At 44.7% G+C, this 144,179-nt stretch overlaps 2 protein-coding genes across 2 annotated transcripts; both read right to left on the bottom strand.

The window, feature by feature from the left end:
* Positions 1-23,289: 23,289 nt before the first annotated feature.
* BCDIN3D (BCDIN3 domain containing RNA methyltransferase) lies at positions 23,290-35,428 on the bottom strand. Its single transcript, XM_075850077.1, has 2 exons — positions 35,231-35,428; positions 23,290-25,191 (listed from the first exon to the last, which is right to left on the bottom strand). Exons 1-2 carry the CDS (start codon positions 35,423-35,425, stop codon positions 24,634-24,636), a joined length of 753 nt encoding a protein of 250 aa, XP_075706192.1. The 5' UTR covers positions 35,426-35,428; the 3' UTR covers positions 23,290-24,633.
* Positions 35,429-40,501: 5,073 nt separating this feature from the next.
* On the bottom strand, positions 40,502-100,422 carry FAIM2 (Fas apoptotic inhibitory molecule 2). The gene is made up of 12 exons (XM_075850076.1): positions 100,306-100,422; positions 77,086-77,269; positions 74,545-74,648; positions 74,275-74,339; positions 71,428-71,481; positions 68,724-68,774; positions 61,276-61,315; positions 59,198-59,235; positions 51,403-51,490; positions 50,832-50,927; positions 50,642-50,695; positions 40,502-41,433 (listed from the first exon to the last, which is right to left on the bottom strand). Exons 1-12 carry the CDS (start codon positions 100,318-100,320, stop codon positions 41,284-41,286), a joined length of 939 nt encoding a protein of 312 aa, XP_075706191.1. The 5' UTR covers positions 100,321-100,422; the 3' UTR covers positions 40,502-41,283.
* Positions 100,423-144,179: the final 43,757 nt, after the last annotated feature.

Genomic DNA, 144,179 nt, shown 5'->3' with positions numbered 1-144,179 from the left:
TAGGGCTGTTTTTCATTGACTCAATACAAAAACAGCTCCAAAAACGGCTGTAAAACGTTGCTTAAAAAACAGCTGAAAATCAGAGGCTGTTTTCCCTTGAAAACAGCTCTGTATTTTCAGCCGTTTTTTGTTAAGTGTGTGAACATACCCTAAATGGACCTTGCAGAAATCCATGCACCTGCTGCAGAAACAACCACATTCTGGAGATCGGATCTGCCACATGTGATTAGCTCGAGCGTTGGAACACCTGGTGCATTCATGGATGGCCCATCGCAGGTGAAATGAACCCTGGCTGCCAGCCCACCTGCCAGGCCCTCAAGAATGGACCCATTTTATAATGTATTTGGCCAAATAAGACTCTGATAACACCAAGACCAATGTTTAAATTGTGCAATGTTAAGAAAAATATATATGGTTATAATCTGTCATTAAAACCCGCTAATGTCTTATACCATGTAATTTTTTTAATGAAACATTAACAGAGTTGCTGCAAGTTTTATGGATTCATATTATTCCCAAGACATGGATAGAATGAATCAATCTTGTTGGTATGACCTGTTCCCATGCACAATGTACTGTGTCGTCCTGGGATTTTCAGAACAATGATATCATGGTGGAGTTCTCCCTCCCATGCCACAACGCTGCTTTCCACGCTGTCAGCACCTTTCTGTATAATTGTATGGGGTGTCCCTGCAAGATGAGGCAGGTTTGATGGGCTGTGTAGGGAATGTAAAGAATATGTGAGTGCTACGCCTCCTCAGACAGGACCTGGCTGCCGAAACAGGGCAAAGGAGCTTCAAAATAATTTACCTTTTTCTGTGCAAACGAGCTTCATCCTTCCTGTATTGTAATATCCATGGGTGCTGTTTTCTGTTGGAAGTGCACAGCTTAAGGCGGAATTCACACAACAGGGTTTCCCGGCCGGGTGCCGGCCGTTCATAAATCGTCCGGCACCCGGCTGCATTAGGAACAATAGACCCCTAATGGGGCTATTCACACGACCAATTTTTTGACGGGCCGGGAAAACCGGCCGTCAAAAAATGGGACATGCCCTATTTTCGGCCGGGTACCCGGCCGCCCGGCTCCCATAGAAGTCTATGGGGCCGGGTAATACACGGCCATCACCGGAATGTGTCCCGAGTGATGGCCGGGTCTACCGTCGCTCGCGCTCTCTCTCCTCCTCCTCCTCACAGTGCAGAGTCCATGTGAGGAGGAGGAGGGTCTTTTTTTGCTCCCTGTAGGAGTCGGAATCCCCAATCCCTGGCCAGGGATTGGGGATTCCGCTACAGGAGAAGTGAGTGACTACACTGTCCATATATGGACACAGCGAAGTCACTCACTTCTGCAGCAGAATCCCCGACTCTATGGCCGGGGATTCCGCTACAGGAGAAGTGAGTGACTACACTGTCCATATATGGACACAGCGAAGTCACTCACTTCTGAAGCGGAATCCCCGACTCTATGGCCGGGGATTCCGCTACAGGAGAAGTCAGTGACTACACTGTCCATATATGGACACAGTGACGTCACTCACTTCTGAAGCAGAATTCCCGACATGTGGCAGGGAATTCCTCTCCAGGAGAAGTCAGTGACTACACTGTCCATATATGGACATTGAAGTCAGTGACTTCTCCTGGAAGGGGGGGGATGGGTGCAACCTACAGGGGGCTGGGTGGCATCACCTGCAGGGGGCAGGGTGGCATCACCTGCAGGAGGCAGGGTGGCATCACCTGCAGGAGGCAGGGTGGCATCACCTGCAGGGGACTTGGTGGCATCACCTGCAGGGTGCTGGGTGGCATCACCTGCAGGGTGCTGGGTGGCATCACCTGCAGGGTGCTGGGTGGCATCACCTGCAGGGTGCTGGGTGGCATCACCTGCAGGGTGCTGGGTGGCATCACCTGCAGGGGGCTGGGTGGCATTACCTGCAGGGGGCTAGGTGGCATTACCTGCAGGGGGCTGGGTGGCATTACCAGCAGGGGGCTGGGTGGCATTACCAGCAGGGGGCTGGGAGGCATTACCAACAGGGGGCTGGGTGGCATTATCTACAAAGGGCTGTGTGTGGCAACAAATTTAAATGAAATTCATCCGATTTTAAAACGGACAGGGAAAAAAACGGATGCAAATCGGGTCCAAATCGGCCGGTAAAAACGGCAACACGGCCCGGAATGGAATCGGAACGGATGCAAACCGACACTCAGACCCTGTCGTGTGAATGAGGCCTTAGGGTATGTTCACACAGGTGGAATACGCTGCGTAAAAGTGCACAGCGTATCCGACCTAAAACTCGCAGGTAATTACGGCCAAGAGACCGCACCATATTATGGTGTAGATTTTCGGCCCCAATCGCCACTACGGAAGGAAAAGAAGAAAAATGAAAAGACTTACCTTCAATAGCGTTGCCTTAGCGACGCGTCCCTCTGTTCTCCATGCAGCCCGGCCTCCTGTGATGACGCTGCAGCCCATGTGATCACTACAGCCTGTGATTGGCTGCAGCAGTCGCATGGGATGAAACATCATCCCAGGAGTCCGGGCTGTATGGAGAACAGCCGGAGGAACATGGAGCTGTCGCTATGATAACGCCAGGGCGGTAAATCAAGATTTTTTTTTTATCCAATTTAAACTTGAAAGAGATTTTATTTTTTGCAGCGAAAAAAATCGCTGGTTTTCTACCTCAAAATGTGCAACGTTTTCTATTTGTTGCAACACACGTGCAAAGATTCTACAGCATAAATTTAAATGCTGCGGATTAAAAAGAAAACGCACCGCAGGTCAATTTATGAACATTTTCTCAGCTGATTTTTTTCAGCCGCATGTTGAGGATATTTGTTCAAATCTCATGCACTTCGCTGCTACTGTATTATGCTGCGGATTTTCCTCAAATCCGTTGCGGGAAAATCTGCAGCTAATCCGTGTGCACATATGGCGGCTCTGTCCTGGCTAATAGAGGGTTTCGACAAGTGGTCCCCTTTCTATGCATCCATGTCTTAATAGTGCAAATAGACGGGGTTGCCTTCTGAGACAATCCCTTTTCTGTTTACTGTGCTAAATAATAGTGTCTATTAAAAGTTTTCCGAAACAATTGTAGTCACGTTTTATAGTGATCATGCCTTCAACGCAACAAGGTACGTAGAAATATTAAGTGGTTACTTAAAAATAAGAGGATGCAAGCGTAGCAGAACGCTGTCCTCCGATACAGAATGATTGAGATTACACTGAGTTTTCACGCCTACAGCTGCTTTACATTATTGATAACAGGGTCCCGCTGCCTTTCACCTCACCTATTGTGCATTTGCAAGTACCATGAAATTCCTGTTTGCCCTGTCCTTGAAAGGTTTGTATGCAAAGCTCTCCATAAAACCCCTGACCCTCGGGGGAAGAACTCCCTTTCTTTCATGCAGGTGACACTACAATAATAATTGTTTGCCTGTTTATCTAAGCAAAGTGTGAACACATTACTAGGTCTGGAAATATAATTTATTGCTAGAACAGCTGACGTTCTGGTGAATGATCCCCAATGATCCTTGCCTATCCCATATAAACAGAAAATCTTACTTACAGACATACTCATGGCAGGGAAGGACCTGAATTAGATATTGACAGCTTCATGTGGAAGGTGGACAACACTGTAGGCTAAGAAAAGGGAATGTATGTTAGGGTATGTTCACACGGTTTAATAAATTACGTCTGAAATTACGGAGCTTTTTTCAGGCGAAAACAGCTCCTGAATTTCAGATGTTTTTGAAAGTACTGGCGTTTTTCGCTGCGTCCATTACGGACATAATTGGAGCTGTTTTTCAATGGAGTCAATGAAAAACGGCTCCAAAAACGTCCAAAGAAGTGACATACACTTCTTGGACGCGGGCGTCTTTTTACGCACCGTCTTTTGACAGCAACCCGTAAAATTACACCTCGTCTGAACAGAACATCGTAAAAACCCATTGCAAGCAATGGGCAGATGTTTGCAGGCGTAATGGAGCCGTCTTTTCAGTCGTAATTCGAGGCGTAAAATGCCCGAATTACGTCTGAAAACAGGCCGTATGAACATACCCTGATATGCAGAATTAAAATGTATATTTCAGTGAAGATAAGAAGAAAGCATTGGTGGAATCCATGAGCTCCAGTCCATACCAATCACCAGAATGAAGCTCCATGCCCTTGGTCTTTGAGTCTATTTCAATGGGAAGACATTTTGCAAAATAAATATTACCCGACTAAAAGCCAAAGGAACATGGCCCATCAGTGGGGGGGGAGGGGGGGGTCCATGCCAGGTTTGAAGAGGTCTTGCGGTGCCAAAACAGACAACATTTGGCAAACTACACCCTCAAGGAATTTATAGAGTGGTATAAGAAATTTTAACCCCACAGGTTTTTTGCTGAATTTAGTGGAATTAGTCCGTAAAAATAAAAATCTAAATTTTTTCCAATAAAACTCAGAAATTATACATTTTTACAAGGCATGAAGAAGAAAAAGCACCCCAAGATTTGTAAAGCAATTTCGCATTATGGCAATACCCCGTATGTGGTAATAAACAGCTGTTTGGGCACACGGCAGGGCTCAGAAGGGAAGGAGCGCTATATGGCTTTTGAAGCCCAAGTTTGCTGGATTATTTTTTGGGTGTCATGTCACATTTGCAAAGCCCCTGAGGGACCAAAACAGTGGGCGCGCCCCAGAAGTCACCCCATTTGGGAAACTACAGCCCTAAAAAGAATTTATCTAGGGGTATAGTGAGCATTTTGATCCCATAGTTTTTTTTTTTATGAATTTTGTGTAATTAGGCCATGAAAACTTCTATTGTTTTTTTATTCTTTTTTTTTTGTTCACCGTGCATTATAAATGACATATTTAATTTATTCTGCGGGTCGATACGATTATGACGATACCATATGTATATAGTTTTTTTTAAATATTTTACGGTGTTTGCACGATAAAATCATGTTTTTAAAAACAACAAAAAATATATATTTGTTTTTGTGTCGCCATATTCTAAGAGCGATAACTTTTTTATTTTTCCATCAGAAAAGCTGTGTGAGGGCTTGTGTTTTGCGGAACAAACTGTAGTTTTTATTGGTACCATTTTTGTGTGCATGCGACTTTTTGATCCCTATTTATTAAATTTTTGGGGAGCTGAAGTGACTAAAAGTAGAGATTCTGGTATAGTTGTATGTGCACAATGACAAAATTAAAGTTTACAATACTGTCAACAATGGACGTGAACATATTCTGTATAGATGAAGGGTGAGCCCTCAAAATCATTCCTCTAGTGTGCCCAAATAATCCCTGTCAAACACTGTAATCACAATCTCAAATTGTCAAAATTATGTTCGTCAGTCAAAATCATTTTAAATCGATATCTGTTGTATGTAAATCTGCTTATACACATTTAGGCAGTATCGACTGGCAATCTATGGACACCTCCCAATTGATGTGTCAGGCATTTTGTATTTCATCATGCTCGAACATTTGTACCCACAGAAGATAAGCTGCTGCGAGAGGTGTCTGGCGCAGAATTGTTTGTTTTGCTCTTTGGCCAACAACGGGGTCTTGGAGCCCTTCCAATGCCGGTCGTTTAACCACCACTTAGATGCCGCGGTCATTCCATCGACGCAACGCGATCAATAGGTGCCGATGCATTGTCATGGCAGCTGGGGGGGGGGGGGACTACTGAAGGCCCCCAGGTCTGCCATTTTAGTCCTCCTATTAAGCCCTGAGGCAGAACTTAATAGGGGAATGTAATCAAACAATGGCATGTTCAAGTTCCCTAGTGGGACTAAAAAAAAATTTTTAAAAAAAGTTTATTCATATTTTTAACAATATACAAAAAAACAAACTCAATCTCTTCTTTTTTTTTTTCAATAAAATAATATAAACAATAAAAAATAAACATAATTGTTATTGCCACATCCGTACAAAGTACGAACTGTTATATTATAATAATATTCATCTCACATGGCGAACGCATAAAAAAATAAACAAACCCCAGAATTGCTGTTTTTTGCTGTTCCCCCAAAGATAAACTAAATAGTGATCAAAAGGCGTAAATAACTCCAAAATTGCACTAATAAAAACTACAGCTACTACAAAATACAAGTACTCGACGGGGAAAATAGAAAAGTTAGGATTCTCAAAATATGGCAACACAAAACAAATGTTTTATTTACATATTGCTTTTATTTTGTAAAAGTGGTAAAACGTAAAAAAAATATATAGAAATTTGGTATCGCCGTCGGACTGACCCCGCAGATGAAGGCCTATAAGATCCCAAAATACAATGGGGGAATTGCTGTTTTTTTCCCATTTCACACCACAAAAGATTTTTCTTTATGTTTTACAGTACATTATATGGTACATTAAATGGTGCTATAAAAAAAATACTACTTGTTCAGCAAAAAGAAAGCCTTCATATGGCTATGTCGACAAAAAAATGAAAAAGTTAGGAATCTTGGAAAATGGGAAAGAAAAACTAAAATGAAGGAACAAAAATGGCCTGAACCTTAAATGGACACTAACTTTAAAACAACTTACGGTGATCTAATAATATACCTGATACAGATTAACTTTGGATTTTACTTACTGTTAAAATGTTGTTGATTTATCCATGAAAATTCTGTGTGGAGATTCTGCCACTAGGTGTCTCCCTCCCTGTAATGTAATATCCACCCTCTACTGTCAAGCAAACATCCCTAGATACAGAGTAGAATTGACAGAGAGCAGAAGGGGGGGGGGGTGTCTCTTCATTGCCTGCCAACAGAAGTCTATGGAGAGGGGGGATAGAGAAAGAGACACAGGTGAAGCTGTCTATACAAATCTACGGAGAGGGGATCAGGAAGAAGGAGGAGGGAGCAGAAAAAGACAGACACACTGCCCATACAAGTTTACGGGGAGGGGAGGGTGAACAGGAGAAGGGAGCAGATTAAGAGACACAGACATGCAGCAGCTTCCTGGAAGGAAATCCTCTGGTGGTCCCGGACTTTGACACAATAATGGGCCCAAAAGGTCTAGCAGAAGATCCCATTTTGAGGTGACTTTGGAGTTAACCACTTGCCACTAGGTTCTATTTCTTAAGGGTTGATTCACAAATAACCTATTCAATCTTATTGATGATATGTCCTGTGTGTGTGTGCGCAATGATAACAACAAAGATTATGATACAATTAAAAGTGGACATCCCCATACTGTATGGCTGGAGAGTGGGCCCTCAGGATAACTTCCTCTGGTGAGGCCCAATATACCAAAGTCCGACGTTGGTTCCTGGTAAGATTTCTATGTCACACTAGTGCTGGATTCCCAGCTTCTCTGCTCTTTACTGCTGTATGATGTCCTCCATGCTACTGCAGCTTCTATAAATGTGATAAGTAGAGATAGGAGAGCAGGATTCTCCTCTTCTATCTGTGCTGTGTATAGAAACATGATAGCAATTAGGCTCCACCCACTAACCCAGAGAAAACTGAGAATTAGAGATAGAGGGGAAAACTGCTAAAAAAAAATGCAGAATACAAATCATATAATGGCCAAAAACAGTGTTATTCCTCATTTGACAGCTTATTCTGAAAAGTCAGGTACGGTTTTAGGCGTGAGCCCTTTTCCTGCCAAAGGCCACCACAGATTATATACCTACACTCTGCTGGCTATTGGTGGGTATATTCTGATGGTGCAGTCATTATGGGCTGTGACTATATAGGTGTGTTATTCATGTACTGTATAGCAGTATTACTTATTTGTACAGTATGGCAGTTATTTATATTTATTGTATGGTGGCATTAGTTATGACGTGTATGTGCATCTATCTGTATGTGCGCGTACACTGGATATGCATCTAAGGCCTCATGCACACGACCGTAAAAACTCCCGTTATTACGGGTCGTAATTACGACCCGTAATAACGGGCTCATAGACTTCTATTGGCCACGGGTACCTTCCCGTTTTCTTACGGGAAGGTGCCCGTGCCGTTGAAAAAGATAGAACATGTCCTATTTCAGGCCGTAATAACGGCACGGACAGCCCATAGAAGTCTATGGAGCTCCCGTAATGACGGGTGGCTACATGTGTGCACCCATCATTACGGCAGCGTTGCTAGGCGAAGTCAGTAAATAGTCACTGTCCAGGGTGCTGAAAGAGTTAACTGATCGGCAGTAATTCTTTCAACACCCTGGACAGTGAATTCCGATCAGAATATAGAGCAACCTGTAAAAAAAAAAAATAGAAGACGTTCATACTTACCGAGAACTTCCTGCTTCCTCCAGTCCGGTCTCCCGCCCGTTGCCTTGGTGACGCGTCCCTCTCAACATCCGGCCCGACATCCCTGGATGACGTTTCAGCCCATGTGACCGCTGCAGCCAATCACAGGTCAATCACAGGCTGCAGCGGTCACATGGACTGCCGCGTCATCCAGGGATGTCGGGCTGGATGTGAAGAGAGGGACGCGTCACCAAGACAACGGCCGGGTAAGTATGAATTTCTTTAACTTTTATTACAGAAAGGGCTGTCCCTTCTCTCTATCCTGCACTGATAGAGAGAAGGGGCTGCCGATTAGTGCAGTGCTATTTTGCAGCCAAAAACGTGCCCGTAAATACGGGTGGAATACGGGTCGAATACGTGTGACACCGGACCCGTATTTACGCCAGTATTTACGGGTGGGAAAAAATATGGTCGTGTGCATGAGGCCTTACCCAGCATAATATAAATGTGTGGGAAAACTATGATTTAGGCCCTGAGACCTATAGTGAACAGTAACCACTGACCTGCTAACACGCTACCAGAGAGAACCCACCAGTGCAAACTATCAGGACATGAGGCTATTTTTTGTATCCTGGATTATCAGGATTTCTGGATTCAAATAATTTTACTGTATATTAAATAGGACACGAATAAAATATACAAAAATGTAGTGGAGCAGAGTTTGTCAATGCATAAAGACAAGTTAGTGATTCACCACAACTCGTCATTATATCACAATGTGTAATTTGGGGGTTTCCATATGACTACATGTTAGCCTGCTAAATTATCTTAACTGTTTGTTGTCACAGTGAACACAAAATAAACAGAAACATTCAACTCTGCTACATCTGGAGCCATATTCCATGCACCACTGTGATAAATATATTACCAGCATTATGGGTGACCTCAGAGTCAGAGTCTTATTTGCATCCTGTCCGACTGTTAGTCTCCTGAAAACAAGGACTGACTTGTGGCAAGACAAATATATTACAAATGAGTTTATTTGCAAGGATTATCCATTTCTATTAACAAGAAAGAATTTAATGTGCATCTGGCATGAATTCATTGACAGTATCTAACCTGAAATAGGACTTCGTGTGCCAAATACTTCAGATATTTCTCATCACACAAATCCTCCTTCTTGCATAACTTTTATTCTCATTTTGTGAATAGTAACTAGGACTAAGGAGACTTGGCTCATGCCACTGCCAGGATGACATTACTTGGGCACGGTTGCCCTCAGTTGTTTATATTAGGTATTGCACCTCTGGTCAAGATAAAAATGGACTGTTGATGGATCCCCTGAAATCTGCCAACCAAAATCACATACCCGTGGGTGGCTTGAGTGATGTCGCTGCTCACGTTATAATATTGGAGGAGGTGTGGATTTAGGGTACGATAGCTATCATAATGGGGACAATGTGAATATAATGGGAGAATATGGGGGAACTATGGGATCTCTGTGGCTGTTATTATGGCCATGTGATTAGAGGATACAATTAATAATCAATGTATTGAAATAAGTGCTGCACCGCGCCAACTTTCACCCTGGCACGTATGGAGTAATTACATAAAAATCATCATGTGTGACTACAAAGACTACTACAGTGAAAATCAATCATTCAGTATTTTTATTCAATATGAAATCCTTATTTCACTGCTCATTGCCAAACATATTCTAGTATAATACAAGTATGTGGATTTCATTTGTCCTCATTCATAGACACATGGATCAGTGAGTGTAACTTATGCAGTAAAAATATGCATTGCCTTCACTATGCAAGTGGAGACAGCGAAAGGTGTGGAGCAGAAACATAATCCAAGGCTGGTAAAACAGCATTAATATTAATCCTGGTTGTACGGCCCAACCTCACCTGTAGAACATGCTAAACGCGTTCTTTATACTGGAGTAATACTGCCACCTAGTGGCCAAATATACAGCTATAATGCAGCTCAAACATAAAGCTATAAGGGGCAATTTATTAACCCTTTGGGGACCAGCCATTTTTCACTTTTCCTCTTGTTTTGTTGGATGAGTTGTCGCTTTAAATGGTACCATTTAATCTCATATATATATATATATATATATATATATATATATATAGAAATGCAAAAATAGGCAGCACACCATAGATAAAGTGAAAAAAAGAGGGTACTTTATTGGCCCCAAGTGCGACGTTTCAGCTCTATCCACTAGAGCCTTTCTCAAGCTTGAGAAAGGCTCTAGTGGATAGAGCTGAAACGTCGCACTTGGGGCCAATAAAGTTTCAGCTCTATCCACTAGAGCCTTTCTCAAGCTTGAGAAAGGCTCTAGTGGATAGAGCTGAAACGTCGCACTTGGGGCCAATAAAGTACCCTCTTTTTTTCACTTTATCTATGGTGTGCTGCCTATTTTTGCATTTCTGTTGATATTGAGAGCTTGGTCGGCTCCCTGGGATTTGCACCCACATCTTCTTATTCACCGGTGCTGCTGGATTTTGTTTTTTTGTCTATATATATATATATATATATATATATATATATATATATATATATATATATAAAAATGAATTTCTGTTGCATGTTCTTTATACACGGCCAAACGACTGGACCAATCTGCACCAAATTTGCACATAAGTAAAGCATGTGCTTCCGAAGGTTTAGAGCGGGTTTCAGCTCTCTAGGGCCTACCGTTCTCGACGTATTCGCAAGAGCATATATGGCACCTCTGGCTTCCGCATTGAGGACCTTCATATCACACCAGATGGCTTGTATTAGCCAATAGAAGCTCGCAGGTCCTTCATTCTTAGCCTCACTCACATACACACAGTTTTAGGCCTGATTTACACGAGCGTGTGCGTTTTGCACTTGGCAGCTCCGTGTGTCATCCGTGTATGATGCGCGGCTGCGTGATTTTCGCGCAGCCGCCATCATAGAGATGAGGCTAGTCGACGCCCGTCACTGTCCAAGGTGCTGAAAGAGCTAACTGATCCGCAGTAACTCTTTCAGCACCCTCGACAGTGAATGCCGAACACAATATACACCAACCTGTAAATAAAAAAAGACTTTCATACTTACCAAGAACTTCCTACTTCCCCCAGTCCGGGCTCCCGGCCGTTGCCTTGGTGACGCGTCCCTCTCTTGTCATCCGGCCCCACCTCCCAGGATGACGCCGCAGTCCATGAGACCGCTGCAGCCTGTGATAGGCTGCAGCCTGTGCTTGGCCTGTTATTGGCTGCAGCTGTCACTTGGACTGAACTGTCATCCCGGGAGGTCGGACCGGAGTTATCGGTAAGTCAGAACGTCTTTTTTTTTTTACAGGTTCATGGATTTTCGGAGCGGAAGTCACTGTCCATGGTGCTGAACCAGTTTAACGCTTTCAGCACCGTGGACAGTGACTGTCTCCTGACGTCGCGTACCCGAACATTTTTTACCGGTTTCGGTCAAAACGAGTTTGGCCGAACCCGGTGAAGTTCGGTGCGCTCATCTCGAATTTGACACTCCGTTTGGATGTTTGGAAACAGAAAAGCACGTGGTGCTTTTCTGTTTACATTCAGGAGTTTGACAGCTCTTGCGCGAATCACGCAGTTCGCACGGAAGTGCTTCCGTGCGGCATGCGTGGTTTTCACGCACCCATTGACTTCAATGGGTGCGTGAGTGCGCGAAAAACGCACGATTATAGAACATGTCGTGAGTTTTTTTCTGCGCACACGCGCTGAGCGCAATTCACGCATCGTCTAAACTGCCCCATTGACTAATATAGGTGCGTACGACATGCGTGCAAAGCACGCGCGTCGCACGCGCGTATATTACGTTAGTGTAAATGAGGCCTCAGACCTGGTTTCCATGACAACCAAGCCACCAGGGGCGTAACTAGGAAAGACTGGGCCCCATAGCAAACTTTTGACTGGGGCCCCCCCTCCCCTGGGTGTCACACAACCCCCCCCCCCACCTTGTAGATAGTGTGTTTTTTACAGCCCCCCCCTGTAGATAACGCCATACAGGGGGGACTGTATGGCGTTATCTACGGGGGGGCTGTATGGCGTTATCTACGGGGGGAATGTGTGGCGTTATCTACGGGGGGAATGTGTGGCGTTATCTACGGGGGGACTGTGTGGCGTTATCTACAGGGGGCAGTATGGCGTTATCTACAGGGGGCCGTATGGCGTTATCTACAGGGGGCCGTATGGCGTTATCTACAGGGGGGACTGTATGGCGTTATCTACAGGGGGGACTGTGTGGCGTTATCTACAGGGGGGACGGTGTGGCGTTATCTACAGGGGGGACGGTGTGGCGTTATCTACAGGGGGGACGGTGTGGCGTTATCTACAGGGGGGACTGTGTGGCGTTATCTACAGGGGGGACTGTGTGGCGTTATCTACAGGGGGGACTGTGTGGCGTTATCTACAGGGGGGACTGTGTGGCGTTATCTACAGGGGGGACTGTGTGGCGTTATCTACAGGGGGGACTGTGTGGCGTTATCTACAGGGGGACTGTATGGCGTTGTCTACAGAGGGGGCTGTATGGCGCTAACGCCATACAGCCCCCACTGTAGACAACGCCATACAGCGCCCCCCCTGCAGGGAACGCCATACAGCGCCCCCCTCCCTGCAGGGAACGGCATACAGCGCCCCCCCCTGCAGGGAACACCATACAGCGCCCCCCCCTGCAGGGAACACCATACAGCGCCCCCCCCTGCAGGGAACGCCATACAGCGCCCCCCCCCCCGGCAGGGAACGCCATACAGCACTCCCCCCTGCAGGGAACGCCATACAGCGCCCCCCCCCTGCAGGGAACGCCATACAGCGCCCCCCCCCTGCAGGGAACGCCATACAGCGCCCCCCCCCTGCAGGGAACGCCATACAGCGCCCCCCCCTGCAGGGAACGCCATACAGCGCCCCCCCCCCCCCGCAGGGAACGCCATACAGCCCCTCCCCCCCAAAAAAAAATGCGACCTATAGTGTGTCCTACAAATAACATGCATCCCCTATCCACAGGATAGGGGATACATGTGTGATCGCTGGCAGCGATAGGGAGAACGGGGAACTGAAAGTCCCGGGGGACTGAAAGTCCCCTGAAGTTCTCCATGACTAACCTCTGACTTCCGGCGTCTGTGTCGGCAGCACAATAAAAATTAAAGGAGCGCTGGTCACGCATGCGCACAAGCGCGACCGGCGCTCCATTCATTTCCACGGAGCTGCCGACACAGACCCCGGAACTAAGTCCGAGGTTTGTGATGGAGAACTTGAGGGGACTTTCAGTCCCCCGTTCTCCCTATCGCTGCCAGCGATCACACATGTATCCCCTATCCTGTGGAGAGGGGATACATGTATTTTGTTTAATGGCAGAGCGGGGAGATACCTCCCTGCTCTGCCGTAGTGTTCAGTGGCGTCCCGCTGTAGCAGCCATAGCGGCAGCTAGCGGAGCCTCCGGCCATGGTGGGGGCCCGTGCCGGCGGGCGACACGGGCCCCCTCATGCCGCGGGCCCCGTAGCAGTCGCTACGGCTGCTACGGCGGTAGTTACGCCACTGCAAGCCACTTTTCTTTACTCTGCGTGTTACTCGCTGTAAACGATCTGTACCTATACTGGATTTGAGCAATCTCATAAATTTAAACCCTTTCATACCAGTCATGCCTCCAAAAAGGAACCTGCACTTAGACGAAAGACTCCTGTGGCAAAGCGCATGGCTACTGCCCGAGCTGCTGAAATCTCTCAACAGAACCAAGCCCGTGGATTTCAGCATGCTCATTAATTGAACCCGTTTCAGACCAGTCATGCCAAAAAGGAACCTGCACTTGGACTTTATTGGATATGTTGGCTTCATATCAGTAGGAAATGAAGTTTTTAACCACACACACAAAACACGAACAAATGGACCAGTGTGTAGCCGGGTAACTCTGCTATTCTATACTCTAAAAGTCAATGTCTGTTTGTTGTCCTCTATAGGCATCCAAACGCCTGAACTATTTGACCCAAAATTTGGTACATCGGGTGTTCAGGAAGGGTTTCATAAATGTCCCAACCTTGCTGATGTTCTCTGTTATCAGCCAGTATCACATGATCACGGTCCAATACTATAAAAGCGAATACAGACATTCGCTTTTATAGTAAAGATGTTTTTATCTCGCAGTAGCAGGTAGTGCACTTTACAAGATAATCCTCGATGGGAAGGTAAAGGGGAGCGGTTACCCATAGCAACCAATCAGATTACTGATGGCCAGGAGGAAAGCTGCATTACTAGCTGCAGAGACTCCTCTTGCCCAACTGCAAGTTGATCAAATGCGTCATGCTGCTGCTCGAGCTGCTGAAACTCCTCAGCAAACTCTGGCTTTTTCAGCAACAGATCAGACAGGTGGCTCTCAGAGGCGCAGAGACTCCTGTCCGAACCCAGGTCAGTCAGCAGGCTGATAAAGCACATCATGTGCAGCGTGCTAATGAGTGGGCTTTCATGCATGATGCTTTTTTCAATTATGATCCAACCATAGTCTATGGCCAACTGGTAATAAAACTGTCAATGTTGTTAATCGACAGCCTCTGTCACAGTCTTATGACTCCATTTCCTCCCAGTTTAGATGTTACGTATTTAGGAAGTTAAAATTTAAATAAACAGTTTGTAACTGCCGGGGTAGATAGGGCTACTTGCGATTTCCTTTTAAACCAAGAAAATACGGGGGCATGGATTGGCCTCCTTTGCACCCAAACAAATCCAATGAACATACAAACAGACAGACTGACATGCTATACCCGGGCAGTGCCGAGTACTTTTTCTAGTGTACCATATAATGTACTGGGATACTGGAAAAAATTCTTTGTGGGGTGGAATGGCAAAAAAATTCCTTCAATGTTTTTTCGATGTTAAGGCCTTCACATGTGGTAAAAACGACATGCTAACTTTATTCTGTGGGTCAATACTATTAGTGATACCAAATTTCTACAGTTTTTTTGGGTTGTTATTTTTTTTTTTTATGTACTACTTTTACAAAAACAAAATTTGTTTTGTGTCGCTATAGTCTGAGAGCCATAACATTTTTTTTTTTTCCATCAAAGGAGCTGTGTGAGGACTTGCGTTTTGCGGGGTGAGATGTAGTTTTTATTAGTTTCCATTTTATTGTACATGCATCCTTTTTTTACCGCTTTTTATTTTATTAAAGACGCAAGGTGAACACATAAAAGCAAAGCTTGAATTGTGAATTTTATTTTTACTACGACAGACACAGCGATACCAATTATGTTTACTTTTTTTATTGCTTACATAATTTTTTGGGAAAATTGGGAAAAAATTTTGTTTGACTTTTTGTTATTTTCATTTTTTATTTATTTATTTTTACCTAAATTTTTTTAGTACCTCTAGGGGACTTTACCATGGGATCTATGGATCGTTCATGCAATAAACTGCAATACTTATGAATTTCAATGTATTGCCTTCCTGTGCTTTACTATTAAAGTGAATGAGTCGCGAATTAAACCTTTTTTTTTTTTTAAGAAAGTTACTTATTTCTATTATATATTTTAAGTTTTTTGCTGTATTTTTTTTTTCTTCCACATGGTGGAAAGTATTACAAATTAAATAATAATTTGACATGTTTTCCTATGTTGGACACCAGAGGGAGCACTTCCCAGAATTACAGCAAGGTGAATAAAGCAAAGCAATCTGACTCACAGCTGCTGTAAATGTGGGAGGGAATCCCACCCCACCCTCCTATAAGCCAGGAAAAGTTGTCTTCAAATTGCTAAGCAGTGTCCGGCTGGCAGTTTGGGTGTGATTGTTGAAATGCAGCTGGCAGAAGTTATAGGACACACCAAAAGTCTAAGGGTATGTTCACACGCTTACTAAACAAAGGGAAAACAGCTCCTGATTTTCAGCCATTTTTTAATCAAACTTGCGTTTTTGGCGGCGTTTTTTATGGCCGTTTTTGGAGCTGTTTTTCTCTAGAGTCAATGAAAATTGGCTCCAAAAACGACCCAAGAAGTGATATGCACTTCTTTTTGGCGGGCGTCTTTTTACGTGCTGTTTTTGGAAAATAGCCGCGTAAAAAAACACTGTGTGAACATACCCTTAGAATGCTGAAAGTGAAGTGAATGACTTTTCAGTTGGCAGGTTCACACGGCGTGTATTTGACACGTTTTTTTCACATTTTACATGCCTCTCCTGCTAAATGTCTTTATCCCTCCATCCTGCTGACTGTTTCCTCCAGGATCACCACCCAATACTGCTGACAGTCTCCTCCAGCGTCACCATACAATCTTGATACTGTCACCATACAAAATGATACTCTATGTATAGAACGCCATTTAATGTGTATGTAAATGTAACACACATGCAGGACATAACAACAAGTCATCCGGGCCATTGAGGCAGAAAATGAAAACAGCCCTAGAGAGAGAGTTAGGCTGGGTTCACACGACCTATTTTCAGGCGTAAACAAGGCGTATTATGCCTCGTTTTACGCCTGAAAATATGGCTACAATACGTCGGCAAACATCTGCCCATTCATTTGAATGGGTTTGCCGACGTATTGTGCAGACGACCTGTAATTTACGCGTCGTCGTTTGACAGCTGTCAAACGATGACGCGTAAATTGACTGCCTCGGCAAAGAAGTGCAGGGCACTTCTTTGCCACGTAATTTGAGCTGTTCTTCATTGAACTCAATGAAGAGCAGCTCAAGATATACGAGCGTCACAGACGCCTCGTATATTACGAGGAGCATTTACGTGTGAAACGAGGCAGCTGTAAACAGTCTGTCTTTTCACACGTAAATGCCTCTCATCGTGTGAATATACCCTAAACCAAATGTCTAGCTGAATAAAAGGTACATACCCAGGTTCATAATCCCGCATGGAGGAGACGCCAATACCCGACGCGTGTTTCGGCAGATGCCTTCGTCCGGGGGTGGCGTCTTCCTAGCGGGGCCCCCCCCTTTTGTATTTGGCAAGCTAGAGTGTAGTTTAATCATGGGGCCGTCAAAGGTGGAATAACGGCGACAGGCCAGGGGGTATAAAGATGGCTGCATACATCATACTATTGTTCATTGAGATAGTCCATTAGTGCTTCATGTGTACAAATTGGTTGTATATAGTATTATTATGGTAATGTAGTATTGATATAGTAATGTAGTATTGTTATAGTAATGTAGTATTGTCATAATAATGTAGTATTATTATAGTAGTTCAAATAACTAATTGATTAACAATACTTTTGTATTGTATCAAATTAGAAAGTAATGTGGCCCGTCAACTTCACATTTTTTCTATGTGCGGCTCATTTACCCGGCCGAGTTTGGGACCCCTGGGTTACACTGACCAGACAAGCTTCAGGGAAAGGTACAAGAGTTGGCTTGATAAAGAACAATTTAGTGAATAGGTGAGATTCCCTAAGACCAGCCCTGTCCTGGACTGAAACAAATGGGCACTGCTGAAAGGGTTAATTTATAAAAGAGCAGATGCCACATTGACTGCCAATTAATGACTTTAAGGTGCCTTTTGGTAAATTCTATGGCATAGAAAAGTCGTAAAAAGCCAGAAAGCCACAATTTTATGAAGGGGACGTGGCTTCGGCAAAGGAGGAGGGAGAAAAGAAGCCAAACAAATGTATTATAATTTACGCCAGAAAATTGGAGCAAGTTATAGTAGAAGCTAGCATAGATTTCACTCTACAGGGCAGAGCAGTGTATAGGTGCGTGCTCATATTTCCCCCCCCCCCCCCCCATCAGACTGCCTCCCTCTTATTCAACAGTTAAATAAAAAGTGATGCTCTCCTCACTGCTCCTGTTCGGGTCCCCTCAGCATGACGCGGCTCATATAGCGTACTGACGCCAGGCAGCATCTACACGTTGTATGCGACGCAGCACTGATGATGTTGAAGTGCTCCATCGCATAGAAGACCTGACGCTGCTCGGCATCAGGACCTTGAATGAGCCACGCTGAAATGATGAGGAGACCCGGAGTGGCAGAAGAGGAGCGGCGAGTACAGCCCAGTCTAAACTTTTGCCTCTTAATAAATGTATCGCATTTTACTCTAATTTTTCTTTCTATTGAAATTAAACGCCTATCTTAAAGGACAGGTGTCGCCCCCAAAAATTTTTTTTATATAAAAATGTTCTTTTAGTGTGTTGTTTCAAATACATTTTATTTGTGTTTTACTTTTTTATTTTTTCTTTCTTTTACTTCTCTATGGGGGCTGCCATTTTTTTTTTCATCTCTGTATGTGTCGATTAACGACACATACAGAGATGGAATACGGCACATACATCCCCATAGAGAATGCGAACGGGAGCCGTTCCATTCACTATGGTGTACGCCGTCTGTGTGGGAACGGCGCATGCGGCGCTCCCACACTGTCCAAAAGGAAGGTCTTCGGCCGAGCGACATCCGGCGCCATTTTCATGTGTACCGGAAGCCGGGCCGGACAGTAAGATGACGACTTCCGTTCGCGGCTTCCGGACATGTTCAGAAGCAAGGACTAGGAGCGGCGGCAGGAGCAGGTAAGTTATGTTTGTGTATGTTCGGGTTTTACTGTGTGATTACCACTGTATGTAATTAAGCCTACTCAGAGGTGTAGCTAGGTTCTCCAGCAACCGGGGCAAAGATTCAGTTTGGCGCCCCCCCCCCCCAACCTCTTTCAGGACATCACCTTCCCCCTCGTCGTGTTTGTTTTCTCTACCAATCGACGTGTCATTTCTTTTTATGTAACGCGAGCATAAAAACATTTGTACATTTTACAAGCAATATGGTTCTATACACAACACCAGAACCAAGCTCAGTACATATATACAGCACCAGCACAAATACAGCTCAATTTAGTGCAACCCCTGCCGTACAGGTATGTACGGGGTAAAACTACAGCTCCCAGCATGGCCCGAACAATGATAAGGATATGCTGGGAGTTGCTGTTTCACAAAAAATAAATCTTATCATAATCACACAACCCATCATCTCGCTGCAGATCATACAGTGACTACAGTGCTGATTAGAGGCAGAATAAACATTTACATTAAGTGACTCACCGGTGACGTCTCAGATTCTAGTTCTTTTTCTCCATCCGGTCCAGACCTCTATGATGACTTCTCCCGGTCACAGACCATTTCTGCAGTTTGCCGCTCACATGTCTTCAGCTTCTCACTTTACCAACATTTCTGCACCTATAAATAAATATAACGTTATCATTATACCACACACTACGCCCCTAAATATAATAGTGCCATACACTGCACCTCTACTTATAATAGCACCATACACCGTGTCCCACACACACTGTGCCCCCTGTAGATAGTGCCCCCATATAGCCCACCCCTATATATAGTGTCCCACAAATAACTCCCCCTATAGTGCTCTACAGATAGCCCACCCTGTATATAGCCCCCTGTATATATAGCCCAGCCCTGTATATAGTGCTCCATGTATAGCCCAACCCTGTATATAGCCCCCTGTATATAGTGCTCTACAGATAGCCCACCCCTGTATATAGCCCCCCTGTAGATATAGCCCCCTGTAGATATAGCCTACCCCTGTATATAGCCCCCCTGTAGATATAGCCTACCCCTGTAGATATAGCGTTTCAGAGATAGCCCACCCCTGTATATAGCCCTCTTGTACAGATAGTCCACCCCTGTATATAGTGCTCCACTAGATAGTCCACCCCTGTATATAGTGCTCCACAGATGGCCCACCCCTGTATATACAGGGGTGGACTATATGTACAAGGGGACTATATACAGGGGTGGGCTTTCTGTGGTGCACTACAGGGGGAGCTATTTGTGGGATACTATATACAGGGGTGGGCTATAGCTACAGGGGTGGGCTATAGCTACAGGGGTGGGCTATAGCTACAGGGGGGGCTATATACTATATAGCCCCGCCTGTAGCTATAGCCCACCCCTGTATATGGTGCTCCATAGATAGCCCACCCCAGTATATAGCCCCCCTGTAGATACACCCCCCCGTAGATAAAGGCCCCCCCCCCCTGTGTAGACAAAGTCCCCCTTGTAGATACAGCCACACTTTTATTACAAATTTTTAAAAAAACAAAAACTATTCAAACTCACCTTATTCCCGCTCCCACGCCGTCCGGCAGCCATGGAGACCTGCTCTCTTCTGCGCAGGTCTCCAGGGGGTTGAACGCAGCGTCTATGAAAGGCGCGGATTGGCTGGGCAGGATGACTTTCCCTGTCAGTCAGTCAGCGCCTTTCATCGGCGGAAGCTTCACTGGTACAAAAGGTACCAGTCGCTTCATTCGTGGAAAGGCGCTGAATGGCTGGGCACGGAACGTGCCCGGTCATTCATTGCTTCTAATTGCACCTGTGTCCTTGCGACACAGGTACAATTATAGTGCAGGAGGAGGTGGCGCTGGTGCCCCCCTCTAAGCTGCGCCCGGGGCACATGCCCCGCCTGCCCCCCCCTAGCTACGCCCCTGGCCTACTACACTGTGTATTCGCTCAAAAAATGGTGGCACACAGTGTAGGAGGTTTGAACATTCAATTAATTGAGCACACTAGAGCGAGTGTGTCTTCTACAATTTTGCAGTATAAAGCAATGGAGTTGCTTTACCACATGCCAATGCTGCAATTTTGGGAATTGCTCCCTCTAGTGACCAGCACATGGAAATGTTATAAATTATAATCAAATTTATAATATTTCCTGACTTGTGAAAATTTAAAAAAAATTAGAACAATGTGTAATAATGTACATACTGTTTAACTAAAAAAAAAAAAAAAATAATAAAATGTTCTAGCGACACATTACCTTTAAAGATAGAATGTCGCTATTTATCCCTGACATCATATGTGACTGGCTGACCAGACTCTCGCTTTACAAACAAATAATTCCAAGATCTGAGTGTCTGTGTTAAGCCACGCGCCCAATAACACTTTTTTTTTTACATTGGACAGTATTTTTTGGTGAATGGGTTACAATTTTCCACAAACACACTCCAATACCTTGTTGAAAGCCTTCCTAAACCAGTAAAGACGGTTATATCCTCACAGAAGGAGGTCACTATGATCGTGGCCTTATATATATCAGAGATCGGGAGAGTACTGCTCATATCGGGCTGAAGAGGGTAGTGGAAGAGCCAGCATTCAGGTGGATGCAGAATACTTTGGTCTTCAGTGGGTTAATAAGAAAATATCATGTACCAAGATCCCAGTCTTGTTCCAGCACAGGCGTGGAATCTGGGGCTGTCTCTCTGGAGGACTCGGTATATGTTACTCATCTGTCCATCAAATGGAGAAAATACCACATGACTACAGCTGCCTGGGTGATTTAAGAGCTGCACCTGGGGGCTATAATTTGAAGAAACATGAAGATGATGGACAACCCTCTTAAGACCTTCACTTAGATCTGCGAGGTAATAAACATCATATGTGAAAGATTATTCATATTTTTTGCACATGATCAATTTATATACCGTATTTTTCGGACTATAAGACGCAGTTTTTAACAAGAATAAATCTTGTTAAAAAGTCCCTGCGTCTTCTAGTCCGCAGTCAAGGGACCCGGCCTCACCATGACCGCTTCATTACTTAACCCCTTCCCGACCCATGACGTGCCGGCACATCATGGAGCAGGTGGGGGGGTGATGTATGAAGTGGGCGCTGAGCCCGCTCCATACACTGCAGGTGACACACTGCTCTAACGGCCAGGAATAGCAATTTTGCTGTTCCTGGCAGTTTAAAGAGGTTGTGCCATAAAACACATGAATCCCCTATTCACAGCATAGGGGATACATGTGTGATCGATAAGGAGAACGGGGACCGAAAGTTACCAGGAGCGCTGCATGAGAAGCTGTGACTTCCGCGTTCTGCAGCTTCATAGAGATCAATGGGATTCTTCTGCGCATGCGCGAGCGGCTCTCCATTGATCTCTATGGAGCTGCGGAACAGATAAGCCGGACACAGAACCCGGAAGTCCAGGCTTCTCACGTAGTGGTGACTTTCGCTCCCCTGTTCTCCTTATCGCTGGGGGTCCCAGCAGTCGGACCCCCAGTTATCTCACATGTAGCCCCTATTCTGTGGATAGAGGATACATGTGTTTTGTGGCAAACCCCTTTAACTAGTTAAATGCCGTGGTCAATAGCGACCGTGGCATTTATAGGGGTTTTTCTATGAAGGACATATCCACAGGATATGTCACAAATGTCAGATAGATGCAGGTCCCACCTCTGGGACCCGCACCTTTCTCTAGAACAGGGTCCCCTAAACCCCGCTCTAGCTTTCTGTGCTCTCCCGGCCACTTGATTACATGTGTAGTTACTGAAACAGCGTAAGTCGCGGAGCTCTGCTGTTTCCATAACTCCCATAGAACTGAACAGTAGTTACGGAAACAGCGTAGCTTGCATGCTACACTGCTTCCATAACTGCCATTAACTACTATGGGAGTTAGGGAAACAGCGTAGTTACGCTGTTTCAGTTACTTCACATGTAACCAAGTGGCCGCTGGTTCAAGTCCCCTAGGGGAACTAATAAAATGTGGGAAAAAAAAAATGTTAGATACATTTTTAGTAGTGTAAAAAAAAAAACCTTTTCCCATTTTTCCCCAAGCACAATGTAAAAAATAAAATAATTTCATCCCGCAACAAAATAAACCCTCACACCGCTCAAATCGATAAAAAAAAATAAAAAAAAAAATAATATAAAAACGTTTTGGCTATGAGAATGTGGTGAAACAGAACAAATTATTTTTTTTCCTATTTTCTGTTGTCTAAAACCTGTGTGCGTCTTATGGTCAGGTGCATCTTCTAGTCCGAAAAATACAGTACTTATTTATTTTGGACAATTATTACGGATGCGGATATAGGACAACAAAAAAAGTCGAGATTTGTTTTCTTCATCTCCTTGCCTTTTAAAGCTCTTACAATAACTTTTCTTGTAATAATGGTCAAGCCTATCACAAATATCTTCACTTCAGTCAGATGCAGCAGAATTCAACGCAAAGAAACTTCTTACGCCATGTTCACCTCACTGATTGACAATCGGGTCCATCACTTTGACATCATTTTCCGGTCAAATCTGATGGGACTGTCGATGGAGGATTTGAATGGCGCCTCTGATGGCAGCGTGTACAGAGCTTTGTGCACTTATTATTTTGAATGCAAAATAGATTTATAAGGCAAATAAATATAATTATTTCAATTTTAAAAAAAAAGAAACGAGACCACTGGCAAAAAACGAAACAAATGATATTAATAAAATAACTTGGGCCCTGCTGCTGTGTGATTTCCCCTCAATCCTCCCACCTTCCATAATCTTAGGTAAGGAGAGGATATGAGCGGTCTCCATTAACTCTTTCAGTAGCGTGATCCTGTCTTATCGGCCACCTGCTTTCTTATAATAGAGGTGTAACCGGTTACTGTAATGCCGATGATGAGATGACTGATTATTCTGCCCCCCGCGTACACAGCACAAGCTAAAAAGTCAGCTAGCAAATCGACACTTCAGTCTGCGTGCTAGCCACATGATCCCTTGCACCAACCAGGACACACGGGTTAGCAAAGGTCAGGGGACAGTTCAATGCGGGCCGTAAGGGATGAATAGATGGCCTAGGTTAAATAGGACTGCCACGTGTGAGATACTTTTCAAATGTCACTACCCACAATACTGCAGCTGGGTAGCCGAACATCCAGGCAGGTTCACCCTCTGCATTGCAGGGTCAACTGTAGTCTAAACTACAGGGTACAGAGACCTTAAAGGGGTCGTCCGGATACTTTGTACCATTAGCCTATCATTAGGATAAGATGATCCATATCAGATCGCCTGGGTCCAACTCCCGGCACTCATGCCGATCAACTGACTGAAGGGGCTATGGCATTCGTCACCACGGCCTCTTCAGGGTTTACCAGGCACAGCGCCATACACATCGGTAGCGGAGGTGCCTGGGATTGAAGCTCAGTCCCATTCACTTTAACGGGACTGAAACTGCAATTCCAGGCACAGCCGCTCTGGAATCGTACGGCGCTGTGTCTGTAAGCTGTCTAAAGCTGCGGCAACTAATACCACGGGAGTCAGACCCACACCTATCTGATATTGATGACCTATCCTAAGGCCGGATTCACACGTGTGTTCAGTCCATGATATACGGTCCGTATGTCGGCCACATTTCCCGGGCCGAACACACTGCAGGGAGCCGGGCTCCTATAGTTATCTATGACGCTAGGTGTCACTGCCTCGCTGTACGACAACTGTCCCGTAGTGTAATCATGTTTTCAGTACGGGACAGTCGTCCCGCAGCGAGGCAGTGACACCTAGCCTCATAGATAACTATAGGAGTGTGTTCGGTCCGGGAAACGCAGCCGACATAAGGACCGTATATAACGGACCGAACACGCTTGTGTGTAGGGCTCCTAAGGCTAAACCAGCAATAAAAAATGTCCAGACGACTCCTTTAAGGTAATGCAACAGCAAACAAGAATGTACTTTAAAAAAAACAAAGTCTAGACTGAAAGGTTTTAGGACCTTTTGATTTGAAAAAGCAAAATACTTCTGTCCCAGCTTGTTTTTCCGAAACGGTGAATGAGCTCACAGCTGCCATCTTTGGTCAAGAGTTTAGTTATTCTCTTTGCCATGTTCCCACGAATCGATAGCGTATGGAAGTGATCAAAGTCTTGTCTGCCCAGCTTGCGCAGTCGGCGGGCCGCTGACCGATAACACTTCCACGGCTGTGGCTCAATCAGTATATAGTCGCACAATGTTTTTAGTCGATTCAGAAATTCAACTAGTCCATTATCACCATGATTTAAGTGAATCCACATGGTTACCGACATACAGAATCCAATATGAAATGAGGATTGGCCAAACTTGTCCAAGAAACCGTACAAGGTGCCCAGTGAGGAGGCATCAGTGATGTCCAGAGTAGAGAATGTGATGGCATCAGGGCAAGGGTTTGCAGATTGCGCTCTAGTGATCAGATCAGGGTCAATGTCACAGCACATGAAGCGGACATTTTTCAGTGTTTCTGAACATCCCTCTGGTTGCACAAGATGCTTATACAAAGCCAGACTCAATTCCTGCAAAGGAACAAAAACAAGTTTTATACCAAATAGCCTACAGTTAGGATTAGAAAAAAAACCTCAAGTGGCCTGGTCTGGTACTGCAGCTCAAGTCAATGGGACTAAACCGCAATACCAGAGACAGCCCACGGACAGATATGGCACCGTTTTCTGGGGAATATAAATCAGACCCTGTTTCTTATCCTGGGCAAACCCCCTTCATCCACTAGGCAAACTGTAATAAAAACGATGACAAGTGGGCATTAGAAGATAAGGGAACTTCCTGTGATATACAGTACTGTGCAAAAGTTTTAGGCAGCGTAAGTTTTGCCTTCAAAACCGCATCAGTTCTTCTAGGTACACTTGCATGAAGTCATGGATTTTGGAGGTGTGATGTCCCAGCTTTGGGCTTCCCATCTGGAATCCACTTATATTGCATTTAGTGTTATATCTGGTATACACTATGCTTAGAGTGCTTTACTGCCACCTTGTGGTCATTGTTATATTTGGTTTCTGTAAGTCATTCTTCGCTGTAATTTACCATTTGCCTTTCTTTCTGTCACTCCAGTTCTGTGAGGTCATATCCTGCGTCCTGCAGTCCTTGCTGTTTGCCAGATATGTATCACAGAGCTGGAGGGAGGATTTTCCTTTGACCTCCATCACATCAGGTACATTCAATAAATCACCTAAAGGCATATCCATTGCATCTCCCTCACTGGATTTCTACATGCAACTGGTGTCGCTAAGGGAAGGTGGTATAGCGAGTTCATTATCTTCCATTGCTTGTACAAGAGATCGCCACTGACATTCAGAGATTTCTCTCACGTATATCGGTGGCAGAATAGTCGGATTAAAGTCAGGTGTATGATTAACCAAATATACCAAACAGGTAATAATCAGGGCAGGGCTTAGGATAAGATGGTGCCCCGTGCGAAATTATCTTTTGGTGCCCCACCCCATCATAAAAAAGATGCCCCCCCACAGTATAAAGGACCTATATAGTGCACCCACACAGTATAAAGCCCCTTTAGTGCCCCCCTTACAGTATGATAATATTATAACCCCTTCAAGGACACAGTATTTTGTCCTCTAATTGTGCCCACAAAGTATTATGCCCCCTAAGTGCCCCACACAGTATATTGCCCCCTGTAGTACCCCTACACTGTATAATGTGCTCCACAGTCTAATGCCCCCCTCCCCTGGCTGCCACACACAGCCCCCCCTTGTAGATACTGCCCCCTGTAGATTGTGCCGTTCAGCCTCCCTGTAGACAGTGCCATAATCCCCCACCTCCCCCTTGTAGGTAGTGCCACACAGACCCCTTGTAGGTAGCATCCCCCCATTCCTGTATATAGCGCCACTGTAGCTACCTGAAAGAGTGGAATCCCCCTGTGGCCGGTGATTCCGCTCCTGAACGGAGTGCTTGATGTCTCTGTCCATATATGGACAGTGACATCATGGGCAACTCCTGAAGCGGAATCCCCATCCACAGAGTTGCTGAAGCTGTGACCTGAGATTCCACTCCAGGAGAAGCCCCTGACATCTCTGTACAAGAGCTTATCCTGGAGCCAAATCACCGCCCCAGCAACTATGTGGACCGGGATTCCGGTTCAGGAGTTGCCCCTGATGTCACTGTCCATACATGGACAGAGATAGTAAGCGCTCCGTCTAGGAGCAGAATCTCCGGCGACAGGGGGATTCCGCTTCTTCAGGGAGCTACAGTTGCGCTAGGTACAGGAAGGGGGAGTGCCATCTATGGAGGCTGCAAAAAACCTCCTCACCACGCACTTCACGCTGTGTGGAGAGAGCACGACCATGGCTCAGAGGAGTATCGCGTCACCCCTGGAGGGATCTCGCGGCACCGCAGTTGAGAACCACAGGTCTAGTAGATAGCAGAGCAGGGATTACGATGAAACCACATATGTATAGTTTTTTTTGTTTTACGACTTTTGCACAATAAAAACTCTTTAACTAAAATTATTTGTTTTTGCATCGTCGCTTTGCAAGAGCTGTAATTTTTTTTATTTTTCTGTCAATGTAGTGATATAAGGGCTCGTTTTTGGCGGGACGAGGCGTAGTTTTGATTGGTACTGTTGTGGGGTACATGTAAAGCATTGATTGACTTATGAGTTTTTGGGGGGGCGATGGAAAAAATCGGGGGGCGTGCAATTCAAAACGGACTGTGTGGGAGCGGCGCATGGCCGTTCCCACACACAAGGCGTACACCATAGTGGATGGAACGGGCCCCGTTTGCAGTCCCTATGGGACTGGAGCTGCCGTGTTCCATGTCTGTATGTGTCGTTAATCGACACATACAGAAATAAAAAAAAAATGGCAGCCCCCATAGGGAAGAAAAAGTGTAAAAATAGAAAAAAGTAACACACAAATAAATAAACGTTTTTAATAAAACCCTAACATAAAACTGATATAAAAATAAAAAAAAATGTTGGTGACACTGTTCCTTTAAGTTACATGTTAACTTTATTGTTTGGGTCATTACAGTCACGGCGATAACATATACGTGTACTTTTATTTAATTATTTACACTTTTACTAAATAAAACCGCTTTTTATTGAAAAAAAAAGTTTTTTTTAGTGTAATCGTTATTAATAATTTTTATTTCACATTAATTACTTATTTTTTTTAGTCCCACTAGAGGACTTCACTATGCGATCTCTTGATCGCAGATATAATGCTCTGGTTTACTTAGTATACCAAAGCATTACTGCCTGTAAGCACATCTGGCACGTCCTAATAGGTGTATACCCAGGGCCTTTATTATGGCCCCCGGCTGCCATGACATCCCATCGGAGGCCCGCGATTGCATTTGCGGGCTGCCGATGGGTGAGGGAGGGAGCTCCCACCCCCTGCAAATGATTTAAATGCCGCAGTCACTATTGACCGGGGAATTTAATGTGTTAAATTGCCAAGTTGGGTGATGATGCGGGGGTGTCAGTCTCAGAAATGGCAGCCCTAGTGGATACTGATCTCCCTAACAGCCGGGGGAACAGCCCAGCTACTAGTCGGCGGGATGGTAATGCAGGTAAGCCAAGACAATTGATAGTCGTAGGGGATTCAATAATCAGGAAGACGGATAGAATAATTTGTCGCCAAGACCACCTCAACCGAATGGTTTGCTGTCTCCCTGGTGCCAGGGTTCGGCATGTGGTGGAACGGGTGGACAAATTGCTGGGAGGGGCTGGTGATGATCCAGCTGTTGTGGTCCATGTCGGTACCAACGACAGAATAAATGGTAGGTGGAGGAGCCTTAAGAATAATTTTAAAGAACTAGGCTACAAGCTGAAGGGAAGGACCTCCAAAGTAGTATTCTCAGGAATACTGCCTGTGCCATGCGCATCACAGGAAAGACAGCGGGAGCTCAGGGAGTTAAATGCATGGCTGAAGTCTTGGTGTAGAGAAGGATTTGGGTTCCTAGAGCACTGGGCTGACTTTTCATTGGGGTACAAACTGTATTCTGCAGATGATTTGCACCTAAATGGAAGGGGGTCCGCTGTGCTGGGGGAGAGAATTCTAGCTGGGGTGGCGGAGTATTTAAACTAGGGCTGAGGAGGGAGGTCAATGTAGAAAAAAAAGGGGTAGCCAGGTTAGAGAGGGGTCAGACTATATTGGTGGGGGGAGAAACAGAATGTGGGGAGAGGACTAGACAACAGGATAAGGAGATCCTTTCGTTACAAAACATCAGTGTAAATAAAACGGCCCGATTAATGTCAAATCACATTTCTGATAATAAAAGTGAAAAACTGACAGGCAAGTTAAAGTGTATGTTCACAAATGCCAGAAGTCTAGCAAGCAAAATGGGGGAGCTGGAGGCCTTGATACTGGAAGAAAATATAGATATAGTTGGTGTTGCTGAAACATGGCTGGACTCTTCACATGACTGGGCTGTAAATCTACAGGGTTTTACACTTTTTCGGAAAGACAGGACAAATAGGAAAGGTGGTGGTGTATGTCTGTATGTGAGAAATGATATGAAGGCGAGTGTGAAAGAGACAATAGTGGGTGAATACTGTGAGGAGGTTGAAACCTTGTGGGTGGAACTAGAAAGGGAGGTAAACACTGAAAAAATTACTTTTGGTGTAATCTATAGGCCCCCCAATATAACTGAGGAGATGGAAGTTCAGCTATATAAACAGATGGAGCGGGCTGCACAGGCGGGTACTGTAGTGATAATGGGAGATTTTAATTTCCGGGATATTAATTGGTGTCATGGTTCGGCTTCAACTGCAAAGGGGAGACATTTCCTCAACCTGTTGCAGGAAAATTTTATGGGCCAGTTTGTGGAAGGCCCGACTAGAGGTGAAGCTCTGTTGGATCTGGTCATTTCTAATAATGCAGATCTTGTTGGGAATGTCAATGTTCGTGAAAACCTCGGTAACAGTGATCATAATATAGTTACATTTTACCTATACTGTAAAAAACAAACGCAGGCTGGGAGGGCAAAAACATTTAATTTTAAGAAAGCCAATTTCCAAGGGATGAGGGCTGCAATTCAGGATATAGACAAGGAAGAACTAATGTCAAATAATGGAACAAATGATAAATGGGAGATTTTCAAATCTACTTTGAGTTATTATAGTGCAAAATTTATTCCTACAGGTAATAAGTATAAACGACTCAAATTAAACCCCACTTGGCTTACACATTCTGTGAAAGGGGCAATACATGACAAAAAAAGGGCATTTAAAAAATACAAATCTGAGAGTACAGCTGTAGCCTTTGTAAAATATAAAGAGCTTAATAAAATCTGTAAAAATGTAATAAAATTAGCAAAAATACAAAATGAAAGGCAGGTGGCCAAGGATAGTAAAACAAATCCCAAAAAATTCTTCAAGCATATAAATGCAAAAAAGCCCAGGTCTGAACATGTGGGACACCTAGATAATGGTAATGGGGAGTTGATCACAGGGGATCAAGAGAAGGCAGAGTTACTAAATGGGTTCTTTAGCTCTGTATATACAACTGAAGAAGGAGCAGCTGATGTAGCCGGTGCCAGTGCTGTTAATATATCAGTTGATATACTGAATTGGATGAATGTAGAGATGGTCCAAGCTAAATTAAATAAATGTGCACAAGGCCCCGGGACCAGATGGGTTACACCCTAGAGTTCTTAAAGAGCTTAGTTCAGTTATTTCTGTCCCCCTTTTCATAATATTCAGAGAATCTCTAGTGACTGGTATAGTGCCAAGGGACTGGCGCAGGGCAAATGTGGTGCCTATTTTCAAAAAGGGCTCTATGTCTTCCCCGGGTAATTATAGACCAGTAAGCTTAACATCCATCGTTGGGAAAATGTTTGAGGGGCTATATACAGGATTATGTGACAATAAATAGCATTATAAGTGACAGCCAGCACGGTTTTACTAAGGACAGAAGTTGTCAAACTAACCTAATCTGTTTTTATGAAGAGGTGAGCAGAAGTCTAGACAGAGGGGCCGCTGTGGATTTAGTGTTTTTGGACTTTGCAAAGGCATTTGACACTGTCCCCCATAGACGCCTAATGGGTAAATTAAGGACTATAGGTTTAGAAAATATAGTTTGTAATTGGATTGAGAATTGGCTCAAGGACCGTATCCAGAGAGTTGTGGTCAATGATTCCTACTCTGAATGGTCACCGGTTATAAGTGGTGTACCCCAGGGTTCAGTGCTGGGACCCCTATTATTCAACTTATTTATTAATGATATAGAGGATGGGATTAATAGCACTATTTCTATTTTTGCAGATGACACCAAGCTATGCAATATAGTTCAGACTATGGAAGATGTTCATGAATTACAGGCAGATTTAAACAAACTAAGTGTTTGGGCGTCCACTTGGCAGATGAAGTTTAATGTAGATAAATGTAAAGTTATGCATCTGGGTACCAACAACCTGCAAGCATCATATGTCCTAGGGGGAGCTACACTGGCGGATTCACTTGTTGAGAAGGATCTGGGTGTACTTGTAAATCATAAACTCAATAACAGCATGCAGTGTCAATCAGCTGCTTCAAAGGCCAGCAGGATATTGTCGTGTATTAAAAGAGGCATGGACTCGCGGGACAGGGATGTAATATTACCACTTTACAAAGCATTAGTGAGGCCTCATCTAGAATATGCAGTCCAGTTCTGGGCTCCAGTTCATAGAAAGGATGCCCTGGAGTTGGAAAAAATACAAAGAAGAGCAACAAAGCTAATAAGGGGCATGGAGAATTTAAGTTATGAGGAAAGATTGAAAGAATTAAACCTATTTAGCCTTGAAAAAAGACGACTAAGGGGGGACATGATTAACTTATATAAATATATTAATGGCACATACAAAAAATATGGTGAAATCCTGTTCCTTGTAAAACCCCCTCAAAAAACAAGGGGGCACTCCCTCCGTCTGGAGAAAAAAAGGTTCAACCTGCAGAGGCGACAAGGCTTCTTTACAGTGAGAACTGTGAATCTATGGCATAGTCTACCGCAGGAGCTGGTCACAGCAGGGACAGTAGATGGCTTTAAAAAAGGCTTAGATAATTTCCTAGAACAAAAAAATATTAGCTCCTATGTGTAGAAATTTTTCCTTCCCTTTTCCCTTCATTTGGTTGAACTTGATGGACATGTGTCTTTTTTCAGCCGTACTAACTATGTAACTATGTAACCTGCGATCGAAGTAAACTTTGATCGCGGCCGTTGGAGCAGGAGCCCGGCTGTCATCAGACAGCCGAGCCCCGACTCCAGCCTGTACGGGACACCCGTGCAAGTCTTAGACTGGGCCACCATGAAAAGGCGACGGCCTAGCCCAAGGCTCCTTAGTGACCACCGTGAAAAGGCGTATTGGTGGTCACTAAGAGTTTAAGACCTATCTTCAGTGTAAAGAAGAACAAGGAGCCTGGAAGTGATGATGTGGCCCCCACAGAGCCCTAATCTCAACATCAAGTCTGTCTGGGATTACATGAAGAGGCAGAAGGATTTGAGCAAGCCTACAGACGATCTGTGGTTAGTTCTCCAAGATGTTTGGAACAACCTCCCTGTCGAGTTCCTTCAAAAACCGTGTGCAAGTGTACATAGAAGAATTGATGATGTTTTAAAGGCAAAGGGTGGTCACACCAAATATTGATTTGATTTAAGATTTCTCTTCTGTTCAGCATTCTTACTTTGCAGCATTTTTCCCACAACTGTCCAAAAATTTTGCACAGTACTATATGTTTTTTATATAGCCCTCTTTTTCTTGAAGATTAAGGCTCTGTTCACACAAAGTTTTTTTTGCAGGCAGAAAAACCAGCCTCAAAATTCCTGAAGGAATTTTGGGGCAGATTTTGGCCTGCCTGCACTTTCTTGCCACGTTTATTGTCGTGCTTTTCAGCCGCGGTCATTGAGCGCCGCGGGCAAAAAACAGCGAAAAACGCCTTCTCCTGTTCTATGGGAGGCAGGAGGTGGAACTCGGCAAGAAAGGGCATGTCGATTTTTTTTCCCCTGAGAGAGGATAAAAGCCACTCCAGGAAATAATGCCTCCGCCTCCCATTAGAAATCAATGGGAGGTGGTTTCGGACGTTTTTGGCGCTGATTCTGACGTGTTTTCCGCGGTAAAATAAGCTAAAAGAAAAAAACAAAAACTGTGTGTGAGCTGACCCTAAGAGGATTTTGAAATATGAGGTTTATTAAAAAAAAAAACGCCATCCCAAGCTTTGCAGAAACGCTCAAATCCATACATGTCCCTCTCCCTGTCTGTGCAATGTACAGGGCCCACATACACTACACAGAGTCCCTTGCAGCATTTTAACCCCTTAACGACAGCCCATCGCCTTGACGGCAGGTGCTTAGTCTACAGCGACATCTTTTGGTGTCGCTGTAGAAGAAGCTGATAAGCGCTCCTGTGATTGCTCATCCTCTAAGTTTATGAGCTGTAAGTTATAGCTCCTGCTTAGCGCAGCCTCCTGAATACAGCTGGGATTGGAAAAAATTCCAACCCCATCAGTTTAATCCTTTCATCGCCACGGTCTGTGTCAAAGGGGCAACCCAGTGACTCGATCGTAGGCCGGGGAATCCATCTGCAGCCAGCCCTAGGGACCTACAAAGGACCCCAGGGCTGTCTGCTCAGTATGCCTGCTGTTAGGGCACATTATGTGCCCCCCTAACAGCAGCCTGTGTCAAAGTGACACAAGAGTATGCGAATACATTATAAGTAAAAAGTAAGTTTATCCCTTCGTTTACCCATCTTGGACATTTATATCATATGCACAGGATATGCCATAGAAGTCCGACAGACGCCGGTCCCACCTCTGGGACCCGCATATATCTCTTGAACGGGGCCCCCTAAAACCCACTCTAGCTTACTCAGCTCCGCTGCCTCCCGGCCGCTTCCTGGTTATGAGATCGGGAGTTACTGAGCTACGCGGTTTCCATAACTGCCATAGAAGTGACTGGGAGTTACTGAAAAAGCATAGCACGGCGAGCTATGCGGTTTCCATAACTCAGCAGTTACGAAAACAGCGTAGCTTCCACGATTAAAAAATAAAATAAAAAGTATACCGTGAAGTATACCTTTTTTTTTGCAGGATCCCTCAAGGATGGAATAGCCTAGTCTATGTTACTCCATCAAAAAAAAAAAAAGTATACCGACGTATACCAGCCAGAGGCGGAAAGGACATTATTTTAATTTTTAGCCTCTGTTAGGCTAATGGAGCTCTAGGGACACACTTAGCACGTACGTCAGAAGCTTTCCCAAAATACAAGCTAAATGTAAGGTAAAAATGCATTGTGAACCAGGCTTAAAGAGGCTCTGTCACCACATTAGAAGTGGCCTGTATTGCACATGATGTGATTGGCGCTGTAATGTAGATAACAGCAGTGTATTTTATTTAGAAAAACTATCATTTTTTACCTACCTGAGTTAACCTATATTAGCCTTATGCTAATGAGTTTCTCAATGGACAACTGGGCGAGATCTCGCTGTAAATGACAGGTTACAGTGTAATCTCGCAAGACTACGCCTGCTATGCTGTAAATCTCACAGAGAAGTGCAGAGAAGTGGTCAGGATTCTGAATACACATCACGTCCCTGCTGGAGGTAATGTATATTCATTGTCAGGACACTGCAATAACGTTATAGTGTGTTTATGTGGCTGCACAGCGATATAGTTATATCGCTGTCTGCAGTGTAAATTAACGGAGAGAAGTGTATGACGCTGATTGGTTAATGATTGCTCAGCGTCATACACTTCTCTCCACAACGCCCACTTAGTCAAAAAGTAAAACACGCCCAGTTGTTCATTAAGAAAGTCATTAGCATAAAGCTAATATAGGTCATAACTCCGTCACAAATTGTTTTTCTAAATAAAAACCACTGCTGTAATCTACATTACAGCGCCGATCACATCATGTACAATATAGGCCACTTATAATGTGGTGACAGAGCCTCTTTAAAATAAGTACATGAAAAAGTTCATTATCTTTCAATTTTAGGCAAATCCACAGCTAATTAAAATCCAAACACCTAGAGGGCAGGAAACTACTCAGATGGACGGAATATTTCTATAGATGCAGAATATCCCTTTAACAAACTCCAATAGACACGTGATCATGACCCTGGTGTTCCTGGATTCCCACGTTCGTCAAGAAGCCGCTGCTGTGCCCTCCTCACTCACCCCCATGTTACACCCCACATCCAGCCGTCCTCACTCACCCCTGCGTTACACCCCACATCCAGCCGTCCTCACTCACCCCTGTGTTACAACCTACATCCAGCCCTCCTCACACTCACCCCTGTGATACCCCCCACATCCAGCCCTCCTCACACTCACCCCTGTGTTACACCCTACATCCAGCCCTCCTCACACTCACCCGTGTTACACCCTACATCCAGCCCTCCTCACACTCATCCCTGTGTTACACCCCACATCCAGCCCTCCTCACACTCACCCCTGTGTTACACCCTACATCCAGCCCTCCTCACACTCACCCCTGTGTTACACCCTTCATCCAACCCTCCTCACACTAACCCCTGTATTACACCCTACATCCAGCCCTCCTCACACTCACCCCTGTGATACCCCCCACATCCAGCCCTCCTCACACTCACCCCTGTATTACACCCTACATCCAGCGCCAGCAGTTTCTCCTCCAGCCCTCCATGGCTCCGCAGAAATTTCAGTAGCAGCCCCGGGGGCAACAGGCTTGTGCGGTTCTCGGGCGGATGAAAGCTATAATAATTAGGGAAGTTTCCATACAGAGCGGCTCCCGACTCATCCTGGTGATCGGGCTCTGAATGATCCATCTTCACCACGAGATTGTTTCCGGCCGAAATATCCAGCTTGCTACACTTCATACTTCCGGTCCGCGGCCATCTTGCTACTCCCAACACGTGAATACTGAGCTAGCAGTTTCAACATCTGTTCATATTGCTTATAAAATTAATTTAGCATTGGTATATCAATTCAGTAATGCAATTGTGGTAATACAATAGACATTTAGTCAAGGGGAAAATGAAAAGACAAAAACAGTAAGGAATACAGAAAGCAAACTAATAGAGAAGGGTTATTTATTGGATTATTTATGACTAAGGGTGTATTCAGACGTGCGATTGTCTTCACTGTCTTAATATACCCTTATTTGTGGTTTTTTTTTCAAGGGTTCTTATAGATCATGGGTGTCTTGCTCCCTTAGTTTACGCAAAATACATATCAAAATTTGCAATGAGATATGCATGTGTTACGTATGGACTCTGGTGCATTGTTAGCCGCGGATTTAACTTATTGCATTCCAATGAATGAAATTTGCAGTGAAAATCTGCATTTTCGCAACTGATAAGGAGGGAATCCTGTGGATTTGAAAATTCCTAGAATCTGCTGTGGGTTTTTAACCCTGTGAGTTTTTGGGGTTTGTTAAAACCCCATTTAGCGACATTGTATTTTACATTGTTTCGGATTACACAACTGAAATTCTGCAACAGGCGCACAATGTGGGAATTCATCCTCCTTTTTTGTTTTGGGATTCACAAAAATAACTGGCCGCTTTGTGGGAGCCGCATTCACGAAACCATGTTAATATGTTTGAAACATTAAAAATTTGTAACGTTTTTTACCTAGAAAAAAAGGCATTAAAAGGGTTATGTGGGGGCCGAAAATAATTAGCATAGTAGTCACAGCAGTATGTGAGCACACTCGCTAATATACATTCTCCCGTCGCGCTGGTTATGAGATTTTAATAGCCGTTTATAGCGCTGCCGGGGACCGGAAGTCTAGTTGCACAGTCTTTCTTGATGACGACGCTGCTCTTCATCATGTGACCGGCCCCACTGTACTCTATGTAATCGATGTATATAAGCGACTGTACTCACATACTGCAGTGCGTACACTGCTCATACTTTTCGGTCCCCACATAACCCCTTTAAACCAAGCACGTGTTAATACACCCTTAGCATTTTTAACATGTTAGTGTCTGCCCCATCCTAATAACCTCCTCTTCCCGGCCTTCGAGCGCAGCTTCAATAAGTGTCAGCTACGATAAAGCTAACAATGAAGCCAACAGGCCGGGAATTCCTCCTGTATTGAGGTGGGGAGCAGCTGCGAGGCCCAACAGGGAGAACGACGAGCCGCGTTGTGGCCTCCCCTATAACAGGTCATTCTGCAGTGCAACATCCAGACAGCAAACCACAGACAATTATTCATATTGTCGCCTATTGAGTGGCCCCAAAGTAGACAGCATGTCTGAACGCCTGGGGCTCTTAGACTGCCTGTGAGCCGTTCTTTATTCTAATAACCCTAAGCTTGGCTTAGATAAAGTCACACAACACATCTCAGTAAGAGACCCACACTTCCAAAATAAAGATCCATTTAGAGACAAAAAAAATGCCCTGCGGCAAAGTCGTATGAATAACTTTGATAGATGACTTTAGCGAGACAGGAAATCGCACATGAAAAGTCGCCTTGTAGCCCCAGCCCAAAAGCTAAAATGAAATATTTCCCACATGTCACAAGATTTTATATTTATTTATTCCATAAGTCTGTACAAACAAAAGGCCCATTCACACGGCTGTATTATAAATCTGTGTGGCATGTATTATAAATCTGTAATATCGCACCCATAGAATATTGGCCCATATTATACATCTGTATACCTCACATTTTACATGGCGGCTTTTTTTCTCACGAACTCTGTATGAACAGCAAGAAGAAAAAAAAATGACAGCATGCTCTATCACATGCAGTATAACAGAGGTATTCTCTATGGAAGTATTGTGGAGCTTGGGAAAACTCAGTGCCTCACAGCAGCACATATGGACTGTGTGTGCCATACACGATGTAGGCTCTGTAAACTGTGTGTGCCATACACGATGCAGGCTCTGTAAACTGTGCCCCAGACAAGGCTTGCCTCGCTTTGTACCAGGCTGCGTCTCAGTGCTTTTCAATGAGTAAAAGAAGCCACTGTGCAGCAAAGAGTCTGACCCACATGTGGATAACTAACTAGGGTTGACTATACATTTTTTTTCTTTTTTATTTACATTTTCAAAAAATACATGCTTACAATTTGATAGAAAATCAGGTTCAGAATAAATATCTTATCCATAAATCTATACATAACAAAAATAATCCCTTTGTTTATTCTCTCTCCCATGATCCCCCTCCCCACCTCCCTTGGACATGAGCACGTAGCATTCCTCTTAGGCCTCATGCACACTTCCATCACCGTTTTCACAGCCGTTTTTCACGGATCTGTGTGTCCGTGATTGTACCAGTGTGGTTCCCGTGTGTACTCTGTGTACACTTCCGTGTTTCCGTTTCTGAGAGGAAACTAATTCCCATTCACACTATGCACCCGATATCAGTGCGGGCACAGCGTTTCATTGTGAGTAGCAGTACAAAGCATGGACAGGGTCCTAAAACATTAGAAATCTATATTGTGAGCGCCACACATGGTACTCACTGTCTAGTGGTAGCCACTGTCCAGGGGGCTGAAAGAGTTATGATCAGTGCTGGATAGAGAGAAGAGGCTGCTGATCAGTGCTGGATAGAGAGAAGGGGCTGCACTGATCAGCAGTAACTCTTTCAGCAAACAGGACAGTGACTACCGGTGGACAGTGAGTACCATGCGCGGCGCTCACAATATAGATTTCTAATGCTTCCTTCAAAAACCCACAACAAATAGTCAAGTGCAGCGACTTCCACTGCAAAAATCACAACTCAGAAAAAAAAAAGTTTATACTTACCCAGAACTCCCTGCTTCTTCCTCCAGTCCGGCCTCCTGGGATAACGTTTCATCCCATGTGACCGCTGCAGCCAATCACAGGCTGCAGCGGTCACATGGACTGCCGCGTCATCCAGGGAGGTTGGACTGGATGTCAAAAGAGGGACGCGTCACCAAGACAACGGCCGGGATACGCATGAACTTCTTTTTCTTTCTATCGCTGCGTTCCGCTGCGGAAACTCTGCCCAAAAGGGCTGCCCCTTCTCTCTATCCAGCACCGATAGAGAGAAGAGGCTGCCGATCAGAGCTGGATAGAGAAAAGAGGCTGGCGATCAGTGCTGGATAGAGAGAAGTGGCTGCAGATTAGTGCAGTGCAATATTTCTCTCTACATGTAATTCTGCCCGCCCGTTGCTAGGCAACGGCTCCGTCACACACAGACGGCACACGGATGCCTCCGTGTGCCTTCAGTTTTTTTGACGGCCCCATTGACTTATATGGGCCCCACAGTCACGGAATCTCGGACCAAAGTAGGACATGCTCTACTTTAGTCGGAACGGGACCGTCAAAAAAACTGAAGTGTGCCTGGCCCCATTGAAATGAATGGTCAAAAACCGGCAAGCACCCTGAAGGAAAAAACGGAAGTGGGCATGAGGCCTAAAGTGGTTCATCGAGCATTTTACATTGATGGCCTATCCTTAGTATAGGTCATCAATATCAGATTGGTAGGGCTCTGTTACCTGGCACCCCGCTAATTAGCTGATTGATGGGGCGGCCGCGTTCGATGCTGCTGTCTTTTTACAGTTTACAGGCAGAGCGCTGTACACATCTCTAGCAACTGTGTCTGGGATTGCAGTTCTGAGGCACAGCTGCTATGGATGTGTACGGCGTTGTGCCTGGTGAACACTGAAGAGGCCACGATAAAAAAACGCAGTGGCCCCTTCAGTCAGCTGTTCATCAAAGGTGTCGGGAGCCGGACCCCCACCGATCTGATATTGATGACCTATCCTGAGCATAAGCCATCAATATAAAATGGCCAGAGAACCTCGATCGGATAACCAGTGGATTAATTTAATCACACCACTCACCTGTATTTATATGGAGTCAATAAATGTTCTTGCTCTTCTTTTGTAAATAGTTTTGTTTGTGTTATAATAATTTCACCTAATTTATTCCTAAATTGCTTATGGGTTTTCTGACTCGGTAACGTCAGGTCGCTCTTCTCAATTTTTACAGTGTTCCTCAGATCTTCCTCAACACATTTTATAGAGGGAGACTGTTCAAATATCCAAATCTTCAAAATGTTCATCTTTGCAACCATGAACACCATATGGGTTGGTATATTACTATTCATAACATGCAGATCCATGGCTTTCAGTCGAGATTACTACCTCCTATTTACTCAAAGTCTAGCTAAATGTTTGACAAACTTCTGACATGTTATAGTGACACGTCAGAAGTTTGGATTGGTGGGGGTCCGAGCACTGAGACCCCCACCAATCGCTAGAACGAAGCATCTGAAGCCCTCGTGTGAGCGCTCAGCCGCTTCGTGTCTGTTCGGCTTTTTCCGGAAAGCCGATGTATCGGAGTACGGGCTCATAGACTTTCTATTGTCCGTACACCGATACATTTATTTCCGGAAATAGCCGAACAGGCACGAAACGGCTAAGCGCTCACAAAAGGGCTTCAGATGCTTAGTTCTAGCGATTGGTGGGGGTCTCAGTGCTCAGAACCCCACCAATCCAAACTTCTGACACGTCACAATGACATGTCAGAAGTTTGTCAAACATTTAGCTACACTTTAACTAGATCATCAACTTTCTCCTAAAATGTCACCGTCATAGGACAAGACCAAAAGTAGTGCATCAAGTCTGCTTTGGGCAACTTACATGTGGGGCATTCTTGTTTATACTCGCCAGTGTACTTTTCAAGGGGGATACTAAAGACATAATACACACGGATCGCCCTCCACTTCTATGAAAAACATATCCTATTGATTAGCCTTCCATAGTTTTTCCCTTACTTGTGCCATAGAGATTCCAGATCTTTTTTTTTTTTTTTATATTTATCCATATGCCGATCCAAATTTATATTTTCTTCTATTTGCCTAAGCATTACTTAGACTATACATTGTCACTACTGCATAATAGTAAAACACAGAATACAAACTCAGAAGAATATAAGTCTTTATTGTATCAATCTGCATGTCAGCTCGTAATTCACTGTAACTACAGCTCAGATGGGATACAAAAATAGATATCATGCACAATACTTATCTCACATGTTATCATGCTGGTGTGATAGTCAATGACAAGAAATACATGACTGAGTAACTAAATATCAACAAAGTAAGCGACATTAAAGGGATTTATGAGATTAGATAAATATAGCTGCTTTCTACCTGGAACAGCGCCACTCTTGTCCTTAGGCTGCGTGCAGTATTGCAGCTTGGCTCCATCCACTTAAACGGGGCTGAGCGTCAATACCAAACACAGTCCATAGATAAGAGTGGCACTATTCCGGGAAGAAAACAACCATATTTTTCAAATCTCGTACAACCCCTTTAGCTATTCAGCAACAACTACTAGAAACCATAACGTCATTTAGTGAAATTGTTCTTGATAACTTCCAGGTGTATTCAATATTTAGCAGGACACATCTCTCTACTGCCTGATTTATTAATAAGCCAAATATCTATATTGCTTCTCTCCAATAAATACAATTACGGTACTTGAATTTTGAATTTTTTTGAGTGTCAAGATCATGGTGGTATTCCGATCTTCAACAAGCATGTGTCATGCTGATAATTGCATTTAAGTTACATTTATGTGTTTACCCGAATGTTTTGGTATACATAGATCTGTGTGTAGTGCCATATTGCTATGCTAGGCAGAATGAATGAGTTCTTAGCAGGCACCTGTTTAAAATAGTTATTTATTTACAGCAATTCTTCAATCTCGGGTTGTGCCAAACAGCTGGAGGAAGAATGAAAATATGTAGATGATGTCCAGGTAGATGTGGAGTGCTCCAAAAATATACTCTTCAGGACTGAGCGTGTAGCGTCGGTTTCCCATCAACATCTGCGTGTCAAAAGCCAAAAACTGTGGAAAAGAAGAAAAAAATCAAAAGATCCGCTCTTTTGGGAAAGATTTAGGCATTGCAGCATATCATTATAATATATATAATTATCTACTATAAAAATATGTATAGGGTTTGTTCAATGATGACAATGATTTCCCATATTAGAGTATGTGGACATCATAGATAGAGGCCCCCGCTTGGGTCCATTCTCTATGATACAGAGGGAAGAGCCACCCACAAAGAGTAGCTCTCGCACTGGCAGACACGGCTCATCCATCTTTTACATGGCGGGCCATTCATTTGATAAATAGCATGTCATACTACATTTGCCCCACAAAGGTCGCTGCAGGGGAAATGTATGGCTAGATGCGGATTCCCCTGATGATAATAGCTGATCACAGACGGTTAGAGCTGCTGGACCCGTGATGGTTAGCTGATCGCCAAACTGACTTCTGTTTACAAAGCGGTTGTCTTTCTAAAATAACTTTTTTAATAATACAAAGTCATTTTTGGAAAAAAAATCTCTTTTCAAGAGCGTAATTCAGTAATAGCCGCCATGAAATTCAAAGTCCACATCATTATTCAGCAGGCACTTTGAGAAAAACACAGGTGCCTTAAAGAGGCTCTGTCACCAGATTTTGCAGCCCCTATCTGCTATTGCAGCAGATAGGCGCTGCAATGTAGATTACAGTAACGGTTTTATTTTTAAAAAACGAGCATTTTTGGCCAAGTTATGACCATTTTCGTATTTATGCAAATGAGGCTTGCAAAAGTACAACTGGGCGTGTTGAAAAGTAAAAGTACAACTGGGCGTGTATTATGTGCGTACATCGGGGCGTGTTTACTACTTTTAATAGCTGGGCGTTGTGTATAGAAGTGTCATCCACTTCTCTTCACAACGCCCAGCTTCTGGCAGTGCAGATCTGTGACGTCACTCACAGGTCCTGCATCGTGTCGGCACCAGAGGCTACAGATGATTCTGCAGCAGCATCGGCGTTTGCAGGTAAATCGATGTAGCTACTTACCTGCAAACGCTGATGCTGCTGCAGAATCAACTGTAGCCTCTGGTGCCGACACGATGCAGGACCTGTGAGTGACGTCACAGATCTGCACTGCCAGAAGCTGGGCGTTGTGAAGAGAAGTGGATGATACTTCTCATCAGAATGCCCAGCTAGTAAAAGTAGTAAACACGCCCAGATGTACGCACATAATACACGCCCACTTGGACTTTTACTTTTCAACACGCCCAGTTGTACTTTTGCAAGCCTCATTTGCATAAATACGAAAATGGTCATAACTTGGCCAAAAATGCTCGTTTTTTAAAAATAAAAACGTTACTGTAATCTACATTGCAGCGCCGATCTGCTGCAATAGCAGATAGGGGTTGCAAAATCTGGTGACAGAGCCTCTTTAAACTGTACCTTATTTTAGGAATGGACTTTATGCTCCAACAGCTCCTATAAGAGGTCCATTCTCAAAATCAAGCACCTGCGCTCTGCTGCAAGAAAGTCAGGGGGGGAGGGCTGTTTCTGGGGGTGAGGGTTATGTTTTCCCTGCAAACCGGCAGGACAAACAATTATAGGGAGCAATTCAATAATATATGACAGAATTCCCAACCAGCACTTCAATTCTCATTACGGATCACATCCTCTTCATCTGCAGGGTGGCGTGGATTAGGCTCCATGTATGCTGATGTAATGTTTCTCTTACTTCCCTCCATTATCATCATTTTCAAAGATAAAACATGGCACAAGCCTTCCTGAAAGAGGCTCTGTCACCAGATTTTGCAACCCCTATCTGCTATTGCAGCAGATCGGCGCTGCAATGTAGATTACAGTAACGTTTTTATTTTTAAAAAATGAGCATTTTTGGCCAAGTTATGACCATTTTTGTAGTTATGCAAATGAGGCTTGCAAAAGTCCAAGTGGGTGTGTTTAAAAGTAAAAGTCCAAGTCCAAGTATTAGGTGCGTACATCGGGGCGTTTTTAATACTTTTACTAGCTGGGCGTTCTGATGAGAAGTATCATCCACTTCTCTTCAGAACGCCCAGCTTCTGGCAGTGCAGACACAGCGTGTTCTCGAGAGATCACGCTGTGACGTCACTCACAGGTCCTGCATCGTGTCAGACGAGCGAGGACACCGGCACCAGAGGCTTCAGTTGATTCTGCAGCAGCATCGGCGTTAGCAGGTAAGTCGATGTAGCTACTTACCTGCAAACGCTGATGCTGCTGCAGAATCAACTGTAGCCTCTGGTGCCGGTGTCCTCGCTCGTGGATAATACTTCTCATCAGATCGCCCAGCTAGTAAAAGTATTAAAAACGCCCCGATGTACGCACATAATACACGCCCAGTTGGACTTTTACTTTTAAACACACCCACTTGGACTTTTGCAAGCCTCATTTGCATAACTACAAAAATGGCCATAACTTGGCCAAAAATGCTTGTTTTTTAAAAATAAAAACGTTACTGTAATCTACATTGCAGCGCCTATCTGCTGCAATAGCAGATAGGGGTTGCAAAATCTGGTGACAGAGCCGCTTATTCTCTATCTTATACTCCACCTTCTCTTCACTACGTACAGTTAGGCCATATGGACATTTGTATATAGCAGATTGGATAGACCATACAGGATTTTTTAGGAAAAACTGTCCAGAAAGTTATGAATTCTTGAACTTGACTCGAGTCATTTTACAGCAATGGAGAAATGAATGTCGGCTTAACCCCTTAAAGAGGCTCTGTCACCAGATTTTGCAACCCCTATCTGCTATTGCAGCAGATAGGCGCTGCAATGTAGATTACAGTAACGTTTTTATTTTAAAAAAACGAGCATTTTTGGCCAAGTTATGACCATTTTCGTATTTATGCAAATGAGGCTTGCAAAAGTACAACTGGGCGTGTTTACAGTAAAAGTCCAACTGGGCGTGTATTATGTGCGTACATCGGGGCGTGTTTAATACTTTTACTAGCTGGGCTTTCTGATGAGAAGTATCATCCACTTCTCTTCAGAACCCCCAGCTTCTGGCAGTGCAGATCTGTGACGTCACTCACAGGTCCTGCATCGTGTCGGCACAAGAGGCTACAGTTGATTCTGCAGCAGCATCAGCATTTGCAGGTAAGTAGCTACATCGACTTACCTGCAAACGCCGATGCTGCTGCAGAATCATCTGTAGCCTCTGGTGTCGATGTGTCCTCGCTCGTCTGACACGATGCAGGACCTGTGAGTGACGACACAGCGTGATCTCTGGAGAACACGGCTGTGTCTGCACTGCTAGAAGCTGGGCGTTCTGAAGAGAAGTGGATGATACTTCTATACACAACGCCCAGCTAGTAAAAGTAGTAAACACGCCCCGATGTACGCACATAATACACGCCCAGTTGTACTTTTACTTTTCAACACGCCCAGTTGTACTTTTGCAAGCCTCATTTACATAAATACGAAAATGGTCATAACTTGGCCAAAAATGCTCGTTTTTTAAAAATAAAAACATTACTGTAATCTACATTGCAGCGCCTATCTGCTGCAATAGCAGATAGGGGTTGCAAAATCTGGTGACAGAGCCTCTTTAAGGACGCAGCCTAGTTTTGGCCTTAAGGCTCAGAGCCCATTTTTCAAATCTGACATATTTCACTTTATGTGGTAATAATGTCGGAATGCTTAAACCTACCCAAGCGATTCTGAGATTGTTTTCTCGTGACACATTGGGCTTCATGTTCGTGGTAAAATTTGGTCGATATATTCAGTGTTTATTGGTGAAAAATTGCAAAATGTAGAGAAAATTTTGAAAAAATTGCATTTTTCAGAATTTAAATGCATCTGCTTGTAAAACAGACGGTTATACCACCCAAAATAGTTACTAGTTCACATTTCCCATATGTCTACTTTAGATTGGCATCGTTTTTTGAATATTCTTTTATTTTTCTTGGACGTTACAAGGCTTAGAACATAAACAGCAATTTCTCATATTTTTAAGAAAATTTCAAAAGCCTTTTTTTTAAGGTACCTCTTGAGTTCTGAAGTGGCTTTGTGGGGCCTATGTATTAGAAACCCTGATAAAACACCCCATTTTAAAAACTAGACCCCTCAAAGTATTCAAAACAGCAGTTAGAAAGTTTTTTAACCCTTCAGGCATTTCACAGGAATTAAAGCAAAGTGGAGGTGAAATTTGCAAATTTCATTTTTCTTGCTGAATTTCAATTTTATTCATTTTTTTTTCTGTAACACAGAAGGTTTTACCAGAGAAACACTACTAAATATGTATTGTCCAGATTCTGCAGTTTTTAGAAATGTTCCACATGTGGCCCTACTGCGCTCGTGGACTAAAACACAAGCCCTAGAAGCAAAGAAGCACCTAGTGCATTTTGAGTCCTCTTTTTTATTAGAATATATTTTAGGCAGCATGCCAGGTTTGAAGAGGTGTTGAGGTGTCAAAACAGTAGGAATCCCCCAATAGTGACCCCATTTTGGAAACCACACCCCTCAAGGAATTCATTTAGGGTTGTTGTTACCATTTTGACCGCACAGTTTTTTCACAGCACGTATTTGAATTGGGCTCTGAAATGAAAAAAATGTCATTTTTTCCAATAAAATGTCATTTGTGATCAAAATTTCTTATTTTCACAGGGAACAAAATACCCCATTTTGTTTCCCAATTTGTCCTTAGTGTGGCAATACCCCATTTGTGGTGATAAACTGCCGTTTGGGCCCATGGGAGGGCTCAGAAGGAAAGGAGCGCTATATGTTTGTTGGAGTCCAGATTTTGTTGGATTAGTTTTCGGGTGCCATGTCGCATTTGCAGAGCCTCAGAGGTATCAAAGCAATGGAAACCCACCAAAAGTGACCCCATTTTGGAAACTACACCCCTCAAGGAATTCATTTATGGGTAATGTGACCATTTAGACTCCATAGTTTCTTCACAGAACTTATTTGAATTGGGCTGGGAATTAAAAAAATATATATTTTTTCCAATAATATGTCATTTTAGCTCAAAAATTCTTATTTTCACAAGAAATAAAATACTCCATTTTGTTGCCCAATTTGTCCTGAGTGCGGCAATACCCCATTTGTGGTGATAAACTGCCGTTTGGGCCCATGGGAGGGCTCAGAAGGAAAGGAGCGCTGTGTGTTCTTTGGAGTACAGATTTTGCTGGATTGGTTTTCGGGTGCCATGTCGCATTTGCAGAGCCCCAGAGGTATCAAAGCAATAGAAACCCACCACAAATGACCCCATTTTGGAAACTACACCCCTCAAGGAATTCATTTATGGGTGTTGTGACCTTTTTGACCCCATAGTTTTTTCACAGAACTTATTTGAATTGGGCTAGGAATGAAAACAAAATTTTTTTTTTCAAATATTATGTAGTTTTGGCTGAAAATTTCTTATTTTCACAAGAAACAAAATACCCCATTCTGTTGCGCAATTTGTTCTGAGTGCCGCAATACCCCATTTGTTGTGATAAACTGCCGTTTGGGCCCATGGGAGGGCTCAGAAGGAAAGGACCACCATTTGGCCTACTGGGGATTTTCTAGTGCGAAGTCATGTATGCAGAAGCCCCTGAGGTACCAGTACAGTTGAAACCCGCAAGAAGTGACCCCGTTTTAAAAACTACACCCTTAAGGCATTCAACTAGAGGTGTAGTGAGCATTTTGACCGGAGACCTACACCCCATAAACTGTAATGTGGGTTCTCCCGGGTATGGCAATACCCTACATGTGGCTGTTATCAGCTGCCCGGGCACACAGCAGGGCTCAGAGGGGAAAGACGAGGGGGGATAAGCTGTGTGGAGTGCATCAGGGTAAGTAAAATTGGGGTAAATTATAAACCAAGGGATGTATGATAAATTTTAAAACACTTTCATACAGAGCTCTGGTTATTCGGGACACGTGTCACATTGATATATTGTGTCATCCCTTATCGCCCTCTTATAGCAGACTTTGCACCTCTTTTGACTTTTTCCCTTCTTGCCAGTTTGGGGAACTTTTCCTGGAAAGTGTTGCCCTGGTACGATGCGTGTGGGCTCGCTTCCAGAAGTACTGGGTGCCCCCCCTTCTTGGTCCCTAAAGATTAGGTTCTTGATAACCACCTCTTGAAATTCCAGGAAAGTTCCCGTCTGGCCTGCACATCGACGTAGCATGTACGCATTGTACAATGCCATCTGTATGATGTGCCCGGCCAGCTTCTTATACCACACCGCATGGCGCTGTAGGGCTTCAGGGCTTGATCTTACAAGTCCATCCCTCCCATGTACCTATTGTAGTCCAGGATGCAGTCTGGTTTGGGGGTGGCCTTTCCTTCATATATCCTAAACCTGTAGGTATACCCTGATGCACTCTCACAGCTTATACATCTTCACGCCATACCTTGCCCTCTTACCCGGCAGGTACTCGCGGAATTGAACCCTCCCTTTAAAATCCACCAAGGACTCATAAATAGAAATACACTTCTCGGCGGTGTATGCTTGGAAAAACCGGGCACTGGAACGGTCTAATAGGGGTCTCCGTTTATACAAACGGTCAAAACTGGGGTCATCTCGGGGTGGGCACGGCTCATTATCAGTATAATGTAAGAAGCGAAGTATTGCCTCATTTATTTATTTTTTTAGGTTCCAGTTCAGTTCTGAAGTTGCTTTGAGGGGCCCATATATTAGAAACCCCTATCAAATACCCCATTTTAGAAACTAGACCCCTCAAAGTATTCACAACAGCATTTAGAAAGTTTATGAATCCTTTAGGTGTTTCACAAAAATTTAGAGCAAAGTAGGAGGTGAAATTTACATTTTTATTTTGTCAGAAAATCCTCTTTATACCATTTTTTTTATAACACAAAAGGATTTATCAGTGAAACGCAACTCAATACTTATTGCCCAGATTCTGCAGTTTTGAGAAATATCCCACATGTGGCCCTAGTGCGGTAATGGACTGAAGCGCCGGCCTCCGAAGCAAAAGGTGCACCTAGTGGATTTTGAAGCCTCTTTTTTATTAGGCACCATGTCCGGTTTGAAGAGGTCTTGTGGTGCCAAAACATTGGGAACCCCCCAAAAGTGACCCCAATTTGGAAACTAGACCCCTTGAGGAATGCATTGTAGTTTTCTTGGGGTGCATGCGGCTTTTTGATCAGTTTTTATTCTATTTTTAGGTGGCGTGGTGACTAAAAAACAGCAATTGTACGATTGTTTTTTTTTTTCGTTTTTTTTTACAGCGTTCACCGTGCGCTATAAATGACATTCACTTTATTCTGCGGGGCGATACGATTACGGCGATACCAGATGTTTATAGTTTTTTTTTATGTCTTATGGCGTTTGCACAATAAAATACGTTTTGTAAACAATCATTCACTTTTGGTGTTACCTTATTCTAAGAGCCAGAACTTTTTTATTTTTCAATCAATAAAGCCGTGCGAGGACTTATTTTTTGCGGAACGAACTGTAGTTTCGATCAGCACCATTTTTCGGTACATGCGACTTTTTGATCTCTTTTTATTCCATTTTTTGGGAGGTGAAGTGACCAAAGAATTGTGATTGTGGTTCGGTTTATTATTATTTTATTTTACGGCGTTCATCGTGCGGGATAAATAATGAAATAATTTTGTAGTTCAGGCCGTTACGGACGCGGCGATACCAATTATGTATAGTTTGTTTGTTTATATATTTTTATTAATAATAAAGGACTGATAAGGGAAAAGGGGGGATTTTTACTTTTAATACTTTTAAATCTTTTATTTTCTTATTTTTACACATCTTTTTTTAACATTTTTTTTTACTTTATTACTTTGTCCCACTAGGGGACTTGAGGGCAGGAGGCCCTGATCGCTAATCTAATACACTGCACTACATGCGTAGTGCAGTGTATTAGAACTGTCAGCTACTCACTGACAGCAAGCGTAGTGGGTCCTGACGTTGTCAGGACCCACCAGGCTTCCGTCTATGGCATAGCCGGACGCCATTGTTTGGTGTCCGGTTGCCATAGTCACCATCGCCGGCCGCTATCGCGTAGCAGGCCGGCGATGGCAGCTTAACCCCTAAAAAGCCGCGATCTGTATAGAACGCGGCTTTTAAGGGGTTAATCAGCGGGGACACAGCGATCGGTCCCCGCTGTAGGAGCTGTGACAGCTGCTGAACAAGACAGCAGCGTCACAGCTCCTGTATGGGTCGGGAGGACGGCCGAAACGGCCGTTACTCCCGAGACGTACTATTACGGCATGGAGCGCGAACGATACAGCTGCCATGACGTAATAGTACGTCAAGGAGCGGGAAGGGGTTAAAGAAGACCTACAGAGGAAACCCAACTTTTCTTCATAGCCCCCACCCTTATGGTCTCTCCATCTCTGCACTTCTTTTATGTATATAGTACACACTTCATCAGACGACACCTTGGATTTTAGATTTCACCTACTTTCTCTGTGCTATCCCACCAACCCCATGATTCCTCAGCACAATATCAAATAAGCTAGACCCAGTAACAACTCTGTCTTCTGGGATGACATTGTGATTATACTTCCCTCAGTATTGTCCTAACTAAAAATGTATAAATATGGGAGGCTGGACTGTAATCTTCTCCATTATAACAAGTGTGACAGGAGCCTGCCTTGTGATCATCAGTAACTGTGATAGGAGTTTGTATCCCCCTCTGTGTAGAGCCTGTGTGGTATATCCATGCAATTTTATCATACAGGAAGTTCTGGTGCCTATATGAGTGACACAGGCTTATCACATTGACAAAAGTAGAAAAAGTGTGTCACCGAAGCCGGTATCAGATTTCTATGCAACAGCCCCAGTGTAATAATTAGCAACAGAAGCCACAAGAAAAAGAACAGGTAAGAGACAGACACAAGGAGGAGTGCCTTAATAGAACACGTGGCAAATTTTTGTGTTGTTTGGAGTTTCCGTTTAATAAGCCAGTGAGACCACTCCAGGAGCCAGTTTGATTTATTTTAGTAGCCAGGTAGCGAGGAACTTACATAGACAGAAGGAGAAAACACCTAAAAAAAAGTTAGGCTCCAACAGCAAATTTTTGACTTTTTGGCTAGCATTCTATGGGAACCTCTCAGCCCTGTGGCTACCGTATTAGTATACTGGCTTTTCTTATATACCCCAGACACTGAATCTTTCCACACAATAGTACTGGTTGGAAAATAAAAACAATTAACTAGTTTTAGACATTATCCAATTAGCCTAAACATAGAATAAGATAAGAGCATACAGCATGTAGATACAGTCATTGCTCACACTTACCAAGGTAAAGGCAATGGCCCCAAGAACTGCATATATCGCATGAAGCCACGGCACCTGGAAAGATGTTTAGTAGTTACGTAAAGTAAATTTACTAATATTTTTTAGATTTCTTAGATTGAATGAATTACTGCTCAGTCCCTGAGTAAAATTGAATGATGATACACAACTCGTAAAAGGGCTAGTTACTTACATATTGGAATGGAATAAGGATAACAAGGAAAATTCCACTGAATAGAAGTACCATGACCAGCGTAAAGAGGACACCATGACAAGTAGTAAAGTCAACCTGCGAGACAAAAAATATGAGATATTAATTTGTTAAATTGGTGTAGAACTTTCACTGTAGTCCTGTCTTAAATGGATGGATACACTTGGTTATGATGCAGTACTACAGGCTTATAAGATAGAGCAGCTGTATTTTGCGCTGAGACCTGAATCCGTCAGTTCCGTAGAAATGACAGGTTCAGTGTCAGCGGGTCCTGCTTGTCTCTGACCCTCAAGATCTAACTGTAATCGATCACATCCAAGTTATGCACTTAGATGTGATCGATAGATTCTCGATACTGTCAGAGACACACATTACTCACTGTCACTGAACCCGTCACTCCTTCGGACCTGACAGATACAGGTTTCAGCGCTAGATATAGCTGCTCTGTATACGGTGGACAAGCAGCTGTATCTCAAAAAGTCAAAATAATTTCTAATAAAAAGTATTTTAAAAGTAGCACCAATAACACTGATGTAATACAATAATCTCCCACCTTAGTTTGGAAGCTGAACAAGGTGACGGCAAGGCAAACAAGAGCAGTAATTCCAAGACACAGGATCACAGACTTGGTGTTATAATAGCTGAGAAGAAAAAATATTGAGAAAATGAAAAATCTCTATTGTACAGGTATCGGTTTAGTATAATAAAATGGCAACATACAAGTTAGGCATCATGCACACGACCGTAGGGGTTTTGCGGTCCACAAAAAACACTGATCCGTTGCGGTCCATTTGAGTGCAAAAAAAACTTTTGTAATGGCAGGAAGGAGGTGAAGGGAACAAGTGAGCCCTAATCTACCCACCGCCCTGTCCCTGCCTACTTGCAACGACCCGCCCTAGGCGATGGGGTACAACTTGGCGGCGGTCCCTACGCTGTCTAAGTGCAAGGGAGTACAGTAGCCCACGGAACGCCGCGAGGAAACGGAGCGGTGAATGAGCCAGTCAGGATCAGGAAGTAGTGGAGTATACAAACGGGAGCACGGAGCAGAAGCAAGCCAGGGGCAGAGCAACGCAGGATAAACGGAACTGAAGCAAGGCAGAAGCACGGCAGAAGCAGGCTGGCGCAAGGCAGCAGTGGGGCCAGGAATCCAAGAAGAATAACAAGCAAGGAGGAAGAGAAAACGGCAGGTATAAATGGACAGGGGGCGGAGCTAACTCTGACTGACCAGGCCGTGATAGGCTCTCCCACTCCTGAGCCTGCCACCCTGATTGGTGGGAGCAGGTGTCAGTCTCAGAGGTCTGGCCTCAGGTGTCGACTGATTAATCCTGGGAGTATACCCAGACGTAGTGCCTGGCAGATCCTTTACAGTACTCCCCCTTTTATGAGGGGCCACCGGACCCTTACTAAGAGGACCCGGTTTAGTGGGGAAGAGAAGGTGGAACCTCCTGATCAATACCCCAGCGTGAACATCTCGAGCAGGTACCCAAGTCCTCTCCTCCGGCCCGTATCCTCTCCAATGGACCAGGTACTGGAGGGAGCCCTGGATCATCCTACTGTCCACAATCTTGGCCACCTCGAATTCCACCCCCTCAGGGGTGAGAACGGGAACAGGAGGTTTCCTCGAGGGGGACCAGGACGGGGAGCAGCGTTTCAGGAGGGAGGCATGGAAGACGTCGTGTATGCGAAAGGATGGGGGCAGCTCCAGACGGAAGGATACAGGGTTGAGGACTTCAATGACCTTATAAGGTCCAATAAATCGGGGAGCAAACTTCCTGGACGGGACCTTAAGGCGCAAGTTCCTCGACGACAACCACACCAGATCCCCGACGACAAACCGGGGGTTAGCAGAACGTCTACAATCAGCCTGAATCTTTTGTACGCTCTGGGACGCCTCTAGGTTCTTCTGAACCTGGGTCCAGACTGTGCACAGTTCCCGATGAACGTCCTCTACCTCGGGATTATTGGGACAACCAGGGGAAACGGAGGAGAACCTAGGATTAAACCCGAAATTACAGAAAAACGGGGAGACCCCTGACGAGTTACTGACCCGGTTATTCAGGGAAAATTCAGCGAGGGGAAGGAATGAGACCCAATCAAATTGACAGTCAGAAATGAAACACCTTAAATATTGTTCTAGGGATTGGTTAGTCCTTTCCGTTTGGCCATTAGTTTCGGGATGGAAGGCGGAGGAGAAGGATAGATCAATCTCCAACTTTTTACAAAAAGCTCTCCAAAATAAGGAAACAAATTGTACCCCTCTGTCCGAAACGATATTGACTGGGGCCCCATGGAGACGCAGAATGTGTTTCACAAACAAAGAAGCTAACGTCTTGGCGTTAGGTAGTTTCTTAAGGGGCACAAAGTGGCACATCTTGCTGAAGCGGTCTACTACCACCCACACCACCGACTTGCCCTGAGATGGAGGCAAATCGGTGATAAAATCCATGGAGATATGGGTCCAAGGTCTCTGGGGAATGGGCAAGGAACGTAGTAAGCCCGCAGGTCGGGACCTAGGGGTCTTGGACCTAGCACAGACCTCACAAGCGGCGACGTAAGCCCTAACGTCTTTAGGCAACCCAGGCCACCAATAGTTTCTGGTAATGAGGAGTTTGGTACCCAAGATGCCAGGATGACCAGATAGAGCGGAGTCATGGTTTTCCCCGAGTACCCTTAGCCGGTATTGCAGGGGGACAAACAGTTTGTCCCCAGGGAGGTTCCCGGGAGCTGAACCTTGATCAGCCGCGATGTCAGAGGCTAAGTCAGAATCAGTGGCAGAAACAATTATACCAGGGGGTAGAATACAAGCAGGATCCTTCTCAGAAGGAGGATTAGCCATGAAACTACGTGACAGTGCATCAGCCTTAATATTTTTGGACCCAGCCCTATAGGTAACCAAGAAATTAAATCTGGTAAAGAATAGTGCCCAACGAGCTTGTCTAGGATTAAGCCTCCGGGCAGATTCTAGGAAAACCAGATTCTTGTGGTCAGTAAGGACCGTTACCTGGTGTCTGGCCCCCTCCAAGAAGTGACGCCACTCTTCAAAAGCCCATTTAATGGCTAAAAGTTCGCGGTTGCCAATATCATAGTTACACTCCATGGGCGAAAACTTCCTAGAGAAGTAAGCACAGGGGCGGAGATGGGTGAGGGAGCTGGTACCCTGGGACAAGACGGCCCCCACTCCCACCTCGGACGCGTCAACCTCCACAATAAATGGCTCCCTTTGGTTGGGCTGAACCAGCACGGGGGCTGAGATAAAGCACTTCTTGAGGGTCTCAAAAGCCTGGACGGCCTCAGGGGGCCAATGGAGGACATCAGCACCCTTGCAAGTGAGGTCCGTAAGAGGCTTAGCGACGACCGAGAAGTTGGCAATAAATCTCCTGTAATAGTTAGCGAACCCCAAAAAACACTGTAGCGCCTTCAGGGAGGCAGGTTGGACCCATTCCGCCACAGCCTGAACCTTGGCAGGGTTCATGAGGAGTGAGGATTTGACCTAAAAATGGTATCTCCTGTACCCCAAACACACATTTTTCGGTCTTCGCAAACAGATTATTTTCCCGAATGAAACTGGAGGACCTTCCTGACATGCTCCACATGCGAGGACCAGTCCTTGGAAAACACCAGTATGTCATCAAGGTACACTACAAGAAAATTACCCAGGTAATCTCTCAGAATTTCATTAATAAAATTCTGGAAGACGGCAGGGGCATTACACAACCCAAAGGGCATGACTAGGTATTCGAAATGACCTTCGGGCGTGTTGAACGCAGTTTTCCACTCATCCCCCTCTTTGATGCGGATAAGGTTATATGCCCCCCGTAGATCGAACTTAGAGAACCATTGGGCCCCCTGAACCTGATTAAAAAGATCCGGAATCAAAGGAAGGGGATACTGGTTCCTTACTGTGACCTTATTCAAGTTCCGATAATCAATGCACGGCCTAAGACCACCATCCTTCTTCCCCACGAAGAAGAAGCCAGCACCTACAGGAGAAGTCGAGGGGCGAATGAAACCCTTGGCCAGGCATTCTTGGATATACTCCCTCATAGCTTTACGTTCAGGACATGAAAGATTAAATATCCTCCCCTTAGGAAGCTTGGCACCAGGCACCAAATCGATGGCACAATCGTAATCTCTATGAGGGGGCAACACCTCGGAGTCCTCCTTAGAAAACACATCAGCGAAGTCCTGAACAAACTCAGGAAGCGTGTTTACCTCCTCCCGGGGAGAAATAGAGTTAACCGAAAGACATGACATCAGGCAATCACTACCCCATTTGGTGAGATCCCCAGTATTCCAATCAAACGTGGGATTATGCAGCTGCAACCAGGGAAGACCTAATACCAGATCGGACGATAATCCCTGCATCACCAGTACAGAGCACTGCTCCAAATGCATGGAGCCAACACGGAGTTCAAAAACAGGAGTATGCTGAGTAAAATAACCATTAGCAAGAGGAGTGGAGTCGATACCCACTACCGGGATAGGATAAGGTAAATCAATAAAAGGCATTTTTAGAGACATAGCAAATTCCACAGACATGATATTAGCAGATGAGCCCGAATCCACGAAGGCACTGCCAGTGGCAGACCGGCCAGCAAACGAGACCTGAAAGGGAAGCAAAATCTTATTGCGTTTAGTATTAACGGGAAATACCTGTGCGCCCAAGTGACCTCCCCGATGATCACTTAGGCGCGGAAGTTTTCCGGCTGCTTATTCTTGTGCCTGGGACAGGTGTTCAGCAGATGCTTGTCGTCCCCACAATAGAAGCAGAGACCATTCTTCCTGCGAAACTCTCTACGTTGTCGAGGGGACATGGAGGCCCCGAGTTGCATAGGTACCTCCGAGTCCTCCGTGGAAGAGCGAGGAGACGGGACCTCGGGGGGAATCGCAGGGCAGTCAGAGGGGAAAACATTGAAACGTTCAAGCTGACGTTCCCTGAGACGTCGGTCACGTCGTACTGCTAGGGCCATAACCTGGTCTAGGGAGTCAGAAGAGGGGTAGCTAACCAGCAGATCCTTCAGGGCGTCAGATAATCCTAACCTAAACTGGCACTTTAGGGCCGGGTCGTTCCACCGAGAAGCTACGCACAACTTTCTAAAATCAGAACAGTATTCCTCAACAGGTCTCCTACCCTGACGTAAGGTCACCATCTGACTCTCGGCTAAGGCAGTCCTGTCAGTCTCGTCGTAAATGAGACCGAGGGCAGAGAAAAACCGATCAACGGAGGAAAGTTCAGGGGCGTCAGGAGCCAAGGAGAAGGCCCACTCTTGGGGCCCTTCCTGGAGTCGGGATATAATGATACCCACCCGCTGGTTCTTGGAACCTGAGGAGTGAGGTCTTAGGCGGAAATAAAGTCTGCAACTCTCCCGGAAGGAGAGAAAAGTCTTACGGTCCCCTGAGAACCGGTCAGGTAACTTGAGGTTGGGTTCTAAAGGTGAGGTGAGGGGTACTACAAAGGCAGCGTCAGACTGATTGACCCTCTGAGCCAGGGCCTGGACCTGTAGGGAGAGGCCCTGCATCTGCTGGGTCAGGGTCTCAAGGGGGTCCATGATAGCGTCAGCGTAGAAGAAATGGTAGACTAGGTAAGGGCTTGTTATTATGTAATGGCAGGAAGGAGGTGAAGGGAACAAGTGAGCCCTAATCTACCCACCGCCCTGTCCCTGCCTACCTGCAACGACCCGCCCTAGGTGACGGGGTTCAACTTGGCGGCGGTCCCTACGCTGTCTAAGTGCAAGGGAGTACAAACAGGGAACACGCAAGGGAATACAGTAGCCCACGGAACGCCGCGAGGAAACGGAGCGGTGAATGAGCCAGTCAGGATCAGGAAGTAGTGGAGTATACAAACGGGAGCACGGAGCAGAAGCAAGCCAGGGGCAGAGCAACGCAGGATAAACGGAACTGAAGCAAGGCAGAAGCACGGCAGAAGCAGGCTGGAGCAAGGCAGAGGTGGGGCCAGGAATCCAAGAAGAATAACAAGCAAGGAGGAAGAGAAAACGGCAGGTATAAATGGACAGGGGGCGGAGCTAACTCTGACTGACCAGGCCGCGATAGGCTCTCCCACTCCTGAGCCTGCCACCCTGATTGGTGGGAGCAGGTGTCAGTCTCAGAGGTCTGGCCTCAGGTGTCGACTGATTAATCCTGGGAGTATACCCAGACGTAGTGCCTGGCAGATCCTTTACACCTTTCTTGTGCATCCATGTGTCCTCAGTATTCACGGATCCACAAAAAAACAAACATTTCACCAGTTTAGTGAAGTCGCAAATATGAACCGTAAAATTACTTGTTCTGAGTTTTTGCAGTCTGGCGGCCCTAGCACAGAACCGTGAAAACCATGGTCGTGTGCATGGGGCCATAGAAATGAATGGGTCCGCAATTCATCTGCAAAAATGTGCGGACGCAATGGCACGGTCGTCTGCATGTGGCCTAAACCTACTCACCTTCAGATTGCTGAAATGAATGTATGCTCAAACGTGAACAAGCAGAAGTTATTGCTAAACCAAATATGTGTGCTTGGTGTTCTTACATTGGCATTAGCAAGTAAAGTGACTACATACATTGCAATTCTCTAACTTTTTGTTATTATCAGAATCTATACCTTATTGTGCTAGTGTTCTCATAATAACTACAGCACTAAGAAAATGTATATTTACCACTCTTGCCCTTCAGACCTACTGTATTGGCCGAATTCTGGCTTCCAATAATGGCAGCCTGCAATCTGCTAGTAGACTGTATATGCACACTGTCCTCCAAAATAATGTGTCTGCTTACAAAAATGTCAAACATTTTCTTACTCCACAACGGGGACTATAAGTAATTGAAAGCTCCGGTTTCTAAAGGATGCAATTCAAATAATAAAATTAAGGAATTGCTGATGTGGAAATACCTACTACAATATCTACACACTAATCCTACACCAGAATGTGGAACATACACATATAAGTCCATTTGAAAGCTCCTAAAGACTTGTCAGCGTCCAGTTCTAACCATGAATAGTTAAAATGTTGAAAGGGGTGGAGCTTAGTTTTGCTTGGTCTCCATTGCAGCCAAAGCAGTAATAAGGTTTCTTCTGAAGCAATCCCCCCCCCCCCAGAGATTAGCAGGACAAGATACATCCCCGTGCCAAGATGTATTGTTTACATGCACAGAACGCTAGAGGAAGAGAAGAAGGGGGGGGGGGGGGGATGGATGTGTCCAAGTGACCATTTTTTTTATTATTTTTTTACCCTGGTAATTTTAAAAAGAATGTAGTAATACATACCTGCCATGCAGATGAATGTCCGACCATGTGGCCGGGCTTGGTCCGCCAGAGCAATGGCTGCACTTTGTAAGCTCTAACTCATAGTGGAGGTCCCGAGCAGGGGACCCCCCACTATGGTGTTAATATGTCCTAACAGCAAATATGGAAAGGGTTTGTCTTTATTAGACAACCTCTTTAAAGAGGCTCTGTCACCAGATTTTGCAACCCCTATCTGCTATTGCAGCAGATCGGCGCTGCAATGTAGATTACAGTAACGTTTTTATTTTTAAAAAACGAGCATTTTTGGCCAAGTTATGACCATTTTCGTATTTATGCAAATGAGGCTTGCAAAAGTACAACTGGGCGTGTTGAAAAGTAAAAGTACAACTGGGCGTGTATTATGTGCGTACATCGGGGCGTGTTTACTACTTTTACGAGCTGGGCGTTGTGTATAGAAGTATCATCCACTTCTCTTCAGAACGCCCAGCTTCTGGCAGTGCAGACACAGCCGTGTTCTCCAGAGATCACGCTGTGACGTCACTCACAGGTCCTGCATCGTGTCAGGACACATCGGCACCAGAGGCTACAGATGATTCTGCAGCAGCATCGGCGTTTGCAGGTAAGTCGATGTAGCTACTTACCTGCAAATGCTGATGCTGCTGCAGAATCAACTGTAGCCTCTGGTGCCGACACGATGCAGGACCTGTGAGTGACGTCACAGATCTGCACTGCCAGAAGCTGGGCGTTCTGAAGAGAAGTGGATGATACTTCTCGTCAGAAAGCCCAGCTAGTAAAAGTAGTAAACACGCCCCGATGTACGCACATAATACACGCCCAGTTGGACTTTTACTTTTCAACACGCCCAGTTGTACTTTTGCAAGCCTCATTTGCATAAATACGAAAATGGTCATAACTTGGCCAAAAATGCTCGTTTTTTAAAAATAAAAACGTTACTGTAATCTACATTGCAGCGCCTATCACATGCAATAGCAGATAGGGGTTGCAAAATCTGGTGACAGAGCCTCTTTAATGTTGAATAAGTAGTGTGACACCAGATACAATTTATTTTATAATGCTTGATGCAAACATTCTAAAGAATCTATGTCCTTACCTGGATAACATCCCTGTAATGTACGCCATGGAAAGAGTCTGCAAACATAAAATACTTCATTATGAACAATCAACTTTGTAAGATATGTTTACTTTTAAAAAATTAGAGATGAATCCCGCAATGAACTTTGGTTCATGCTTAGGCCACATGCACACGTCCGTAGCGGTGTGCACGACCCGTGATTACGGCACGGATGGGCTGCGGAGTGTCATCCACAGGCCATCCGCAATTACGGACATTCACACACAAGATGTGCATTCATTACAATTAGCCCGGACCGCAATTGCGGACCGTATAATGACATGTCCTATTTTTTTTCGGTCCAGGCTCCAGGCAATGCACGGACCGTGGAAACCATAGTCTTGTGCACTGGCCCATAGGATAGCATGTGCTCTATACTATCCGCAATTGCGGATAGTATACGCCCGCAAATGCACGGTCGTGTGCAAGAGGCCTTAATGTGGGGACATACCAGCTAGTGCTCCGCTTCATTAAAAAGCTGGCTGAGCTGTTATATCAACATGTACTACTACTGTACTAAATGGGCAGAACTGTGCTAATTGTTTGGTCTATGCCGTAAATATCACGCAGTACTGTTTTCCTAAAGGCAGACTTGGTACCTTAAAACTAGGGAAAGTATGTCACATAGCGGTTCTCTGCCCTCTCCAGATTATTGGTTGAACAAAACCTTTCCCCAGAGAATAAATAATGGCGGCACAGTTACCTTAGTTTGCTTCAGTTTGATTACAGCAGAAAGAAGAAGTTAAAGGGGTTGTCCAGTTCCGCAATTTAATGTTATTCTTTGTATAATTAAAAGTTATACAGTGTTCCAATATATTTTCAGTATTAATTGCTGACAGTTTTCAAGATCTGTGCTTGTTGTTATTCATTAGGAACATTCGTTGTTTACTTCCAGTGAATAAAGTTCTGTCCATGGTCATGTGATGGACACACAGGTGCTGGATCGTTAGACACAGCTCTGATACACATACTGTAACTGTAACGTACACCTGTGTGATCATCACATGAACATGGATGGAATTTTATCCACTGCAAGAAAACAACGAATGTTCCTACTAAATAACAACAAGCAGAGATCTTGAAAACCTTGAGAAAGTAATACAGAAAGAATATAGGAAAATTGCATAACTTAATTATGCAAAAAAGAACATTAAAATGTGGAAACTGTACAACCCCTTTAAACACAGTTGGTCTAAGAAAGACTGGCTGCTTTTCGGTTTTCTATCACATACAGCAGGGTATGCTGGCGCCAGGAGAGGTGAGTAACCACTGAGCAATCAGAGATATTATTTTTTAATATCTGTTAACTATTTTGACCATCAGGATTTTGATTCTACATCCAAACCACCAAGGATATTAAAGGGTTGTCCACTACCGGACAACTGATGACCTATCCACCGGATAGGTCATCAGTAATGATCTGTAGGGGTCCGATACCCTGTCCCCACACCGATCAACCGCTCCGGCTACCTCCGGGCACCGGACGTCCATGCCAGAAGCAGTTGGCTCCGGTAATGGAATACATCCGTCTATATCTGCATTTATACATGTTCAAATATGCATTGGGTATAGAAAGGTGGTATAGAAGTGCCACTATTTCTAAGGTAAAGAAATATCTAAATAATGTAATAAATGTACCCCAGATCACTTTATGCAGAGACAACTGGAAGGTGCAGCATAGAAAACCAAATTTAATATCAACCAAACAGGGAAAATACTATTAAAAGTGAGACCACTAGACTTTATTATTATTATTAATAAGGAAATTGGATTCGTCACTGGAAAGCAATATATAGCTGAACAACCGCTGCATCTCCTGAAAAGAACGGTCAATACTGGTTCGCCAGAGAAGAACACTAAGCTGCGGTATGAAGTATTTTTCTGTACTTTTTTTTATAATCGTTCAGAAAGCCATGCTTGAAATTTATTGGAAACCCCTGTGACTGGGCCTCAAGTTTTTTAGTATAACTATTTCTGGCAGTGTGTGGGTTGTAGTCCTTAATGAATGAAATAAAAACAAGACAAATAAATAATATTTCAGTTTCTAATATACTTACAAAGACACAGAGGAGAATCAGGTTCCATGGGAAATGCCTCCTGTAAAGGACGAGACAAGACCAGAATTAGACTATCCTCTGGACAGAACCAAATTTGTCACTTAGGCTGGGTTCACACGAGCACATTAACGTCCGTAATGGACGGACGTATTTCGGGCGGAAGTTCCGGACCGAACTCAGTGCAGGGAGCCGGGCTCCTAGCATCGTAGTTATGTACGATGCTAGGAGTTCCTGCCTCTCTGCAGGACAACTGTCCCGTACTGTAATCATGTTTTCAGTACGGGACAGTAGTTCCGCCCGAAATACGTCCGTCCATTACGGACGTTAATGTGCTCGTGTGAACCCAGCCTTAAAATGTTTTTTTTTTGCACCAGAGTAACTTACTGGGGGAGATTTATTACTGGAGCACAGTACAACGATGCACCAGTCTGTCCTCCAGCACAAGCCCTGTGTGATTAATCTGTTGTAGGGGAAAAACCAAGGCAGACGCTGGTGTTGTTTTCAGACACTTTTCTAGTCAGAATTTCTGGAGCTCTGCCCACTTTTCCCGACACATTTGGGTGTCTCGGAAAAGTGGCATGATTGCTGATTAAATATGGGGTTTGGCCCAAACACTACACCGTGTTCCAAATTATTATGCACATTGGATTTAAGTGTCATAAACATTTAATTATTCGTTTTTCAATGAAACTCATGGATGGTATTGTTTCTTAGGGCTCTTTGGATCATTGTAATCAATCTCAGACACCTGTGATAATTAGTTTGCCAGGTGTGCCCAATCAAAGGAAAACTACTTAAGAAGGACGTTCCACATTATTAAGCAGGCCACAGGTTTCAAGCAATATGGGAAAGAAAAAGGATCTCTCTGCTGCCGAAAAGCGTGAAATAGTGCAATACCTTGGACAAGGCATGAAAACATTGGATATTTCAAGAAAACTTAAGCGTGATCATCGTACTGTGAAAAGATTTGTGGCTGATTCAGAGCACAGACGGGTTCATTCAGATAAAGGCATAATGAGGAAGGTTTCTGCCAGACAAATTAATAGGATTAGGAGAGCAGCTTCTAAAATGCCATTGCAAAGCAGCAAACAGGTATTTGAAGCCGCTGGTGCCTCTGGAGTCCCGCGAACCTCAAGGTGTAGGATACTCCAGAGGTTTGCAAGTGTGCATAAAGCTATTATTCGGCAACCCCTAAACAATGCTCACAAGCAGAAATTGTTGCAGTGGGCTCAGAAATACATGAAGACTAATTTTCAAACCGTGTTGTTTACTGATGAGTGCCGTGCAACCCTGGATGGTCCAGATGGATGGAGTAGTGGATGGTTGGTGAATGGCCACCATGTCCCAACAAGGCTGCGACGTCAGCAAGGAGGTGGCGGAGTCATGTTTTGGGCTGGATTCATGGGGAGAGCACTGGTAGGCCCCTTTAGGGTCCCTGACGGTGTGAAAATGACCTCTGCAAAGTACGTAGAGTTTATGACTGACCACTTTCTTCCGTGGTACAAAAAGAAGAACCGTGCCTTCCGTAGCAAAATTATCTTCATGCATGACAATGCACCATCTCATGCTGCAAAGAATACCTCTGTCATTGGCTGCTATCTGCATAGAAGGAGAGAAACTCATGGTGTGGCCCCCATGTTCCCCTGACCTCAACCCTATTGAGAACCTTTGGAGCATCCTCAAGCAAAATATCTATGAGGGTGGGAGGCAGTTCACATCAAAACAGAAGCTCTGGGAGGCTATTCTGACATCCTGCAAAGATATTCGAGCAGAAACTGTCCAAATACTCACAAATTCAATGGATGCAAGAATTGTGAAGGTGATATCAAAGAAGAGGTCCTATGTTAACATGTAACTTGGCTTGTTAAGTTTTTTTGATTGAAAGAGCTTTTGATTTCTGTAAATATGACCTCCTGATGCTGCAAATTCAACAAATTACCATTTTAGTTCTCTTTACAACCTTTAAAATGTTTTGATCTCTGTTGTGCATAATAATTTGAAACAGTGCATTTTGAGTTTTTTACTTCTAAAAAAAAAAACTGTTATCATTAGGAGATTTGTCCAATAAAATTTGCATTATACTCCAACGGTTGATGGCTTGAAAATTATACTGACTGTCATTTGCATCGACTATTTAGGAAAATCAGCGAAAAATAACATTTGCATAATAATTTGGAACGCGGTCTATGTTTCTCAATGTATTTACACCAGAAAAACGGTACAATGATGCCAGTGAAGTGGGACAATAATTCAGCTTACACATGTGTTTATAGAGACTCTGTCACCACATTATAGGTGCCCTATCTCCTACATAAGGAGATGGGCGCTGTAATGTAGGTGACAGTAATGCTTTCTGTTTAAAAAACCGATCTTTTTTCACAACGTTAGGAGCGATTTTAGTTTATGCTAATGAGTTTTCTTAATGCCTAAGTGGGCGTACTTTTACTTTCGACCAAGTGGGCGTTGTACAGAGGAGTGCATGACGCTGACCAATCAGCATCATGCACTCCTCTCCATTCATTTACACTGCACTAGCGATATAGTTATATCACTATGTGCAGCCTCATACACAAGCCTTAACATTACTCCAGTGTCCTGATAATGAATACACATGACCATCCAGCCTGGACATCATGTGTACTCAGAATCCTGACACTTCTGACTCTTTTCTGTGAGATTCCAGCAACGGATACGAAATCTCGCGAGATTACGAGGTAAACGAGATTTCGTATCCGTTGCTGTAAATCTCACAGAAAAGATTCAGAAGTGTCAGGATTCTGAGTACACATGACGTCCAGGCTGGATGGTCATGTGTATTCATTATTAGGACACTGTAGTAATGTTAGGGCTTGTGTATGAGGCTGCATATAGTGATATAACTATATCGCTAGTGCAGTCTAAATGAATGGAGAGGAGTGCATGATGCCGATTGGTCAGCGTCATGCACTCCTCTGTACAATGCCCACTTGGTCGAAAGTAAAAGTACGCCCACTTGGGCATTAAGAAAGCTCATTAGCATAAACTAAAATCGCTCCTAACGTTGTGAAAAAAGATCCGTTTTTTAAATAAAAAGCATTACTGTCACCTACATTACAGCGCCCATCTCCTTATGTAGGAGACAGGGCACTTATAATGTATTGACAGAGCCTCTTTAACTCTAGTTTTCCCCTCCACAAACCCTACATTGTGAGAAAAAGAGGACGTGGAACCGGTTTTATGATCATGCATCCTTCTCTCGTACAAGTGAAGGGAATAAGCGATCAACACACTTGGATTCTTGTGTCCCAGGATGGGGAAGTGTTGTGGGCATTTAGATTTTTACCACAAGTGTCACTTTCTTCTAATCAAGGCCGTATTACCCTGAAAAACATGCCCTGGGGCCTACACCACACAGGGTAACAGTGTCATATCCGTGGCTGCGGGCCGTCAGTACCAATCTCCCTCTGACAGCCGCAGCCACGAGTCGGCGAGCGCTTGCCCCAGTCTCCTCAGGAGATGCCAGCGTTCGCTTCCACTCACCTCAGCCGGATCCCGCTCGTGCCCGCTTTTAAAGGGGCAGCGCGCACACCGGACTTTAATAAACTATCAGCCCATGAGTCCCTGGACTAGAAGAGGGGTTCAGCCCCTTGCTTCTATGCCTGAGAGTTGTTGTCGTGTCCTAAGTTTGCCTTGCAAACAGTCCCCTAGTGTTTCCTGCTCCCAGTGTTTCCTCTAGTGCTGAGCTGTTGCCGTGCTGTGCTGTATACCACGCATGTCCTGCTGCTCTACGCCTGACGACTACCTGCTGCCTAGTCCCAGCCAAGCCTGCCTTGCTACTGTCCAAGCTGCCACAGGTACCCTATATGAACTATAGACTCTGACCTGCGCCCTGTTGGCCAGGTGCCATACCGCCAAGGCGGTACGGTCCTGTGGGTCCACGAGCCCAACGTGACAAATAGGGGCCTCCACCATGTCCTGGACACAGCAGGACTGGAGCATGAGGATGGGTGCAGCACAGTGCTAGCAGTTTTCACAGCAGTTCACTGTATGGTAGCACTTTCATCACCGTCAGTCAGGATCCAGCCGCGCATTACCACAACTCCTGGTTGACAACCGCAGCATGAGCTGTGAGAAGCAATGTGCTGTTGCTCTGGGACAGTGTAATGACGTCAGCGCCGGCAACACATGTCTCAGGAGTGCCATGGTGGCACTGCCAGAAATGCACTGAAAGAATTGTGCAGTCAAGAGCATACATTCGGCAGCCAAGGGCATGTTCTGCATGGGCCACTGAAGGACTTGAACTCGGTGGAGACACAGGGGGTGATTTATTAAGACCGGTATTTCATGCGCCAGTCTTAATAAACAATTCATTGGCGTAAGATGCAACATATTTATTTTTTGAGGCAATAAATGTGTTGCATATTTTAACTAGCCGGGCACCACAATTGTGGTTCAATGACTGCGCCGTGCGCCAAATCGTTCCCCCCTTTTCAACGGATACAACATGAAAAATAAGTATTCTCACTTCACCCTCCGGGTTCCCTCATGTTCCATCAACATCCCGTGGCTAATACAAGTTCCTCACACCGAGCAGCATCAGGGACTTATATGTGACGCTTCATTCAACGTCCTGAGTGCTGCATTATATACAACATCCTGACGCTGCCAGACATCAGTACCATGTATGAGCTGTGGCATGCCTCGGGAACCTGAGGGGACTGTGAGGGAAGAAGAGTGGTTATGTCAGTATACTTTTTTTTAAATTGTTCGATGGGGAAGGAGGGGCCAGTCCAATGGGGGGGGGTAGCAAGGTAAGGGGTTTGGCACAGGCCTCTTACTTGCTACTCCCCACAGAGTGAAATTCACACCAGCTAGAAGCTAGCCTAGATTACTGCTATAATTTCCGTGAGTTTTCAGGTGTAAATTATAATGAATTTGTTTGGCCGCTGTTACCCGAAACCCCCTCCTCCTCCCTTGGGAAGCCACACTCTTTCTTTTTTTTTTTACAAAAGCGGCTATGGCTGCGTGAAATGCCGAAAAGGTTTACACTTTCAAAACAAATTGCAACTTTTAAGCCCTTTTGTTACTTTTCTACGCCATAAGACTGGCATAGAAAGGTTGATAAATTCCTGACACAGTGTCAGAGACAACAGGAGACATTCAGGTAAACTAGCACCACTAGGCTGGCTATTGAGAAAATGTATTCTCCCATCATTACTCCATTTTATGCAATTTAATATAGAGGTAAAGAAATGTATTTCTGCACAGACTGTTTCACACAAGCGCAATAAGTATCCATTTAACCCCTTAACGCTCCATGACGAATATATTCGTCATGGAGCAGCGTTACTTAATTCTCCATGACGAATGAAACCGTCACCGTGTCTTAGTGCCTGGTGACAGAGCTGTGATGACAGCTGTTACAGACCATCACTGCTAGCCAGCCCGTTACCAATGAGAGCAGTCCCGGGTCGGCAATCGCTCTGATTGGTCCGTGAATATTCACTGACCAATCAGAGCAATGTCCTATTTAAATGAGGTGGCGGCAGAACGGGGGCTGTACTCCCCACTGTCAGAGACAATGAGAGCAGTTCCGGGTCAGCAATCTCTCTGATTGGTCCGTGACGTACTAGTAGGTCATCATAAGCGCATCGTTTGCGCTCCATGACCTAATAGTATCTTGACGAGAAGAACGGCCATTCCGGCACATATAGGACAACAGCTGTCTCGTACAGCAGTTGCCGCAGATCCTTCAGCAGTGACCAATCGCGGTGGTCCCCACTGATTAACCCCTTAGAAGCCACGTTCAATAGCGGCTTCTTAAGGGTTAAAACACCATCGACGTCCCGCAACGTGATCGCGGGCGTTGATGGTTGCTATGGCAACCGGAGGCCTAACAATGGCCTCCGGCTATGCCATCTACGGAAGCCTAGAGGGTCCTAACAAAGGCAAGACCCACTATGCTTGCTGTCAGTGAGTAGCTGATAGCTCTAATACACTTCACTACGATCAGGGTTTCCTGCCTTCAAGTCCCCTAGTGTGACAAAATCAAAAGTTGTATAAAAAGTTAAAGTTGTATAAAAATAAAAAAATAAAAGTTTATAAGAATAAAAGTAAAAATCCCCCTTTCTCCCTTCAATCTTTATTATTAAAAAATAAATAAACTATACATAATTGGTATCGCTGCATCCGTAATGGCCTGAACTACAAAAGTATTTAGTTATTTATTCCGCGCGGTGAACGCTGTAAAATAAAAAAAATAATAAAGCATACTAGAATCACAATTTTTTGGTCACTTCACCTTCCAAAAAATGGAATAAAAAGAGATCAAGTTGTTGCATGTATCCAAAACTACTGATCTAAACTACAATTTGTTACGCAAAAAACAAGCCCTCACACAGCTTTCTTCATGGAAAAATAAAAAAGTTATGGCTGTTAGAATAAGGCAACACAAAAAATAAATGCCATAAGTCATAAAAAAACAATAATCATATGGTATCGCCGTAATCGTATCGCCACTCAAAATAAAGTGAATATGTCAATTATATTGCACAGTGAACACTGTAAAAAAAAAAAAAAGATAAAAAACAATTGTAGACATGCTGTTTTTTAGTCACCATGCCTCTTAAAAAATAGAATAAAAACTGATAAATAAGTCGCATGCACCCCGTGAAAACTACAATGAATACTTCAAGGGGTCTAGTTTCCAAATTGGGGTCACTTTTAGGGGTTTCCCCTGTATTGGTACCTCAGAAGCTCTGCAAATGCAATATGGCGCCCAGAAACCAATCCAGCAAAATCTACATGCCAAATAGCCCTCCCGCGTGATTATTGATCATGATCTTATGAACTGTCCGCTTTGATGCTGTTAGTTCAGGTCATTAGAACCGCGGTTGGACTGGTATTTGCGGCCATAATATAGGCGCAGAAATGCACCTGGTCTTGAGCTCCTGTGAAGCTGGCCTAGCTTATATAGAAACTGGCAACTACTTAACATGTATATCATATACCCTTTTCTATAGGGACTAGTCTGTGTAGAAATGTATTTGTTGTCCACCATATTACATTGCATAGGGCTTGGATCATACCAGTTTCTATAGGGTCTGTGCAAATGCAATTCTGCACACACTAGTCCATATGGAAACTGGTACATATGCTGGGCCCTATGTAATGTAAAATAGTAGACAACTAGTGAGAAGAGATTCACGTGTTGTCCGCCATATTAAATCGCATTATTCATATGTCATTGAAAAACAAAAAAATATACTTTATTTAAAAAATGAGTTTAAAGAAAAACCATATAACATGAAATCTAAACCTCACACATTTGATATCCATATAACCATAACAACCTGTACTATACCAATTTGCAGGCTATTATGGACTATATTTCGAGCTTTGATAACACAACTTGTCCCCACCTGTGTCACAGTTTTATTGTTCAGTTAATACCAGTTATTGGATCTTACCTTGGTCCGCTGCAGCAGGCAAGCACCAGATACGTTGTGAAGAAAACACCACTGCGGATAAGAAAAGAAGAGTTGTAAAAATGAAAGAATCTGAAGAACATTTTTATTTATGACTATGTTCATGGATAGAAAATCTGTAAATAATAATAATAATAACGCCTATACATTTCAAAAGAAACGTGAGGCATAATATACATTATTAGGTGTTGGTAGCATTAGTTTGAGGTTGGCAAAGTCAGTCATATTTTCATTTTATCTGCTGAGCACATTTCGACTTGGACCAGCATTCAATCAAATTTGGGAACATTTTTGGGAGGAAGGGATCATATATCCTGAGATGAGGGCAGGGTTGAATTGGCCCACTAGAATACATGAGGATCCTCCTGTGGGTCCAGTCTCTTGTATAATAATATGCCCCAAAGGCCCAGTAGAAGACAACCCCATTTGGAGCTGAATTTGAAGTTAATCACTTGCCACTGGGGTCCATCTCATATCGGTTGATTCTCATAAAACATCAGACCTTAATGATGTGTCCTTTGTGGACAATGATTAACAAATGTTACGATGCTGTTAAATGTGGGCACGTTCTCTACAGATGGTCTATGGGCCCTCAAAATAATTTTTCAAAGGTCCAATGAACCACAATCTGATACTGGATTTGGGTGCACTAGGTAGACAGATACTGGTACTTGCACCACCAGAAAACATCTGTGTGCCTTATCTTATGCCCTTGTGTAGCCACAGTGTATTGTGTTCACTAGACAGTAATAAGCCATTGATGACAAATATCTGACTGGATAAAGAGGCTGCAATAAAGTTGATCTGAATGATAGACCAAGACATTGTATCTTATTTGATAATTTTCTATATATGTCTAGTTAAGGGCCTGTTCATATCACCGTTGCCCTTCCATTGAGGGGTTCCTTCGGAGGTTCCGTCGAGTTAACCCCTCAACGGAAAGGCAAACGGAAACCTCAGCTCCGTTTCCCTCACCATTGAACTCAATGGTGACGGAAACTGCGCTACTGATTCCGTCCGAAACAACGGAACCCTGTCACAACGGTGACAGACGGAAACCATTAGCTAGGTTTCTGCCACCATTGAGTTCAATGGTGAGGGAAACTAAAGCTGAGGTTTCCGTTTGCCTTGACGCTGAGGGCTTAACTCGACGGAATCTTCCGACGGAACCCCTCAGCGGAAACGAACGCTGATGTGAACACAGCCTTATCCTGTCACTTGACTACCAGACCGCTTGTTCCAATGAGGCAATTAGAACAACTACTTTACAGGACAGTCCTGTCAATGAAAGTTTGGACAATAAAATGAGATAGGATGTAGTCAAAACACTGAGCCTTAAGGTGGTTTTACATGGGCAGATATCGCCCATGTTCACCACCTTTAAAACAAGCGCCGATTGACTACAGTTTGTTGATAGGCGCTCAATTGCTCCCTTCAGATAAAGCAATGATCGTTTAATATGGGGACGAATGCTCCTAGTTATGTACGACGCTAGGAGTCCCTGCCTTGCTGCCGGACAACTGTCCCTTACTGTAATCATGTTTTCAGTACGGGACAGTAGTTCCACGGAGAGGCAGGGACTCCTAGCGTCGTACATAACTATGATGCTAGAAGCCCGGCTCTCTGCACTGTGTTCAGTCCGGGACTTGCGGCCAAAATACGTTCCGTCCATTACGGACGTAACATGCTCGTGTGAATCAAGCCTGAAAGTGCCTTTAAAGGGACACTACAGACAAAACTGGATGTAAATATACTGGGATGCTCGGAAACAGTTACATTTGGGAAAACCCCAGCAAAACTGATAGTCACTGTGTTATGCCTAGTGTAGGGGCTGAGGGGGAGGTGTATGATTCAAAGAACACCAGAGAATTCCTGTGTCATGCCCCGCCCCCTCAGGCTCTGCACTAGGTATAATACAGTATATCAGTTTTCCCTTCAATAAGTTACGGTAACTTTTTCTGTGCATCCAAGTATATTGAGTACAGATGCTTTGGAGCAACACTTCACCAAATACCACAGTTACAATATACAGAAACTGTAACTTTCTAAATACTTTGCTTTATTATCTTGGATTGATTTAATGTTCCATTATGTTTTCTTCCCAATCCACGTCTAAAGCTAATTGCATTGTGGGAGCTCAGACAGCCACAGTTTGTGCTATATTATTAAACTACATCGCTGACTGTGAAGTGAAGGCAAAGTGATGTCTGTATCCAGGCACAACAAGGAATTTTCAAAGCAACTGTGAGCTGTATATGAATTGGAGAATGCTGTGTGATGTTAAAAATCAGTACAAAAACAGTAAAGTAAATTTATGTGCCGTTACTTGTTATACTTTGAGCAGAAATTCACTTGCGGTGCATATTTTGTGTACTTCAGTGGACTGAATTCCTGCAATTTTTTAGAATAGATATCACCATCTCCTAGCGTTGAAAAAAAAATCAGCAAAAACGGCACCATTTTCTGCAGTAAAAAATGCAGGAAATTGTGCGGTTTTTCCACAGCGGAATTTCTACTAGTTTTTGTGGAATTGCTGCAGAAATTTTCTGCAGCAATTCCGTAATGTGTAGACAAGCCCTTATTCTAATCCTGCGCAACCCCTATAAGCCTTGACGGAAGGAAAAGAAAACTCAATTTGTGAACATCTGTGTCGTCGTCATAATTGAGATTCTATTCTCATACTCACTAGGAAGTCCAGTACCACCCAGGGTTCGCTTGAATATATTCCTTCACTGGGTCACTGAAAGACAAGCAGGTGCAATAGACATTGTATTATTGTTAGACAGACAGAGAGAGAGAGAGAGAGAGATAGATGGATAGATAGATAGTCAAATGCAAATCACAAGAGTTCCTTGTATTTTTTCCTTATAAAGAACAAATGAAGTTGCACCATGACTGTTTGATTTGTGCAAGGCTTCTTGTTTATATGGGGCCCTAGCCTAAGGGCTAATACACACTGACATATTAAGGCTCTTTTACACCGGCTAATTATCTGGCAAACGAGCGTTCAGAGAACATGATAGAAATGTATTGGGGGACGAGCGATCGGAGTAGGGGGCGCTTGTCCCATACATAAAATGTGATAGGAGCAAATGAGCGCCCATCAACGAGCTGTCTCGTTGATTGGCGCTCGTTTACACGTCCCACGTCGGGCCGGTAATATCACCTTTATAGCTCTGTAAAACCTCAAGTTGTACTGAGTTGTAATACAGCACCCATAGAAGTCTACAGGGCCTTATCCTACTACCATATGCCTCCAGTCCGTGTGCTACCATATGGTATCTGTAGGGTGCCTTATTACAGAGATATTCTTTCCTAAATTCCATGCCTCTAGGATAGAATACCTCCGTAAAATGGCATCCATAGAAGCATGCCATGATTATTATTTCCTGTCGAATTCCCTATTAATTTGTCAGAAAAAACCTCAGTATTCCTCCATATGAAATTGGACATACGAACCGCTATGGATCCCGTATTATGGCTCCAGAGGCAGTTTGGAACCTTAACCCCTTAATGACCGAGCCATTTTTCATTTTTTTCCTTTTCGTTTTTTACTCCCCACGTTCCAAGAGCTATAACTAATTAATTAATTAATTTTCTGTTAATGGAGCGGTGTGAGGGCTTATTATTTGCGAGAGGAGTTGTAGTCTCTAATGGCACCATTTAAAGAGGCTCTGTCACCAGATTTTGAAACCCCTATCTGCTATTGCAGCAGATAGGCGCTGCAATGTAGATTACAGTAACGTTTTTATTTTTAAAAAACAAGCATTTTTGGCCTACTGGGCGTGTATTATGTGCGTACATCGGGGCGTTTTTTACTTTTACTAGCTGGGCGTTCTGATGAGAAGTATCATCCACTTCTCTTCAGAACGCCCAGCTTCTGCCAGATCACGCTGTGACGTCACTCACAGGTCCTGCATCGTGTCAGACGAGCGAGGACACCGGCACCAGAGGCTACAGTTGATTCTGCAGCAGCATCAGCGTTTGCAGGTAAGTAGCTACATCGACTTACCTGCTAACGCCGATGCTGCTGCAGAATCAACTGAAGCCTCTGCTGCCGATGTGTCCTCGCTCGTCTGACACGATGCAGGACCTGTGAGTGACGTCACAGCGTGATCTGGCAGAAGCTGGGCGTTCTGAAGAGAAGTGGATGATACTTCTCATCAGAACGCCCAGCTAGTAAAAGTAGTAAACACGCCCCGATGTACGCACATAATACACGCCCAGTTGTACTTTTACTTTTAAACACACCCACTTGGACTTTTGCAAGCCTCATTTGCATAACTACAAAAATGGTCATAACTTGGCCAAAAATGCTCGTTTTTTAAAAATAAAAACGTTACTGTAATCTACATTGCAGCGCCTATCTGCTGCAATAGCAGATAGGGGTTGCAAAATCTGGTGACAGAGCCTCTTTAAAGTACCATATAATGTACTGGGAAACTGAAAAAAAATTATTTGCGGGCAGAAATTGGAAAAAACTGTGGTTGGTTTTCGTTTTTACGGCTTTCACATTGCGGTAAAAACAACAACTTAACTCTATTCTGCGGCTCAATATGATTACAGTGATACCAAATTTTGTTTTTTAAATATTTTATTACTTTAAAAAAAACTAAAATTGTTTTGTTTCACCACATTCTAAGAGCCATAACTTTTTTATTTTTCCGTGGATTGAGCGGTGTGAGGGCTTATTTTTTGCGGAATGAGTTGCAGTTTTTATTGGTACCATTCTTTGGTATGTAAAACTTTTTGATCACTTTTTATTAAAAAAAAATTTGCGGTTACGCCATTCACCGTGCACCTTAAATGACGCTGTATTGTATCAGTTCAGACTTTTACAGACAGCGATACCAATTTTGTTTATTTTTTACAGGAAAAATGGGAAAAGTTTTTTTTTTTTAACTTTTTTTTTTTTTTTTCCCCTACTCATAACTTTATAAAACTTTTTTTTACACCATTTATTAGTCCCCCTAGGGGACTTCAACCAGCGATCGTAATGTATTGCAGTATATCGTGATTTTCACAGGCTTCTGTTAAGCCACGAGGCAGACAAAAGGCAGCGCTGGGGGCCTTCATTAGGCCCCCAGGCTGCAATGACAACCATTGGCACCCCCCGATGAGCTGTCGGAGGGAGCCCCTCTCTATAACGCCTCAGATGCTGCGGTCGCGATTGACCGCATTTGAGGGGTAAAATGGCCAAGAACAGCACGATCGCTGTTCCCGGCCTTTAGTCTGGGCTGTCAGCTGGAAAACACAGCTGACACCCGCAAGGTATGGAGGGCGCTCAGCCGGTGAGCGCCCTCCATTCTTCTCTATGACACTTATCGCGTACATGTACGTGATAATGCGGCAAGGGGTTAATGTGCAAGGAGAAATAAATGTGAAGCCTTTGCTTGTATCTACAATTCTTACCAATCAGGCAATTGCTTTATTTCTATTAGCAAATATGATATGTGTCAGTAATATTTTCTGATATAACAGATCCAACGATTGCACAACCTCAAAATGATGATGATTATCACGCAACACTCACCAGAAGGTAAAAAGAGCCACAATTGCCACAGTGACCAACAGCTGCAAGGAAAGGATGGAATACACCTGATAGATAAGAAGAGAACAATACAGGTTATCTGACAGCGGATACAATCCCATGATATCACCACTGTCACGTTCTCTCCACAAGAACAATGGCTTTGTGTTCTGCCTCATACGGCTTTGTCTTCCTCCCCCACTTTGTAAAAATGCACTTTTATAATGAAAATATATGTGACAAATCACTGTAAAGCCCTTACCCCTCACTTACCTTCCTAATAAATGACCTGCGTACTCTGTCATCCTCCCAGCTCATTGTGGTCAGCATCTCGGTGTCTCCAGAATAACCTCCACTGCCGTAGCCAGGGCTGCTGCCTGAAGGAGAAAGTGACAGTTTACTACCCACAGTACTGCAGGGACCAAGCATTAAAATGCCAACGTATGCCAGGCCATAGTGTTACAGAAAAAAATAAAAATCAAAACATCCCTTTTACTAGCTGAACACGCTCTACACTCAATAACTTGCACGTGCCACCTTATGCTGCCTCTGTACGGTAGTCTATTACGGAGATATTCTTCCCTAAAAGCAATGATTCTAGGGGAGAATATCTCCATAATATGGCATTCAATTTTTTCTTTCAGATTTATTAAGGGTAGGTCCACACACATCCTAAACACTGTGAGGGTATGTTCACACGCAGTGACCAAAATACGTCTGAAATTACGGAGCTGTTTTCAAGCGAAAACAGCTCCTGATTTTCAGACGTTTTTTTTTAACAACGCGTAAATTACGGCCGTTATTGGAAATCTTTTTCAATGGAGTCAATGAAAAACGTCTTTTTACACGCCGTGTTTTGACAGCGACGCGTAAAATTACACCTCGTGGGAACAGAACACCGTAAAACCCATTGCAAGCAATGGGCAGATGTTTGTAGGCGTAATGGAGATGTTTTTTCAGGCGTAATTCGAGTCGTAAAACGCTGAAATTACGTCTGAAAACAGGCCGTGTGAACATACCCTGACATTTCAGTCCAGATTTTCCATCCAGAATTTCCACAGCGTATATCAGTAGCAACAAAGTGGAGGAGATTTTAACACATCTCATAAGGGGCCCAATTCCCCAATTCTTGGAGGGTGGTTTGGCCAAGTGTGAATCTACACTGAAATGAATAGGGCCGTCAGAAATAGCTCACATTCACCTGTCTCCAGTGCTTTCATTGACACACAGTAAAAGGGAATAGGACTCAACAATCGGGCTGAGAGAAGCAATTTTGGGAACCTATCTAGTTGACAGATCATAAAAGTAAAAAAAATTGTTTGTGGCTCTGACTGACTTAACTCCGGTCAAAAATGAAATATCAGTCAGCATATGGTGTTTATATGTGTACCTGACTTTTACATTGTACAATATTTGCGTTTTCTGTTATTTGCTGTCACTATATATTTTCTATATTGCAGCATGAAGTGGCGGCTATTTCCATGACTACATTTATTTAAGCCAGTAATAGAGTTAGCCATACGTTAATAACGTCTCCTTACATAGACATGAGTGGGCGGGGGAACACATATAGGCCCCTCCCAGGCTGGGAGATGTAAAACTGGTAGTTTGAAAAGATGCGTCATGGCGACTGACAGAAAAATTAGGGATTTATACATCTTATTATTCCCAGCCCATCATCCCTGGTGTCATATTATAATGCTGCAGGGGGCAGTCATCAGTGTAAATGTATGTGATTCGGCTTGAGTATATGTCCTATACTGACTGAAGCGGCACAGGACGTCACTGCTCGGTTGTTATGGCAGCGCAGGCTTCAGCTGTGGCCTAGTAGGGGACATAAGGGGATCTCTCTAACGACACCATTCACGTACATTAAACTTTCTGGGCTTGGAGTGCTCCAAGACTCTGACCAAAAGCTGAATTTTTCATTTTTGACTGGAGTGGCCCTTTAAAGTAGGATTCCATGTTGTTTTCTCACCCTTTTCCCCTTTTGTTTGCAAATGTTGTCTAGTGTAATGTAGACTGACGCCAATCTTTTCCGAGCCACTGAGGGGTCATGTGATCTGTACTCTGACAACACAGATGTTACAGCACCTACTGTAGAAACCGGATGTCAGTCTCTCAATACAAGTCTTTGTGACTGACATCGAGGCTCTCATAGACTTGCATTGAGAGCCTGACTTCCAGTCCCTACAGCAAACGCTGTAAGAAACAGGGAGTCAGAATGAAGATCAAGTGACCCCCACGGCGGCCCAGGACAGAGCAGCGGCGCATGAAATACAGCAGCAGGTAAGTCAATACACGTCTACATTACACCACATTGCATTTGCTGGTTGAAAAAAAAAAAACTGGAGTTAAGGGGGTTTTACACAGGATGATTATCGGGCAGACAAGCGTTAATATAACGCTCGTTGGCGATAATTGCCCTGTGTAAACGGGATGATCAGCAGATGACTGAGCAAATGCTCGATCATCCGTTGGTCGTATAGTTTTAAAAAAGTTAAATATTATCGTTGTCGGCAGCACAGCTCCCTGTGTAAACAGGCAGACGCACTGCCGACATGATAATAATGGATGGGGACGAGCGATCGGAGTAACGACCGCTCGTCCCCATCCATAGCTCCATGCGACAGAAGCAAGCGAGCGCCAATCATCGATATGTCTCATTGATCTACGCTCGCTGCACCAGCTACTTATCGGCCGGTGTAAAAGGGCCTTTAATAAGTAAAAAAAACACACAAAATAAAAAAACAAAACCCATAGACTTAATCTTATAATGCAGGTGATTTTCAATGGATAAGAATGTAGATTTACCTGTGTCCTCCTGCGACCAGTTAGGATATGGGGTCACTGTGGGAGATGTTTTAAGAAAACCAGCCTTCTTCCCATCTCCTGCTGTTGCCTCCTCATAGGAAGGAGGTGCGGGGGGAGCCGGGGTACTCGACTGCACGTCTGCATTGCCTCCTTCACTCTCTGGAGGCTTGCTATTAACAGAGACCTTAAGACAAAATGCTTAGAATTGGTGGAGTGATTTAACCGAGTACAGTAGATATATCTCAATGACTATTAGACAGGGTGGAACAATTTCAATATACAAATTATCCTGGGCACTGCAGTTTTACAATTGTCCTAGTGAGAAAGCTTGCCAATGTAAAATATACTATAAAATCCAGTTCCACATGGACTTAAAGGGGTTTTCCAGCTAAGGACTTTTATGACTTCTGTGACCACCACGATATTGAGTCTAGTTCTAATTGAAGTCTATTGGAGACATAGAAACCGCCAAGTATGTGTGCTCCTCTGTTTCCATATTCCTCACAAATGTTAATGGAGAGCATCCGTGGTCACTAATCCCCACTGGGGTCTGGACACCCCTTTTCTCAGGATTGGGTGGGTCCTAGCAATCAGACTCCTGCAATTAGACCTCTTTTATTGAGGTTGTCTGACTACGACATTTTCAGATTGAAGCCGGCGATCAGCTGATGAACACAGGCCCAAATTCAGAAAACCCAGGTGAAGCTGCGAGCGGCCATAATTTCCCCTGCTGGGGAAGCATATTAGTACATGCTAGCCATTCAGATGAATGGCTGACCATGTAATACAGGACAGGCCTCATTCGCAACTGCGCAAGCCACTATTTTTTTAGTGGCTCTGTGCTCTGGCTTATAGAGGTAGGACTCACAAGTAGGAGAAACCTCTCTCTGGCAGCCATACTTTTTCTTTTTTTTTTAAATGGTGCATAGCGTAAAGAAATAAAAAATATGCTGGATTTGCATTTTTTTTACCCCACACCCCCAAAAATAAAAAATATGTACCCAAAATGGTACTAATAAAAAAATGACAACCTCTTCCACAACAAAATATGCCCTAAAATTGTTACTTTGAAATATTACTGCATTATGGCTTTTGGAAAGCGCTGGCACAAAATTTCGTTTTTTTCCCATAAAACATGTTTTGTGCAAAAGTTCTACAAACGCAAAAAAAAAACTATAGTTATTTGGAATTGCCATTTTTCTACCGAACTGTACTATAAAGTTAACTTATTTTTATTGCATGGTATACAGCGGAAATAAAAACACAAAAAAGAAAATTGCGAATTGCTGCTTTTTTTTTGCATTTTCCTAAAAAACGAATAAAAGCTGAGCAATAAATTATATGTACGACAAAATGGTGCCCTTGGAGAATACAACTCGTCCTGCAAAAAATAAGCCCTCATACAACTACATTTATGGAAAAATTAAAAAAAATATGGCTGTTGGAATGCAACAATGAAGAAATGGATTGGTCAAAATACCTGGTCCTTAAGAGGTTAATGTATTTTGTTTATATTTAGTCTCAGTCCACCATAATACAGTCCTGGACAAAAGTTTTGAGACAGACACAAATTTAGTTTTTTACAACTTGCAGCTTTAGTTGTTATAGTGGCAATTTGCATTAACTCTAGATTGTTATGAAGAGTGATCAGATGAATTGCAATTAATTGCAAAGTCATTCCTTGCCATGAAAATGAAAGAGGCTCTGTCACCACATTATAAGTGCCCTATCTCCTATATAAGGAGATGGGCGCTGTAATGTAGGTGACAGATTTAAACAGGAAGGGGGAAAGAGAGAAGATGTGGTCTAGAATGGAATTAATAAATAACCTTTATTGATTAGCATTAAAATGTATTAAAAGTCCATTGGTGCAAACTGGTATGTGTGAGTGACCCCCAAACTCACATACCCTTGGCCTGAAATTTGATGTTATATTGAGTGATATCACTAGGTAAAATATCAAGTGACTTCACCACCGCTAATGTTCCATTACGGTGCACGTATCGCTGCACCATGAATAAAGATTGTAGCTCTGGATGAGACAAAGTGGAATCAAATTGACAATTGAACAGTGTCAGCTAGAATAACTGGTCCGTGCTAGAAAAGTGGGCTCGTGTAATGGTTGCTGCACTGTGGTAATAGCAGTCAGCTAAGTGGAATTAAATAGCCCTACACTAACTGTGTGGGCATGTATGAAGTAGGCCACATGCACACCCTGCGTTATTGCTGCGTTAATGGTAGGCAGTTATCAAAGCTCAAGAATTGAGTAAATAAAGTGATTTCACTTAGTGTTATGTTCAATGTTTACACTTGTCACTGGTGTTTCATTGTGGTGCACACATTGCTGAACTGTAAATAAAAGATATGTTATTTGTTATTTATATTTTTATTTTTATTTAATTTTTAACTTGTCATTTTTGTGGCTCCAGATGATATGAGGTGGAGTCCAAATAACAATTCGAACAGAGTATCAGCTAAGAATATAAGCTGTGCTAGAAGGTAGTTCTTGCAATTATTGCTGCGCTGTTAGACCAGCAAGCAGCTGATTAGAGTCAAAGTGAGCCCTACAATAACTAGATGAGCAGTGGTGATCGGGCCACATGCACATCTGGCGTTATTACTGCGTTTGTAATGGGCAGTTATGATTGCAAGCGCACCTTCACACCGCTTTCTGCCTGAGGAGCAGCTATGCAGAGAGCGGTTGTGATGTACGCTACCAACACCGCTGGTTATGAACCCAGAAGCGGTGAGTTGCAGCCGTTCACTGGGTCGTGTCTGTTGTCAGAGCGGTTCGTGAATAGGTCCGCTCAGTTGGCTCAGTGTGTAGGCTGAATTAATGAGTGGGGTAGTGAGGGCTCTGTTACCGAGACCCCACAGCCTCGCTACACCTCACCTACGGTCAAAGCCCGTGGGTGAATTCAATTACCCCGGGAGGGCTATACATAGAGTTACTAGCCTCAGACCATATCGTGGCGGGAGGTGAGGGAGATATGCCCGACTGTTCTGAGTTAGGCAGCGAGACACGCTGCAATTGAAATGGTATAGCGCACTAGAGCAGCTGACAGCTGTCAGCCGTATTGTATAGCGTGGTCTATTGTGAGCTGAACAGAGACAGCTCTGGCCAAATGTTAGCACCAATGGATAGTGGAATAAGCACCCGACGCACGTTTCGCCAGCATTCTGGCTTCTTCCAGGGGTGAGAGGCCGCCATTAAAACGCCCTATAAATAGGGTCCTTGTTAATTGACAGTCTCAAGAACCAATAAATTTTTTTGTCTTTGGTTGTATCCTGATGGTTTTGTGGTGTCCTATTAATGAATATTGCAATTTCTAACAATTATTCTTTTGAGAACTTCATTAATAGTATACCAGTCGAGACCTAGGTCTCTGATTGGTTCTTGAGACTGTCAATCAACAAGGACCCTATTTATAGGGCGTTTTAATGGTGGCCTCTCACCCCTGGAAGAAGCCAGAATGCTGGCGAAACGTGCGTCGGGTGCTTAATCCACTATCCATTGGTGCTAACATTTGGCCAGAGCTGTCTCTGTTCAGCTCACAATAGACCACGCTATACAATACGGCTGACAGCTGTCAGCTGCTCTAGTGCGCTATACCATTTCAATTGCAGCGTGTCTCGCTGCCTAACTCAGAACAGTCGGGGCATATCTCCCTCACCTCCCGCCACGATATGGTCTGAGGCTAGTAACTCTATGTATAGCCCTCCCGGGGTAATTGAATTCACCCACGGGCTTTGACCGTAGGTGAGGTGTAGCGAGGCTGTGGGGTCTCGGTAACAGAGCCCTCACTACCCCACTCATTAATTCAGCCTACACACTGAGCCAACTGAGCGGACCTATTCACGAACCGCTCTGACAACAGACACGACCCAGTGAACGGCTGCAACTCACCGCTTCTGGGTTCATAACCAGCGGTGTTGGTAGCGTACATCACAACCGCTCTCTGCATAGCTGCTCCTCAGGCAGAAAGCGGTGTGAAGGTGCGCTTGCAATCATAACTGCCCATTACAAACGCAGTAATAACGCCAGATGTGCATGTGGCCCGATCACCACTGCTCATCTAGTTATTGTAGGGCTCACTTTGACTCTAATCAGCTGCTTGCTGGTCTAACAGCGCAGCAATAATTGCAAGAACTACCTTCTAGCACAGCTTATATTCTTAGCTGATACTCTGTTCGAACTGTTATTTGGACTCCACCTCATATCATCTGGAGCCACAAAAATGACAAGTTAAAAATTAAATAAAAATAAAAATATAAATAACAAATAACATATCTTTTATTTACAGTTCAGCAATGTGTGCACCACAATGAAACACCAGTGACAAGTGTAAACATTGTACATAACACTAAGTGAAATCACTTTATTTACTCAATTCTTGAGCTTTGATAACTGCCTACCATTAACGCAGCAATAACGCAGGGTGTGCATGTGGCCTACTTCATACATGCCCACACAGTTAGTGTAGGGCTATTTAATTCCACTTAGCTGACTGCTATTACCACAGTGCAGCAACCATTACACGAGCCCACTTTTCTAGCACGGACCAGTTATTCTAGCTGACACTGTTCAATTGTCAATTTGATTCCACTTTGTCTCATCCAGAGCTACAATCTTTATTCATGGTGCAGCGATACGTGCACCATAATGGAACATTAGCGGTGGTGAAGTCACTTGATATTTTACCTAGTGATATCACTCAATATAACATCAAATTTCAGGCCAAGGGTATGTGAGTTTGGGGGTCACTCACACATACCAGTTTGCACCAATGGACTTTTAATAAATTTTAATGCTAATCAATAAAGGTTATTTATTAATTCCATTCTAGACCACATCTTCTCTCTTTCCCCCTTCCTGTTTAAATCTAGCTCTAACCGGTGGTGTACACCAATGTGGTCCCCCTGACCTATTTTCCCTAGTGAGACAGGTGATCTTCACCAGTTGCTATATACTACCGTGTCCTGCTTGGACACTTTCCGATCACCCCATCCACTTACTAATTTTATAGGACACTATGACTCAGACGAGCATTATAGACCAACTCAAACAGAGACAGCTACGCCAAAAGGAGGATGTTGGTAGTATTTTTTCGGACAGTCGAGCTCACACTCAGGAGACACAAGTAATGGAGCTACATATGGATGATCTCATCAAAAAGTTTAAAAACCTTCAGATAAGGCAGATACAATCCACCTGGACCAAAATTACACTGGAACAATACCTAGAACAGGGCCTTATCTCAAGAGGTTTGCGTATTTCCCTCATATGAACTGTCCAAACCAGGGCTCAAAGACAAATGGGAATCAGCCCTGACAGCATGTTCCAATACACTTATGGGCATACTTATAGAGGATGAAACTCACATTTTAAACCTGGTAAAGAAAGACCTTGAAGTGCTTACACCCAGTTTGGAAAAATACGAGGGCTCAACACCATTTGCAGAGGCTTTCAAAAAAACATTAGATTATATAGATTCAGTTGAAGTCAAAATTAAGAACCGGAAAAGGAAAACATTTTCACGAGACAAGGGAGACTTTTCCAGAGGAGACATTTATGACTGGGGTAAGAAAAGATCCCAGAGGTTTCAAACTGGTAGACCAACTAACATACAAATTAACAAGGAGACATTGGACCCGCATGAGTTTTCTGACACAGGCACAGATGGGACAGACATATCGGACTCGGACACAGATCCACAGCCAATCCAGGGTAGACAACCCAGTAGGAGCAGAAACCCCAATAGAAATACTGATAACATCACCACCGAGGTGCCTTTTTTACGGGACAGAGGGAGGTGGGGCTTCAGGGGCTCACAACAATGGAGGAAGGAGTCTCAGAGACCCTACAAAAAGTGATCTGCAGTAGTGTAAATCCTAGTGAGGAATGCCTGAGAGTTATCAACCTCTCTAGCCATGTCCTCACGGGTCCCCAATTATCAGTCCTCAGAAAAGGTTTTAATTTCTGTCTGACCAATAAACTTAACAAATTCACCGTAATCAAGGATCTCCACCTCTTTGGGCGGAAACTGTTCTATCAAAAAATGTATAATAGACAAACCAAAATCACCAATGGTGAACAATTTATTACCGCCAACTTGGATTGCCTATCAGAAGTAGAAATTAATACACTGGGAGACTTAGAGGAACTGTTGTTAGAAAACTCTACCCAACAATATGAGGGTGATTCTGGTTCCCTTACTACTCCTCATAAGAAATCTAAAATTAAGTCCAAAACGCTTTCCATGCCTTCCTTGGAAGGTTGCCCGGCAATCAAAGTCTTTGTTGACCTAGTATCCCAGGACTTATTGTCACTATCCAAGCAATGGCCATCTCACAACCTTAGTCCAGACGAAGAACGGGCACTCCAGGAAATGCGCAAATGGGATGACGTTGTCTTCAAGAATTCAGATAAAGGGGGCAATGTTGTCATTTGGTCAAAAGAAAAATATTTACTGGAAGCTAAAAAGCAACTACTAGATAAAGCCTGTTATCGCCCACTCTGGGGTGACCCAACTGAACAATTTCTTAAAGAATACAACGACATGATTCAAGATGGTTTTGAGGAAGGGGCCATAATTGTTAAAGAGAGGGATTTCATGAGGGTACAGTACCCTAGGATTGCAACATTCTACCTCCTCCCAAAGGTGCACAAAAATCCTCTTAACCCTCCAGGGAGGCCGATTGTCTCTGGTGTGGGTAATCTGACCGAAAAATGTAATCACTGGTTAGACGAAGAACTACGTGAATTGGTATACCAGTTACCTTCCCACACCAGGGATACCATGCAGGTGCTCAAAGACCTGAATGGTAGCTCCCTGGAGGCGGACGAATGGCTCACCACCTGCGATGTGGAGTCCCTCTATACGAGTATAGACCACAAGGTAGGCTGCGCAGCAGTAGAATTCTTCCTGCAAAGAAAGGAGGGTTACAATCCATCTCGAAAAAATTTTGTCCTACGTGCACTCACATTTATTTTGAAACACAACTGCTTCCTTTTTGATGGCAGATTTTACCTGCAATTACGAGGAACAGCCATGGGAGCAGCGGTGGCACCCACCTTTGCCAACTTATACCTGGGCTGGTGGGAAGAATGTCACGTTTTTTGTCCCGAAATGGAGAAATTCACTTCTAGGATCAATATCTGGCGCAGATTTATAGATGACATACTGCTCATCTGGAATGGCTCATCTAGAGAACTTGAAGAATTCATTGAGGTTTTGAACACCAATAACTTTAACCTCAAATTGACCTTAACATATGACCATCAGTCTATCCCCTTCCTGGATGTGAGGCTCTTTACCAACGAGCGCGGTTCAATTGAGACAGATCTTTACCGCAAGAAAACAGCCACCAATAGCCTTCTGGATGCAACAAGTGCTCACTCCGTTAATACCATTAGAGGCATTCCAAAGGGAGAATTCTTGAGGCTCAGACGAAATTGCTCCACCTTCCAGCTCTTTAAGACAAGGGCAGCAGAATTAAAGAACAGGCTGTCATGCAGGAATTACAGTAAAAGGAACATCAAGAAAGCCTATAATTGGGCGCTGAGGACCGATCGGGAAACTCTACTGACCCCAAAAACAAGGGTCAACACAGAACGATCCCAACCACGATTTGTCACTGACTACAATGACAGTTGGGATGAAATGACACTCATTCTAAACCGTCACTGGAACATTTTACTTAGTGACCCAGTACTCAATAATCTTCTTACCAGCAAGGTGTCCTTGGGATATAGGAAATGTAAAAGCATTTCAAATATTTTGGTCCAGAGCCATTTTTCAAGAAAAAGTAAGAATATTTCAGTACTTAATCCTGGTTTCTATCCTTGCAGAATGTGTAGAGCCTGTCGGGTACTAGTGGACAAGAGAGAGTTTGTGGATGCCTTCGGTATCCTCCAACGGATTTCTGACCATATAAGATGTTCCACCCCTGGAGTGATTTATTGCCTCGAATGCCCATGCGGTCTCAAATACATTGGGAAGACCAAGAGAGAATTGCGCATACGGATTCGTGAACATATCAACTCTATAATCAACTTTGCAAAAAATGAGCAGGATTGCAGGATCAAAAATAAGCCATTTAATCCAACTCCAATAGCCAGACATTTTGGGAACGTACACAATTCCAACTGGACAGCCCTTAAAGGCTGGGCCCTGTGCGTAATACTGTAATACTGTGCCCTGGGCATCAGAAGAGGCAACTTAGATCAGGCACTTCTGCAAAAGGAAAGTGAATGGATTTTCAATATGAAAACAGTGAGTCCATTTGGACTTAATGAAAACTTTGGCTTTGGTTGCTTTCTTTAACACACTGGTAAAATATCTACATCAGTATATATTCTCTCTAGCATATTCATATTTCTTCATTAATATTTGTAAGTGTATTTGTGTATTCATTTACTATACATATACAATTTTCCAACTTTCTCGCTGTTTGATTATTACCACCTCCACAACTACAAGATTTACATGCCGTTTATTTCACTTTATTTTGCTTATTTCATTCATATATTTTTTTGTTTATACATTTTTTTTGTCTTTGGTTGTATCCTGATGGTTTTGTGGTGTCCTATTAATGAATATTGCAATTTCTAACAATTATTCTTTTGAGAACTTCATTAACAGTATACCAGTTGAGAATTAGGTCTCTGATTGGTTCTTGAGACTGTCAATCAACAAGGACCCTATTTATAGGGCGTTTTAATGGCGGCCTCTCACCCCTGGAAGAAGCCAGAATGCTGGCGAAACGTGCGTCGGGTGCTTAATCCACTATCCATTGGTGCTAACATTTGGCCAGAGCTGTCTCTGTTCAGCTCACAATAGACCACGCTATACAATACGGCTGACAGCTGTCAGCTGCTCTAGTGCGCTATACCATTTCAATTGCAGCGTGTCTCGCTGCCTAACTCAGAACAGTCGGGGCATATCTCCCTCACCTCCCGCCACGATATGGTCTGAAGCTAGTAACTCTATGTATAGCCCTCCTGGGGTAATTCAATTCACCCACGGGCTTTGACCGTAGGTGAGGTGTAGCGAGGCTGTGGGGTCTCGGTAACAGAGCCCTCACTACCCCACTCATTAATTCAGCCTACACACTGAGCCAACTGAGCGGACCTATTCACGAACCGCTCTGACAACAGACACGACCCAGTGAACGGCTGCAACTCACCGCTTCTGGGTTCATAACCAGCGGTGTTGGTAGCGTACATCACAACCGCTCTCTGCATCGCTGCTCCTCAGGCAGAAAGCGGTGTGAAGGTGCGCTTGCAATCATAACTGCCCATTACAAACGCAGTAATAACGCCAGATGTGCATGTGGCCCGATCACCACTGCTCATCTAGTTATTGTAGGGCTCACTTTGACTCTAATCAGCTGCTTGCTGGTCTAACAGCGCAGCAATAATTGCAAGAACTACCTTCTAGCACAGCTTATATTCTTAGCTGATACTCTGTTCGAATTGTTATTTGGACTCCACCTCATATCATCTGGAGCCACAAAAATGACAAGTTAAAAATTAAATAAAAATAAAAATATAAATAACAAATAACATATCTTTTATTTACAGTTCAGCAATGTGTGCACCACAATGAAACACCAGTGACAAGTGTAAACATTGAACATAACACTAAGTGAAATCACTTTATTTACTCAATTCTTGAGCTTTGATAACTGCCTACCATTAACGCAGCAATAACGCAGGGTGTGCATGTGGCCTACTTCATACATGCCCACACAGTTAGTGTAGGGCTATTTAATTCCACTTAGCTGACTGCTATTACCACAGTGCAGCAACCATTACACGAGCCCACTTTTCTAGCACGGACCAGTTATTCTAGCTGACACTGTTCAATTGTCAATTTGATTCCACTTTGTCTCATCCAGAGCTACAATCTTTATTCATGGTGCAGCGATACGTGCACCATAATGGAACATTAGCGGTGGTGAAGTCACTTGATATTTTACCTAGTGATATCACTCAATATAACATCAAATTTCAGGCCAAGGGTATGTGAGTTTGGGGGTCACTCACACATACCAGTTTGCACCAATGGACTTTTAATACATTTTAATGCTAATCAATAAAGGTTATTTATTAATTCCATTCTAGACCACATCTTCTCTCTTTCCCCCTTCCTGTTTAAATCTAGCTCTAACCGGTGGTGTACACCAATGTGGTCCCCCTGACCTATTTTCCCTAGTGAGACAGGTGATCTTCACCAGTTGCAATGTAGGTGACAATAATGCTTTTTATTTTAAAAAAAACTATCTATTTTCACAACGTTAGGAGCGATTTTGGTTTATGCTAATGAGCTTTCTTAATGCCCAAGTGGGCGTATTTTTACATTCGACCAAGTGGGCGTTGTATAGAGGAGTGTATGACGCTGACCAATCGGCATCATGCACTCTTCTCCATTCATTTACACTGCACTAGCGATATAGTTATATCACTATGTGCAGCTACATACACAAACCCTAACATTACTACAGTGTCCTGATAATGAATACACATGAAATCCAGCCTGGACGTCAGGTGTATTCAGAATCCTGATACTTCTGAATCTTTTCTGTGAGATTCCAGCAACGGAAACGAAATCTCGCGAGATTACGGAGGTAAACGAGATTTCGTTTCCCTTGCTGTAAATCTCACAGAAAAGATTCAGAAGTGTCAGGATTCTGAATACACATGACGTCCAGGCTGGATGGTCATGTGTATTCATTATCAGGATACTGGAGTAATGTTAGGGTTTGTGTATGTAGCTGCACATAGTGATATAACTATATCGCTAGTGCAGTGTAAATGAATGGAGAGGAGTGCATGATGCCGATTGGTCAGCGTCATACACTCCTCTATACAACGCTCACTTGGTCGAAAGTAAAAATACGCCCACTTGGGCATTAAGAAAGCTTACTAGCATAAACCAAAATCGCTCCTAACGTTGTGAAAAAAGATCGGTTTTTTAAATAAAAAGCATTACTGTCACCTACATTACAGCGCCGATCTCCTTATATAGGAGATAGGACACTTATAATGTGGTGACAGAGCCTCTTTAACTAAATCCCAAAAACTCAATTTCCACTGCATTTCAGCATTGCCACAAAATGACCTGCTTACATCAGTGATCTTCTCATTAGCTCAGCAGAAAGTGTAATTGCAAACTGGTTGCTTTAAAAGGGGAATGGTGCTTGAAATCATTGTCTTCTTCTGTTAACCATGGTTACCTCCAAGGAAACATGTGCAGTCATCATTGCTTTGCATCAAAAGGGCTTTACAGGCAAGGACATTGCTGCTTGTAAGATTTCCACTAAATCAACCATTTATCGGATCATCAAGAACTTCAAGGAGAGAGGTTCAATTGCTGTGAAGGCGGCTTCAGGGCGCCCAAGGAAGTCCAGCAAGTGCTAGGACAGTTTCCTAAAGAGGATTCAGCTATGGGATCAATTCAACACCAGTGCAGTGCTTGCTCAGGAATGGCAGCAGGCAGGTGTCAGTGCATTTGCAGACAAAGTGAGGCGAAGGCTTTTGGAGAGTCACCTCGTGTCAAGAAGGGCTGCAAAGAAGCCACTTCTCTCCAAGAAAACCATCAAGGACAGACTGACATTCTGCAGGAAGGGAGTGGGCTCACTCATAATTTTGCCTAAGAACACTTCCATAAATAAAGAATGGTATCTAAACATCCCCCAAAAGCAACTTCTCCCAACGCTCCAGATGCAATTTGGCGATGAACAATTATTTTTCCAGCATGATGAAGAACCATGTCACAAGGCAAAAGGCATAACTATGTGGCTCGGTGAACAAAACATTGTCATTTTTTGTCTATGGCCAAGAAAGTCTCCAGATCTCAATCCCATTGAGAACCTGTGGTCAATCCTCAAAAAGCGTGTGGACAAACAAAAACACAGAAATTGTGATAAACTCCAAGCACTGATTAGGCAAGAATGGGTTGAAATCAGTCAGAATTTGGCCCAGATGCTGATATCCAGCATGCCAGGGCGAATTGCAGAAGTCTTGAAAGAGAAGGGTCAACACTGTAAATATTGAGTCTTTGGATAAACTTGATGTATTTGTCAATAAAAGTTTTAAAACGTATGAAATGCTGATAATTGTACTTTAGTATACCATAGAAACATCTGACTAAAGTCTCAAACTTTTGGCCAGGACTGTATATAGCAAAAGAGGCAGATATTTGTACAGGGCAATGTATATTTTATATATATATATATATATATATATATATATATATATATATATATATACACACTCTATGGGATTAAAAAAAAAAGTTAAGTTAATCTAAAAAAAAAAAAAGTAATGTTAAATAAAAAAAAATTGTCAAAAAACCCCCAAATAAATATTTTTTTTTTACAATAAATAAACATTTCAAAATATAAGTCTAAAAACATGAAATAATATACGCATATTTGGTATTGCCATGTCCGTAACAACCACATTATTTTTGATGATCGGTGTATGGTTTAAAAAAAAAAAAAAAACTGCAGCGGAATTGTTTTTTTCTTGATTTTTGCCAAAATAAAAATATATATAAAATTAAACGATAATGTAAATGTACCAAAAAATGGTACATACATAAAGTACAACTACTCTCGCAAAAAACAAAGTCTCATACAGCTACGACGGACAAAAAATTCAAAAGTTATGATGGCCGGGATGCAAAGAGGGAAATATAACAAAAAATAGTTCTGTTCTCAAGGCCAAAATTGTCCCGGTCCTTAAGTGGTTAATACAAAATGAGTGATTGTCATATGGCTGAGTAAACACGTCACCATCTCTCTGCTACACAGCAGCTAAGGTGTTAGTCACAGGCTGTAACATCCGTGGATACAGAATTTGGGATTTAACATTGTGTAACAATCATTTGAGCTAAAGCTTTGGTGATCACGTTATTATGGCTCCTTACATGAAGGAAACCTGGATGAGCTCTCATGACAGGAACCACAGTGTTAGACTAGTGAAGTCTGAAATTACAATTCTACATATGTTAACGGTTAAGTGTACAAATTGGATTCACTTAGCCTATGAATATGAACCTTTTGGTGCCACCTCCTATTGTGAACCAATTACTTAGTGATAAGTATTATACATTTAGTAAAGTTCAGAGAAACATTAAGACATTTTGTAAAAAAAAAAAGGAATAAATTAATGGGCTGTCCGGGTTCTCGGCAGCAAGAGACAGTCTTTGCAGTGGCCCTCCACTCTGGCTAATAGATCAGGGACCCCTAACAGGGTACTTTAAAATGGGTGTTCTAAACCACAAAGTCCATAGATATGAGATAAATATTGCCTAAAAAAGAAAATTTTGACTTTCATGCAAATAACTGATAACTGGAAGATAATGTGAAGTTCATGATATGATTAACGGCTGATTGGACATGAGAAAAAGAGTGGTTTTCTTCTCCTTCTCTCTGCTGCATCTGGCAATCTTTGTGCATAGTTGTAAATTTTTGTAGTGGTTTTAACCGAAAAGATCAGTTGGATGACTGGTCATTCATCCACCTGTTGACCTTTTGAAAACTCATGTCTAATGCCATTTGGAGATCAGTGAGAGCCAGTAAGCCAATGAGGATCAGGGAATGTATTTTATACCACTTATTTTTTAGAGTAAGTTCATGAAGAGACTCTATATCCCTAAAAGTACTGATTTTGGATGCTAAATAGTAGACATTTTTTGAAAGAATGCAAGTTTCTATCAATTTTATTTGGCATTCAGCATCTCAAACACCTGCGTAATATACAGGGATATGAGGCTAAAGCCATCACATGTCTTGTTCAGCTATAACATTTAGGATGAATTCAGACTCTGTGGAATCTGCACGGAAAATCCACAGCAATTTACAGTACAATGCATTTAGATGGGATTCTGAAAAACATGTAGAGTTAAAAATCTGCACAGCAAAATGAGCATGCTGCAGATTTCCAAATCCGTAACATGCGCATTATGTTGCGGAAATATTTGTGCAGATTGGCACTGGGGATTTCACTTATTTAACGTTATAGAGTGAAATCTGCTGGGAATCCGCAGCACAATCTGTGGCAAAATCTGTATGCAGATTTTGTTGCAGAGACGCCGAAGATTTGCCACATATTTGCCACGAGATCCACGGCAGAATTTTTCTGCCACATGTGAATTTACCCTTAAACCACTGACAAGTGAAGTAAATAACACTGATTATCTTGTTACAAGAGCACCTGACACGTGGTGGGATATATTAGGCAGCAAGTGACCAGTCAATTCTTCAAGTTCATGTGTTAGAAGGAGTAAAAATGGGCAAGTGTAAGGATCTAGACGACTTTGACCAGGGCCAAATTATGATGGCTAGACGACTAGATCAGAGCATCTCCAAAACAGCAGGCCAAGGCTCATTAATGAGCGTGTGGAGCGAAGGGTCATCCGTCTGGTCCGATTCTACACAAGAGCTACTGTGGCACAAATTGCTGAAGAAACACAGTGCTTCGCAGCTTGTGACGTATGGGACTGTGTTGCCGTAGACCAGTCAGAGTGCCCATGCTATCCCCTGTCGTAGGTGCCTACAATTGACACGCAATCATCTGAACTTGACCATGGAGCAATGGAAGAAGGTGGCCTGGTCTGATGAATCATGTTTTCTTTTACATCCTGTGAACGGCTGGGTGGGTGTGTATTGCCTACCTAGGGAAGAAATGACACCAGGATGCATTTTGGGAAGAAGGTAAATCGGCGAAGGGAGTATAATACTCTGGGCAATGTTCTGCTGGGAAACCTTGGGTCCTGGCATTTATATGGATGTTACTTTGCCACATACCACCTACCTAAACATTGCTGCAGACCAAGTACACCCCTTCATGATAACAGTATGGCCTAATTGTAGTGGCCTCTTTCAGAAGAACAATACACCCTGCTACACTGCAAAAATAGTTTAGGAATAGTTTGAGGAACATGACAAGCAAGTCCAATCATAGGAGACTACAACTTACAGGACTTAAGGCTCTGCAGCTAACATCTTGATGCCAACTACCACAAAAACCTGCAGAGGTCTTGTGGAGTGCATTCCTCGATGGGTCAAAGCTGTTTTGGCAGCACGAGGGAGACCTAAACAATATTAGGTAAGTGGTTCTAATGTTATGGCTGAATGGTGAAGGTAATATACCTAATACACCATGAACAGTTAATAGAAAGGAAGCCCTAATAAGTATATTTAAGGCTGTGTTCACATCAGCGTTGTGCTACCGTTATCAGTTTCGTTCTATCTTTTCATCGGAGGAACCGATGAACGGAAAGTCAAACGGAAACCATAGCTTACCATTATATTGCAATTGGTTTACATTTGGTTCCGTTCCGTAAAGTTACATTTTTTTTCAAGGAAACAGGAGCATAGTCGACCTTACGGCACAGAAACAAATGGAAACCAATTGCAACAGAAGCTATGATTTCCGTTTTGCTTTCCGTTCATCAGTTCCTCCGAAGGAAAGGTCGAATGGAACCCATGAACGGAATCCAGATGCTGATGTGAACAGGAGCTAATATGGATATAGAAAATGTAAGAAGACAATAAATACTTTGTATATGGGACCAGACAGTAGGGCTGGGCAATTAATTGAAAAAAAATCGAAATCGAAATTCAGCGCAATTATTCGTCGTCATCTTACGAATTTTGCTTTTATCAATAATTTTTTTCCTGGTTTAAACTATATCTGCCTCTTCAGGACGCAGATACAGTTGAAGCGAATGGTAGAGCATGGGACCGTAAGGTGACTTGTTCTGTGACTTGCAGACACAGGGCCAAAGCACCTCTCCTTGATGCAAGCGCTATCTGCTATGGCCTAGTGGGTCTTAAGATGGTGGCTGCTACTGCGTACTTCGGGCATAGGCCCTTGAGCTGGTGGCTACTGGCTGCTTTGTAAATAGCCTTTATACTTGCTTTATAATCCTCCACATGGACTGACTCTCCCCTTAGTATTGCACCACTCTTGGCTACTGCCGGTACACCGCTCCCTGACCGTCTTGGGTCTCCCTAACCACCTTTGCACCGAGCCATATATCTCGTCACCATTGATTTAGATGTGAAGAAGCCAAGCCCCTTACGTTAACTTATCAAAAATAGACAAAAAATATACGCAACAGGATGCAATATGCACACGACTATTTGGTCAACCACCCCTTTCTCCCATGTAGAATATCATAGCATATCTTTTCCCATACATTGTGAGAGGGTGGCCGGTTTCACAACTGCTCAAGTGCAACCTAGTAGAAGGACAAAGAAGAAAGCAACAACACAACATAGCAGCATCAACAACACTTCACTGATGACACATTTACAATGCCATGAGGGGCCCGCATTACAACGATAACAATGTTTCCCTTTTAATTACGGGGATGCATTCCTTATACATTACAGCATTATACGTTAATATAAGACTGTTAGAACAAATATTCTAATGCATACCCAACTACATTTGTCATCCATCCTATCGTGGAATGGATATCAAATGTCAGTTAATCTGGTTGTCCAATTTCTTGACTTGATGGTAAAATTAAAGAGGATCTATCACTAGATTTCACAATACAAACTGACAGGCTCTCTCACTGCAGAGCCAGGTAGACTGCAGCTTGTACTGAGCATGTGTGAGATTTTATCATGGTGCAGGGGAGGAGGGGTACTGATAAGAACTCAGCTCTAGATGCGAAGAGATGGCAATTACATGATGCATATACTTGGTCTCATGCATACACTTGGTCTCAAAAAATTATAATTTTAATATCAGACATGAAAACTTTGAGAAGGGATTATCCAGCCATTCTGACATTGGTTTTCAAAGTAAGTACACCAGCTTCGTCAGGTCTAAGAGATCTATTTAATAATGTATGCAGTTTGTATTGTGAAATCTAGTGAAAAATCCTCTTTAAAGTTTTTTTCACCATTGTGGTGTCCCCTCCATAAATTTTTATATTGTAATTAATGGGACAGCAAACCCAAAAAATTGATTTCCTATGTGACCATCCCAATGACTTCAATAATTATATGAAGGACTGGACAAAAGATGTTAATTGTATCACACAGGAAACATTGCGTGCAACATTTTACTATCATAAATGACGTTTGTCACAACAGACAATACCAAGGCCTTATTCAGACGAACGTTGTATACTAAAACAACGGACAGCACACGGACCTATGCAGTTCAATGGGGCTATTCAGACCTGCGTGATTTTTCACACAGTATGTTTCCGCTGCATGAAACTCACTGCATGTCCTATTCCAGTCCGTTTTTGTGGACCACGTGGCCATTGAAGTCTATGGGTGCGTGAAAATCACGGACAGCACACGGATGTCATCCGTGTGCTGTCCGTGTTTCACGCAACAGTTGCTAAAGAATGGCTGATAAAAAATAAAAAATATATATCCAGTCAATATAGCTGTGTGAGCGCTTGTATTTTTTGGGTCGAGTCAAATTTTAAACAGAGCCATTTTGTGGTACATACAGATGTAGCCATCCTTATCTTGACTCTGATAACTTGCTGCAGTGAGATATCACACAACAAAGTTATTAAAAAAGTCAAGTTTCTGTGTAATTAATGCATTAACCGCTTCCCGACCGCCCACTGTATATTCACGTCGGCACTTGCTGGGCTCTGTGCAGTGCCGACGTGAATTCACAGTGGGTGTTAAAAGCGCGATCCGGGTGTCTCAGAGTAGCGCTGACACCCGGATCGCGCTCTTATCACCTGCCTCTGGTCCCGGAGATATGATCGGGACCTGATTAGTTCAGGTCCCGGTCATGTGATCGCAGGGAAAGTGTGTTGTAGCAACAAACTGGAAAGTTTGTTGCTATAACAAACTGGAAAGTTTGTTGCTACAACAAACTTTCCCGGAGACCGATTGCTGGTGCTGCAGTCGGTTATAAGGCAGACCCGGGGGCCATATAACAGCCCCCGGGTCTGCTATGCACAGCAGCCTATGAGAACCAGCCGGAGGCTGGTTCTCATAAGCTTCCTGTCAGTGTGACTCTCAGCGTCACACTGACAGTTTATAATACGTTACACTACCTAGGTAGTGTAATGTATTATAGCAGCGATCAGTGCTGCCAGTCTTCAAGTAAAAAGTAAAAAATAAAGTAATAACAAAAGTTTTATAAAAGTGTAAAAACAAGTTATAAAAGTTACAAAAACAAAAAATGCTTTTTTTCCTATAATAAGTCTTTTATTAGAGGAAAAAAATGAAAATGTTAAAAAAAGTACACATATTTGGTATCACCGCGTTCATAACGACCCAAACTATAAAACTATAATATTATTTTTCCCGCACGGTGAACACCGCAAAAAAAATTAATTAAAAAACAATGTCGGAATCACTATTTTTTGGTCATCAACCCTCCCAAAATATAGAATAAAAAGTGATCAAAAAGTCGCATGTGCCCCAAAATAGTACCAATAAAAACAAGCCCTTACACAGCTTTTTTGACGGAAAAATATAAAATTATGACTCTCAGAATATGGTGACAAAAAATAAATAATTTTATCGAAAAGTGATTTTATTGCGCAATCGCCACAAAACATAAAAAACCTATATACATATGGTATCGCCGTAATCGTACCGACCCGCAGAATAAAGTAAAATGTCATTTATACCGCACGGTGAACACTGTAAAAAAAAAAAAAAAAACATTGTCAGAATTTATGTTTCTTTGTCACTTTGCTTCCAAAAAAATCTAATAAAAAGTGATAAAAAAAAATCACATGTACCCTAAAATGGTACTAATGAAAAGTACAGAATGTCCCGCAACAAATAAGCCCTCACACAGCTCCGTTGGAGAAAAAATAAAAAAGTTCTGGCTCTCAGAATATGGCGATGCAAAATGTGCAGAGCGTTCCAAAAGCAAATAAGATTTTGCGCCATTTAGCAGTGCGACACAGGCCACATATCTGCGAATTATTATTTATGTACCCCATTATTATACCCTCTTATTATGTCCTGATGTACTCCGCACAGGTTACATATGCCCCCACATCATAAACTGAAATACCAGCAAAACCCCAAACAGAACAACTACCAAGCAACATCTGCGCTCCAAAAGCCAAATGGCGTTCCCACCCTTCTGAGCCCCACAGCGTGTCCAAGCACCAGCTTACGTCCACATATATGATATTTTATATCCGGGAGAACCTGCTCAACATTGTATGAGGTATTTGTCTTCAGTGGCACAAACTGGGCACAACATATTGTGCATTAAAATGGCATATCAGTGGAAAATGTTAATTTTCACTTTGCACCATCCGCTGCGCATTAACGCCTTGGCGCACCACGACTTAATAGTATGTCGTGGTGCGAGGGGTTATATATGGAGCGGGCTCACGTGCTGCGCCCGCTCCATATTCTGCAGGTGTCCGCTGTGTATTACAGCTGACACCCGGGACTAACGGACAGGAACAGCGATCGCGCTGTTACAGGAGCCTGTAAAATGACATTATACTGCAATACATTAGTATTGCAGTGTATTGTACCAGCGACCTAATGATCACAAGTTCCAGTCCCCTAAAGGGGCTTTGCATATGCGACATGACACCCGAAAACCATTCCAGCTAAATTTGAGCTCCAAAAGCCAAATATTGTTCCTTCCCTCCTGAGCCCTGCCGTGGGTCCAAACAGCAGTTTATTACCACATATGGAGTATTGCTGTAATCAGGACAAATTGCTTTACAAATTTTGGGGTGATTTTTCTACTTTATTCATTGCAAAAATTAAACATTTATATGTTTTTTCAGAAAAAAGTAGATTTTCATTTTCATGGCCTAATTCCACTAAATTCAGCAAAAAAACTGTGGGGTCAAAATGCTAACTATACCCCTAGAACAATTCCTTGAGGTGTGTAGTCTTCAAAATGGGGTCAGTTTTGGGGGGATTCCACGGTTTTGCTTACTCCAGGGCGTTGCAAACGCGACATGGCACTGAAAAACAATCCAGCAAAATCTGCGCTTCAAAATCCAAATGGCGCTCCTTCACTTCTGAGCTCTGACTTGGGTCCAAACAGCAGTTTAGTACCACATATGGGGTATTGGCGTAATCGGGAGAAGTAGCTTTACAAGTTTTGGGGTGCTTTTTAATCTTTATTCCTTGCAAATATTATTATTTTTATATTTTTTCAGAAAAAAAGTAGATTTTCACTTTCACAGACAAACTCCAATAAATATAGAAAAAGACCTGTGGGGTCAAGATGCTAACTATACCCCTAGATAAATTCCTTGAGGTGTGTAGTTTCCAAAACCGTCTCACTTTTGGTGGATTTCCACTGTTTTGGCACCACAAGACCTTTTCAAACCTGACATGGTGCCTAAAATATATTCTAAAAAATGGAGACCCCAAAATCCACTAGGTGCTCCTTTGCTTCTGAGGCCGGTGTTTCAGTCCATTATCACACTAGGGCCACATGTGGGATATTTCTAAAAACTGCAGAATCTGGGCAATAAATATTGAGTTGCGTTTCTCTGGTAAAACCTTCTGTGTTACAGAAAAAAATGTATTACAAATGAATTTCAGCAAAAAAAATAACATTTGTAAATTTCACCTCTACTTTGCTTTAATTCCTGTGAAGCGCCTAAAGGGTTAAGAAACTTTCTGAATGCTGTTTTGAATACTTTGAGGGGTGCCGTTTTTAATATGGGGTGATTTATGGGCTCTATCTAGTACATAAGGCCCTCAAAGCCACTTCAGAACTGAACTGGTCCCTGTAAAAATAGCCTTTTGAAATTTTCTTGAAAATGTGAGAAATTGCTGCTAAAGTTCTAAACGTTGTAACGTCCTAGAAAAATAAATATATAAAATATATAAAATAGTAACTATTTTGTGTGGTATTACTATCTGTTTTACAAGCAGATACATTTAAAATGAGAAAAATCATAATTTTTGCACATTTTCTCTAAATTTTGGTGTTTTTCACAAATAAGCAATGAATTTATTGACCAAATTTTTCCACTAACATAAAGTACAATATGTCACGAGAAAACAATCTCAGAATCGCTTGGATAGGCAAAACCATTCCAGAGTTATTAACACATAAATTGACACATGTCAGATTTGAGAAAATGGGGCTGGTCATGAAGGTCAAAATGAGCTCGGTCTTAAAAGCATTAAAAGTCAAGGTAAAAATCGTTACATCTGTATAGATTATTGATTAATTTTTTGGGAGGGATGGAAAAAAACAAATCTGCCCTTGTTTTTTGTGTTTATTTATGTTGTTTACTGTGCGGTTTACATAATGTATCAAGTTTATTATTTAGATCGTTACAAATGTTTTATAAACACTTTTGCAAAATAAACCCCCTTTTTTTTAACAAAAAAGTTTCTTGTTTTTTGTTTTAAATGAACTTTATTAATTCTTTTCTCGCTTACTGGGGGACTTCACTATGCGATCTGCTGATCGCTTATATAATGCTGTGATTTACTCAGTATGCAAAATTATTATTGCTTGTCAGTGTAAAACTAATAGGCAATTTATTAAACTGTGCCTAGTAGGCATATTGCCATGGCAAGCCAGGGGGCCTTTGTTAGGCTCCCAGCTGCCATGCTAATCTATTGGCACCCCACGATTGGGACGTGGAGTGCTGATGGGCTTACAGAGGGAGTCCCATTCCTCTGTCAAACACCTTAGATTCTGCGATCACTACTGACTGCGGAATCTGAGGGGTTAAAATGGCTGGGATCAGAGGTTTTTCTGATCCCGACCATTACGGCGAATGCTTGGTTGTCAATCACCACAGAAGCTGTGCCAGTGCGACACTGTGATGTACATAAGTTTGGCTTAAAGGGATTTGCTCATCAGGGACATTTATGGCATATCCACAGGATATGCCATAAATGTCAGATAGATGCGGGTCCCAGGCACCCGCACCTATCTCTAGAACGGAGCCCCCTAAACTCCGTTCTACCTTTCTCGGTTCCCATTGCCTCTCGGGCCACTTCCTGATTACATGGTCGGAAATTACGAAAACAGCGTAGCTTGCTGAGTTAAGCTGTTTCCGTAACTCCCATAGAAGTGAAGGGCAGTTACGAAAACAGCGTAGCTCAGCGAGCTGCGCTGTTTTCGTAATTTCCCAACTATGCAATCAGGAAGTGGCCCGGAAGGCAGCGGGAACCAGGAAAGGTAGAACGGGATTTAGGGGGCTCCGTTTTAGAGATAGGTACGGGTCCCAGAGGTGGGACCTACATCTATCCGACATTTACGACATATCCTGTGGATATGCCATGAATGTCTCTGATGGGCAAATCCCTTTAACTAAAGAGGTTTTAAAAAATATGTGTAACTTTTTTTGGTGCAAAATATTGGTATACATATATAACAGACAAAAGGTAGTATAAGAAAGAAAAGTTTGTCTAACATGCCCAGCAAGTTGCAGCAAATGTATTATGCTGCATGCACCATTTTGGCTGACTCATACATTTATGCATTCTACAACACAAGTGATACATCTGCCTCAGCGTGCCCCAATTTAGATAAATTAGGCCCAGCCTAAAAGTACTACATTGCCGAATGTTACAGTTATACACATTACATTCTGTATTTAGGTTAATCATTCCCCCTGCCCTTATGTCAGTGATTCATAACCTAATTTTCAATAGGACCTTCTTTTGTGTGTGGTATTGCTCTGGGACCCCAAAACACAGGTCATGACAAGACATCGGTGAGGTTTTCAGTGTGCATGATAATTCATACCTATATAGATAGACTTACAGATAAATAAATCCCTGACACCAAGCTTAAATGGGATCTGCAATAAAGGGGTTAATACGCCAGTACGTGGGTTAACGCTAGTTCTCGTGTATTTTGGGACTTCACAGAGGACTAAATTCATTCTGTCTGGTTGACTGCTCAGTAGTTTCTGTGACGCAGTATTGGTGTTCTCTCCGGCAGCTTGTCTTACTTTTCTGTGAGTGACTATATATTGCATAATTCATGCATCCAGCTTCTCTTACGTTACCTTTTGCTAGCAGCCGCTGTTTTATTCAATATTTACTATTTTAGAATTATCTGATTTTATGCAACATTATGCACCTATGAAATATAGCATGGTAGAATTCTATGGATTGGCACATGCATAGTGGCTTATGTAACGTATGTCGTTTTATATATAAGGAGCTGTAAATACATTGGCAGTGAGCTATGTGCGCTATCTATGTATTGTAGTCGGGATGGTAGGAAGCAGTAGTTACCTTTCCCTGGGTCATGATGCTGGGCTCTGGGTTTTCTCCGGATGTCGGACGCTGAGCTCTGGACAAGGAGTAATGATGCTTTACATTCTAGCATCATCCAGCAGTCTGCAGGACTGTACCATTCCTACACAATCCAGGAGGGGGAGCAGTGGATCTGTGTTCAAGCTTACAGCGGGGGGGTTTAGAAATCACATGCTTGCACAAAACACTAGCAATTGCTGGAACAGCGTATGGCTAATAAATTAAATGAGGAAATATGAAATGGAAATTAAATGATAATAAATAATTCTGTCATTACAGCAACGGCACATCAGTTCGTACAGTTATAGATAAAGCTTTTGGGATTTAAGAAATTATTATTATTACAAACTTTGCTGAAATTCAAATGATGGAACGATTTTTTGCTCTGTCACAAATAATTATGTCCTATAGGAATGCACTTACAATAATAGAGATTCTATTAAAATGCAATGTACTGCAAAATATTGAGGCGAAAACAGCAACCCTGGCATCTTAATGGGATTGTTTCTGCAAACCCCATTCAGATGACTGTGAAAGCTGTAGAAATCTGTCATGTGTGAACATACCTTTAGGCCTCATACACATGGTCATATTATGGCTCGTATAACCTCAGTAACATACTGCCTATTGAATATGGTTCCTTACTTTACCTTCTTATGTCTCCTATTTCATAAGGTGATATAATGCAGGGACTGCGTGTGCTGATGTACTACTCCCAATGTTTCTTCGAAAAGAATAGAAAGCTCCAAGCTCTCCTCGACCCACAGGTTTAAAAATGTAAGACAGTGCAACAAATCAGTTTGTCCTAGCATCTCTGTCGTAACCCTTTAAATGGGTTTACTGATCTTTAAAAATTGTGTGCAGATGGTGTAACCGCTGTAAGTATTATTCACTTACTAATGTACTGTAATGTCTTTAGCTGAAATGTCTCTGTATGCTAGTCTCACATGCAGTCACATGAAAATTTTTCGGGTGTTTATCTCCTGCTTCTGTACTTGTACACTGAAATGTGGTTATCTCCTCTCTCCCCCCTCCCCAGCATCGGACTGGTCCATTGGAGGACCGGAGGATCCTCAGGTGGGCCTAGGCGCCGAGCTGCATCTCTCTCCGCAAGCAGGGCAGAGAGCTCCCTGCCCCTATATACAAGGGGCAGGGCTCCTTGCCCCGCCGCTTACTCTTATATGCCACAGGCTGTTTAAACCCTGTGCCTTACTAGAGGTCGGGATGATGTCAGCGTCCTGGCGCCGGTGACGCCATGATGTCACTGCGCCGGGCCACAGTAGGACCTATACGTTGGTCGTGGGAACGGGGTTAGGTAAGTTTTTTTCATTGGCGCAAAGGGGACCTAGCTAGTATATGGAGGGCACAAGGGAGCCTATCTACTATATTGAGGGCACAAGGTAGCCTAACTACATTATGCAGAGCACAAGGGGACCTAACTATTATATTGAGGGCACAAGGGAGCCTAACTACTATATGGAGGGCACAAGGGGGCCTAACTACTATATTGAGGGCACAAAGGGGCCTAACTACAATATGGAGGGCACAAGAGGGTCTAACTACTATATCGAGAGCACAAGGGGGCCTAACTACTTTATGGAGGGCAGAAGGGGGTCTAACTAATATATGGAGGACTCAAGAGGTCTAACTACTATATTGAGAGCACAAGGGTGCCTAACTAATATATGGAGGGCACAAAGGGGTCAAACTAATATATGGAGGGCACAAGGGAGGCTGGTAGAAGAATTTTCCATACTTTATCAAAGTTAAATACCTTTGTGTCAAAAATGACAAAAGTGTAGAAGGTATGATACCTTTATTGGCTAACCATAAAAGTTCTATATGCAAGCTTTCAGAGCACAGAGGCTCCTTCTTCAGGCAGTTTACAATAATGATTCAAGTTTTCATCCCAATAAGAGATTTATTCACACCGGTGTGGAGACTATGTCTCCTTTCATTTCATAAGCACAGGTTTATATACACATATCAAAGCATATTGCAATACAGACCAACTGAAAACCGTTTGTGTCTTTCCTGTCACATGAAATGTTACTTCAGAATGAGATTAGGCCACGGTTGGACTTCCTCTGGAGATTGCAATTGTCACGGGGGGGGGGGGGGTTTGTGGACCCACTGGGCCGTACCGTCTTGGCGGTATGGCAGTTGGCCAACAGGACGCAGATCACAGTCTATAGTTTGTATAGGGTGCCTGTGGCAGCTCGGACAGTAACAAGGCAGGCTCGGCATTTTCCCTTAATAACCGGGTCAGTAACTCGTCAGGGGTCTCCCCCTTTTTCTGTAATTTTGGGTTTAATCCACGGTTCTCCTCCGTTTCACCTGGTGTTTCTAACAATCCCGAGGTAGATGTCGTTCATCGGGAACTGTGCACAGTCTGGGCCCAGGTTCAGAAGAACCTAGAGGCGTCTCAGAGCATACAAAAGACTCAGGCAGATAGAAGACGTCCTGCTAACCCCTTGTTTGTGGTCGGGGATCTGGTGTGGCTGTCTTCAAAAAATTTGCGCCTTAAGGTTCCGTCCAAAAAATGTGCTCCCCGGTTTATAGGGCCATACAAGTTCATTGAGGTCCTTAATCCTGTCTCCTTCCGGCTGGAGTTACCCCTGTCTTTTCAAATACACGACGTGTTTCATGCCTCCCTCCTTAAACGCTGCTCCCCGTCCTTGGTTACCTCGAGGAAACCTCCGGTCCCTGTTCTCACCCCTGAAGGGGTAGAACTCGAGGTGGCCAAGATTGTGGACAGCAGGATGGTCCAAGGCTCCCTCCAGTACCTGGTCCATTGGAGAGGATACGGGCCTGAGGAGAGGACTTGGGTACCCGCCCGGGATGTTCACGCTGGGGTATTGCTCAGGAGGTTCCATCTTTGGTTCCCCAATAAGCCAGGTCCACCTAGGAAGGGTCCAGTGGCCCCTCATAAAAGGGGGGGGTACTGTAAAGGATCTGCCAGACACAGCTTCTGTGTCGACGCCCGTGGTTAATCAGTCTGCATCTGCTCCTAGGTCTGATAGAGTGACTCGATCTGCTACCACTCAGGCTGGTAGGCTGAGGAGTGGGAGAACCTATCACAGCCTGGCCAGATGGTTCTAGCTCCCGCCCTCGGTCTATGTATACCTTTTATTTGCTTCTTATCTGTGCCTGTGATTCTCTCATGTTTCCTGGCTCTGCTGTTCCAGCTATTACTATTGACCTCTGCTTCATATTGACCCTGGCTTTACTGACTACGTTCATGCTCTGCGTTTGGTACCTCGTACACTCCTGGTTTGACTCGGCTCGTTCACTATTCTTGTTGCTCACGGTGTTGCCGTGGGCAACTGCCCCATTTCCCTTAGCTTCTGTGTACCCTTGTCTGTTTGTCTGTCGTGCACATATTGAGCGTAGGGACCGTCACCCAGTTGTACGCCGTTGCCTAGGATGGGTCGTGCAAGTAGGCAGGGACTGAGTGGCGGGTAGATTAGGGCTCACCTGTCTGACTCCCTACCCTGTGATTACATCACGAGTCTCCGGTCCTTGTCTCTCCCAGATAGGGTTCGCCCATGCAAGAGCCTTGCCAGTGAGGAGAGAGATGATGAAAGCGACCCTTGCGCCGTCAGATGAAAATGTCCTACAACACAGGCTGAAATGGATCTGGCACTGGATCAAAAATCCACGACAGGTACCTGCGTCTCCATCATAGCGGTACGGAAGTGGCAAAGAAAAACGCGGGTCGACACTGCCAGGAGGTGTAGTCTGAGGATCAAAACTGCCAGGAGGTACAGTAGGAGGAACGGCAGCTCCTGCTTCCTGCTGACGAACGAGAGTGTTCAAAGCTTTAAGGAGTTGGTCCTGTCAAGACTGGAGATCCAGCAAATCCGCCCGCATCTCTTGTGACCTCGTCATGGTCTTGGATCGACCAGCGGGGTCCATGGCCTGAGCTTACTGTCACAGGGGGGGGGGTGGGGTTTGTGGACCCACTGGGCCGTACCGCCTTGGTGGTATGGCAGCTGGCCAACAAGACGCAGGTCAGAGTCTATAGTTCGTATAGGGTACCTGTGGCAGTTCGGACAGTAGCAAGGCAGGCTCGGCTGGGACTAGGCAGCAGATGGACGTCAGGTGTGGAGAAGCAGGTCAGGCGTATAATACAGCACAGCACGGCTACAGCAAGCACGGCACTAGATTAGGATACAGGAATGGGAAACGGGAAACACTGGGAGCAGGAAACGCTAGGGGGCCATTTGCAAGACAGACTAGGGATACAAGAACAAAGCTCAGGCATAGAACTAGGGGGCTGGACCCCTCTTATAGTCCAGAGTACTCACGGGTCAAAGTTCAGGAACGAGGTCCGGTGCGCGCGCTGCCCATTTAAGAGCAGGCACGAGATCTACGATCTACGAGCTCTGGCTTCTCCTGAGGAGGAGGCTGGGGCCAGCTCTTGCCGACTCGTGGCTGCGGCTGTCATGGAAAGAATGGAGCTGACAGCCCGCAGCCACGGACATGACAGCAATCTTTATTAAGAAGTCCAACAGTCTCACACACTTAAAGAGGCTCTGTCACCAGATTATAAGTGCCCTATCTCCTACATAATCTGATCGGAGCTGAAATGTAGATAACAGCAGTGGTTTTTATTTTGAAAAACGATCATTTTTGAGCAAGTTATGAGCAATTTTAGATTTTGTTTCTTAATGCCCAACTGGGTGTGTTTTTAATTTTAACCAAGTGGGTGTTGTAAAGAAGTGTATGAGGCTGACCAATCAGTGACCAATCAGTGACATACACTTCTCATTGTTCCAGCTCAGCATGATCCACAGCACAGTGAGATTGTGCAGTGAAAGAAGCTGGGCTGGAACAATGAGAAGTGTATGTCACTGATTGGTCACTGATTGGTCAGCCTCATACACTTCTTTACAACACCCACTTGGTCAAAAGTAAAAACACGCCCAGTTGGGCATTAAGAAACTAAATCTAAAATTGCTCATAACTTGCTAAAAAATGATCGTTTTTCAAAATAAAAACCACTACTGTTATCTACATTCCAGCGCCGATCAGATTATGTAGGAGATAGGGAATTTATAATCTGGTGACAGAACCTCTTTAAGAATATAACATATTTAAGCCTTTGTTACCTACTTCAATCCATGAGGTGAAGATGTCATTTATTCTGGAGTTTTCCGCAAGCTCTTCGGACAGGGAATTGAGTCCTTCCAATGCCTTGGTAATACTGCCATCAGGAGCTGTATTATTGGGAATAAAAGTACAACAGAAGATACAAACATTTTGCAAACACCCCCTTTTTCTGCTAGTAACATATCCAGGGTCATTCTATTTTGCCATTTCATTAAAGATATAGGTCCCAACTGATCTGCAATGCCCTTTATTGCATCTCTGGTATAATTAACAAATCTCTGTTGATTGTAATAAATATAATTTATCCAGTCGACATGCTTATTTATCGTAGACCACCAGCATGATACAATCTGATTTTGGGCCTTAAACTCATTTGGCACCCCACAGGGTACTCCTATTTTCTATGGTCAAAGGAACCTCCAGGGATAGACCGCTTATAGCGATTCAGATAGTCTCCAGGGCATTTTCTCATTCTCTGAAACTCAGGTGCTCAAAACAAGTGGATGTCATCAGAAGCTGAACCAGATTACATCTTCCCTGCCACTTGGCCTTCCTGTCTCCACAGAGCGACCAGAGATCAGTCCTTGCCCTTGTCTGGTTGGTAAACCAATTAGAGGAGTAATTACCATTATCAGTCACAAAACTCTTCAGTGAAGTTCCCTACTTTCTTACCTTGCCAATTCCTCAGAAAGCAGGGGTAGTTGCATGGATAAGCAACAACTAAGGGAGGTATTTCATCTCTCCCCACAGGTGGGTAAAATAAAGAGAATGTCTTACATAATTTATAACCTGGAATATATGATGCATTATATAAAGATAACATGCATTGCAGACCTTGTGGGTTCTCCTTATCTGATAGCCTGAAAGGTATAGTAGCCAGATGTGGCCTAGCTTTTGATCTCTTCCAGGCTAACCATTCATGTTTATCACTGTAACCTGTTTCTAATGTCAATTTATCTTCATAAATGAAGTTGGCCAGATAGACTATAGAGGGAAGGTCTATCTTCGGGACTAAAAAACTTTCAGTTGCAAGAAATGCCCTATAGCGTCAGTACCTGAAACATCAGCTCCTATAGCATATAGTCCCTTATCCTTTTTATTAGGGTATTTTCATAGATAGTACAAATGTACTTATCTGAATATACTAGTTTGTGAGCTGTCTTTCCATCCTTGCATTGATCTCTAACCACAGCACAGAAATCTATTTGATACATTGCAGTCTTACCTTCAGTGAAATTAAAATATTTAACTCTCCAAGCTAAGTCTTTAGGGAATCATACTCTGACCCTGTTTCCCAGAGATCCCATACCTTAGGTTGACACACCTTGGACCCCCATAGGAAACCAAGAATAACTAATAACATTTTGCCCTGTCTCCTCCCAGGCTCTGGATGTTTTCTTCGCTGAAGTTTGAGACCAGTCACTTCTAACAAATGACCACCCTTTGTAATCAGTCTTTTATAGCCTAGGAGGATAGGGGCAATTCCCTAACTACCTTACAGTGTGATAAAACTATCCAAGAGGTACGTTCGGCTATCTTTATGGCCGTAGGTCTGGTAAGCAGAACCTGATATAATCTTTTTCAACAAAAATAATATCCAATTTCCTGACTTTACAGGTTCAGGTTCAGGTACAGGTACACCTGGAATACAATTAGAGATAGGAACTTCCCTGTTGGTTAGCATTTTTGCCATATATTCAGCAAGTGTAAAATCAAACTCTTCATCCATCCTAGAGAATGGATGTAAATGTGGTATTACAAATAGTCTACCCATTTGGTGAATGGATCAATAATCACTAAGCAATATTTCTTCCCTTTGAGTTTTGCATAAGAACTAAGGTAAAAAATAAAATTTTAAAAACATACGAAATCACCATGTCTTAAAAGAACAATATCTTTCTTATTCACTACATAAGAACAAGATGGGGTCTCCAGACAAGATGGCTTCTGCACTAAATAAATTAATCTAAACATTATTTTAATCACTTTCATTTTTCCCATCTTTTGTTTATTTGAGGACATTTTGTAACCAAGCCAGGTACTTAAAAGAGGGCTTATCCCCCTTACAGACTTTATTTTCTTAGCTTGCTCTACGGTCATACTTGTCCTGCATGATGCCAAAAAGGTCTATAAAGTGGCAACAGGTTGAGCCAACTACTTGGCAAGTGCCCCCTTGGGTAGCATTCAAAACATCAAACACATAATCTGTAACAGTGTCCAATCTGTCGGCCACTTTCTCTATATTATGAGCATTCTTTACTGCTAAACCTACTAATATTGTCAATAATCCAAATTTCTCCTATCACGGTACATATTGGTCATAATTGTCGCACTGTCACTTACTGTCCTAATTCGACTTTTACCCCTCCAGATATAATAGGTTGTGGGCAGCATCTTCCTCAAACCTAAAGACACCCAGGTAACATAACCTCCGGGCTCTCATTGCTGCCATGTACTTTTTACTTATGAGTGACAACAACCAGTGACCTTCACCTCATATCTCCACATAAAATACCTCAAGTCGTTAATCACAATACCGTGGCATATTTACATACATTATAATTATAAACCTCAGACAATATAAACAATAGGGTCTCAACTAAGAAAATAATACTATCACCAATCTCATGCTTTCACCCCTCAGGTTTGGGTCCCATCAGTTCATTGACAAGTCCTGTACATCAAACAAACAAACAATCAAACAAACACCTTTTATATAAGAAAAACTTCTCTGTCCCTTCTCAGCAGGATTTGTACCTTGGTCTGAGCTGATTAACTGTAACATCTTCTACTCACAGAAATATTCACAGATACCATTTGTTTATCTGACAAAAGTCTCAAATCAAATTCTTTCTTACCTATTCTGATATTCAAATTAACACCCTTATACATATACCTAATATCTTAGGAAGCAAAACCAACTTCAATGAAATCCATACAAATGTGTTAGAATGGATATTGTCTATTTGGGAACTGTCCTCTCCTTGGTCTTGCATTCCCCTGTGGATTATGTTTGGCGCATGTTAAACAAGTTAAACTAACATTTTTTAGAGTAGTTAGTAAAGCCATATGCTGTGAACACTTTAGATATGATCTCTACCATCCCCCCTGTTGAGACATGGCTTGTCCGATGGCTCAATATAGCTTCATATCTGAATAAGTTGCTGGGGAGGATGTATTTGTTCTTACAACATCCATCCACAAACAGTATGGGCTCACTATTTGGTAGTGGAGTATCTTTAAGATCTGATCTTGGTAACACTCTTTCTGCTATGGAGGATAGGCAATCATGTGGTTCACCATCCTCAGCAGTAGGCATCAAGGTCGAAAAATTTAAAGTGGTACATCTTTCTATCATAAATAACACTAATGTGACAGAAGCTCTTATAGCTTCTGCGGCAGCTACAACTGATTGAACACAGGGAGGTAAGGCTCCAGCTACTGGGTCGAGTTTTGATGAGTAGTAAGCTAGAGGTCTATCCTTTCCCCCACACTCCTGTGTTAGCACTGAAGTTGTAACGTCTATGGCCACGGCCCGTCGATCTGTCGTTAACCCCGACGGCCGTGGCCATGGTCAGCTTACCTGCCTGCAGCGTCGTCCCCCAGTCAGGCGCCGGCACTCTCTTCCGGATTCCGAGTGTCTCCGGTGGGTGCGCGCGCCGCGCGTGCATGGCCTTAAAGGGCCAGTGCGCGCGTTTTTGCAAAAAACTGCAATCTGGCCCAGGATGCCCTGGGCTATAAAAATGGCTCTGCCCTCTTGCCCTTTGCCAGAGCGTTGTTAGTTTTCCTGTTGTTCATCTTGCTTATGGTCTCCCAGTGTCTTCCAGCCTCCCAGTGTACCTTGCTCCTGTATCCCGTATCCTGTTTCCATGCTACCTAGTGCTATAGCCGTGCTGTGCTACCTACCGTGCTGTGCTACAGTCTACCCTGCCCTGCTACGCCTCACCGAACGACTTCCCACCACCTGGTTCTGGACGTGTCAGCCTCGCCACTGCCTACAATTGCCTCAGGTACTCTCGCTGAACCATTGAACTGTGTACTTTCCGGTTTGGCCAGCTGCCATCCTGCTACGCGGCACGGCCCAGTGGGTCCACACCCCGCATCATGACAGTACGCTCTGACCATGGACCCCGCTGGCCAATTCAAGGGCTTGACACCCTCCCAAGCCATGCAGGAGAATCTGCTGGATCTCCGAGCTAGGCAGGACCAGCTCCTCGTGGCCGTGGACTCTATGGCGCAGCAGCTAGGGACGCTAGTTGCCTCCATTCCTGCTTCTATGCAAGTTCCTCAAGCCGACCCTCCTGTTGCTCCTCCTGGCAGTTCCTGTATGGACCCTCGGTTCTCGCTGCCATTGCCCTCTCGGTTCGATGGAGACGCCAGTGCTTGTCGGGGGTTCCTGAACCAATGCCACATTCATTTTACCCTGCACTCTCGGGCATTTCCGTCAGATGGAGCCAAGATCGCATTTATCATCTCCCTCCTGACCGGCAAGGCCCTGGCATGGGCTAACCCTATCTGGGAACGTCAGGGACCCGAGACTTCCAGGAGTTCGCACGAATATTCCGAACCGTTTTTGAGGAGCCCGGGCGAGTCTCATCAGCCGCCACCGCCATCTTCAACCTTCGTCAAGAGGACAACTCCGTGGGCGAGTATACTATTCAGTTCCGGACTCTGGCAGGAGAGCTATCCTGGAACAATGAGGCATTCGTGGCATCCTATTGGCATGGCCTGTCGCCCGAGATCAAGGACCAACTGGCTGCTCGAGACCTGCCTCCCGCGTTGGACGACTTGATTCTGCTTGCCACTCCGGTTGACATAAGGCTGAGGGAGAGATCCCATGAGGTTCGTCAGGAGCGCCGGCGTCCTAGACTGGTGCCCAACTTTCAGCAACCCCTCTTGCCCACTTCTATCGCTTTGCCCGAGGTTCTGATGCAAGTTGACCGACTAAAATTATCGGTCCAGGAGAAACAGCGCAGGCGCACCTCTGGACTTTGCTTATATTGCGGCCTCGCTGGCCACGTCGTGCGTCTGTGTCCTCACAAGCCATAAAACCCCAGCGCCTAGGCTTGGTTGGAGAGACAACCCTAGGCGTCAACACATTGAAGCAAGAACTCTCCTCCAAACTATGTATCCCTGTAACCATCATTGCTGGCGAGAGGTCCCATCAGGTCTCCGCATATCTGGACTCCGGCTCTGCAGCCAACTTCATCTGCCAGGATCTTGTGGATCTCCTACTGTTGCCCACTATCCCGCTTGAAAGGCCGCTGATCGTTGCCTCGGTGGATGGACTGCCATTACCAGACCCAGTTGTGTCCGTAACCAAGCCGTTGAAACTCCAAGTGGGAGCCCTTCATGCTGAGATCATTTCTCTGTTCGTCCTGTCCAAGGCCGTCAACCCTGTGCTGCTGGGGTTGCCTTGGCTTCGTCTGCACGCCCCCGTCCTGGATTGGAACTCTGGAGAGGTTCTCCAGTGGGGCCTGAAGTGTCTTGACCGCTGTCTGAGTCACATCCAGTCGCCACAGCCCGCTCCTCTTCACTCCTCTGTTTCTCCATGTTCGGCGATGTCTTCAATAAAAAGGAGGCCGAGACCTTGCCGCCACACCGGGCATATGACTGCCCGATCGACCTGGTTCCGGAATCGTCTCCTCCTCGTGGTAGAGTGTACCCTCTCTCCTTGCCAGAGACCCAGTCCATGTCGGCTTACATCAAGGAGAACCTGGAGAGGCGTTTCATTCGTAAATCTTCATCCCCGGCCGGAGCAGGGTTCTTCTTTGTTAAAAAGAAAGATGGATCATTACGACCTTGCATTGACTACCGAGGCCTAAACCAGATCACGGTGAAGAACAGGTATCCTCTGCCTTTAATTTCTGAACTGTTTGATCGCATACTGGGGGCAACATTTTTTTCTAAACTGAACCTGCGGGGGACCTATAATCTGATCCGGATTCGTCAAGGTGACGAGTGGAAGACTGCCTTTAATACTCGTGATGGGCATTACGAATACTTAGTTATGCCCTTCGGCCTGTGTAACGCTCCCGCAGTGTTTCAAGAATTTGTCAATGAAATTTTTCGTGATCTCCTGTATGTTTGTGTTGTGGTGTATCTCGATGACATTCTGATTTTTTCCTCAGACCCAGTAACTCATCAAAGTCATGTCCGCCAGGTGTTGCTACGTCTAAGAGGAGAATCGACTTTACGCCAAGTTGGAGAAGTGTGTGTTCGAGAAGAAGTCTCTATCCTTCCTGGGCTATATTATCTCAGATCAGGGCCTCAAGATGGATCCCCAGAAGGTAAAGGCCATCCTGGAGTGGCCACGCCCCCAAGGCTTAAGGGCCATCCAACGCTTTCTAGGAGTCGCCAACTTCTACCGACTCTTCATCCCCAACTTCTCATCTTTGACAGCACCTATCTCCACCCTCACTAAGAAAGGTATGAATGCCAAAATGTGGACCCCGGAGGCTGAAGCCGCATTTGAATCCTTAAAGAAAGGCTTCACATCTGCCTCCATTCTACACCATCCGGATGTATCCTTACAGTTTTCGTTAGAGGTGGACGCCTCCTCGGTGGGTGCTGGTGCACTGTTGTTCCAGAAAAGACCGAAAGGCAAGGCCGTGGTATGTGGCTACTATTCCAAGCTGTTTTCTCCCGCAGAGCGTAACTACTCGATTGGGGACCGGGAGTTACTGGCCATCAAACTGGCTCTGCAGGAGTGGAGACACCTACTGGAAGGCACGGTTCATGCTATCCTGATCTTCACGGATCACAAGAATTTGACCTACCTACAGACGGCCCAGCGATTGAATCCTCGTCAAGCCAGGTGGTCGTTGTTCTTTGCTCAGTTCCGGTTCGAACTCCACTACCGTCCCGCCGACAAGAATGTGAGGGCCGATGCCTTGTCTAGATCTTTTGAAACCGAGGACGCCATGGAATCTCCACAGAATATCATTGACCCATCCTGTATCTTCTCTGTGAATCCCCTGCAAGTCAGAGACATTCCTCCGGGTAGGACTTTTGTGTGTCTGGTTGACCGAGGAAGAATTCTCCGCTGGGGTCACAGCTCTAAGCTGGCAGGTCACGCGGGTGCTCGTAAGACCCAAGATCTAATCACCCGTCAGTTCTGGTGGCCCACGCTGCCCAAAGATGTCATGGACTTTGTCTCCTCTTGCACAGTCTGTGCAGCAAATAAAGTTGCTCACTCCAGACCTGCGGGTCTGCTCCAACCACTGCCTGTGCCCGTTGCCCCGTGGCAACATGTCGCTATGGACTTCGCCACGGATCTTCCTCCTTCTGCGAGTTGCAGTGTGATCTGGGTGGTGGTGGATCGATTTTCCAAGATGGCTCACTTCATCCCGTTGACCGCTCTGCCGTCTGCTACGCGATTGGCTGACCTCTTCATACAGCACATCTTCCGTCTGCACGGCTTGCCCCTGCATATTGTCTCGGACAGAGGTGTCCAGTTCACCTCAAAGTTTTGGAGAGCACTCTGCGGGCTCCTTGGTGTGAAATTGGACTTCTCTTTAGCATATCATCCCCAGTCCAACGGGCAAGTCGAGAGAGTTAACCAGATTTTGGAGAACTACCTACGTCACTTTGTGTCCAGGCGCCATGATGTTTGGGTGCAGTTGCTCCCGTGGGCAGAGTTCTCCTATAACAACCACACCAGTGAGTCGACCACATCCAGTCCATTTTTCATCGTCTACGGCCAACATCCTCGTATACCTCTTCCTGTTTCTACAATGTCCCAGGTGCCTGCAGCCGACTCCACCTTCAGGGACTTTCTACAGATATGGCAACAGACCCGATCTTCTATCCTCTTGGCGGTGGACCGCATGAAGAGAAAGGCAGATACAAGAAGACGGGTGCCTCCGCAGTTCCTTCCAGGGACTAAAGTCTGGCTGTCTTCTAGGAATATCCGGCTGAAGGTGCCATCATGCAAATTTGCCCCGAGGTTCCTTGGTCCCTTTGAAGTCCTGCTACAAATTAACCCGGTATCCTACAAGCTGTGGCTCCCCCCCACTCTCAGTATTCCTAACTCCTTTCACGTCTCCCTGCTAAAACCGGTGGTCCTGAACCGCTACTCCAGGACTCCTAGTCCCACAGTGGTTCCTGGCGGCCCATCTGGGACTTTCGAGGTAAAGGAGATTCTGGCTACCAAGAAGGTGGGAGGAAGGACATTTTATTTGGTGGACTGGAGGGGGTTCGGCCCAGAAGAGAGCTCTTGGGAGCCAGAGGAGAACATCGATGCCCCTGTCCTCGTGAGGAAGTTTCTCTCTCGCTCTGGTCCCAAGAAGAGGGGGCGTAAGAGGGGGCATACTGTAACGTCTATGGCCACGGCCCGTCGATCGGTCGTTAACCCCGACGGCCGTGGCCATGGACAGCTTACCTGCCTGCAGCGTCATCCCCCAGTCAGGCGCCGGCACTCTCTTCCGGATTCCGAGTGTCTCTGGCGGGTGCGCGCGCCCGCGCGTGCACGGCCTTAAAGGGCCAGTGCGCGCGTTTTTGCAAAAAAGTGCAATCTGGCCCAGGATGCCCTGGACTATAAAAAGGGCTCTGCACTCTTGCCCTTTGCCAGAGCGTTGTTAGTTTTCCTGTTGCTCGTCTTGCTTATGGTCTCCCAGTGTCTTCCAGCCTCCCAGTGTACCTTGCTCCTGTATCCCGTATCCTGTTTCCGTGCTACCTAGTGCTATAGCCGTGCTGTGCTACCTACCGTGCTGTGCTACAGTCTACGCTGCCCTGCTACGCCTGACCGAACGACTTCCCACCGCCTGGTTCTGGACGTGTCCGCCTCGCCACTGCCTAAGATTGCCTCAGGTACTCTCGCTGAGCCATTGAACTGTTTACTTTACGGTTTGGCCAGCTGCCATCCCGGTACGCGGTACGGCCCAGTGGGTCCACACCCCGCATCGTGACAGAAGTCATATATTTCCATTTTTACAATCTACAGTTTGAATAAAGTTTTTTTCTTTGTTGTTGTTTTTTTTTTTTTTTAATAATCAGCCCAAGCACTGAAGAGCCTACAAGAACCTGTTTTATCTGGAAAAAAAATGCCTCTTCATAAATCAAAGAGATCAATGGTCCTGTAATAGCAGCCTAATTGGCTATCCAACTCCTGTAGAAGTTAGTCATACCCAAAAAGGAAATAATTTGTCTTTTTGTTAGAGGTTTCAGTGCTCGGAGTGTTTACCTTCTTGGGTAATATGGTGCATGGAATGCCTGTGTTTTACCGAGGCTAGTTATTACATGCCCTAATACTTCTCCTATGAAGTGGGTTCCTCTGTCACTCTCAATTACTTCAGGGACCCCATATCGGCATACTACTTCACTGAGTATTTTTCTGGCAGTGTTTTTATCTATCTTTTTGGTTACTGGCTATGCCTCAGGCCAATTTGAAAACACGTCAGTACATACGAGGACATATTCATATACACCTACCTTGGGTAGCTGTATGTAGTCCACCTGCAGTCGCTGGAAGAGGTAATCAGGACAAGGCATTTACTTACTGGGTGTTTTTGTCATTTCACCGGGGTTGTGTCTGACGCATGTCAGGCAACCCTCTACATGTCGAGCAGCTGCATTCTGAGATTCAGATGCAAACCAGTGTTATATTGGTCTGCCTCCTGAAGTCAGAAAGCCTCTTGCTCGACATATTATCTCATAATCGTGTGCGACTCCAAAGGTGTACATTGAGTCTGTATAGACATTCACCCTTTTACCTGTGCCAAACTTACATGCTTCTGCGAGTTCCATGAGTTCTGCCTCTTGGACAGAGCTGCTGGATGGCAGTGACTTTTTCAGCACTGTCTTACCTTCCTGGACTACTGCATACCTGGTGGTGAAATTGTCCTGTCTGCTTATTACAGTATCTGGATCCGTCTACAAAATACTGAACATCATAGTTAGTCAAAGGTACATCAGTGACACCTGGTAACCCTTGGGCTTCAAATTGCATTAAACTGTGACAATCAGACTCATGTTCCGTATCAAACAAGTCATTGTCATTTGCAAGTTCGTACATTAAGGAAACTGTATTTATAACTTTAAAAGTAGATTTTACACAGCTAACTTTAATTACTTAAAAAGTCAGTCTATTTACACAATCTTGTACTTTAGTTCTAGGACTTTTTACACACTAATTTTACATATAATAATAATTTTTTGAAATTCAATTAATTCAGTATCAACATACATTGACACATTCTTCTATAGTTCCGCTTTTCCGATGATTTTAACATTCTGTCAGAACTTTCTAACTTGTTCCCTTCCAACCATCGTCTTACACAATCAAAACCACACTTCTCTTTTCTTTCACTAAATTATAACATTCAATTACCCTCAAAGTCCTTTTAAATCCAAATTTGCCACACCACTTATCATCATCATCATCTTACATTCAACACATCTAATTTGTGCATATACTTAACATCCCCTTCTTAAGGAATATTTTAATACTTTTTAACACAAACAACAACATGTTGAAGCTGTTCCTGATACGGTACCCATGTTACAAGCAGTCTCCTTTTGAAAGGAAATCTAATTTAGGAATTTCAGTATATGGTTCTATGATCTGACTCTAATTTGATCTAATTTAAAGAGTCTTGTAGAATTTTGATGGTCAGTTGGGAATATTGAATAACTGTGTTCGCTGCACCTTATAAATAAGGCCGCTTACTAAAACGTTATTCTCCCTGGACTGTAGTACTTGCTGCACTCTAGACGCCTAGAGCCGCTTACCAAAACACAGTCCCAAGACAGTAATGTCGCTCACCCAAGGTGACCACGACGCGGAAATGTGAAAGACTGTCTCAACTCTCACTTTTACCACATTTAGACAAGACAAATGATTAACGATTAACAAACAAACAAATTTGATATGAATAACAAAACCTACTATCATATTCTATATTTCTGTATAACTCATATATCTTGACCACAAGGTATTTTCACCAAAGTCTTAATAAACACACAAAACACAACAATATTTACAAGTATAATGCTGATCAGTATCACGAAGCGGGTTAGTGGACCCACTAGGCTGCACCGCCGTAGCGGGGAGGCAGCTGGCCAAACAACAGGAAACCCCAGCAATACAATGTCCCGCACAAGGGTACCTGGATAGTCCAGACAGTGGCTGCAGCTCTGGTACTGATGGAGATGGGTGCAGCAGATAACGCCAAACATGGCGGATGACACAGGTGCCGCAGGTTGCGCCACACGTGGCAGATTTCTCCGGACGTGAAAGATTACACAGGACTTGGCGGATTCCTCTGAACGTGGCAGATGACACAGGACATGGAGGATTCCTCTGGCCGTGGTGGATTCCTCCAGACGTGGCAGATGACACAGGACGTGGCGGATTCCTTTGGACGTGGCAGATGACCCAGGACGTGGCACAACTCGATACTAGAGGCACAGCACGGGAAACAGGAACAGGTAACAGGGCACGGGTAACAACTGGAACGGGAAACATTAAGGGACCATTTGCAAGATAGACTGGGAAAACTAACAACGCTCAGGCAAGGATCAGAAGGCCTGGGGCCTCCTTATAGACCAGGAAATCATGGCAGTTGATGATGATGATTTCCTTTGTGCGCGCGCTGGCCCTTTAAGGCCGGGCACGAGCGTGCGCGCGCACCCTACGGGACACAGCAGACCGGAGCAGAAGTGAGCGCTGGCGTCTCCTAGGAAGGAGATGGGGACTATCGCTCACGGATCCATGGCTGCGGGTGTCTGGAGGTGAGTAAAGCCAACGACCATGGATGCTACAGTATCCCCCCTCTTATGCCCCCTCTTCTTGGGGCCAGAGCGAGAGAGGAATTTCTTAAAAAGCGCAGGGGCACTGAGGTTCTCTTCTGACTTCCAGGACCTCTCCTCAGGACCAAACCCTCTCCAGTCCACGAAATAGAAAGTCCTTCCTCCTACCCTCTTGCAGTCCAGGATCTCCCTCACCTCGAATATATCAGAAGAACCGCTGGGAGCAACTGTGTAACTAGAAGTCTTGCTGTTAGGGATCTGCCAGGTACTTCATCTAGGTATACTCCTGGGATTAATCAATCCACACCTGAGGCCAGACCTGTTCGACTGACACCATCTCCCACCAACCAGGGTGGCAGGCTCAGGAGTGGGAGAGCCTATCGCGGCCTGGTCTGTCGGAGTTAGCTCCGCCCCCTGTCCTTTATTACCTGCCCTGTTCTCTCCCTCAGTGCTTGTAATTCTTTTGGATTCCTGGCCCCACTGCTGCTTGCTCCAGCCTGCTTCTGCCGTGCTTCTGCCTTGCTGCAGTTCTGCTTGACCTGCTTTGCTTTGCCCCTGGCTTGCTTCTGTCTCCTTGCCCGCTTGGGTGTACTCACTTCGTCCTGGTCCTGACTGTCCGTTCGCCGCTCCGTTTCCTCGTGGCGTTCCGTGGCTACTGCCCCTTCCCTTGCATGTTCCCTGTTTGTTTTCCTGTGAACTTAGACAGCGTAGGGACCGCCGCCCAGTTGTACCTCGTCGCCTAGGGCGGGTCGTTGCAAGTAGGCAGGGACAGGGCGGTGGGTAGATTAGGGCTCACTTTCCCTTCACCTCCTTCCTGCCATTACATAATTACAAGCCCTTACCTAGTCTACCATTTCTCCTACGCTGACGCTATCATGGACCCCCTTGAGACCCTGACCCAGCAGATGCAGGGCCTCTCCCTACAGGTCCAGGCCCTGGCCCAAAGGGTCAATCAGGGTGACGCTGCTTTAGTAGTACCCCTCACCTCACCTCTAGAACCCGACCTCAAGTTACCTGACCGGTTCTCATGGGACCGTAAGACGTTTCTCTCCTTCCGGGAGAGTTGCAGACTGTATTTCCGCCTAAAGCCCCACTCCTCAGGTTCCGAGAACCAGCGGGTGGGTATCATCATATCCCGACTCCAGGAAGGGCCCCAAGAGTGGGCCTTCTCCTTGGCTCCTGACGCCCCTGAACTTTCCTCTGTTGATCGTTTTTTCTCTGCCCTCGGACTCATTTACGACGAGACTGACAGGACTGCTTTAGCCGAGAGTCAGCTGGTGACCTTACGTCAGGGTAGGAGACCGGTTGAGGAATACTGTTCTGATTTTAGGAGGTGGTGCGTAGCTTCTCAGTGGAACGATCCGGCCCTAAGGTGTCAGTTTAGGTTAGGATTATCGGACGCCCTGAAGGATCTGCTGGTTAGCTACCCCTCGTCTGACTCCCTTGACCAGGTTATGGCCCTAGCAGTACGACTTGACCGACGTCTCAGGGAACGTCAGCTAGAACGCTTCAGTGTGCTCCCCTCTGACTTTTCTGCGATCCCCCCCGAGGTCCCGTCTCCTCGCCCCTCCACGGAGGACTCGGAGGTACCTATGCAACTCGGGGCCTCCATGTCCCCTCGACAACGTAGGGAGTTTCGCAAAATGAATGGTCTCTGCTTCTACTGTGGGGACGACAAGCATCTACTGAACACCTGTCCCAGGCGCAAGAATAAGAAGCCGGAAAACTTCCGCGCCTAAGTGATCATCGGGGAGGTCACTTGGGCGCACAGGTATTTCCCGTTAATGTGAAACGCAATAAAATTTTGCTTCCCTTTCAGGTCTCGTTTGCTGGCCGGGCTGCCACGGGCAGTGCTTTCGTGGATTCAGGGTCATCTGCTAATATCATGTCTGTGGAATTTGCTATGTCTCTAAAGATGCCTTGTATTGATTTACCTTATCCTATCCCTGTAGTAGGAATCGACTCAACTCCCCTTGCTAATGGTTATTTTACTCAGCATACTCCTGTTTTTGAACTCCTGGTTGGCTCCATGCATTTGGAGCAGTGCTCTGTACTGGTGATGCAGGGATTATCGTCTGATCTGGTTTTAGGCCTTCCCTGGTTGCAGTTGCATAATCCCACGTTTGATTGGAATACTGGGGATCTCACCAAATGGGGTAATGAATGTCTTATGTCATGTCTTTCTGTTAACTCTATTTCTCCCCGGGAGGAGGTAAACACGTTTCCTGAGTTTGTTCAGGACTTCGCCGATGTGTTTTCTAAGGAGGCCTCTGAGGTGTTGCCCCCCCATAGAGATTACGATTGCGCTATCGATTTGGTGCCTGGTGCCAAGCTTCCTAAGGGTAGGATATTTAATCTTTCATGTCCTGAACGTGAAGCCATGAGGGTGTATATCCAAGAATGCCTGGCCAAGGGTTTCATTCGCCCCTCGACTTCTCCTGTAGGTGCTGGCTTCTTCTTCGTGGGGAAGAAGGATGGTGGTCTTAGGCCGTGCATTGATTATCGTAACCTGAATAAGTTCACCGTAAGGAACCAGTACCCACTTCCTTTGATTCCGGATCTTTTTAATCAGGTTCAGGGAGCCCAATGGTTTTCTAAGTTCGATCTACGGGGGGCATATAACCTTATCCGCATCAAAGAGGGGGATGAGTGGAAAACTGCGTTCAACACACCCGAGGGTCATTTCGAATACCTGGTCATGCCCTTTGGGTTGTGTAATGCCCCTGCTGTCTTCCAGAATTTTATTAATGAAATCCTGAGAGAGTACCTGGGTAATTTTCTTGTTGTGTACCTTGATGACATACTGGTGTTTTCCAAGGACTGGTCCTCCCACGTGGAGCATGTCAGGAAGGTGCTCCAGGTCCTTCGGGAGAATAATCTGTTTGCTAAGACTGAAAAATGTGTCTTTGGGGTACAGGAGATACCATTTTTAGGGCAAATCCTCACTCCTCATGAATTCCGCATGGACCCTGCCAAGGTTCAGGCTGTGGCGGAATGGGTCCAACCTGCCTCCCTTAAGGCGTTACAGTGTTTTTTAGGGTTCGCCAACTATTACAGGAGATTTATTGCCAACTTCTCGGTCGTCGCTAAGCCTCTTACGGACCTTACCCGCAAGGGTGCTGATGTCCTCCATTGGCCCCCTGAGGCCGTCCAGGCCTTTGAGACCCTCAAGAAGTGCTTTATCTCGGCCCCCGTGCTGATTCAGCCCAACCAAGAGGAGCCATATATTGTGGAGGTTGACGCTTCCGAGGTGGGAGTGGGGGCCGTCTTGTCCCAGGGTACCAGCTCCCTCACCCATCTCCGCCCCTGTGCTTACTTCTCTAGGAAGTTTTCGCCCACGGAGAGTAACTATGATATTGGCAACCGCGAACTTCTAGCCATTAAATGGGCTTTTGAGGAGTGGCGGCACTTCCTGGAGGGGGCCAGACACCAGGCAACGGTCCTTACGGATCACAAGAATCTGGTTTTCCTAGAATCGGCCCGGAGGCTTAATCCTAGACAAGCTCGGTGGGCACTATTCTTTACCAGATTTAATTTCTTGGTTACCTATAGGGCTGGGTCCAAGAATATTAAGGCTGATGCTCTGTCACGTAGTTTCATGGCCAATCCTCCTTCTGAGAAGGATCCTGCTTGTATTTTACCCCCTGGTATAATCGTCTCTGCCACGGATTCTGATTTAGCTTCTGATATCGCGGCTGATCAGGGTGCAGCTCCCGGGAACGTCCCTGGGGACAAACTGTTTGTTCCCCTGCAATACCGGCTGAGGGTACTCAGGGAAAACCATGACTCCGCTCTATCTGGTCATCCTGGCATCTTGGGCACCAAACACCTCATTACCAGAAACTATTGGTGGCCTGGGTTGCCTAAAGACGTTAGGGCTTACGTCACCGCTTGTGAGGTTTGCGCTAGGTCCAAAACCCCTAGGTCCCGACCTGCGGGCCTACTACGTTCCTTGCCCATTCCCCAGAGACCTTGGACCCATATCTCCATGGATTTTATCACCGATTTGCCTCCATCTCAGGGCAAGTCGGTGGTGTGGGTGGTAGTCGACCGCTTCAGCAAGATGTGCCACTTTGTGCCCCATAAGAAGCTACCTAACGCCAAGACGTTAGCTTCTTTGTTTGTGAAACACATCCTGCGTCTCCATGGGGCCCCAGTCAATATCGTTTCTGACAGAGGGGTACAATTTGTTTCCTTATTTTGGAGAGCTTTTTGTAAAAAGTTGGAGATTGATCTGTCCTTCTCCTCCGCCTTCCATCCCGAAACTAATGGCCAAACGGAAAGGACCAACCAATCCCTGGAACAATATTTAAGGTGTTTCATCTCTGACTGTCAATTCGATTGGGTCTCATTCCTTCCCCTTGCTGAATTTTCCTTGAATAACCGGGTCAGTAACTCGTCAGGGGTCTCCCCGTTTTTCTGTAATTTCGGGTTTAACCCAAGATTATCCTCCGTCTCCCCTGGTTGTTCCAATAATCCTGAGGTAGAGGATGTTCATCGGGAACTGTGCACTGTCTGGGCCCAGGTTCAGAAGAACCTAGAGGCGTCCCAGAGCGCACAAAAGATTCAGGCGGATAGTAGATGTTCTGCTAACCCCCGGTTTGTCGTCGGGGATTTGGTCTGGTTGTCGTCCAGGAACTTGCGCCTTAAGGTCCCGTCCAGGAAGTTTGCTCTCCGATTTATTGGACTTTATAAGATCATTGAAGTCCTCAACCCTGTATCCTTCCGTCTGGAGCTCCCCCCATCATTTCGCATACATGACGTCTTCCATGCCTCCCTCCTTAAACGCTGCTCCCCGTCCTGGTCCCCCTCGAGGATACCTCCTGTTCCCGTTCTCACCCCTGAGGGGGTGGAATTCGAGGTGGCCAAGATTATGGACAGTAGGATGGTCCAGGGCTCCCTCCAGTACCTGGTCCATTGGAGAGGATACGGGCCGGAGGAGAGGACTTGGGTACCTGCCCGTGATGTTCACGCTGGGGTATTGATCAGGAGGTTCCACCTTCTCTTCCCCACTAAACCGGGTCCCCTTAGTAAGGGTCCGGTGGCCCCTCATAAAAGGGGGAGTACTGTTAGGGATCTGCCAGGTACTTCATCTAGGTATACTCCTGGGATTAATCAATCCACACCTGAGGCCAGACCTGTTCGACTGACACCATCTCCCACCAACCAGGGTGGCAGGCTCAGGAGTGGGAGAGCCTATCGCGGCCTGGTCTGTCGGAGTTAGCTCCGCCCCCTGTCCTTTATTACCTGCCCTGTTCTCTCCCTCAGTGCTTGTAATTCTTTTGGATTCCTGGCCCCACTGCTGCTTGCTCCAGCCTGCTTCTGCCGTGCTTCTGCCTTGCTGCAGTTCTGCTTGACCTGCTTTGCTTTGCCCCTGGCTTGCTTCTGTCTCCTTGCCCGCTTGGGTGTACTCACTTCGTCCTGGTCCTGACTGTCCGTTCGCCGCTCCGTTTCCTCGTGGCGTTCCGTGGCTACTGCCCCTTCCCTTGCATGTTCCCTGTTTGTTTTCCTGTGCACTTAGACAGCGTAGGGACCGCCGCCCAGTTGTACCTCGTCGCCTAGGGCGGGTCGTTGCAAGTAGGCAGGGACAGGGCGGTGGGTAGATTAGGGCTCACTTTCCCTTCACCTCCTTCCTGCCATTACACTTGCTGTAGCGGTTCAGGACCACTGGCTTCAGGAGGGACACATGAAAGGAGTTGGGGATTCTGAGGGTAGGAGCAAATTTGTATGAGAGTACCTTCAAGCGAATGTTCCGAGAGGACTGCCAGACTTTAGTCCCCAGAAGATAATGAGGCGGCTCTCTTCTCCTAGTATCTGCTTTTCGCTTCATGCGATCGACTGCCAGTAAAATAGAGGACCTGGTCTGTTGCCAGATTTGCAAAAACTCCACATAAGCAGAGTCAGCAGTGGGTACTTGAGATGTGGTTGACACTGGGAGAGGGACTCTAGGATGTTGTCTGTACATCATGTGAAATGGAGTGGAAGTGGTGGATTCACTTGTGTGGTTATTGTATGAGAACTCGGCCCACGGAAGAAGCTGTACCCAGTTATCGTGCTGTGAAGAGATTAAGATCGCCGTGACGTTGCCAAAGTATCCAACAAGGGATCCATAACAGAATTAAAATCCCCTCCCACAACTAGAATACCACGTCTGACAACATCCATCTTTTTAAGCAGAGATGAGAAGAATCTTCGCTGACCAGTATGGGGAAAATACACACTCACTGTTGGAAATCCTTGATAATAACCATTGTGGTCATCAAGCTGTCCCACTGGAGCCTGTAAGGTCCCAGTCGGATACTAGGGTCACAGGACTAGTTAACTTGGAACAGAATGCTTTATTAGGTACCGTTCCATCTAGAGTTGTCTCTCCAATTAGTCCTAGGCAATTGGGTCTCTCTGGCGACACAGGCGCACAATATGGCCTCCGAGGCCGCAATACAAAGTCCAGAAGTGCGTCTGCGTTGTCTCACCTGTGTAGAGAATTTGACATAGTTACTCTGCATAGGATCCTCTGGTGGGATGACTGAGGAGGATTGCTGAAAAGTAGAATCCAGCCTAGGAAGTTCTCTCTCCCGGAAAACCTCTTGGGAACGCTCCCGGATCCTCATGTCAACCCGGGAGGCGAGTAGGATAAGATCGGCCAGGGTAGATGGCAGATTGCGAGCAGCCAGCTCGTCCTTGATCCCTGAAGACAGTCCCTGCCAGAATGTGGCCACCAAAGTCTCGTTGTTCCAGGTCAATTCAGCAGCCAGGATGCGGAACTGAATAGCTTACTCGCCCACGGAGAGGTCTCCCTGATGTAGGGTCCGCAAGGATGCAGCAGCTGAAGAAACTCTCCCAGGTTCCTCAAAGATCGAGCAGGAAGGTCTGTAAGAGGCGCTGCAAGTCACGGGTCTCTGGTCCCTGATGTTCCCACAGAGGATTAGCCCATGCCAGGACTTTGCCAGTAAGGAGAGAGATGATGAAGGCGATCCTGACGTCATCCGAAGAGAAAGACCTGGCATGTAGTCTGAAGTGGATCAGGCACTGATTCAAAAATCCCCTGCAGGACCTCGGATCTCCGTCATAGCGTGGAGGTAGTGGAAAGAAACACAGGGGATTGGCACCGGTACAGACAGGAAGTGTGGCAGGAGGAACTGCAGGAATAGGTGCGGTGACGACCGTGGTTGGAGCAAGCAGCCGATGTGCAATGGCGTTCACCGACAGGAGGAGTTGGTCTTGTCGTGACTGGAGATCCTCCATCTCGGCCAGCATGGCTTGTGTCGTCAAAGTCTCAGGTTGACCAACGGGGTCCATGGCCTGAGCGTACTGTCACGAAGCGGGTTAGTGGACCCACTTGGCCGCACCACCGTAGTGGGGAGGGAGCTGGCCAAACAACAGGAAACCCCAGCAATACAATGTCCCGCACAAGGGTACCTGGATAGTCCAGACAGTGGCCGCAGCTCTGGTACTGATAGAGATGGGTGCAGCAGATAACGCCAAACATGGCGGATGACACAGGTGCCGCAGGTTGCACCAGACGTGGCGGATTTCTCCGGACGTGGCAGATGACACAGGACGTGGTGGATTCCTCTGGACGTGGCAGATGACACAGGATGTGGCAGATTCTTCTGGACGTGGCGGATTCCTCCGGACATGGCAGATGACACAGGACGTGGCGGATTCCTCTGGACGTGGCAGATGACACAGGACGTGGCACGACTCGATACTAGAGGCACAGCACGGGAAACAGGAACAGGTAACAAGGCACGGGTAACAACTGGAACGGGAAACACTACGGTACAATTTGCAAGACAGACCGGGAAAACTAACAACGCTCAGGCAAGGATCAGAAGGCATGGGGCCTTCTTATAGACCAGGAAATCGTGGCAGTTGATGATGATGACGATTTCCTTTGTGCGCTCGCTTGCCGTTTAAGGCCGGGCACGAGCGTGCGCGCGCACCCTACGGGATACAGCAAGCCAGAGCCGAAGTGAGTGCTGGCATCTCCTAGGAAGGAGATGGGGACCAGCGCTCATGGTTCCATGGCTGTGGGCGTCGGGAGGTGAGTAAACCCGACGGCCCGCGGCCATGGATGCTACAATCAGTCATATACTTAATGTTCCTGGCTGTTTTAACAGTATTTTTCCTACTGATTTGTCCTTGTAACAATTTCACAAAGGACCATTCCTAATTGGACTCCCTTATACACACAGGGTTTCATTTATTTAACCCTCATATATTCAATCTTCACAGTCAAGGATTCTCATATATGTTTCATCCATAACAACCATTTCTTTCAACTTCACCAAAGAAATACTTGATTACCTTAAAACTTCTGGTGTCAGGGGCGTCCAGAGACAATAAGAGGCTGGTCAGACCAGCAGCAGATGTTCTGGATGTGTCTTTACACCACAGTTTGAAAATCTTTATCTTTCTTTAACTTTGGATTTAGTTTATCTCAATCATTCAATACTTTTAGTAACAATCTTAATCTTTATAAAACAAATAATCCTAATACTCTATAACAAATAATCCTAATACTCTATAATCCTTAATCGATAAGAGATCCTCCAAATCTCCAAGTACTTTATCTTTTACGTGCTGCACAGTTATTTATTACTTGTAGCCTTTTCACATAGGCTATGGACCTACAAACCTCGAGAACTGTTATTCCCAGGTTTTTATATTAAGACATGTGCTTAATATAACTAAGACCCAGTTTAGCCAATTTAGATTTTTATCACATAACTTTATAACATCTAAATATGAAAAATAATAAAAACATATATATATATATATATATATATATATATATATATATATACAAAATTATATTACCATTATTCAGATGCAAACTCGAAATCCTCAATTCTCCTGTCTATGTTCTTTTAAAAACCGTCACTCCACCTTGTCCCTCCATCTGACTGGCCTACTTTTAACGGTAACTAATTTATGGTGGACACAAAGCGGCCTAACTATATACTATACTATATACAAGGGAGGTGGGGCTGTGTGGCACTATATACTAGGGGAGGGCAGTGTGGCACTATATACAAGGGTGGAGGGCTGTGTGGAGCTATCTATTAAGGGGGGGCTTTGTGGAGCTATCTACAGGGGGCTGTATGTGGCGCTATCTACAGGAGGCTGTGTGGCACTATATACAAGGGGGAGGGCTGTGTGGCACTATATACAAGGGGAGGCCTGTGTGGCACTATATACAAGGGGTAGGGCTGTGTGGCACTATATACAAGGGAGGGCTATGTGGCACTATATACAAGGAGGGTGCTGTGTGGAGCTATCTACTAAGGGGGGGATGTGTGTGGCGCTATCTATAGGGGGCTGTGTGGCACTATATACAAGGGGGAGGGCTGTGTGGCATTACATACAAGGGGGGCTGTGTGGTGCTATATACAATGAGGGGGCTGTGAGGCGCGATCTACTAAGGGGGGGCGGTATGTGTTGCTATCTACAGGGGGCTGTATGTGGCGCTATACACATGGGCCTGTGTGTAGTGCTTTCTACAGGGGGCTGTGTGTGTGGCACTATCTACAGGGTGCTGTGTGTGTGGCGCTATCTACAGGGGGCTGTGTGGCACTATCTACAGGGGCCTGTGTATGTGGTACTATCTACAGAGGATGCTTTGGCGCTATATACATGGGGCAAAAATGGGGTATTATTACTGTGGGGACACAAAGGAGGCACTGTTACTGATGGGGCACTTTTATTGTGTCGGGCACTAAGGGATCATTAATATCATCTGGGGCTCTGTGGATTACAAGTTTGTTTAGAAGATGGGGTATAGATGGGGAGGATGCTGGAAAAGCTAGAAACCAAGATGTCTGTGTGTCAAATTCTGCTGGGACAATTTTGAATAAGTCATCACAGTGGTCTGGGCCGGATGGAGAAAAAAAGTGAACGACCCTAATCAGAGAAGACATCACCTGTGAGTCACTGGATATAAATGTGTTGTAATAACTTATATCGCCTGCAGAGCTCTTGTGTAGGACTGGCATCTACCACTATATGATCAGTACATGGTGGTAATATTGGTATGTATAATGGGTTTTGTTCAGTAACAGTATGGGGGTATTATTCAGTCACTATGTAGTCATGGTGTGACTGTATTATTAAGTAACCGTATAGGGATATTATTCAGTCACTATGTGGTTATGGTGTAACGGTATTATTCAGTAACAGTATGGGGGTATTACTCAATCACTATGTGGTTATGGTGTGGAGGTATTATTCAGTAACAGTATGGGGGTATTATTCAGTCACTATGTGGTTATGGTGTGTCAGTATTTTTCAGTAACATTATGGGAGTATTATTCAGTCACTATGTGGTTATGGTGTGTCAGTATTCTTCAGTAACATTATGGGAGTATTATTCAGTCACTATGTGGTTATGGTGTGGTGGTATTATTCAGTAACAGTATGGGGGTATTATTTAGTCACTATGTGGTTATAGTGTGGCGGTATTATTTGGACCTTATATTGTGTTATTATTGGTAATATTGGTCTTATAATAGTGAGGTGTGTTCAGTAACCCCCCCCCCCGACGGCCGCAGCCATGGATCTGTGAGCGCTGGCCCAGATCTCCTCGCCAGGAGACGCCAGCGCTCACTTCGCTCCATTCTGCTGTGTCCCGTAGGGGGGGGGGGGGTGCCCAGCCATAAAGGGCCAGCGCGCGCACATGAAAATAATCAACAATTAACCCATGATCACCCTGGACTATAAAAAAGGCTGGTGTCTGCTTCCAAGGTGCCATCTAAGCCTAGCCGTTACTACTGTCTGAACTGCTACAGGTACCCTTGTGCTTGGACTATATAGACATTGACTTGGTACACTGTTTGGCCAGCTGCTATGCCGTTACGGCGGTATGGCCCAGTGGGTCCACATACCCACAGATCGTGACAATTATGAAGGTTATTAATAACTGTATATGTATATAGATAATATGGGGGGACATATGCTTTGGGTCCTGCAACACTCCTGGACGCACTAGAAATCAGTTATGCTGTTCTCTACACACCACCTTTTAAATTGACTGCATTATTGATACAGTAATTCAGCAATTGGGGCGCCACTTTTAACTTTGCCCAAGGCCACACTTTGTCTAAAACCGGTCCTGCATTGGTTCTTCGCAATAGGGCCCCGGGCTCCCATGGTTTCATTTTGGAGGAAAGAACGGGCCCCATTGCGAATTGCCATTCTTTCTACGAAAGTAAAAGCATAGGAGCCCGCCCAAGCAAACAACTGACCCTTGTTGTATCATTGCCGATGCATCGGCCGAACCGCCTCTATTTCTACTCTCCTCCTCCACAACGATGTAATGTGTCTGCACTGCATAGCGGTGTCTGGGGAGGGGAGCAGGAGGAGGCAAAGTCCTAATGTATGAATCGGCGGCGGGAGTTCTGTCTTGCTCTCCGTTGCTCACATTTATGATAATAACTGGGGTCCACTGGCGTAGCTATAGGGGTCGCAGCGACCGGGCCCCGAAGCCAGGGGGGCCCACGGCCCCCCGCACCACATAAATAAAAAGTTACTATAGTAACTCGGGCCGCGGGCCCCTGTTACTATAGTAACATACTTTACTTACCTTCCTGGTTCCGGATGGCAGCGGAGGTCCTGAGGTCAAGCGCTGTGCGCAGCGCATGACGTCACAGCGCTATGCGCCGCGCACAGCATCGAGACGACAGAACTCCCGCCGCGGCCGAAGAGGAAGGTAAGGTTTGCCCTGACTGGCGGGGACCGACTCCCGGGACCCGCCAATCAGCTGTTTTGAAGGGGCCGCAGCACTCGTACGAGAGCTGCTCCCCTTCATTCCGGTCACACTGTGAATCCGTGTCGGCGATTCACAGTGTGAGCGAGTAGTGAAATGAAGGGGAAGCAGCTCTCGTACGAGTGCTGCGGCCCCTTCAAAACAGCTGATTTGCGGGTCCCGGGCGACACATCAGCTATTGATGGCCTATCCTGTGGATAGGCCATCAATGTTTAGGGACTGCACAACCCCTAAGCCTACGATGTAGCAGGCTTAGGGGCCCCATGAGACAGGATCACAGATTGTGTGATCCTGTCTGCTGGGCCCTGTATCTAAGCCAATCACATGGTAGGCTTAGATACATGGCCCATGTGTGATCTTGTCTGGTGGGCCCTGTATATAAGCCTACCACACTGTAGGCTTAGATACATGGCCCATGAGTGATCCTGTCTGCTGGGCCCTGTATCTAAGCCAATCACATGGTAGGCTTAGATACATGGCCCATGTGTGATCCTGTCTGCTGGGCCCTGTATCTAAGCCTACCACACTAGGTTTAGATACAGGGCCCCAGCACACAGTAATCTTATACTGTATAAGATTACTGTCTGCTGGACCCTGTATCTAAGCCTACGTTGTGGTAGGCTTAGATACAGGGTCCCACAGACAGTATCACACATGGGCCCTGTATCTAAGCCTAACACACGTGTTACTAATCATTTTTTGTGTGTTTTCTTACAGGTTCGGTCGTTGGACTACCTCGGATTCCAGGACTACTTCGATGACGGCTTTTTCTTTATTATCAATAAAATGGTTAATGAGGGCTGTGTGGGTTTTTTTTTATTTCAATAAAATATTTTTTCTATGTCTTTGTGTTTTTTTTTAAACTATACTACTACCGCCTTAGTAATGGCCGCCGGCTGATTAACAGTATCCATTGCTAAGGCGGGGCTTAGTGTTAGCCGATGCAGAGGCGAACACTAACACCCTTTATTACCCCGGTACCCACCACCACCAGGGGTGCTGGGAAGAGCCGGGTACGATCTAGTACCTGACCATCTGTAGTGATGGTCGGCCACTGGGGTGGCCGCAGGCTGGTATTATCAGGAGGGGAAAGGCCAAAAACAGTGGCCCTTCCTACCCTGGTGATGCTAGGCTGCTGCTGCTTTATTGTATCTGGCTGGTTATGAAAAATGGGGGGGACCCCACGTCATTTAAAAAAAAATAAAATTTGGAAAGAAGGATGTGGGGTCCCCCCCCCCAATTTTCATAACCAGCCAGATGCAACACAGCAGCAGCAGGCTAGCATTACCAGGGTGGGAAGGGCCACGGTTTTTTTCCTTCCCCAGCCTAATACTACCAGCCTGCGGCCACCCCAGTGCCTGCCCGTCACTACAGATGGTCGGGTACTGGTTCGTACCCGGCTCTTCCCAGTACTCCTGGTGGTGGTGGGTACTGGGGTAATAATGGGGGTTAGTGTTGGCCTCTGCACCTGCTAATATTAAGCCTCGCCTTAGTAATGGAGGTTGTCAATCAGCCAGCGGCCATTACTAAGGCGGTGATAATAAAGTTTAAAAAGATACAGGCACATAGAAAAAATGTTTTATTGAAATAAAAAAACACAACCCTCATTAACCATTTTATTGAGAATAAAAAAAACGCCGTCATTGAAGTCCTCGTATCCGAAGTCCAACAACCGAACCTGTAAAAAAACACAAACACACAAAAATAAACAGTAACACATAAAGAAGCTAAATTATTATTCTTACCTATCCTGGGTCCAGCGCTGGAGACGCAATGTCAGCGAGCTGGGCCCTGTATCTAATCCAATCATGTGTGATACTGTCTGCTGAGCTGTGTATCTAATCCAATCATGTGTGATACTGTCTGCTGAGCTGTGTATCTAATCCAATCATGTGTGATACTGTCTGCTGGGCCCTGTATCTAATCATATCTTGTGTGATACTGTCTGCTGAGCTGTGTATCTAATCCTATCATGTGTGGTACTGTCTGCTGAGCCACTGTATCTAATCCTATCATGTGTGATACTGTCTGCTGAGCTGTGTATCTAATCCTATCATGTGTGATACTGTCTGCTCAGCCACTGTATCTAATCCTATCATGTGTGATACAGTCTGCTGGGCCACTGTATCTAATCCTATCATGTGTGATACTGCCTTCTGAGCCACTGTATCTAATCCTATCATGTGTGATACTGTCTGCTGGGCCCTATATCTAATCCTATCATGTGTGATACTGTCTGCTGAGCCACTGTATCTAATCCTATCATGTGTGATACTGCCTTCTGAGCCACTGTATCTAATCCTATCCTGTGTGATACTGTCTGCTGAGCCACTGTATCTAATCCTATCCATAGTTTATAGGGTCGTAGTGCTATAGATATGCTATGCTGTCTCATATACATACTTTTTTTTGGGCGGACACATATGTATTGGGGCTATTTCCCCTGACATTTTAAGCCCTGAGGGTATGTTCACACGGCAGCGTCCGTTACGGCTGAAATTACGGTGCTGTTTTCAGGAGAAAACAGCACCGTAATTTCAGCCGTAAAGGCATGTGCAGGCGTCTTTCGCTGCGTCCATTACGGACGTAATTGGAGCTGTTTTTCCATGGAGTCCATGGAAAACGGCTCCATTTACGTCTGAAGAAGTGACAGGCACTTCTTTGACGCGGGCGTCTTTTTTACGCGCTGCCTTTTGACAGCAGCGCGTAAAAAAAAATGACCGTCGTAAATAGGGTAAATAGGGTGTGTGAACCCAGCCTTAGTGACGCCCCCGGCTGCTAGTGTTGCATTGTTGGGTTACTTAGGAGACCCAGCGATGCACCTGAAAGCTGCGAACCGTCGGCCATGAGAAGTTTGCGGGGGGGGGGGGGGGGGGCCCAGTAAGAATTCTTGCATCGGGGCCCATGAGTCTTTAGCTACGCCCCTGCTGGGGTCCCTGTAGTTTTATCCAAAGGAAGCTACATAGGCCCCAGCAGTTAATAATCAAGCTGCCGACCCTGGCTTTACAAATCTATGCTGCCCCCTTCACTATCCTGACAGCTGCGATGCCAGAGAGGAAAAGACAACAGGAAGAGAATAGTTTGGAGTTATACTGCAGTCCAAACACCAGCACATTGAAAAAATAGCAGAGGAGGAGAGGGCTGGAGCTGCTCGTCTGGTAAGAAATAGTACCAGCAGCAGCATTTGTGTAATGATGCAAAATGTATGCCTTTTTCCCCACAGAGCCCTTGGCCCCTGTTAGATTTTCCCTCCTGTCCCTACAGAGCCCTTGCCTCCCACCCTTACAGAACCCATTGTCCCTGGTAGATTGGACCCCCTTCACCTTACAGAGTCCTTCGTCCTGGTAAATTAGGCCTCTTCCACCACAAAGCCCTTGGCCGCTTGTAGATTGGCCCCTCGCACCTACAGAGCCCTTTTCCCTTTGTAGATAGGGCCCCTTCCCGCCTTAGAGACATTGCTCCTGATAGCTTGTGCCTCTTATATCCACAGGGCCCTTTGACTCTTCTAGATTGTGCCCCCTTCGGATATCCACTAGATAGACCAAAAAATACAGAATGGTAGCGTCTGACTGCTGGGAGTTCCACCATTCCTGAGAACAAGGGTCTTGGTGGAGAAGTGGTTTTGCATGCACGATCATATATGATCTACATGGAAACAGCCTAGTGAGTGCACTCTTTCTATAGGCTTTCCCTGTCCTCAGGATCAGTGGGGCCCCAGCGGTCAGAACACACCATTCAGACTTTTACGATTTATTCTACGGATAGGCTCTAAAACATTCGTTTTTATTAGCCCCTTGAATATGTTTCACGTCATATATTGTTTTCTGTAAATATAGTTTGAAAAAAATATAAAAAACTGCTTTTTAATGTTAAATTATATTTAACAAATTGGAAAATAGGATTCTAACATATGTCATGTGTCTGCTTTTATATATTTGTCATGTTTACATGAATAAATATGAGACACAACAGGAAATGTTAAGTGTTATAAGCACAAAGCGCCATGGGGAACAAGAAAAAGGACCAATACAGATGAGGACATACAAAGTGGCAACCGCATTCGAACAAAACCATGAATACCTGCAATGGCGATTACTATACGGTTGTTCCAGGGTTACCACAGTTTTACCTGCAAGCTCATTCTGCCATTCGCCACCATGTGGTTTCACCTGCGAGCGGCTGCCGCTCCGTGTTTCCCTATGACATCACATTTCTCTTCTTATCGCCACTGCTCCCTGCTCTTCCTCCCTTCCTGTAGGAATTTTGAGCCAGATTTTGACCTGCCTGCAATTTCTTGTCGCAATTTTCGCTGCGATTTTTGCCAGCGGCCATTGGTTGCCGTGGGCAAAAAACGCAGCGAAAAACGCTTACTCTGCCTCCCATTGATTTCAATGTGAGGTCAGAGGAGTAACCACAGCAAGAAAGAGCATGTCACTTTTTTTTACCGCGTCAAAAACTCCACCGGATGGGATTTCGGATGGTTTTCTGGCGCTGATTCTGATGCAGTTTCAGTGCCAAAATCAGCATAGAAAAACTCTGTGAACTGGGCTGAGAGCTACGTAATGGTAAGAGCAGAGTTCACAGCAGAACAGAATATTTCAGGAGAGGAGCGTGCAGATTCTGTGCTGCTGTGAACTCTGCTCTTACCATTACGTAGCTCTCAGTCTGTTACCTCTCCTCCACTCCTGTCCTCAATAACACCTTCACATGATTGGCAAGTCACCACCCCGCACAAGATCCGCACGCTCATTCCCTGAAATACTCTGTGCTGCTGTGAACTCTGCTCTTACCATTACGTGGTGACTTGCCAATCATGTGAAGGTGTTAATGAGGACAGGAGTGGAGGAGAGGTAACAGACTGAGAGCTACGTAATGGTAAGAGCAGAGTTCACAGCAGCACAGAATATTTCAGGAGAGGAGCGTGCAGATTCTGTGCTGCTGTGAACTCTGCTCTTACCATTACGTAGCTCAGTCTGTTACCTCTCCTCCACTCCTGTCCTCAATAACACCTTCACATGATTGGCAAGTCACCACCCCGCACAAGATCCGCACGCTCATCTCCTGAAATACTCTGTACTGCTGTGAACTCTGCTCTTACCATTACGTGGTGACTTGCCAATCATGTGAAGGTGTTATTGAGGACAGGAGTGGAGGAGAGGTAACAGACTGAGAGCTACGTAATGGTAAGAGCAGAGTTCACAGCAGCACTGAATCTGCATGCTCATCTCCTGAAATACTCTGTGCTGCCTTAAACTCTGTGGACAGGTCAGGATCCTGTTTCTTTTAAATGCTGCACTGTAACGCAGCCTTATATAGTGGATCGAGCGGGTTCCCCAGCAGCATTTAAAAGAAACAGGATCCTGACCTGTCCACAGAGTTAAAGGCAGCACAGAGTATTTCAGGAGAGGAGCGTGTGATTGCCTGCAGAGGCCGCTGCAGCCTGTGATTGGCTGCAGAGGCTGCTGCAGCCTGTGATTGGCTGCAGAGGCGGTCACGTGGGATGAAGCGTCATCCCTGGAGGCCGGCCTTCTGACGTCATCCTGACGTGCGTGACCGCCACTACAGCCTGTGATTGGCTGCAGTGGCGACATGGATGAAACGTCATCGCTGGAGGCCGGCCAGGAGGAATGTAAGTATGAACATATTTTTAAATTTTTTTTATTACATTAAAATTGTATTTTCCGCGTGACGAGCATGGTACTGTCAAGGTTGCTGAAAGAGTTAGTGCAGCCGATTAACTCTTTCAGCACCCTGGACAGTACCATGCTCGGCGCACGGAAATTACAGGTTCGGTCAGAACTAGTTCGGTCCGAATCCAACTTTTTCGTGAAATTCGGCGAACTATCCGAACCGAACTTTTCAAAAGTTCGCTCATCTCTATTCCCTGTGATGGAGCTGCAGGAAAATGGAACACTAAGGCTATGTTCACACAGAGTTTTTTTGAAGGCAGAAAATTATACCTCAAAATTCCGTTTGGAATTTTGATGCAGATTTTGATCTGCCTGCACGCCGTTTGCCGCGTTTTTTGTGGCGTTTTTCACTCGCGCCCATTGAGCGCCACGGGCAAAAACGCCTCGAAATACGCTTTCTCTGCCTCCCATTGATGTCAATGGGAGGTCAGAGACATAAACGCCCAAAGATAGGGCATGTTGCTTCTTTTTCCCATGAGATGTTTTTTCTGCTCGCAGGAAAAAAATGCCTCCGCCTCCCATTGAAATCAATCGCAGGCATTTTCGGAAGTTTTTGGGTGTTTTTTCAAGAAACGTGTAAAAAAACTCAGTGTGAGCTGACCCTTACTGCCAGGTTTCAATATAGATAACAACTTACCCTTGGTGTCCCAGCAGGGGGACATTTTGTGATATTTTATTGTCAAAAAAACCCTTCTTTTAATTAAGTAGGGATTGTCCAATGCGTAAAATAAGTTTTAACACTGGCAAATTATCTTCATGATTCACTTGGCGATGAGTGATGATAATGATAGATGACCAGATTTGAATGTAGTAAAAGATGAACGAAGCTCACATAGCAACATTAACCATAACTATTATTGCCTAGCGTAAAGCTCAAACACATTATGCTTGTTGTCTTTGTTGAACTTTGCTGCCATAATAATAATAATAATAATGATAATAATCTTTATTTATATAGCGCCAACATATTGCACAGCACTTTACAATTGACGATCTTTAACTCATGAACATGTGGCAGAGGGGCCACATGATGGGCCAGTTGCTGTTTTTCACCCAATTAGTGGATTTCACATAATCCCACAAGCAACAATAGTATTCAGCTACAATTTGTCTCTGTTTACCTCATGTTCTAAGCCTGGAGATTTTAGAAATATTTTAGGACATCTAGCTGGGACTTGGCAGGGAAAGATCTTTACGTTAACATCTCTGCGGAATTAGGCATGGGTTTCCTCGTTTTGACAGGATGAATACCATATTCGACTACGCTATTCATCCCGTCAAAACGACAGAACCCCTGCACAACGGAGACAAACGGAAACCATTGGCAGCGGATCCGTCGCCATTGAAATCAATGGTGATGGAAACGGAAACCTACGGTTTCAGTTTGTGTCAGTCAGGGCTCCGTTATGACGGAAAGCTCCGTCGGAACGGAGCCCTGATGCAGATGTGAATGAAGCCTTAGGGTATCTTCACATGGCTTATTTCCGGACGTTTTCCGCCCCGTAAACATCCGAAAAATAGCTGAAAAATCGGAAGCAGAACGCCTCCAAACATCTGGCCATTGATTGCAATGGGAAATTGACGTTCTGTCCCGACGGGCCGTTGTTTTACGCGCCCGTTTTGAAAAACGGCCGCGTAAAAAAACTGCCGTGAAAAAGAAGTGCGTGTCACTTCTTGAGCCAGTTTTTCATTGACTCTATTGAAAAACAGCTCCTAAAACGGCTGTAAAAATACGCAGCGAAAAACGCGACTTCTTAAAAAAAACACTAAAAATAAGGAACAGTTTTCCCTTGAAAACCGCTCCGTGTTTTCAGACGTTTTTTAGTTTATGTGTGCACACACCCTCAAGGTATGTTCACACGATAGCGCTAAATACGTCTGAAATTACGGAGCTGTTTTCAGGGGAAAACGGCTCCTGAATTTCAGACGTTTTTGCATGTACTTGCGTTTTTCGCGGCGTTTTTTTACGGATGTAATTGGAGCTATTCTTCATTGGAGTCAATTAATAACGTCCAAATACGTCCCAAGAAGTGTCCTGCACTTCTGTGACGCGGGCGTAATTTTTTGCGCCGTCTTTTTTTTTTTTTTCTTTATCAAAGATTTTTATTTTGAAAATATAAAAAAATGTAACAGCATACACATTGTTTCATAAATTTGCAAACTTTGCACGCAGTGCAATATAAGGGTATGTGCACACACACTAATTACGTCAGTAATTGACGGACGTATTTCGGCTGCAAGTACCGGACCGAACACAGTGCAGGGAGCCGGGCTCCTAGCATCATAGTTATATACGATGCTAGGAGTCCCTGCCTCTCTGCAGGACAACTGTCCCGTACTGTAATCATGTTTTCAGTACGGGACAGTAGTTCCACGGAGAGGCAGGGACTCCTAGCATCGTACATAAGTATGATGCTAGGAGCCCGGCTCCCTGCAGTGTGTTCGGTCCACTACTTGCGGCCGAAATACGTCCGGCAATTACGGACGTAATTAGTGTGTGTGCACATACCCTTATAACTTCAATATCGCATAAAATTTACAGAAACATAGAAACAGCAGTAGGAGGTAGCCTCCCAACCAGCAAGTATAAGCTAAATAAGAGATGCAATGAGAATAACAATAACATAAGTGCAGCGGAATTAGTGCAATATTTAGGGAAACCAGTCCCCACATTTGGATAAGAGTTGTCACATATAGGTGCACATTATACTTTAGACTAACACAGACACAAGACAACAAAGGGAAACACATATGGACACAGCACACAAAAGTTGGCTACATAGGCGTTTCAAAAGAGGTCATCCAGCCAGAGAGGTAGATCAGTACCACCCCGGAATCCAGACCACACTGCCCAAGTGCGGACAAAGAGCTCAGACTTACCCCGATCAGCGGACATCAACTACTCCATCCTCATAATCTCGTTCACCTCTAACCCATTCCTTCAACGAAGGCACAGTACTGGACTTCCAATGACGAGGGATCACTGTTCTCGCTGCAGTCAAAAAAATGTCGAAAGACACCCTTTTTGAGGTGTGGGAGTGATCCAGGAACCATGGAAAGTAAGCCAATGGAGGCTGAAGTCTGAACCTCAGTATGAAACAGCTTGTTACCAAGATCAAAATTTTTTCCCCAAAAGGGACGTAGTTTGGGACAGTCCCACCAAATGTGCAGCATAGTTCCAGGAGCCTCCCCACACCTCCAACACTCATCAGATACATTAGGAAATATCCTATGCAGCAAAGCAGGACAGCGGTACCATCTGGTGAGTATCTTATAATTTTTTTTCCTGAGCGAAACACGAGGTCGGTAACTTGTGTGCCAGAAAGAAAGATGTGCCCCACTCCTCAGCAGAATGTCGAGTCCCCAATTCCTCGTCCCATGCTATAGTGAATGTCAACTGAGAGTAATCATATTTAGGTAGAAGGATCCCGTGTAGATAGGACAACACATGAGAAGGGGCAGTAGTCAACAACAAATAGTGCTCCAGAGTAGTCTTATCCTGCAGCAATACAAGACAATCGCCCATGGAGGAAAGATAGGAGCGCAACTGAAAATAGGACCACCATATTGAACGTCTCCCCGGGCAGGCCTCAGAGACAACAGTCTGTGACAAAATTGTACCCTCAGATGTAAGAGTCTCAGCCAAATAACCACCATCCTGTCTCTCCCAACAGAGGAATGTGTTCACATCCACCGCTGGAGGGAAGGGTCATCAAAAAGAGGAGTCAGAGGACCTGGATGGTGCACAAGGTCCACCGTAGCAATAATCCGCTCCCAGATTACAAGAAACTGACGTGTGAGGGAAGGCAGAGAAGATGAAGGTCGCTGGAGAACAGACAACCAAGGCAGAGACGACAGTGCTAGGGGAGACATAGCCTTCTCAATGCGCACCCATTGCTTACCCGCACCTGAGCGGAACCAGTCTACCAATTGCATGAGGACCGCAGCTTGATGGTAACGTTTAAAGTCCGGTAAAACCGCGCCCCCCTCCACTTTTGGCCGACTAAGGACAGCAAAACGAATACGAGGCTTAGAGGAGCCCCATACAAATTTGGTTATGGCCCTATGCAAGGTTTGGAAGAAACTCGTTGGTACTATGATAGGAATGGTCTGGAATATGTATAGGAATTTGGGCAGAATGTCCATTTTAACCGCGTTAATGCGCCCAAACCACGATATGCGGTTCCCGCCATACGACATTAGATCCCTCAAGGTATGCTGCAGAATGGGTGTGTAATTCAAAGCGAACAAATCCGACTGTTGTGTGGGGATATGCACCCCCAAATATTTTAGAGATTTAGATTGCCACCTAAACGGGAAGACCCGAGCGAGATGAGTGGCGAGAGCAATATCGAGCGATATATTTAATGCCTCCGATTTAGAATAGTTTACTTTAAAATTACTCAAATGACCAAATCGCTCAAATTCCCCCGTCAAAGATGGCAAAGAAATCATGGGAGTCGTAATGTACACAAGGAGATCATCAGCATAAAGCGCCAGTTTGTGATGGTGTGCGCCTACACATACGCCATTGATATTAGGGTTGCTCCGCAGCGCCACGGCCAGGTGTTCCATGACCAAAACATAGAGTAGAGGTGAGAGTGGGCACCCCTGCCTCGTGCCATTAGTAGAAGATAAAGAGTCGGACAACAAACCATTAACTCGAACCCGGGCCATAGGCCCATGATATAATGCCATAATCCTATCCACCATAGTGGCGCCAAGGCCGACCTGTGTCAGAACACTGCGGATAAACACCCAATGTACCCTGTCAAAAGCTTTTTCGGCATCGACCGTGAGTAAACACATCGGTATCTTACGAGTTTGTCAGTATGATGTTAAAAGGAGGGTCTTATTAGTATTATCCCGCGCTTCTCTACCGCGTACAAACCCCACCTGGTCATCTGTGATCAGGTCAGGTAAGAAAGGTGAAAGTCGAGAGGCAAGCAACTTCGCGAAAATCTTAACGTCTACATTTATCGATGTACCTACTTACCTGCAAACGCTGATGCTGCTGCAGAATCAACTGTAGCCTCTGGTGCCGATGTGTCCTCGCTCGTCTGACACGATGCAGGACCTGTGAGTGACGTCACAGCGTGATCTCTCGAGAACACGGCTGTGTCTGCACTGCCAGAAGCTGGGCGTTGTGAAGACAAGAGGATGATACTTCTCGTCAGAACGCCCAGCTAGTAAAAGTAGTAAAAACGCCCCGATGTACGCACATAATACACGCCCAGTTGTACTTTTACTTTTCAACACGCCCAGTTGTACTTTTGCAAGCCTCATTTGCATAAATACAAAAATGGTCATAACTTGGCCAAAAATGCTCGTTTTTTAAAAATAAGAACGTTACTGTAATCTACATTGCAGCGCCTATCTGCTGCAATAGCAGATAGGGGTTGCAAAATCTGGTGACAGAGCCTCTTTAAGGGCTGACACACACACTGAGTCATGCAATAAATTATCGTTAAGTTTCCAAGACTGGAAATTGGGTACCGAGCTAGGAAATGTGTCAGAAATACGGGGGGATGATCCGACCAAACCATAGGGCCCACTTCAGAGGTAGGATGCCTGGTAAGCAAATGGTGGCTAATAAGAAAGGTGTCCAGCCGACTGTACATATTGTGTAGCGGGGAGAAGTAAGTATACTCTCTTACCTGAGGGTGCAGAATCCTCCACACATCAATCAATTGCATGGAATGCACCATAGTCTTCAAGGTTCCCAAGTGGGACTTTGGAACAGCAGACCTGCCCGAGGAGGTGTCAAGTCTGGAATCAAATGTCAGGTTAAAATCACCGCCCACAATTAAAACTCCCTCCGTGAACTCCTCTAATTTCCGCAAGTACGCGCAGCACACCCGAGCCTGATGCTGATAGCGGAGGTACAAATTAGCCAAGGTGAACAGCTTATTCCGAATGGACAGTTTAAGAAACACATACCGACCACCTGGATCAACCATGACATCTATGAGTTTATGAGAGAGTGATTTATGAATACATATACTAGCGCCCTTGGACTTGGATTCCGGGTTGGCACTGTGGAACCATACTGGATAATAACGATTCGTAAACTGTGGAGTATGGCCCACCTGAAAATGAGTCTCCTGTAAAAACAAGATATTTACACGCTCTTTGTGCATGTTGTACAATATCTGCGAGTAGAGATGAGCGAACCGGGACAACCGAACCCGGTTTCGGTCCGAACTTCCGGTAAAGTTCGGTTCGCAGCGAATCCGAACTTCACCGGGTTCGGCCGAACCCGTTTTGACCGAACCCGGTCAAAAACATTATACAAATCGGCAGCCACTTATCTCTATCAATCACTGATAGAGAAAAGAGGCTGCTGATTAAAAATAAAATAAAAAGCATTTCATACGTACCCGGTCGTTGTCTTGTTAACGAGTCCCTCTTCTTCCTCCAGTCCGACCTTTTCTGACGCGGCAGCCTGTGATTGGCTGCAGAGGCCTCTGCAGCCTGTGATTGGCTGCAGAGGCCGCGGCAGCCTGTGATTGGCTGCAGCGCTCACAAGGCTGCATCGTCATCAAGGAATGTCGGGCCGGATGTCGAGAGGGACGCGTCACCAAGGCAACGGCCAGGAGACCGGACTGGAGGAAGCAGAAAGTTCTCGGTAAGTATGAACGTCTTTTTTTTTACAGGTACTGTGATCGGTAGTCACTGTCCAGGGTACTGAAACAGTTACTGCCGATCAGTTAACTCTTTCAGCACCCTGAACAGTGACTATTTAGTGTATGTGCACACACACTAATTACGTCCGTAAATGACGGACGTATTTCGGCCGCAAGTACCGGACCGAACACAGTGCAGGGAGCCGGGCTCCTAGCATCATACTTATGTACGATGCTAGGAGTCCCTGCCTCTCTGCAGGACAACTGTCCCGTACTGTAATCATGTTTTCAGTACGGGACAGTAGTTCCACGGAGAGGCAGGGACTCCTAGCATCGTACATAAATATGATGCTAGGAGCCCGGCTCCCTGCAGGGTGTTCGGTCCGGTACTTGCGGCCGAAATACGTCCGTCAATTACGGACGTAATTAGTGTGTGTGCACATACCCTTACTGACGTCACCTAGCAACGCTGCCGTAATGATGGGTGCACACATGTAGCCACCCGTCATTACGGGGCCTCATGCACACGAGTCGACCATAAAAACACCCGTTATCACGGGTCGTAATTACGACCCGAAATAGCGGGCCCATAGACTTCTGTTAGCCACGGGTACCTTCCCGTTTTCTCACGGGAAGGTGCCCGTGCCGTTAAAAAGATAGAACATGTTCTATTTTTTTATTTTACGGGCCGTGCTCGTAATTACGACTCGTAACTACGAGCACGGCCGGCCGGCCACGGGCAGCCGGCCGCTTTTGCGAACCGTGCTGTCATTATAATTATAGCAGCACGGCCCGTAAAATAGAAAAATAGAACATGTTCTATTTTTTTAACGGCACGGGCACCTTCCCGTGAGAATACGGAAAGGTACCCGTGGGTAACAGAAGTCTATGAGCCCGTTATTGCGGGTCGTAATTACGACCCGCAATAACGGGTGTTTTTACGGTCGTGTGCATGATGGGAGCACGGCTCGGAAAAACGAACGGCTGCCCGTGCTCATCTCCTGAAATACTCTGTGCTGCCTTAAACTCTGTGGACAGGTCAGGATCCTGTTTCTTTTAAATGCTGCTAGGGAACCCGCTCGATCCACTATATAAGGCTACGCTACAGTGCAGCATTTAAAAGAAACAGGATCCTGACCTGTCCACAGAGTTTAAGGCAGCACAGAGTATTTCAGGAGATGAGCGTGCAGATTCAGTGCTGTTGTGAACTCTGCTCTTACCATTACGTAGCTCTCAGTCTGTTATCTCTCCTCCACTCCTGTCCTCAAGAACACCTTCACATGATTGCCAAGTCACCACGTAATGGTAAGAGCAGAGTTCACAGCAGCACAGAGTATTTCAGGAGATGAGCGTGCGGATCTTGTGCGTGGTGGTGACTTGCCAATCATGTGAACGTGTTATAGAGGACAGGAGTGGAGGAGATGTAACAGACTGAGCTACGTAATGGTAAGAACAGAGTTCACAGCAGCACAGAGTATTTCAGGAGAGGAGCGTGCAGATTCAGTGCTGCTGTGAACTCTGCTCTTACCATTACGTAGCTCAGTCTGTTACCTCTCCTCCACTCCTGTCCTCAATAACACCTTCACATGATTGGCAAGTCACCACCCCGCACAAGATCCGCACGCTCATCTCCTGAAATACTCTGTGCTGCTGTGAACTCTGCTCTTACCATTACGTGGTGACTTGCCAATCATGTGAAGGTGTTCTGGAGGACAGGAGTGGAGGAGAGGTAACAGACTGAGAGCTACGTAATGGTAAGAGCAGAGTTCGCAGCAGCACTGAATCTGCACGCTCATCTCCTGAAATACTCTGTGCTGCCTTAAACTCTATGGACAGGTCAGGATCCTGTTTCTTTTAAATGCTGCACTGTAGCGCAGCCTTATATAGTGGATCGAGCGGGTTCCCCAGCAGCATTTAAAAGAAACCGTGTTTGTGTATGTGTGTTTGTGTATATATGTGTGTTTGGGTATGTGACTTTGTCTGTTTTTGTTTTTATATGTGTGTGTGTATATATGGGTGTGTTTGTGTATATGTGTTTTGTGTATATGTTTGTGTATATATGGGTGTATTTGTGTATATGTTTGTGTGTAGATGTTTGTGTGTGTTTTTGTATATGTGTATATGTGTGTATATGGGTGTGTGTTTGTGTGTATATATGGGTGTGTTTGTGTATATGTGTTTGTGTATATGTGTGTTTGGGTATGTGTGTTTTTGTTTGTATATGTGTTTGTGTATATGTGTTCGTGTATGTGTGTATAACTGTGTGTGTGTGTGTGTGTGTTTGGATATGTGTGAGTTCGTGTATATGTGTTTGTCTGTTTATGTGTGTGTGTATATCTTGTTGTGTTTGTGTATATATGTGTGTCTGTGTATGGTTGTTTGTGTGTGTGTGCGTGTATATATGTGTGTGTAGGAGAGTAGAAGTATTGGTATTGTTCACATTGATAACTGTTTTTTTATGTTGTTGCAGATTTTGATGTACCGATTGGACTACATCTACGATTCGTTGGACTACTGCGTAGATCTGCGTTTTTTCAAATTTTAATAAAATGGTTAACGAGGGTTTTGTTGGGGATTTCTTATTTCAATAAAAAAGAATTGTCTTTGTGTTTTTTTTTCAAACTTTATTAGTGCCTAGATAATGGCAGTTGGCTGATTGACAGCGTCCATTATTAAGGCGGTACTTAGTGTTAGCCGGTGCAGAGGCTAGCACTAACCACCCATTATTACCCCGGTACCCACCACCACCAGGGGTGCCGGGAAGAGCTTGGTACGATCCAGTACCCGACCATCTGTTGTGATGGTCGGGTACTGGGGCGGCCGTAGGCTGGTATTATGAGGCTGGGAAGGGCCAAAATCAGTGGACCTTCCCACCCTTGTAATGCTAGGCTGCTGCTGCTGTGT

This window comes from Rhinoderma darwinii, chromosome 2, assembly GCF_050947455.1.
Source record: "Rhinoderma darwinii isolate aRhiDar2 chromosome 2, aRhiDar2.hap1, whole genome shotgun sequence".
NCBI lineage: Eukaryota > Metazoa > Chordata > Amphibia > Anura > Rhinodermatidae > Rhinoderma > Rhinoderma darwinii.
This window is presented reverse-complemented; position numbering and strand designations above follow the sequence as displayed.

Bases quoted from the DNA above. Each gene is read 5' to 3' on its own strand.
- BCDIN3D (XM_075850077.1), bottom strand. From the start codon at position 35,425: ATGGATCATTCAGAGCCCGATCACCAGGATGAGTCGGGAGCCGCTCTG. The intron at 25,192-35,230 runs GTGAGTGTGAGG...GTTCCTTTGCAG, and splicing joins ATGTAGGGTGTAATACAGGG to GAATTGAGTCTGGCTTTGTA.
- FAIM2 (XM_075850076.1), bottom strand. The intron at 59,236-61,275 runs GTAAGTATATTA...TTATGTTTGCAG, and splicing joins TGATTCTCCTCTGTGTCTTT to ACTCTTTCCATGGCGTACAT. The intron at 50,696-50,831 runs GTAAGTAACTAG...ACATCTTTCCAG, and splicing joins TCCTTATTCCATTCCAATAT to GTGCCGTGGCTTCATGCGAT.